Source organism: Rhododendron vialii, chromosome 3a (genome assembly GCF_030253575.1).
Source record: "Rhododendron vialii isolate Sample 1 chromosome 3a, ASM3025357v1".
In the NCBI taxonomy this organism is placed as follows: Eukaryota; Viridiplantae; Streptophyta; class Magnoliopsida; order Ericales; family Ericaceae; genus Rhododendron; species Rhododendron vialii.
The window spans coordinates 4,976,418-5,118,649 of record NC_080559.1 but is presented as its reverse complement, the minus strand read 5'-3'; the positions used below and the strand labels follow the sequence as shown (position 1 = coordinate 5,118,649).

At 37.2% G+C, this 142,232-nt stretch overlaps 12 protein-coding genes and 1 pseudogene across 13 annotated transcripts in view; 6 read left to right on the top strand and 7 right to left on the bottom strand.

Annotated features, from left to right (window-relative positions):
• Window positions 1-1,199, bottom strand: part of LOC131318965 (G2/mitotic-specific cyclin S13-7-like) — a 3,727-nt gene extending 2,528 nt beyond the window's left edge. The window contains exons 1-4 of the mRNA XM_058349040.1: window positions 1,046-1,199; window positions 347-476; window positions 147-207; window positions 1-25 (exon numbers count right to left, since the gene is read on the bottom strand). The exon at window positions 1-25 is cut by the window's left edge and continues 242 nt beyond it. Coding sequence (XP_058205023.1) covers window positions 1-25; window positions 147-207; window positions 347-476; window positions 1,046-1,085 — 256 coding nt within the window. The 5' untranslated portion in view covers window positions 1,086-1,199. The remainder of the gene's footprint in view (window positions 26-146; window positions 208-346; window positions 477-1,045) is intronic.
• Window positions 1,200-4,212: 3,013 nt separating this feature from the next.
• LOC131319412 (stomatal closure-related actin-binding protein 1) lies at window positions 4,213-15,054 on the bottom strand. Its single transcript, XM_058349642.1, has 13 exons — window positions 14,791-15,054; window positions 12,984-13,277; window positions 12,626-12,754; window positions 12,086-12,178; window positions 11,593-11,733; window positions 10,498-10,566; window positions 9,813-9,896; window positions 8,734-8,914; window positions 7,172-7,288; window positions 6,920-6,978; window positions 6,195-6,329; window positions 5,296-5,445; window positions 4,213-4,568 (listed from the first exon to the last, which is right to left on the bottom strand). Exons 2-13 carry the CDS (start codon window positions 13,257-13,259, stop codon window positions 4,530-4,532), a joined length of 1,473 nt encoding a protein of 490 aa, XP_058205625.1. The 5' UTR covers window positions 13,260-13,277; window positions 14,791-15,054; the 3' UTR covers window positions 4,213-4,529.
• Window positions 15,055-29,154: 14,100 nt separating this feature from the next.
• On the top strand, window positions 29,155-37,569 carry LOC131319255 (conserved oligomeric Golgi complex subunit 8). The gene is made up of 12 exons (XM_058349429.1): window positions 29,155-29,485; window positions 29,595-29,747; window positions 30,929-31,077; window positions 32,219-32,296; window positions 32,396-32,489; window positions 32,613-32,687; window positions 32,871-33,167; window positions 34,060-34,127; window positions 34,211-34,265; window positions 34,471-34,609; window positions 35,232-35,416; window positions 36,767-37,569. Exons 1-12 carry the CDS (start codon window positions 29,354-29,356, stop codon window positions 37,055-37,057), a joined length of 1,716 nt encoding a protein of 571 aa, XP_058205412.1. The 5' UTR covers window positions 29,155-29,353; the 3' UTR covers window positions 37,058-37,569.
• A 1,396-nt stretch (window positions 37,570-38,965) lies between these two features.
• On the top strand, window positions 38,966-44,656 carry LOC131321399 (serine carboxypeptidase-like 45). The gene is made up of 10 exons (XM_058352388.1): window positions 38,966-39,353; window positions 39,776-39,877; window positions 40,031-40,126; window positions 40,560-40,652; window positions 41,542-41,612; window positions 41,858-42,139; window positions 42,826-42,950; window positions 43,421-43,513; window positions 43,612-43,729; window positions 44,379-44,656. The coding sequence occupies exons 1-10, from the start codon at window positions 39,104-39,106 to the stop codon at window positions 44,526-44,528; spliced, it is 1,380 nt and encodes a 459-aa protein (XP_058208371.1). The 5' UTR covers window positions 38,966-39,103; the 3' UTR covers window positions 44,529-44,656.
• A 3,745-nt stretch (window positions 44,657-48,401) lies between these two features.
• LOC131321400 (2-alkenal reductase (NADP(+)-dependent)-like) lies at window positions 48,402-67,543 on the top strand. Its single transcript, XM_058352389.1, has 5 exons — window positions 48,402-48,700; window positions 61,057-61,240; window positions 61,836-62,002; window positions 66,040-66,122; window positions 66,850-67,543. Exons 1-5 carry the CDS (start codon window positions 48,476-48,478, stop codon window positions 67,226-67,228), a joined length of 1,038 nt encoding a protein of 345 aa, XP_058208372.1. The 5' UTR covers window positions 48,402-48,475; the 3' UTR covers window positions 67,229-67,543.
• Window positions 67,544-69,076: 1,533 nt separating this feature from the next.
• Window positions 69,077-71,547, top strand: LOC131321402 (uncharacterized). Its single transcript, XM_058352391.1, has 3 exons — window positions 69,077-69,223; window positions 69,901-70,708; window positions 71,241-71,547. Exons 2-3 carry the CDS (start codon window positions 70,084-70,086, stop codon window positions 71,450-71,452), a joined length of 837 nt encoding a protein of 278 aa, XP_058208374.1. The 5' UTR covers window positions 69,077-69,223; window positions 69,901-70,083; the 3' UTR covers window positions 71,453-71,547.
• A 1,868-nt stretch (window positions 71,548-73,415) lies between these two features.
• Window positions 73,416-74,359, top strand: LOC131321067 (P-(S)-hydroxymandelonitrile lyase-like). Its single transcript, XM_058352083.1, has 3 exons — window positions 73,416-73,581; window positions 73,972-74,072; window positions 74,261-74,359. The coding sequence occupies exons 1-3, from the start codon at window positions 73,416-73,418 to the stop codon at window positions 74,351-74,353; spliced, it is 360 nt and encodes a 119-aa protein (XP_058208066.1). The 3' UTR covers window positions 74,354-74,359.
• A 545-nt stretch (window positions 74,360-74,904) lies between these two features.
• Window positions 74,905-89,859, top strand: LOC131321398 (serine carboxypeptidase-like 45). Its single transcript, XM_058352387.1, has 10 exons — window positions 74,905-75,352; window positions 75,713-75,814; window positions 76,002-76,097; window positions 76,853-76,945; window positions 77,646-77,716; window positions 87,098-87,379; window positions 87,992-88,116; window positions 88,610-88,702; window positions 88,796-88,913; window positions 89,583-89,859. The coding sequence occupies exons 1-10, from the start codon at window positions 75,097-75,099 to the stop codon at window positions 89,754-89,756; spliced, it is 1,410 nt and encodes a 469-aa protein (XP_058208370.1). The 5' UTR covers window positions 74,905-75,096; the 3' UTR covers window positions 89,757-89,859.
• A 396-nt stretch (window positions 89,860-90,255) lies between these two features.
• Window positions 90,256-94,603, bottom strand: LOC131321401 (uncharacterized). Its single transcript, XM_058352390.1, has 3 exons — window positions 94,172-94,603; window positions 92,659-92,888; window positions 90,256-90,866 (listed from the first exon to the last, which is right to left on the bottom strand). Exons 1-3 carry the CDS (start codon window positions 94,503-94,505, stop codon window positions 90,588-90,590), a joined length of 843 nt encoding a protein of 280 aa, XP_058208373.1. The 5' UTR covers window positions 94,506-94,603; the 3' UTR covers window positions 90,256-90,587.
• A 13,170-nt stretch (window positions 94,604-107,773) lies between these two features.
• On the bottom strand, window positions 107,774-116,392 carry LOC131319213 (uncharacterized). 2 transcript variants are annotated; one of them, XM_058349372.1, is made up of 3 exons: window positions 115,948-116,392; window positions 108,999-109,228; window positions 107,774-108,223 (listed from the first exon to the last, which is right to left on the bottom strand). In XM_058349372.1, the coding sequence occupies exons 1-3, from the start codon at window positions 116,285-116,287 to the stop codon at window positions 107,945-107,947; spliced, it is 849 nt and encodes a 282-aa protein (XP_058205355.1). In that variant the 5' UTR covers window positions 116,288-116,392; the 3' UTR covers window positions 107,774-107,944. The 2 variants fall into 2 exon arrangements, with proteins under 2 accessions (XP_058205355.1, XP_058205354.1); XM_058349371.1 differs by lacking the exon at window positions 115,948-116,392 and adding an exon at window positions 112,111-112,584.
• Window positions 116,393-120,271: 3,879 nt separating this feature from the next.
• LOC131319212 (uncharacterized) lies at window positions 120,272-121,618 on the bottom strand (annotated as a pseudogene).
• A 2,627-nt stretch (window positions 121,619-124,245) lies between these two features.
• LOC131319155 (uncharacterized) lies at window positions 124,246-126,295 on the bottom strand. The gene is made up of 3 exons (XM_058349298.1): window positions 125,892-126,295; window positions 125,464-125,693; window positions 124,246-124,692 (listed from the first exon to the last, which is right to left on the bottom strand). Exons 1-3 carry the CDS (start codon window positions 126,256-126,258, stop codon window positions 124,414-124,416), a joined length of 876 nt encoding a protein of 291 aa, XP_058205281.1. The 5' UTR covers window positions 126,259-126,295; the 3' UTR covers window positions 124,246-124,413.
• Window positions 126,296-131,864: 5,569 nt separating this feature from the next.
• LOC131319142 (uncharacterized) lies at window positions 131,865-137,867 on the bottom strand. Its single transcript, XM_058349281.1, has 3 exons — window positions 137,444-137,867; window positions 135,608-135,837; window positions 131,865-132,158 (listed from the first exon to the last, which is right to left on the bottom strand). Exons 1-3 carry the CDS (start codon window positions 137,814-137,816, stop codon window positions 131,880-131,882), a joined length of 882 nt encoding a protein of 293 aa, XP_058205264.1. The 5' UTR covers window positions 137,817-137,867; the 3' UTR covers window positions 131,865-131,879.
• Window positions 137,868-142,232: the final 4,365 nt, after the last annotated feature.

Here is a 142,232-nt window from a genome sequence, read left to right as displayed (position 1 = left end):
CATCCACATTAACCGGAACCAACTTCTGCCAAATCAAAAGGAACCCAGAAGAACACACAAACAATGAGAAGAATTGCAAAAACTATCTAAATCAAATTCGCCCGAAAATAGAAGGCAAGAAAAGGGCTAACGAGAGATAAATGAACCTTGTTGTTTTCAGCTGCTGCTACTGCCTGTGCATTGGCAAGTAATTGTGCACAAAAGCTCCTGAAACATCATTAGAGACACAAAAGTGATTTCCCTAAACAAAATCAACAAATCAAGCAGGGTATGCAATAACTGTGTGTGTGTGTGTGTTTGTGTTTGTGAGAGAGAGAGAGAGAGAGAGAGAGAGAGGGAGAGGTACCTAGTAACGGGGCGGGTGATCTGCTTGGCGTCGATTCCGCGAGCAGTAACAAGGTTACCAATATCACCCAAGGCACGGCGGTTTCTCCCTTCAGCGGCCGCCATATTCTTCTGTTTACCAACGGCCTCTCCTAAGAACAACAAGAAACTCGTGGTTTCAAATATCAAAGTATAGAATCAGAACTTATATATGCAAGGGAGGAAGGGACACAGGAAAAATCAAGAAACAAAGAAAACCCAAACTAGCCTTCGAGAAAAAGATGAAAGATTGAAACGAACATTCAAACCAGAATAATGAAACAACATCTCAATGAAACGAAGAGAAGGATCAAAATCGTAACTTTGGGAAAAACAATCACAAACCTAAGTACTACATTATAGAGAAAAACGAGAGAGAGAGAGAGAGAGAGAGAGAGAGAGAGAGAGAGAGAGAGAGAGAGAGAGAGAGAGAGAGAGAACAACATTCAAATTTTGGAAAACAAATAAGGCATCATCTTCATATCACACACTGCAAATATATCTCCATAAAACAAAAAAGGGAAAACTTGAAGGACTGTTGGAAACCCATATAACCCATGGTGAAATCTAACGAATTCAACAACCCATACTACTGAAACTAAGATTCCAAATAATACAGACCTCAAGATTACTACTCAGAACTCAGAGAGAGAGAGAGAGAGATGGGGAGAGAGAGTAATACCTCCTCCGTTATGCTGCTGGACGATGGGTCTTGAAGCCATGATCAGAACCTTGAATCTTCACAAGAACTCGAAATCAAAGACGACAAAAAGGTGTATACGCGATCCCCTTCTTCTCTCTCTCTCTCTCTCTCTAGGAGTTGGTACGTCTCGTATAGAAAGGAGGAATCGGAGGCAGCAGACCCCTTTTTGAAGCTGAGGAAGGAACCGACGCTTAACACTCCAACGGTCAAAACTTTTTCAAATTACAGCCGTTGGATTTGCTTTGCCAATCCAACGGCTTCCATTGGGTTTCCACTTTCCAATTACGCAAACAAGGCGCCTGACCTGTTACCCGCTGCGCTCGAGTAATTTTTTGGTGACCCTAGCACCACATGCCGGCACCGCGGGTACTCCTGCATTTTTTTTCTCATTAATTTAAACTTAACTTAAATCTGAAATTTTTTGTCTTTATTTGAATTTTTTTTTCATTTATTAATTTTGCATCAAACTTTTGTGAGTTATTGATTCGTCTCGACGAGAGGAATCGGAAAAATAATATTTTTTTTACCCAAGTATTTTGAGAAATAACCATTTTTAGCGCAAAAATATCATTTATTTCTCAAAATACTTGGGTAAAAGTAAAAAAAAAATTTATTTTTTCGATTTCTCTTGTCGAGACAAATCAATACCCTATAAAAATTTAAAGCAAAACTGACAAATGCAAAAAAAAATTCAAATAAGAAGAATTTTCAGATTTAAGTTAAGTTTGAATTAAGTCCAAAAGAACGTTAAGGTATTGAATACCGTATTAGTTAGAGTATCAATTTTTCTACTAGTTTGGTACGTATCGTTATTGGTATCGGTGAGATACTGGGTACCGTTTGGATTTATATGTATTAGTGTTATTTTCTCACATAAAAGAAACTTATAAGTATAATGTACACATCTATTAAAAATAAAAATAAAAAATAGTCCAGTAATTGTCCGGTACTAAAAGAAAAAATAAATTTAAAAATAATTTAGTGTTGGGGTCCACATTTATATGAGCTCCACAAATTTTGTGGTAGAAATCACACAAATATGTAATGGAGCTTACACAAATGCCTTGTTTGTTTTAGGGTTTCACAACTCTTCGGCACGGTGTGATAGAGGAATAGTTTGGAGCACCACTTGATGGTACCCGAGGGGCATTGAATAATTTTCCGTTACCCGTTGCGCTCCCTTAGAAAGTTACCGTTGCGCCCATCTGTAAAGTGGAAACTGTGGTGTTGGGCTGTGTTGCACAGTCCTCTGTATGGAAATTTAGTGCTCCCTCTTTGAAGAAGCGACACGTGGAATGGGTTTTGGTATTACTTACTCGAAGGATAATTAAGGACAGGTAGAATTGTTTTAGGGCGCTGCCCTTTATTTTCTCCCATAGCCCATTACATTTCGGTAAATGGTTGTTGAAAATCATAAATAATATTTCGGTAAATAGTTGTTGAAAACAAGATTATATTTCGGTAACTACATGTCGAAAATATGTTCAACTTTAGGTAAACAACTGCCGAACATACATTTTCGGTAAATAGTTGTTGAAAAAAATATTATATTTCTGTAATTGGATGTTGAAAATATATCTCAATTTTGGTAACTAACTGTCGAATATAATTGAAAATTTTTAACGGGCTATGGGAGAAAATAAAGGGCTGCAAATAGCGGCGCCCTTGTTTTAGCCCTTTGCGTAGGGACTTGAGATGGTTAGAAAATATATTTAAAAATAAAAATAAATTACACCAAATGGAAAATTATGGGTAATTTTGCACTCCCCTTTCCTTAGTTCTTATAAAATAATAATAATTACGTATGAAAAAATGGAGTGCAAAAGTCATATTTTGAAAATTTTTGGTCTTAAGGTCCGTTGGCAAATCATTTTCTTATTTTATTAAGGACTTGAATGACATGGACATGTGGCAATTTGATGGGTACGTGGAGTCTACCACAGGTCTCATTTTAATAATCCAAGTCGATCATTTTGTAGAGTCATACAAGTAGATCATTCAAGCGAAACATCATTTTGATTGGATAATGATAATATATCACGTTATGCCATATCTGTGTTGTATAAAATAGACAATTGGAATTTTTTACATAACATTTTTCTAAGGACATTTGATTCAATATAGAATAGATAACGATATCCCATCAAACTGATACATGAATATTCTACACATCAAGATCAACAGAATAAATGGTCCCAATTATTGATTTGAAAACTCAGTGGCGGGCTCTACAAGTTCCTCAAGTTCTTAATATAGACTTTAGAGAAACCAAAAGTCCTTAATTTAATCTAATTGATGAAGCGTTGTGCTTACTCTTCTTTTCTTCATTAGTCTAATCAAAGAGAAAAGCGAATAAGTAGTCAACCAAACAATCTCCGAAAAGTCTAACTAAACGGCCGCAAATACTACAATTATAGTAAGAAATGGAAAAGGATCGAAATATTAGACATAAGGGTTCGTTTGGCGTCCTTATTTTGTTTGCTTAAAATTAGTCGTGAGCATTAACTTTCCTGGTAAACCCTTTTTGGGTATAGCCTATCATGTTTATTGTTCAGCAATCCAATCGATATAATCAAAGCTTGGCTCAACTCGGCTCGTTTGCAACCCTAAACAGAGCATGTGAAAGAGAAGGTATTCACTAATTCGGTTCAAGTCTACAGATGCTTAGAGACAAGTCCAGCAAGAATGACAAGCTTGTACAAGTTATAGAACTACTGTTATACCTCTACAATTTTTGCTCATGTACCCATTGAAGCCGGGCACCCCACGAAATTCAGTAGCGAATCTCGAATCCTATCTTATTCACGGAAACCTGCCATTCTTCCCTCAAGAACATTGCAATCTCTTCAGTTGTATAACTTGTATTCTCAGGAAATGTTGGGATGCATTTCCCTCCCAATCAACACACCATAATTTCCACGCATTTTCAGGTTTCTGTGTCCTCCGGAAATGTCCATATGCGATCTCCAATTTGGGCAGGGATATCATCGACAGACCTAACAACTATGACTTACTCGTATACACTTCAATACACGACAGGCTTCGTGACTTGAAATCAATAATAGAGTTAGCAGCATTACTCTGCGTTATAGACACAACTCACAAATGCTTAATGTTGCTTCCAATTTATGTTCCACAATCGAAAATTTTGAAACCATAATTCCACTTCAAATCATTTCCCAATTTGGAGAGTATTAATCTGAGTGTAATACACAAATGTGTGCAAGTAAACCATACAGCTATGACAGGGAAAAACTTGTTACAACCCATGATTAGGCAAATAAAAACACCGCCTACAAAGGCATAACCAGATTAGAAAGGAACCCCCAAAAAACAAAAAAGAAATTACAAAAGTGAAGGCACTGTTAATCATCAAAACACACAAGAAATGGAACACTCACACTCGGGAAAAAAACAAAACAATTATGCACACATTAGTTGAGGACTCACAAATCAGTCAGGTTTAGATGAAGGCTTGATCATCTGGCCCGGCAAGTACAACCTGCCATTTAGAAGAATGCGCGTTAGAACCTAACATAGAGGTCCCTTCTCAAAACGGGCTTTTGTGTTTGAGCATAGTACTTCTATCATTTGTTTACCCTTTATCTAAGAGGAAAACGAAATATACAAAGCACTACCACTAATGTTAGCTAATGGTATCAAACAAGGATGCCAGAAGTTTGTGAAAAGGATGACAACCTCATCAAGGTTGTGCTTGGAACAAAAGCAAACGAGTACATACAATTTGAAGATAGTTGCAGTTATCCAAATTTAGTCCGAGCCCTACAACAATGGATTCTCCACCAGTACTCTGAGTTTATTCCCTGTTTGTCTACTAGTATATGTCCTGCAGGTAATCTTTGCTTTGGTTTTCCAGGCTATCACTACAGCTCGTCATGTCCCTCTTATTGGAAAATTCATGCTGGGGAATTCAATCCTTTCCTTGCATACAATCCCTTCCTTTGGATGTGGCTGAAGCCTGCCTTGTCCTTAAAGCCGCTCTTTATTTTGTTTGGTTTTTGTTTGTGCTTTGCGTTTTCCTCTTTTGGTTCTTAGTTTCTTGTACTTCGATATTATTCATGAAGTTCTAAATAAAAAGAAAGTTGCTAAATATATTCTGGGCTTCATACGAAATATGAAACGCTTTGAACCACATTTATCACATTTTTTCCAGGAGGGGAGCCAGAAACGGTATAAGATACAGAAGAAAGCAAGCAAAAGCTACATACATTGCAGTCAAGAGCATATCTCCTCGCAAGCATAATGGCCGCATTTCTTTCTCTCTCTGTTTCAAATACAAGTACAAAGGATTGTCCTTTCCTTGCTTGCCAAAACAATGACTTAGCTGCCGAATTACCACCACCTCGAAAACCACATAGCTGGAGGTAACAATGAGTTAAGTAAGAATGCTTGTCCACAGACATACATATCCAAAGCTAAAGGAGAGAGATTATCTCTTAGGCTCAAAAAGAAAACAAAGGCTACTAAATGAAGGAACCTAGATTCAATTAAAAGATATACATTCTATGTTGCATATGATGAGTATGATATGTTGAACTGATGGCAATGTCAGTAACTCTAACCTGAGAATAAACTGCTTTCTCTATCAACTTATTTTACCACCATCCTTCATTTTTATACTACATAGATTGGATGACCAAAAAAAAGAGAGCCTTTTTTAAGCAGGTAAACTCGGTAAAACTTCGATTCGGGGAAAAGGAGAGTCTTGTCCAAAAGTCTCAAAAAGCGTTGCTCTGATACCATGCTAAAACATCCAACTGGACCAACTCAAAACCAATTGGTTATAGGCAATGGGTTGAGAGACTGCCTAAGCTATGCGCAAGTTTTGGAGTTCATAATTAACCCATGTGAGACAAGCTTTAACAATACATATTGCACATGGCTTCACTTTGTCTTCCACTTCTTATTTTTTTCCCAGTTTCTGAATGTTTAAAGGAATCACGTACAAAGTAAGGAATACCAAGTGCCATCGATCTTAAAACTTTCCTCTTATAGGAGAGTAAAATAGAGATATAGTTTCGAGTTGTGTATAGTAAAACCAAATTCAAGTAATGTCTGATGATTCTCCAGGCATCTTTTCAGAAAAAAAAGATGCTCAGACAGATACCTGCATCGTTACCGAATATGAGTCCCTAGCCTTTGTAATCCATCCTCTACAAAGTTTCATCCTCATTTTCCCAACATGAAACAAGTGCACAGCACGTGATGAATAATTTTGTCCGTTCATCTGAGAAATAGTAACCTGCAGAACACCAAATGTAAGAACAAAACATCTGAACAGTACAAGGAACCAATCAGATGTGCCATTGCAAAATGACCAATCCTGGGAGTAAAGTTTCAGTAGTCGCACTGTCTATATCTCCTTTCTTTTTTTTCCTATTTAAACAAAGAATCAGAGTTTCTCAGCTGTCGCATGTCTTTAACTTCTAAATTATTAATCAACGTACATAGATATTACCAAATGGCTCAAGTTTGTGATATGGATAAAAGCCAAGAGACATGAGCCTTGCACTTCGTGTCAAAAAGTATTAGACACCCTATTAATTGAATGCAACAATAAGATTTGAAAGCCTCCCAGGTTCAAGTTTTGTTCAACAGGCAAACTGCAAGATGTTGAATGGAAACATAACAATCTGATCCAAGCGTGCTAACTTTGTGACGTGAGAACAAATACCTAAACTAGCCAGACAGAAAATAACTGAAAAGATGCATTCCGTCTGAAGACGTTATCTTTTCAATACAAAGTGTGACATTGTAGGTCAGGAGCCATGATAGATATGGTTTGGCAACAACAGAAACAACAGAAAACTAGCAAAGAAAAAGGCAGCATACATTAAATTCACTGTTGGGTTTCCTCAAAAGCGTCTCCACATAACTGGCCAATCCAGCAGCTGTAACAAACAACTTAATAGATTAGTATTCAACATTTTTTCCTGCTTTGAAACGGGGATGAAACTATAATTAGATAGAATATGATGCTAGTTTTAGCTCAAAAGATGAGAAAGGGGGGAACAAAAGGGATATCGAAGATTACATCTCAACAGGTGAAGTTTATAGTTACATATCATATATAATGGTACGGACCTGGACCAATGGGATTGGCAGTTATCACAACAACCTTTTGGCCAGTTGAGAAGACATCAACTTCCAAGAAGCGTCCAACATCAAAAGGCTCTGGTGCATAAATTGGTCTGTTGGCACCTGAAAATGTGCATAGTACAGTTATAGTATGTATTGTACCCCATAGAGTGGAAAAGAGCAACATGCGAGCACATATTATCCATAATATGCACTGGAGTTCAAAAAGTTATTATGAGTGAAGCTATAAAGACACATCGTACAAAAACAGTTTAACAGATAAAGGGTTCTCCAACGCCTACAGAATATCCACATTATGTCAAAATACTGGTCTCAAGTTACCATTCTTTTCTAGACATAACAATTATTTGCCTGAATTGATGAGCAATATACACAACACCGATACGACAGACCAAGCTCGTACAAGGAATCAAATACTAGTACGATGTTTAGTTAACAATATTGCACAGAGATGAGCACTACATATTTTAAGAAGAGGCATAGGTATGCGGTCACTTGACTTGCATTGCCTGATTCTCTTAATTGACATAGCATTTACCTTTTATAAAAATCTAAAACAGCCACATAACTGAAACATCACAGACATCCAACTTGATTAAGCGGAAGGAAACTAAAACTATGAAGGACGTAGATCCACTCAATGTGAGAAGTCACACAGAGACATCATACTCCACAGCAACGTACCCAATGAATTTGGAGGATAGGATAAAATTTATCAATTGATAGGCTTTAAGGGGCAGAAAAGGATGACAGGTAAAACTCATGTGAAAATGCCGGGTATCAGCCTACTGGTTATTAATTGCAAAATTCTCGAACACCAAAAAGGGGACACTCCTTACAACCAAGGATATATCCTCAGGACAAAAGGGTCAGGCAGGTCAGCCAAGCATAGCTTGCCATTTGAGCATTACGCTCTGCCTAAGCATATCCTCCACTTGAGTGTATTCTCCATGTCTCCATGTCCATTCACTCGGGCACTTCTAATCAAGTTTCACCAAGATACAGTTACATAGGGACTGCTGGTGCAAAATTTGAGCTCAGTGCTGTTACTACGGAGTTTTATTTCATCAATTATCATTTCAAGGACACCAATGTAATTCCCTTTTATCCCAATGATGCAGCCCACAGTGTCCCCATCCCATGATAACCCAATGGCTAATGCACTATGCCAGCCTAAGTTGGAATCAAGGCCTAACTACATGCTTGGGTTTCATTGGCACTATAGCACTACCCTGTGAAGTGCAAAGCCTCTGGGATCAAGTAGCCCAGATTTTACAACCAAGCTCGTCAACATATGGACCAGATTTTGTACACGAATTTTTTTATTCACATGCATCACACATGGGTAGGGGTTGTATATTTACGCATGTATGAAGTTCTTGTTTTGAACAAGAGATGATTATACAATTTAATATTACTGCACTTCACACCAAAAAAGATAACACCAAGCTGGAAAATATGATATTTCCACAAAAGCTGCATAATTTACTAGTTGTCAAATTAAGCTTAGTAAGCTCATCACATACTCAGGATGATCAAATGGATACCTGAAATAATTTCCCTTCTGCTACCTTCAGTCGGTATACGATACCACTGAACCGAACATTTTGAAAGTTCTTGAGCTTCATCTGAGCAAGGTTGGACTTGCAAAGATGAACCTAAAGATTCACAACCACCTAACTCATATAAACAGGATTGGTTCTCCTGGGCCCTTTTGCTCATTGCCAGCTGCAAAGGTTAAGATAAATGCAAAATGTGATAGATTTAGAAAAACAAATCTCCTATGCTTTCATATTGCACAGAAATACTTAATAAACAAATAAAAAATGGAAAAATCTATAGAATAAAATCCCAGGGAATCATAAAAAAAAATAGCAAACTATGGCCACGTCAACAGAAAATTGCAAGTTATCCTAACTTATTCAAAAAATTATTTCCTTCTCTTAAACTAGTTTCTTCCTATGTGTTTTTTAACTTCAAATCCCTAGAGCCAATAAACAATGAAATTGATAACTAGGAACCGAAATCCGTTTCCATGCATCAATGTTCTCTTGCTTGAGCAGAGAAGGTATTTACTCAGTATGAACTCTATACCTTATATTGTAAATTTATAGCACTATGGCAAACCAACAATAATAGCAAAGACTAGTTTTCAAAACAATTTCAATTGTTGGAGGACGCTAATTCTTCACCACAATTCAGTTATGCTTTACACAAATTTAAAGGAAGATTTTTGAGAAATCAATCCACCCAAGACATTTATAGAATGAAATCTGAAAAGTGCGAAACATTTATAGAATAAAATTTGACAAATGCTTTCACAAGGTGACGTATGATGAGCAACAGACCAAAGAGATCAAAATCCAGGTATAGAAATTATTTTACAGTTTCTTTTAACAATATAGGAACTATATGTGACATGAAACACAACGACAGCTAGTATTTCTTCCCATGATACGCAACGTGCTCAATGTATGGACACTTTGGTTTCCGTATCCTACTTCATTAAAACAACTTCCAAAAACCATATGGAGTGTTTCATTGTGCGAACTTCCTTTTAAAAGCCAGTAAAATTCAGTTTACGCTTTACAGGAATATTAGGGAGATAGATCAAACAGTCACAAACCTCTCTTTGAAGCTTAACCGATATTATTGACTTCTCTCGAATTTGAATCCGTAGAGCTTGGAGCTCGTGTTCCATGTCAATCACCTACAAAACATACCACATTTCCGCAAATTCAACACAAAAAGTGGATTTCCTGTGTATACAGAAAAAACAAAAAGTGATTCATAAGCATGATGCAGGAAAATAAGTCATGATTGTGCAAAGATAATTGCTTAGCACTTCGCAAACTATAGATCATACAACTGCAGAAAGCGCAAAAAAGTTGCTAGATGATATTGGAGTTTGTCCCACATTAGTTAATTATCTCCTCCAAAACTAGTATATGAGCCTGGGCGGCCTCTCCACTCTTTGCCAATTGGTTTTGAGGTGGATGCTTTAAAGATGATATTCAGCAAGCTTAAGAAGGAAAAACAAAGAAGCACAAGCCACATCAATAAACTCTAGAGTTTATCATGAAACCCAACAGTTCAGATATTTGAAGTGCTCAGCACTGACAAACATTTCATGGAGCCACAAATGCACCATATCAAACCATGTATCTACTTTGACAGAATTGGAGGAGCCATATGAGGTGAATATTTTGATGGAGAATTCACTTGGTTGTGGATCCAGCAATAACAAAGGGTGAGTGATAAAATCATGTCAACCTAGACAGAAAAATGGCAAAGGACTCAGTTCAACACACCTTGCTGGGCTGATGCAACAATTTTATTCTTCTAGATTCTTGAACCTCCTCCAGGAGTTTCTCTAGTTCCTATCAATATTGGACAAACAACAGTAAGGAACAGGTATATTGCGCAACCAAGTAAACATCAGGAATTACCTTATTAAACATAACATCTAACATGAACCACTGCCACATTCAACACCACTTACAAGGCCAAACATGTGATCAATGCAAGTATCAGTGCGAATCATTTAGTGAAGCCTCCCAGGGCTCAAGAGACTTTAAGCATCTCTTTTATATAGTAAATTATTAGGTACAAATTGATGCTCATTTATAGAAGAAACATTTGTACTTGTACGGTCATTTACGTCGATAATATCTGTGACCATGACTCATATGGAGTACTAAGTAACTCCTTATCAGCAATTCATTTAGTACAAACCTACTAAACAGCAGCAATTGTACAACTATACATATAAATTCAACAAGAAACAGTTGATAGGACTATTTATCAAGTCAGAATCAAATTCCATTACAACACAGCAGAATCAATCAAAAACTTTCCAAAGATGCACCAAAAACATGACTGCGCTGATCATTTTTTACTTGTTAGTATTTCCAGATCTAAATAAGTGCTAAAGAGTAAAGATTAACTGCAGAATCTACGTATGAAAAGGGATATTGGAATTTGTGCAGATAAGCTGTCAGCGTAAACCATAATGTAGTCATCTATTCATCTCTGAATCTTATAATCATCACTCGAAGTAGCCATGCTTAAGGATCAGATCACTGCCTAACAAAATAACAAAACATTGCAACTCTAGAAAAATGAGAGAAGAATCACTAGCTGATGAGATATGCCTTGTTGTTTAAAAGGAGAACCGTAGCAGGAATGACAGGTTTAAATTAACCACAAATTCAGTCCAAACCAGGTGGTCCGGTTCTGTTTACTAGTACTGTGGTTTGTTCTCTGTTTAGGAAATAGAGAACCACATCGAGAGAGATCATACTTGGGAACTTACTTATCACATTTGCTAAAGTATGCATACCTTTTACACACACACACACACACACACACTCACAGAGACAGAGATCAAACAACTCAATTTTTACCTGCTTTCCTGAGGTTTGGGAAATTCTTTCTTCTTCCTCAAGAGCCTCTCCAAATCTTTGCACTACCGCTCTTGCACTCTCAATTTCAGCACAAGCGAAGGACCTTTCTTGGCTAACTAATTTCTTAGCATCTTCTGAAGCCTGTAAAGAAAGAAGAGATTGGGTTTTTCCATTAGCACAAAAACAGGACAAATGGAAAAAGAAAATATAGATGGACTTCAATTATCAAACTGGATAATAAAGCTGGAAGCTTAGTTATTTAATTCTTGCATCAGTTAAAGCCCTATTAATTGAAACTTGAAGAATGCACTACACTGGCTTAACTGGAAAGTTGATAAAAGGAAGAAGCTAAAGAAGAAGAAGATGTGTGTGTCTCATTTTAAAGGAAGAAGAAGAAGAAGTTGATAAAAGGAAGAAGCTAAAGAAGAAGATGTGTCTCGCTTTAAAGGAAGAAGAAGAAATGAATGTAAATTTTTATGCACCACTATATGACCTGTTTGAGAAAGTTCGCTAGCTTTTTCACTTCAAACTTCTCTTGAATCAACTCCCCCTCTTTTTGAGTCAACTTTACTGCCAAAGCCTCCACCTGAAAATGTAAGGAGCACTTAGATTTTCATCCTCATTTGAACTATGGCGGCAAGTACAGTCGGAAACAAAACGTTAAAGGCCTTCTATGTACATTTAGCACTTGAGGAATCGGCTAAAGGAATGACAGATAGCATGCTACAAATACAGTGTCGAGAGGCGTTGGAGACATGAAATTCAACAATCAAACAGCAACCAGCCCAAAGAAATAAGAAAGTAAAATCAATCTCACTGATGACTCATCTTCCGTTTATTTGTAAAGTATGTATAGCATTTCAAAACCAATTTTAGAAAAGGGGGATAATTGCTATACGCAAATTAAGTCGAAATGAATTTCAACAAAGATATCAATAATACGAGAAAATAAGGATTCCTTGGATTTTAAATGGCATACAAAGAATTCAAATTGCGTAGTTGGTGACATCAGAGGTAAATGCGCAAGACTAACCATTGAAATAGCTTTTTCCACATCTTCCTTATTTCGACCTGCTAATAGACCTCTCAAAGCTTCCAGTGCATCTCTGAGCTTCTTCAGAAGAACATGTCCCTCCAAAGAAGCAACGTCCCTTAGCTTAGCCTAAACACATAAGACAGAAAATAACATAAAAAATTGCTTACAGTTCAGTTGTTCATCTATCTCACCAGAAGTCATGCATAAACGGGAGAAGAATGAATTAAACAGAAATAACCAAGTACAAAGTTTCATGGAATTGCTCTGTATAACAGGTAAATAACTCTCACTAATCTTGGGGGATAATGGAAAAGTCTATTTAAGGACAAGTTAGATTAATGAATCAAACTAACACCTCATCTGACAACTTTGCAGCAGCAGCTAAGTTCTTATCAAATTTACTGGCAAGGTCACGAACAGAGAGACGCTTTTGCTGCTCTACTAGATGGGCAGTTTCCTGTGCAACAACCTCCTTCAAGGGTGGACCCTTAGGGTCGTCCTTGGCATCATCAAAAATCTGATTATCAGCTCCTATTCTGTATTTCGGAAACTGATTAGATGCAAAGCTCACATCAGCTGAAACTGCCTCCATCTGCATCTGATCCCCGAATTCTGGGCTTATCTTCGTCATTTGTCCAGCTTTATTGTTCTGATCAACATAAGCAAAATAGAAAGGTTATTTACTTCATTGTGCATCTACTAAATGGATATACATATTTTCAAGGGCCTAGAGAGAAAGAGAAATCGTTTTTAAGATGTGGATTGATGTTTCTTAGTTTAGCCACATACTATGAGTAGAGAAATGCAGGATAAATAAGGTTGTAACTTTTTTCTACAACAGGATGATCATGACAAGCCAATAAATCTCTGCGGATATAACCAGTTCTAAAGGATACTCGCTAAAACATATGCGTGCCGTCTACGATAGAGCATCAACATCAAGTTATTTGTTTACTTTTTTGTAAGTAATCATCGATAACTTTCATTAAAAAACAAAAGCATTCCATCCAAGAGAAAAGCTTAGGACTTCTGTACAAAAAATACTATATACAAGTACATTACATACATGACGTGCAGAGATAAGCGACAACTAATCAAAAACTCACGTTTGATTGTTCTTGACAAGTATGTCGTCTTACATCTAAATGCCCAAAATCTCAGATTTAGATTTACTTGCATAACAAACCAGTACAGAAAATTTCTGGTACAAACAGGATACTCATCATTCACAAGCCAATAAATAAATGGGATTGTGAAGTACGCCAAAATATGAGGATGGTGAAACAAAAACAAATAGGGGGAAAACTTCCTGATTCTCGCCTAGCGGGAAGGGAGAAAGTTGAATAAATTTTGTTATTCTAAGCATAAAACAACAGCAGGATAAAACTAACCAAATATCAACCCAAAAAAAAAAGAAGTACATTTGAAAAATGAGTAGGAAAAAACCTGTGCCAAGAGGCTTTCGGCCTAATCGCATCAGAGGTTCACTTAGGTGCTAGGAGAAAGGAGGTCAGGAGTTCAACCCCTCTTCCAAGGTGCTAATCTATCTATTCTACCAATATTGACTTCCACCAATCAAATTACAAAAAAGAAAAAAACATGTTATCGGTGCTCAAAGCAAGTGATCAATCACAAATCTTTCAGCAGCATTCCAACTCGAATTCCCCCATGTCGTTACAGGTTAAGAATCATCATCAAACACCATTTATAATTGCATGCCTAGAAGAGGGGAAATTTAAACCCCAAAAAAAAAAAAAAATAGTCATGGGCATAAGTTCAACAAATAATATTACCTTGTTGTACAATTAACAAAATACCAAAAAACCAAACTTTATCACCCAAAAAAGACTTATCAGTGCTTAATGCAGTCATAGATCACCATTCCTTCAGGTACAAATGAAAAAATTTCAACCCACATTCCCAAACATCCTCAAAAATTGAATCAACTTGCATATAAACAAGCAATATATATACATTCATACATCATTAGAAAGTTCATAACTTTAAACCCACAAATATTCAGACAAATAAGATTCAATCTCCAAAATTAAATCTAAAAAAAAAAACCATCGAATTATGGGAGCAAAAACAAAGGGAAAATGTAAGACCCAGATAAAAAGTAAAGCAAGAACGAAGGCAAGGGGGTGGAAAATGGCACTTACAGATCATGGAACAATGTGGGGAAGAATACTGAGGAATATGGTGAGGATTCTTCAACCAGTTCTTTGTTTTTTTTGAAGAGAGAGAAAGAAAGATGAATAAACAAGTGAGGAGAAGACGGGAATATGAGAGAGGTGGCTGCTTTTATAAAGCAAGAGAGTGAGAAAAGGAAAAGCGTCCCCCCCCCTCCCTCCCTCTGCCCAGACGGCTAGGTGTCAACTGTCAAGTCCCCCCTCTCTCTCTCTTCTCCTCTCCTCTCTCTCTCTGTTTATTCCCAAACTGCTAGGGAAAATAATATACATAACCTTTTTTTGTTAACTCTTCAAAAAAAAAAAAACTTTTTTTTTATTAACAATTGAACTCTATTTTAGTCACGATGAGTTCACGTTATATTTTATGTTGTTAGAGTCTCAGACTAATGACAAAATGTCACTTATTTTCACTAAAAATATTATTTAATTCTTTTAAATAGAAAAAATAAATTATCTTGAATAGTGGATATTTTTGAACTAAATATCAAAAATACCATAAATACCATTTAGTCAATAGCATGAACTCATTCTTATTCACACAAAAATATTCTCTCCGTCTCATATTAGTATATTTTATTTTAAATAATAGTTTTTACATTATCGTTTGTTATTTTCTGTTAAAATTATTTTTGAAAAATTGGTTGAAAATTAGTAAAAAAGAATTGGTCTCAGACAAGCTGTACTGGAGTAGGAGTATTTTTCTGCAAAAAGGGTTACAGTTGAATACCACTGTCGTAACAAAAGAAAAGGCTGCAACCATCACGCGCTGTCCCCACTCGCCAATGGTGGGTCACCCATCCAGCCTGAAACTGCGCAATTATCAATGCGGTGAGAGCGCGTGTCGTATTGCGCGTGGAACGAGTTTTCCACTTTCATATGAGGTAACCCGGAGATGCTGCCAAACGGCCGTTTGGGAGCGGTGCCGAGCGGCCCATCAAGCCTTTTATCTCGGTAGTCCATGCTTTGGATTTTAATCCAACCAACGAACAATCCAGATTTCTATTTACTCGAATTAGATTCAAGCAGTCTATGGATGGGCTGCTAGGCACCGATGTGCTTGACAGCATCTCCCATTCCGCCTTTTAGTCCTGTAATCCTTCAGAAAAAAACCTACGAACATGTTCTCCATCCTCGCATTTTCAATCATCGCTTTCGCGAATTTTAGCAATTTAGAATATTTTTTCACACTCACGATAGTGACCGTGCATTATGTGACTCCAAACTCAACTCTATGGATTAATCCACTCAAAACTTTTATAACATCGATCCACATTGTAGACGCAACTGAAAGATTATTCTTCACAAATAACTTGATCACATAGCAATAGGTATGTGCATTTTCTTATATGAATTCCAATATAAATGTTCTTTAAACTTTACCCGTCTATTTCATACAAAGAATAAGTACAATTAGTTCACACGTTTATGAATATCCGATAAAGATGTTTTTTTACAATAATATTTTTCTCTTCTGCGTCTACGTAATGAATATTTCAAATCAATATTGTAAACCCTAAATGGTAGCCATTAGAGAGTTGAGTTTGGAGGAATCTTTAGATAAGCTTGTCCTAATTAATTTTTATAATCCTTGTGTCCCATATTGTTGCACCTATATTCTATATTTTAAAATATGTATGACCTAATGTCCCAATATTTTTTCCCTGTGAGTGGTACGTCTTGCTTGCGTAGTGACTTTTGGAGTGAAGAAATAACTTTCGCGAGTTGAATTATTGAACCCATAAGTGGATAATACTAAACCATTTTTTTTTTTACTTAATGAAGATATCATAAATAACTTTACAAGAAATTCGTATTTTAATTTTTCTACTTTGTAATTTTTTTTGTACTTTTTTCTAGGGTAATAGCATTGCCCTTTCTGTTACGAGCAATGCTACAGACACAAATAAATGTGCACACATTTAAACACAGATGTATACGGAATCGTACGATGCACATGACTCCCACACACATTGTATGGAGCCCACACAAGTACATCAAATGAAACTAGGCATATCTGTGGCCGAATCTGTGCACATCTATATATGTCAATAGTATTTTGGTTTTGCTATTAGTACATGTCTCGAAAAGAGAAAGGGATAGGAAAAGAACGATCGAAAGAAATGAGAGAATAAGAAGAATACCCAAAAAGGACGAAATGAATAGTAAAAAGGTATGTAGAATCAAGAGCAATTAACAAGAAGATCTGCAACCTAAATTGAGAGAAGAATCACAGAAGAGAGAACTCAAGAAATATTACTGGCGCGTAATACTTACTATAGTCATATAGAAATACTCCGTATGTATCAACATCTGCAATAGGAAAGTGCAACCGACCACCCTTAGAGCAGTGGTTAATGTGTAAAACTCGTCTCAATATTTGCAAAAAACGCACATGAAAATTTTGCAAATAGTTATTGGTATCTCTACGCACAACGATACACTCTATTTCTTAAAAGGGAAGATTTACTTTTTCTAATTGAGGTAGACTTGCCAAGACGCATTTAGCTCTTAACATAATTTGCCATATCGGCATACCCAAAACTTATAAATGAGAATCTTCTACCTTTGAAGGTGCGAAACTCTCTCCGTAACAAAACTCAAAAGTTCTTCTTAATTAATATTTATACTTTTCCAACGTATGTTTTAGAGGGGTGTCGACCGACACCGCACTGACATCCTTACTTCTTGTTACGGGTGCTATATCTCGATGTGAACCATCCAGAAAATAACATCAGTTGTTTCAGGGAATAAAAAGTTTACCAACTTTTATCTATTTGGTAAACTTCATTCAGAAAACAACGTTGAAATTGCAACTCCAAGGGTCTAAAATTCCCAACCAGACTCTCCAAATATTCCAATAGCCTAACTTTCAAGTGCTAGGTTGGCAAACTCCACATATTACAGGGGAATGAATGGAAAGCGTGTGTTGAAATGCTGATTAGTTTGAGGAATTCTACCAAACATGGCTTTAATTATGAGAAATTTGGTGGTTGTTGGCTAGGACACCAACTTTAAGACCTTTTTCTTTTCTTAATTTTCCATCTTCTAATGATAATACTCCCGTAAGATCCATTAAAATAAAAACAAAGCCTAATAGTACCTTCTTTTCTTTTCTTTTATTAATTTTCCATCTTCTAATGACAATACTCCCTTAAGATCCATTAACATAAAAACAAAGCCTAATACTTCTCACGCGCGTGCTATTCACTTGCAAAACCTGGGATCCATGGGTGTTGGCCCCGTCCGGGCCGCCCATGGTCGACAATGGATTGCTCAGATTCACCTCTGCTGGATGGCTGAGATCTGTTCGATCGAGATAAAATTTGAGCCATTTATTGCTAACCATGGACAGCCCGAATGGGGCCAGCACCCATGCTATAGGGACAGCATGCAAGTGAAGCTCTCATTTCTTATCCCATCCTCCCTACTCTTACTTTGTGGGTCTCGTTTGAGGCTCACACCATTACAAATCGTTGATCTCGTACATTATGTGAGAAAAAAATGTCTTCAAGATAAATCAACTTGATGAATAACTCGTGTAAAACAGATGACAAATATAGTTTTAAACTTAAGACGTTCCTTCTGTAAACTCCTATGAGTTATTCACATACCTGTCCATATCTGATCAAGTTGATGATTGTTCTCCCCAAGATGCATGAGATCAACGGTTTAAATAATCGATATCAACATGAGATAAGACCAATAAAAGAGGAGTATGTAGGAATATGAAGGATTGAAATATCCATGGGAGCAAAGCCCCCAAAGGACGTGATGTGGACTTAGGGCTGTTGATATATTCCACCACAAAGCGATGACCAAAAATATTCCACCACCAAGAGGAACGTGGGGCCTAACACATAATCCCAAATAAAACGGCTAATTGGCAACCTTTATGTGGACTTTTGTGTTTTTATAGTCAGAGATATTTAGTTCAGTTTGCGTGCATCTCGACTATTTCTGATGTTACAAAACTATTGATCGGGCAAACGCTTAAGTGACTCAAGGTCTGAAATGTTTGGTCTCCGTAAAATTCGAACATACAACCTCATAGAAACTAAGCACTTTATTGTTTTTTTCTCATTTTCGCTTAGCCAAATCCTTTGGGGTTAACCTTTGCTTTGGACTTTAGATAGTTTTATATTGCATATGGATGGGGGACAGTTGGTAGGTAACATTGTAGAATTATTTGTCCTTAATGATTGTTTAACAGTTGGATTAAAGTGAACAAAAAGACCTTGGAATCTTGAGAGGTACCCTTAACCCGTTTTAATTAAGGTTGAGCTGAACTTGGGGATGCATCAATTGAAAGAGACCATATACTAACGCAAATACGCAATTAAACTTGGATCTTGTAATTCTTGACTTTCTTAGCTAGTTTTGTATGCTTTGTTTCTGTTTCTCCCCACTCCTGCAACACTTAGAGGGTTTACTTCTTTTAAGGTCTTAGGTTTACAATCTCATTGATGCAATCAACGTTTTGGGTAAGCCCTTACGAAATTTTGTCCCGATTTTAAATGGGTTTTCGATCAGCTAGTGAATTGTGGGATCGGTCTCCAAGAGCTAAATGATGCATGCATAAGCTAGCTTGGACACATAGCCTCTCTAAGTTACATTAATAAATTCCTTACATATTTGAAGTTCTTGCCTTTTGGAGAACAAAAATACTCAATATGAAACCATAGCGTATACTATTGTGCTACTACAATAATACTATGAGCGTGTTTGCGATATTTATGATTTTAGTAGAGACGGATAAATATATTTATCATAACTATGAAATTATGATTAAGTTGTAGTAAAAGCCGGTAGTGTTTTATTCTTAAAAATTGAAAAAATCAACTTCCTCAAAACGCAAAAAATAAAAATCTGATCCAAAAGCACCATTAAACTGCCCAAACCCAACTGAATGCTTCTCATAAACAAGCTCTTATGTCACTATCAATCAGTTAGGCCATTCAAGTTAACCAGAGAGTGACTTTATAATCTGGTGTCACTTGACTGTGACTTTTAAAGGTACATTGTTGTTTAAATATCCAATTCCCTTCATGCTACTCGAGGCTTCAATTGGCAAAGAACATCCATTTATGTATGTCTGCTACTAATGCTCTGAATGTACGAAGTTTCTAACACAGCCCTAAGGTTTAATTAGCTAGTCCGCTCGGTTGGTGCGCAATTGACCAGAATTCGATTATGAAGGGTAGGCCCTTAGTCACGTAGTTCTGCAAAAATGATCTTTGTTCTTGCACTCAATCCTTACTCTACGTTCGCATTCTTAATACTAGCACTTGCGAATTCTAGTTGTTTGGTGGAGTTTTGAAAGCCGCTTTCATGCTCTCGCACGCGTATCATGTGACTTAGGTCAGGCCACAAGAAAGTACTTTCTTGTAAATCTTCTAGTCCCGGCATGAATGACTTGCTTTTAACCAGACTAGAGATGATATTAGTCGAGATGCTCGTAAGTTAGCCCGAACACTCTGATAGTGGAAAAAAAATAAAGAAAGAAAGAAAGAAGACGCTCCTAGCGCACAAGGAAATTTCTCCTATTTCTTCCTAGTGCCATTTACTCCAATTTCAGCATCTGGGCATTTGGTCTTGCTAAGGCTAATATGTTATTTACTACATGTTGGGCATTGTTCATTTGGAGTCTCAAAACTCTTGGACACAATCTCCGATAAAATTTCTTCGTCTATCTCTCTCCACTCATTATTCTAAAGAACCTCTTTCAAAACCCTCAAACGAGGGCGTGACTTGCACATGGTTCCATGTGGAAACTTAATTAACATTGGAAAACTACACAAAGTGAGTGAAAAGGAAGAAAAGTATCACAGCTTTGAATAGTCGCATCTGGCCATATCTAACTTGGAGAAGCCTATGCTACACATCTGAAAAACAAAATTGTAAGAAAAAAAAAATTCAGTTTCTTAGAAGATGCACAACTAACATCAGAAAGATGCATAATTAATCCAAAAATAGTAGTAAATAACGAAAAAATGTCTTACTATTTTAAGATTCAACGTATGCCCTTGTCCGTAAACCGAGAAAAACGCGTAGCAAACACCTTGTTAACATGTATTTATTTTTTATTTATTTTTGGTCTAATGGAAATTTACCATGTTAATATGTAATTAATGAGCCAAAAAACGTGCATATCAATCATGCACCAGAAATATGCATAACAAAACCTGCGTAATAAATATGTTTTAATGTATCGATGGTAAGCTTTCTCCATCAAATTTTAATGTAGTTGTACTTTACGGATAGATCTAGATCTCATTTCATTTAGTTAAAAGTTGAACACCTTGGTCAACAAAATTTAAAAGTATATAACACTACACAACATTTAAGGCTATACGGAGAGCTATTATGTACTCCTTTCGTTCCATAATGTTTGTCCGGTCCCAAAAATGAGAACGTAAAAATAATTTACAATTTTTGCAAGAATTTTTTTAACAATTCACTAAATATCGATGAGTTCTTTAAATTTATGAAAAAAAATTAAATTTTTTCTTAAAAAAATGCATTATTTTTGAGTCTTCATTTTACGGACCAGACAAACATTTTGGGACGGAGGAAATATTACAAATGTATTTTGTACATCTACTAGTAGTATAATAAGGGCTGTAAACGAGCCGAATATTAGAATGTTCAGATTCGTTCATTAATTTTTTTAGCGAACTCGAGCTCGAGCTGAACTCAATGAAAATTATGACGAGCCAAACTCAAACTGAGCTTGCCCAGGTTTGGGTCGAACTCGAGCTTGTTCACGAGCCTTAACGATCCAATAATATCATATTTTTATGCTCTCATACAGGTATAAAACTGCAAATAAATTTTTCATTATGTACATAAATATGTTCATATACATATAAAATGATAAAAACACATACATAAGTAAATTTTTAGTAATCGTAAACGTTTAGACTTGTACAAGTTTTAAAATTTTCCCTATATAAATATATAAAACTCCCATGATACACATATACTCCAAGTTCGCGAGTCTAATCGAGCCGAATACTACTACGTTCATGTTCGGCTCATTTATAAAACGAGCCTAAAATCGAGGTTCAGGTTCGGTTCATTTAGTAGATAAATCGAACTCGATTGAGCCTTTACCGAGTTGAGCCTCGAACAGTTCACGAATGACTCAGTTCATTTACAGTCCGAAGTGTACACGTAGTGAGAGGGTTCGGGCATACCAGGATGTAGCTCAAAGGCCCAATGTCTGGCCCACAGTAGCCCAATTCTTTATATCACAGTGGGAGCAACCAACAATTACCGTTGGTAGCAGGAGTATTGTCGGTCAAATCAATTGCAGGCTTTTATCACTTAGATTATAAAATTCCACCAAATGTCACCATATTACTATATTTTTATCAAATATTAGTACGGCGTGATTTTGTATGATGACTTTTCTATAATAAAAAATATTATGCAAATTGATAATTTTCATCTACTTTTGAATAAAACTACACAAAGTAGTAAATTGGAACCCTTCATTTATTGGGTCCAAAGCTTTTTGATAATGATGTGATAGGAGTTGATGTAGGCCATAAGTTAACTGGAATATCCATCCATGTGATATTGGAAAGTGCATGGAATCCTAAGGGGCAGATGCATGAATAGGATTCATTCCTTTCTCGACCTTTTGACTAAGATCAAGCGTAGAATAGTTGTACTTACACTCACGTACGAGTATCAGCTGATATCTAGGGGATATTTAAGAATGCTCTGGAGCTCGTCACTAGGTGCTCTAGAAATCATACATATTGGTGTAGGCTCTATCACGTAGAGTGGGGTTTCCCCATCAACATGTGACGGTAAAAGAGTTTTGGAGCATCACGTAATTGTACTCCAAGAACACTAAATAATCATTCATATTTTGTTTTTTTCATTTAATTTAAGTTTCAAGAATTTGGCGATATATCAAAATATTCAAGTTTCTTACTCGTATATATTTTTTTCTTCTTGTATAAATAGTGTATGCAAAGTACCATGAGATTTTTTGTGTGCATAATATAGGAGTTCAATGCATAATTCCTAAGAAGTTCGAATTACTAAATCGACTTTCGAAGTATATGTCTAAAGAAATGTGTCGAACACAGTTCTCACACTCTTATCCTAGTGTCCAATGTTCGACACACATATATTAAGTATACATTAAGAAGATCTATGTAAACCAATGTGCGGATTATAAGCTAGTGAAGGAAGCTCTTGTTCGAGAGCGTAAATTTATTTATTTTTACAGTTTTACGGTTCCTCATGTTTTTTCGTTGTTTCAATTACAAGAAGACAGTGCAGGGGTATTTAACCCTAGTAATTTGAAGTTTTAATTTATATCTAACCCCAGAGCTTCGAAGTTTTAATTTATGTTATTTTGATTTTCAAAAAAAAAAGAAAAAAGTTAGTATATACACTAAGCAAAGGTTAATTTGGACTGTCCCACGGAAAGAGGAATGCTTAATCCGAATCTCAAGAGTTATTTGGGACATAGAACGGTCAAGGGCATCACATGGGTAGGTCCAAGTTCAACCTCCATCTGTTGGGCCAAATCAGGATAAAAATAAAAGAAGCAGCAGCAGACGAAGCCCCCACGGTTAGGCCGGTTGGTTGATAGACTTGCTCTCCATACAATTGAATCAAGATTAAATTATTGGGATCAAGATGCAAGAAAGTATTTTTTTTTTGTAAATTTCCTAGTTCCTCGCATGGATGACTTGTCTTTAACCAGACCGAACCCAGGGTACAACATGCGTGTTGACCCAATTTGGGTCGTCTATGTTCAGCAATGAACGACTCAGATTTCATCTTGGCTAGACAGGTGAGATCTGTTTGGTAGGATGAAATCTGAGCCGTTCATTGCCGAGCATGGACGTCCGGGATGGAGTCAACACCCATGTTGTCCCCTCGGGACATCAGGATTCCCAATTTGAGGTGCGCTTAAGTTGGTCTGAACACCCTTGACCATAGGAGGAAAAAAAAACCCAGCAGCAGCCCGGCCCCCTTTGGCTTGGTGGATCCCCCTATGTTGGGATACCTCAACTCTGATATTTTGGTAGCTACCTGAAGTGCATGCTCGTAAATTCGTACATGTAAAGTGATGTGTCTATATATGGTTACAAGAAATAGGGCTCCATAGCTCAGTGGTATAGCATGTGACTGCAGATCAAGAGGAACCTATTTGGACTCGGATCCTGTCCATTTTTTCCGGACTAGTTCAGTCTATTTGGGTGCATCCGAGCCGTTTAAAAGTATTGAACGGCTCGGATTTAAAGTCAGTGTTTTTGATTTTTTTTTTTTAAAAACACTCCTTTAAATTTGAGCCATCCAAAACACTTTTGGTGAGTCCTTATATATATATATATATATATATATATATATATATATGTACATATGGAGTACTATTTTTATTTTATTTTTTTTACATATGGAGTACTATATTTTGTTACTGTATGTGGTTACAAGGGATATAAGCAAGGTCGGAGCCAGAAATTTGGAATTTGGGGTCAAAAACTCGTGACCAAAACATAGTTTCTCTTTTCGAATCAATAATGAGAAAACGTTAAATTAAAATGGCAATAAGAGAAATAGAAATCATCTTCTAAATTAGATCTTTTCCAAAAGAAACATATTTTTTGAGAGTTCATCAATATGCTAGTTTGATCTTTGTCAATTGACCCCATTTGTATTAACATACCTCCGTCTATGGATATAAAAGACCAGGGTCCAAACTGTTAAGTGGTCGGTCGCTCGTCCGTAATTTTATACTTCATCAGCACACTAGTTGCAAACGAGATTATCCTCTCCGTTGGAAAAAATATATATTTTACCTATTTTTACAGTTTTACGGTTCCTCCTGTTTTTCCGTTGTTTCAATTATAAGAAGACAGTGCAGGGGTATTTAACCCTAGTAATTTGAAGTTTTAATTTATATCTAACCCCAGAACTTCGAAGTTTTAGGCTCCGTTTGTTTCAATGTAAAATGTTTTCTTGAAAAATATTTTACCTATTTTTTGGTATTTAGTTGACAAAATAGGGGCACAAATGTTTTACTGGTAAAACGTTTTACGGCAAATGGAGGAAAATGACTTCCGCATAAAACGTCCGTAAGTCAATTTCCACTGATTCACCCTGTTTCTCCTTCACGATCCAACAACCTTTCCTTCTCTTCCACTCGAGTTTAGACAAAATCCTGCATCGTATACTTCTCTCTCATCTGAAGCCAGCTCGTGAACATAATTATATCCCTTTTGTTCCTCTCTCTCTCTCTCTCTCTCTCTCCTTTCTGCTTAGCCAAAATTTAGAATTAAGGAAAATATGAGTTCTTTTTGTGGTTAAACTATTCAAGGAAATGGATATTGTTCAAATGTGAACCAAACGCAGGAAAATAAAAAGGAAAAGTTTGTTTTTGGAAAAATTATTTTACAAGAATAACATTTTACATTGAAAAAGATTTTACGATGAACCAAACGAAGCCTTAATTTATGTTATTTTGATTTCCAAAAAAAAAGAGAAAAAAGTTGGTATATACTAAGCAAGGGTTAATTTGGACTGTCCCACCGAAAGAGGAATGCTTAATCCGAATCTCAAGAGATATTTGGGACGTAGAACGGTCAAGGGCATCACATGGGTAGGTCCAAGTTCAACCTCCATCTGTTGGGGCCAAATCAGGCTAAAAATAAAAGAAGCAGCAGCAGCAGCCGAAGCCCCCGCGGTTAGACCGACTGGTTGGTAGGCTTGCTTTCCATTCAATTGATCAATATTAAATCATGGGGTTAGGCCGCAAGAAAGGATATTTTTTTTGTGAATTTCTTAGTTCCTTGCATGGATGACGTATTTTTGACTAGACCGAACCCGGGGTACAACATGCATGTTGGCCCAATTTGGGCCGTCTATGCTTGGCAATGGACGACTTGGATTTCATCTCGGCTAGACAGCTGAGACCTGTTCGGTCGGATGAAATCTAAGCCGTCCATTGCCAAGCATGGACGTCCGGGATGGGGCCAACACCCATGCTGTCCCCTCGGGACATTAGGGTCCTCAAATTGAGGTGCACGTAAGTTGGCTTGAACACCATTGACCATCGGGAAAAAAAAAACAGAACCCAGCAGAAGCTCGGCCCCCTTTGGCATGGTGGATCCCCCTATGTTGGGATACCTCAATTCTGATATTTTGGTAGCTACCTGAAGTGCATGCTCGTAAATTCGTACATGTAATTATGTAAAGTGATGTGTCTAAATATGGTTACAAGAAATAGGGGTCCATAACTCAGTGGTATAGCATGTGACAGCAGATCAAGAGGAACCCATTTGGATTCTGATCCTGTCCATTTTCTCCAAACTAGTTCGGTTCATTTTGGTGCATCCGAGCCATCCAAAAGTATTTGACGGCTCGGATTTAAAGTGAGTGTTTTTTTTTTTTAAAACACCCCTCTAAATCTGAGCCGGTCAAAACACTTTTGGTGGGCCCTTCAAATTTTTTTTTTGTGGTACTTATGGAGTAATATTTTGTTACTGTGTGAGGTTGCAAGGGATATAAACAGGGTTGGAGCCAGAAATTTGGAATTTGGGGTCAAAACCTCATGACCAAAACATAGTTTCTCTTTTCGAATCAATAATGAGAAAACATTAAATTAAAATGGCAATAAGAGAAATAGAAATCATTTTCTAAATTAGATCTTTTCAAAAGAGTTCATCAGTACGCTAGTTTGATATTTGTCAATTGACCCCATTTGTATTAACATACCTCCATCTATGGATATAAGAGATCAGGGTCCAAACTGTTAAGTGGTCGGTCGCCCGTCCGTAATTTTATATTTCATTAGTACACTAGTTTCAAACGAGATTATCCTCTCTGTTGAAAAAACAAAAAACCCTCTTTCACATCAAAAGCCCTAAATACAGTGATTTAAGCTTGAAAAAAGTCAGCTTTGACAATATTTCAAGTATCAATGTGATCAACTGGCCCAGTTGGTGTCAATCTCCATCCCTCCGCTCTTGTTATGAAAGAATTCAACAGAATTAATTCCAATTAAATGTCGGGCTTTCAAAAAGCCTCACTTTAATAATGTTAGAGACACATCAGGTGTGATACACCTCAACCACAACCCTCTCACATACACACATACTGATGGTGCCCACTGAAACGGACCTCACTTGTATGTGAGAGGAATATGATTGAGGTGCGCCACACTTGATGTGTCTCTAACACCTCTCTTAGCCTAAGGTTTCTCAAAGAAGGGGGAAAAAAAATCGCTTTAGGCAATTAGGCCTTGCCGCCTTAGGATCCGAAGGGGCCTAGCCAGGAAGAATAAATAACCGTTCTTCAATTTTCAGAGAATTCGTTTCCATTGCATGATCTGGCGTTGGCATTAGTACTAGAGGTGTCAATTGGGCATGGCGAGCATGAGCGCAATTGTTTCAAAGGTCGACATAAGACGGCACTACATGGTATGAGCAGGTACAGCACGACACTTGCCACACTGGTGCTAAGTTCGGATTCAGAGGAGGGGGAAGGGTAGGTAAGCAGGCCCGGTCCTGAGTTTGCCGGGGCCCTAGGCGACCAATCAATTTGGGACCCTTCACATTAAGAAATGCTATATATTTTCAAAAGATACAAATCATCACAAATATAAAACTTGCAAATACTTATATGTAGAGGTCACAAAAATTATTTTACATTACAATAACTAATGCCCATAGCCATACCTGGAATGAAAAGAGGATTCCGAGAGGCAAGAAAGCAATCCGACAGCGATACTAAATCAAAATATCAAATTTAAATGGTAGATTTATTCTTTGTCGTGAAAATCGGTTCTTACATGTTGTATCACGTTTTTACCTCTTCAAGTGCTAAAAGTATTTTGGGGGTTTACTTTGATTTGGAATTTGAGGGTTAAAGCCACAACCCACAAGAAGGAGATGAAATTTTGGGGTGAGAGAAGCAGACTGGGTTTGTTTCTAATAAAATTACACTGTATTTTTTTTCCTTTTAAAAGTAAGAGTTCAGGAATTGGCCAAATTGGGCTTACAAAAACATTTGGGCCCTAATTTTTGAATGGCCTCACTCAGTTAAATTAGTTTTGGGTACAAATGTTGGGCCTAAAGACTCCTAGTATACTATGTTAACCTATAATGGTGAGGGGTCCTAATTTCTGGACTTTTTGGCGAGGCCACCGCCTGGTGGGCCTAGGCCCAAGACCGGCCCAGTATAAGTAGGAGTATTACCGTACTTAGAAGGGGATGAAAAGAGAAGGTCATGGAGGAATCTTTTCACTTGTTTGGTTCATCAAGAGAAAAGGAACTATACAAAGGCTAGATATCGGTGACGAACTACTTGAGCATGAGTACATGAAAACTTAAGCTTAATTTCTAGCCCCGTTCGGACAAATAAGCCACAGTGGCTTATTTTTTGTTTTTATTCAAATTTTTTTCGTATCACTTGGCTTATTATCATTTTTTTGGAGATTATTACATCCTCACGACAAGAGGAATCTAAAAAGTAAAAAAATTTGACTGAAATCCAATTTTTTTTTGAATAAAGACGAAAAAATTGGCTTATTGATTTACTTTCATCTTTATTCAAAAAAAATTGAATTTCGGTCAAAAATTTTTACTTTTTAGATTCCTTTTGTCGTGAGGATGCAATAATCCCCAAAAAATGATAATAAGCCAAGTGATACGAAAAAAATTTGAATAAGGACAAAAAATAAGCCAAAATGGCTTATTTGTCCGAACACCGGTTTGAGTTAGTTTGGGAAGGCTCTTGTAAAGGCTAAACTACATTTTTTTTTCTGTTTAATTAAAATCTTATGTTGTTAAAAAATGTTCAGATCGAACAACCCTTCTACTGGTACCGATGAGAATGTACCGACCATGTAGATATTGGCGTGCGGGTCTCACACAAATAATTTGATCCGTTCATTAATTTAGAAATATTCTGAATGAAAAATCGAAACGTTAGATCAAACACTTGTAGCTACCCGATTGAGATAATTTTTTTAAAGGTCACTCAAAAAAAATTTCAAAATTAATGAACAGTTTAAATTATTTGTGTGAGATCCGTAAGTGAGCCTCGCACGCCGATATGTACATGATCGCTACATTCTCATCGGTATGTTTCAGACTTGCGAGAGCATAGAAAATCAGCTTGTTATAAACCTTAGAATATCAGAAGTGAAGCATATCTTGGGCCTCCTTGAGATTGAGAACTTAGACTTGAGAGGTTTAGATAGTGAAGTGTCGAATTTTATTACTTCAGAGGCTAATTTGAAAAGTTACAATAGTTAAAGGGGTAAGACTTAATTAAGCTCTGGAGATTGGGATGCTCAGATCTATTCAGAGAGAGAGAGAGAGAGAGGAGAGAGAGAGAGAGATCACGAACTCACTGAAGGTTCAAAGGAATCAAAGCTGTTGCGCGAGAGAGATCCAGAGAGAAGATCGACGTTTGTTTTTCGTTCAATTTCCTTTCCAGCACTGATTTCGAACAACACAGTGTCAGTGCATAGCTCGAACCAGTATTGACTACAGCATTCAAAATGGCGATGACGGAGTCCCAATCTCCACCGGATGGGAACGGCGCCGTTTCCGGCCTCCTCCCCCTCGCCTCCGTCTCTCAACAACCTTACGTCTCTGAACTCCTCTCCTTCACCCTCGATCGCCTCCACAAGGTCCCTCTCTCTCTCTCTCTCTCTCTCTCTCTCTCTCTCTCTCCAAGTTTCATATTTTTGCACTTCACTGCATGTGCTTGTTTTCGATATTTATGATTGAATTATGTAGGAGCCAGAGCTTCTACGGGTGGACGGAGAGAGAATCCAGCGGCAGATGCAAGAGGTGGCGGTTGCAAACTACCGTGCCTTCATCTCTGCCGCGGATGCATTGGTTGCTATTAGAGAGGAGGTTTCCTCCATCGACAAACACCTCGAATCAATGGTAATTTTATGCTTTTATTTGGTAAAATTGGGCATTACCCCCCCCCCCCCCCCCCCCCCCCCCCCCCTTCTTCTTTCGAATTGCGATGCAGGGTCTTTGTTTTTTGGTAGGATGCGTTTCCGCTATATTATTGGACTACAGGCTAATGGCATTAGTCAAAGTTGTTTCCGCTAAATAGTGTTTTAGTTGATGTATGTGAGGAGAATGACTTGCCTAAAAATCCGTGAAAACATGAGCTTTTTAATCCATTTAGTTTAGCGGAGACACCCCTGTAGTCGATTCAAGAACTTAACGGGCTGTTTGTCGTTATAAAGGGGATATGACAGAGGGGAAGATAGGGTAGAAGGGGATGAGGGATGAATGGTTCGTTTAGAGGGATATGATAGCGGGGGGATATAGTAAGTTTATGCCTTCTTTGGTAAAATTGGTCAATTTCTTTTTTCTTTTGAATTGCAATGCATTGTCTTTGTTTTCCGTAGCCAAGTTCAAGACCTTACTGGGCCGTTTGTCAGCATAAGGGGATATGATAGAGGGGTAGATAGTGTAGAAGGGGACGAGGGATAGATGGTTTGTTTAGGGTATTATATTGTAGGAGGATGAGTATATGCTTGGTTTGTTTTGTATTGGTATGGTTGGACAAGTGTGGGTGGGAAATTAATAGGTGTCTCAATTTTGTTTTCTGCCTTTCTGATTAGCGCCAAATTCAGCTTTGTATTTGCTTCCAATACCAATTTTCTGTCGCTTATTCTCGTGATCCTCTTTGTTATACGTTATTTAAGTAAAATGAGTATATACCTTTATTCGTTGATCTCAGTTTAACAATGCAATTGCTTGGCTTCCCATCTTCATGCTTCTGAATTGTCAACTTTTTGCATAACAATCTTGAGCCCATATCTCAAAACAATTTGAGCCGATATTTGCCTAAATTTTCCCATCTTCATTTTTTTCAACTTTTTGCATCAATTTCAGCTCGATGCAAGCGACCTGATTATTGATAATGCCTTGGGTTGTTTGCTTATAAGCTTTGCATCTTAGATTCATCATTGACAATAGAGAACTATTGGTACTATTGCCCTCTAGACAATCTGTGAAAATTATGGATTTGATTAACAATCTATACTACATTTTCTTTATTAGTACTGAATTATGTGCGCAAATACTTACCTTTCTTGCCGTTGCAGATAGCTGAAATCCCAAAGCTTACATCTGGTTGCAATGAGTTCCTTGACTCTGCAGAACATATTTTGGAGAAGAGAAAGTTGAACCAGACATTACTAGCCAATCATAGTACTTTGCTTGACTTGCTTGAAATTCCTCAGCTTATGGACACGTAAGTGGTTGACACAATGCATGTTTTTTCTCTTCAGTAACATGGTGAAAAAAAAGGAACATTTTGTAGCCTTGTTCTAAAATGGTAAGTCAGTTGATAGGAAGATCGCATTTCGTGATAATTCTTCTGCATTTAACCAGATCAATTTCTTGTTGTTAGAGGGATAATCTCTGAAAGTAGATGCTACCATTGCGTTCGGGAATGTCTCAAAACCTTAGGTTGAACACCCTGAACAGATGTCTACTACCTTAGCCCAAACACAATTTCGGTGAACATAACATGGACCAGTTGGAAGCTGCCGCACTTGGTGAATAGCATCGATAACTTGTCCTAAACCCCTGGAACTGCTTCATGCATGCACCACCAGGTGGTGCAGGGATGCTCGTATGGCAAGCTGCCACACTTGGGTTTAGGCAGGTCTTAATGTCAAAGTAGGTATCACACAGTTTTAGGTTGGTTTTTTTCCTTTTGCTTTCTTGCTTAGTAAATGTTCTGGGGTTTACCTAATTTTATACTACAAATTAATTCTATTATGAGGAAGATGAAACTTGAACAAATGTTTTGTGGATGATGGTAATATACATGCCACTAGTGCTGTTGCTTCTTGCTGCGACCACTGATTTCTTTCTTTTCCATTTTCCATTTGTAAAAATATTTTGAAACCATTTTTTCCCTTTTGAAAATACTGTTTGGATTATCTTTGGTTTGCCATGGAGAGGCTTTGGCCCTGGTCTTGCATGAATCCAGAGTTGTTGAACAAGCCTTGTAAGTTTGTGACCGACAGAGCATCCAATATGGATGCTGCTCTTAATGAGGCTCGCAATGTGGTTTTGATGAGATTTTTCATTCTCTATTCCATAAGAAAGCTAGAACTTATTATTGAGGTTGGTACTTGAGAGCGCTAAGGATGGTATTAACGTTTTTATTGGAAAATAAAGTGGAATCTTTAAAGTTTGGTACACCAATGAGGCGCAATGAGAAAGACATACGTGATACATCTTAAATTACAACGAATAGAAACAGAAAATATCGAACTTGCAAGGTTTTATTCTCTCGTAATGCCACAGTTGCAAGGAAAATGCATGCAATAGTGGATGCTGTCTTACTATGCTGGAACGATTATTTATCATCTCTCCTGCAGATGTGTGAGGAATGGAAATTACGATGAAGCTCTGGACTTAGAAGCCTTTGTTTGCAAACTGTACGCAATGCACCCTAAGTGAGTCCTCCTTGTCTTATTTCTGCTGTTGGCCTTGTAAAGGATGCCTACTGAGCTTTTTGTTTTTACCCCCCCTTCCTCTATCTGTTTCCTTCAAAGGTTACCTGTTATTCAGGCCCTTGCTGCAGAGGTCAAGCAGACCACTCAATCTCTTCTTTCTCAGCTTCTCCAAAAACTTAGATCCAACATCCAGGTACACTTGATGCTGGGCTTACCAAAGAATATGTTTACGATGTGGATCTGGTTCAGCATGATTCATCTATACGTATAATTTCTGAAGTTGCTGACCCTTTTAATTAACCCTTGTGTATTGCAGTTGCCAGAATGTCTCCGCATCATCGGATATTTACGTCGCATAGGAGTTTTTAATGAATATGAAATGCGCCTACAGGTGGGTCTGCCAAAGCTTAATGTCTACAACAAAATTTTTTGAATGTGCATTTTAGTCCGCCGTGTGTTTTTGTCTATTGTCACATGTTTGTCTTTTTCTTCTTGTTCTTCTTTTGAAATCAGACAATTCATGTTTGTCTGCTTCTAAGGTACCTTTTTCTGACCTTGATTAGTTGTCTTACAGTTCTTAAGATGCCGAGAAGCATGGCTTACTGCAATTCTTGATGACTTAGACCAGAGAAATGCTTATGAGTACTTAAAAGGGATGGTAAACTGTCAAAGGATGCATCTTTTTGATGTTGTTAACCAATACCGAGCTATATTTGCGGATGATACATCGGGAAGTGAAGAAAACTATGAAGGGGGCCTTTTGTTTAGCTGGGCAATGCATCAAATTACCACTCACCTTAAAACACTCAAGGTCATGCTCCCAAGAATAACTGAAGGCGGGTCTTTGTCAAACATCCTGGACCAATGCATGGTAAGAACTAGTTTTGGTTTGTATTATTGCATATCATTGTCAACTTGATTATTTTTTCATGGAAGACTGTGAGTACGTAAATATTGCTGGCTGGGTTACCTGTGATGAGAAATTTGGACGTTATTGGCTTGGTTTTCCTCTGTTTTCTATCTAGAAATTCATTGGTGAATTCACTTTACATAGCTTCATGCTGTTATGTTTTCACTTTTCATGCTTGCAATTCCTGACTGCACCTGTTTAAGAAAATGAGGAGCAATAAACAAGTAGACGAAGTACTGGTGGTGATTTACTGGATTTGTTTTTTGTGGTACATGGGATTATTAGAATGTATGCAATTCAGAATACATGATTTGGTAGCTATGTCGCTATCAAACAATAGATATGCTTCACATGGGTGTTCGGTGAAAAGGTGGGCCATAAAAACCAATTGTTATAATGGTAGGTGATGTACATAGAATTCGTTGCTGCTTAACTGTACTGATACTCATAGTAAGAAGTAGCCGCCCACCACACACATACGATTCCTCATAAAAGTAATTTGGAACACATGTTCTAGGAACTTGCTATTGTAGTAATGCAACAAAGAAGAGTTATTCACAATGTTTGGACATAGGGTAGGTTTGTTTTCAATGAACCCATTTATAATAGAATATAGGGTACACAATGTTGCTTGTTGATCACGTATATACTACATCGGTGTCCTAGGTATGTGTTGGACAGTTCGGACCCAACTAAGGCACCCAAAAATATAGTATCCATTCTTCATGCGTCACGGTTATCCTACTCAAATGTTGGACCTATTTTGTCTGTAGTCTTTTATTTTGCTTCTTTTTCTTGCAGTTGACTATGCATCCTGATTCTAATTTAAACCTTCTGATTTGTTACTTGACAGTATTGTGCCATGGGTCTTGGTTGGGTCGGATTGGATTTCCGGGGCTTGCTTCCCTCACTTTTTGAAGAGTAAAGCATTTGATTCTTTGTTGCTGTGTTTGATCTTTTGTTGAAGTCCTGTTGGATATATCTTGATTTTGTTAATCATACAGGGCTGTTCTTAACTTGTTCTCAAGAAATATGAATACAGCTGTTCAAAATTTTCAGGTATGATGTCAAGTGGCTAAAATCACAATATAAGTTTCACAAATGTTCCGTTCTTGTCTTCTTCTGAATCAAGCAAAATATATATTGGTGATTTTGTGAAGTCTAATTTCAATTGGCATTTAGATTAGCTTCTTAGGTTAGAATTTTTTCCTGAGCAAGCAGCCTATCTGTGGTGCTTGGCAATTAATATCTTGTTTCATTCCAGCTAGTCTTGGATTCACATCGCTGGGTCCCCTTACCAGCAATTGGCTTTCCAGCGAATAGCTTTGGTGAAGATAGCCTGGAAGATGTGACTCCTCCTTCAAGTCTGATGGAACATCCACCTCTTGCTGTGTTTGTAAATGGTACGTTGTACAGATATTGGAACTATGTTTATTAGGCCTGAGATCTCTCCCTCTCGCAAATAATTTCTATGTGCTGTTCTTGATACTCAATGAGTCAATGGACTCGGCAGTTTTGAGTAACTCCTTGGACTGTTTGTCATATATTTTTAATATCTTAACTGAAACCCCTGACTAAGTTTTTATAGTTATTAATAAAGCCTTGTCATGGACCCACCCATGTCTAACTTGTGACACGCGTCTCCAACGTGTCTTTGGTGTGACCCCTGCATGAATTTACTAACATGAATAGGACATGCACGCCCCCGGTGTGTCCCCTGCATGAATTTAATAACATGAATAGGACATGCCACGTGGCATGTTCCATATGCGCCCGGGCATGTCCCAGCATGTCCTCACGGATATGGAGACCATTCCTGGTGGTTCAAAACTTAGACTTGTATCCAACACTAATATCTATTTAGTGGAATACGGTATACCAGGCATGCTGGTTTTCATAGTTGCTAACTTTTAAGTTTTATCATTGTTTTTTTGGCAGTTCTAGTCATATAGTTGAACTAGATTTTCGCAAATCTTACTGCCAATGCTAATAATTTGGCGTCGCTTCTCTGTGTAATGCTTGCAGGTGTGTCTGCGGCAATGAACGAATTGCGTCCCTGTGCCCCAATAAGCTTGAAGCATATGCTTTCTCAAGAATTAGCCAAGGGGTTGCAATCTGTTTCTGATTCTTTACTTCGGTACAATACAACTAGGATGCTCAGGGAGAATGAATCCATACTTTTCCTTTCCCTTTGCCGAGCATTCCTTGAGGTAATGCTCTACCTCCATTTTGATTGGTGGATTTCACATGAGGGATTTGAAGTTGAACATTGGAAAATTGTATGAACTATGAAGGTTCACGATTGGGAGATAAAATTTCCCAAGTGGAGGGTCAAATACAAACAGTAATAAGTACTAAGCAAATATGTGGTCAATGTTGCCTAGAGGCAACCCAAGAGAAGGGGGGTTGGATGGGGTGTATTGATTTCTAAAATCAAAACTAGTAGTTGAAATACTAATAAGAGATTAAGGTGCTGAGCAAAATAAAAATAAAAATAAAGAGATTAAGGTAGGACAGAACATAAATATAAAGTACTGAAAGTAAAGGAGTTAAGGAGAGAGAGAGAGAGTGTAAGCAGAGATTTATAGTGGTTCGGCCGAGCCTACATCCACTGCCTTGGGTTTAAAATTTGTCACTATCAGATGATCGGCGTCAGGGCACCAATCAAACCCTTACACATCACTACCTTTCCTGAGGAGCCAGCCGAACGGCTAGAGTTTTCTTAAACAAACTCTATGAAGCAGTTCACAGTAGGACGAACAATACATAGTTTTGGAGCAGAAGCCCTATTCTGGAGTTCTCAGAGGATGTGCAAATTCTCTATACAATAAAACTCATATGGAGTTTCAGACAATTCTCTAAAAAGATTGGATTTGAACAATTAAGCCCTCTGAATTCTTACAACGGAATATTATGGATAATGATTCAAGGAGTATGAAGAAGAAGATGAATACTTGACGGGGTATTTCTTCATTGCAAATTCTCTATAGCGCTTCTTCAGATGATGGCCTGTATATGCAGATGAGAACATTGAGAAGATGAACGTTGATGACGGTTGAACAAAGTCTTCGGATGAATCAAGAATGACGGATGAATATCCCTTGCAACAACTTTAAATCATGAATTAAATTCGGTTATATACGTGGAATCAACCTGTTGTCTCCTTCAGGGACCAGTCTATCAGTGGCAAATGGCCAGTCGACTGCTGGTCTTAATCGAAAAGCCACAAAGTGCTGCACTGCAAAGTTAATCCAAAACGTGGATGTGTATCTAACACATACACATTTCCGATTAAGAGTCTTATACAAAATCAATTTTTGTGTCAAGTATGAAATCATCAAAAATCAAAATACTTAATATTTCTAACAGTCACTTTAGTCAATCTCAAATCCCTTTGTGAAACCTAGACCTGAGATATAAAATAGAAAGATGAGTTCAACTTTTTGGGCAACTGATGCTAAATCTCGTTGCAAATCAATGAATCCAAACGGTTCCTTGTGCTGATTTTTATTGGTAAAATCTCATTATCAGTCAAGTTTACATCCATGGATCCTTCTCAGGTCGCTTATCCACATTGTGCTACGTGCTTTGGTCGCTGTTACCCTGGCGGAGCTGCTCTTATTTCAGATGCCAAGAATTTATTTGATGGGATTGGGCGCCTATTGGCAGCAAAGGCTCTACCGAAGCCAATCCAGAATGAGGAGGGAAAAAGTGTATCTGAAAATGGCAGTCCAGATGTGGTGGAAAATGGAGTTATGCCTAATGCCGAACAGACTGCGGAGAGTTCCAACGTGGATGATAAGGAAGAAAACATCACTCTCCAAACTGAGGAAAAGCCTGCGAATGCATGAAGTGTGCTTTTAGAAGCCCATGTTATAGTTTTGGAAAGTTGTTAGTTCTGCCCTTGTCATTGAACTGAAGGGTTGCCTGATGGTTAGAGGCTTCACGTTATGCTCATCTGCTAGGGTTTGAACCTCGGCTGCGTATCCTACTTGTACTCAAAAAAAGTTGTTCGTAATTCTAAAACTCCTACTCGTCAGATATTTGAAAGTAGGGAAGCCCACTTCGACTCACCAACGAGAAGGTAAATACTGTTAGTATATCTTTTCTTCTGAAGCGAGAAATTATAGGACCCGTTGATTTCCTAGATGGGATGAAAAAGCAGTGTTTCTGAGTCCTTTAGGTTCTTTTTGGTGGCTATTGTGGGGCACACAAATTTTTCATTGACGTGACAATTGGAGTGTAATTGTACACATAAGTAGAGAAATTCAATGATATGTCACTGCAAAATGGTTTTAATACACAGAAATTTGTTTATAATAACATTGCAAGCCAATAATAATAGGAGAATGTTTGTGGGTTTTGTCTATGGTTGGGTAATATGGTATTTTTTGTTACGCTTCAGGTATTTTCGTTTATACTTGTACTTTTAACTGTTTCTCACTCACACTCTCTCGACTATTATCTCACACATCCGCTGAACTCACCACTAAAGTGAGAATGTTACTATTATCGTTAGAAGACGGCAAAATGTCTCCGAGAGGACTAGATGCAATGATGTTTTATGTTTAGACGCAATGATGTTTCTCAAGGCCTCTTCTCACTACGCACAAATTGGTTCACCGAGAATGTGCACAATTAGCCTTTTAGACTGAGGTGATCTCCATTTTGTAGTTGCTACATGGTCTAGGTTGAAATGTTTGGTAGATATGCAAGACATATTCTGTGGTCCAAGTGCTCGAGGCTGGGCGTCCAAATGTTATCTCCCTACTCCGTATTCCTAGTGTCGTAGTCTACCCACCACTCCTACATGGTAGAACTAGCTGGAACCTCGGCTCCCTTCGCTGTTTCTGCCTGGGGTCCTAGGGGAGGTGTTGCTGCGTGTGAACTGTGGCTACACTCAAAATGGGCATAAGCCACTCGGCACTTGGAAAGCAACGTTACTCAGGGAATGTCCAACATCAAAATTGAGCCCGACTCAATGACAGCAGTGAATCTGATAAACGAAGGAGCCCCTCTGGATCACCTGAACAGAATCACCGTGGAGGATGCTAAAATGCTGTTAATTCGCACCAGTTCTGAGCTCGGGCATACTTACCCACAAGCTAATCAGACTGCGAACAAGAGGAAGAGTTGACTGTTACGGCTCGTGTACTCCTCGGTTAGGGAATATGTGATTGCAGACAGCCTAGGTGTTGGACACCTTAGGACTTAAGCTCTAGTTTCTCCTTTATGGGTTTTGAACGTTTCTACCTATGCTGGGAGCTCGGTTGTAATGACTTTCTTCTTTTGCTCTCAAATATGCCATTCCGTCTGACACACACACACACACACACACAAAAAAAAACAGAATCACTTCCTGTTTCTTTCCTTTCGAGTATTTCCTTCGTCCCATTTTATTTGCTTGGTATTCTATTGGAATGTTAAAATAACGATTACGATTCACTCAAAATATACTAAGGGCAACAAATAAAAATCACTACAAACCATCATTATCGGGAAACAAATAGTAGCAACTATCACATCAATTTGGGGTGGGAAAAAAAATTCTAAACCTTCACATGACGGTACTCGGAAGCGCTTAATAATGTTGCGGGTTCACAAGGGGACCGGTGCTTATCAATTCAAAAGGGTAAAAAGACACATCAATAAGTGAACCAAAATTGTCTTCATTTTCGGCAGACAAATGATGTTCACATGTTCACACCCTCTCATGGGCCAATTGAGTATTCCTGAAAAGACAACTACACATGCAAATTTACAACCAAACAAAATCCTTCACCTAGCTTCACTCCTTTTCAACACCAAGGAAGTCTTTTTTATTTTTTGGTCAATCACCAAAGAAGTCTTTCCTATTCCTCTCTCTCTCTCTCTCTCTCTCTCTCTCTCTCTCTACCATGTTAACTCAAGCATGGCTAATCATGGCAGCAGAAGTCTACGGAATTCAGATAGTATGTTTAATAACAGTTGAGTCCCTATCTGAATCTGATAAAATTCAGATATTGCCAGGTCAACCACAGGTCAGTTTCCAGCAATTTGGAGGGTATATTACTGTTGATGAAAAGCAAGACAGAGCTCTTTTCTACTACTTTGTTGAAGCAGAGACTGACCCTGCTTCCAAGCCTCTCGTTCTTTGGTTAAATGGAGGTAATCAATCACCACCAACCCCCAAGAATATTTAAATTAGGACTCGACTTCTCGGCAGTTGACGATACCGTTTGGGTGCATTCCCACCCAATCTTATTTGGATAATCTAAATCATTCATGTTATATGACACAATTTGCACTTCATCCAGACAAAGAATTATCTTTACCCGAGGTCATTAAGTACTTGATTCGAATATTGCCTTAAAGACATAGAGAGTCCGAATTCTGATACAAATGTACCTGGATTAAGTACTTAAATGATATCTGGTCAAGATATTTTTTAGGTGATGAGACACATTGTGTTATATAAAATGAACTGTTCGGATCATTCATATAAGATTTGGGGTGGAACTCGCCAACAAAAGCTGGGTAATTGGACCCTTTTCGAATATTGAAATTTGTCAAAGTTTTGATTTTTCTAGGACCTGGTTGTTCATCCATTGGAGCTGGAGCTTTCTGTGAGCATGGGCCTTTTAAACCAAGTGGCCAGATTTTGGTCAAAAATAATTATAGCTGGAATAAAGGTAATAATGGTCCTCTCTCTCTCTCTTTCTCTCTCTCTCTGCCATTCTTGTGTGTATGTTGTGAATTGTTGGCTCATGGATATGAAAGAAAACTAGAGATCTCTATAAATAAGTAATGACTCAATGAATTCATTTCTCTGTATTTTTGTACAGAAGCAAACATGTTATACTTGGAGTCACCGGCTGGAGTTGGTTTTTCTTATTCAACTGATGCATCCTACTATACAAGTGTGGATGACAACATGACAGGTATTTCTTGAATGATTTAATCTAGTCTTCCAAGAATGCTGTCTGTTTCGATAGTACGTGTCGTAGAGTCTGTTAGCTTGTAGAGCTTTGTGCAGAAGCTCTTGTCTTAGATTTTGATAGTTTTGGCTCACTTATGTTTATTGTGATGTAATCCTCGCCTTCGAGCTTTTGAATGATATATGAATTGCCTACTCATAATTTTGGTTCACCAATGCGATTTTTTTAACGTTTTTTTTCTCACCAATTTAAAATTTTCATTAGTTCTTTAAATTTATGCAAAAATCTTAACAAACTATGCTCAAAAACACGATTTTTTCTTCAAAAGTAGCACCGACTTTTTTTTATTTTTTATTAATGACTTAACATTGCTGTTGTTTTTGGCTTCAAAAAAGATTTTAATCAATTGGTGTTGTTTTTGGCCTTTTTTCTTTAGCACGAGACAATCTTGCCTTCCTTGAGAATTGGTTCAACAAATTCCCAGAATACAAGAACACAGACTTCTTCATTGCAGGGGAGAGCTATGGAGGTATGTATTCATGATTTGGATTTGGAAAAAGGGAAATACTGCGATTCCGATTTTGAATTAAGATAGTACACATATATTTTATACTGCCCGTCGGTAAAACAATCAACTGGGGCTAACTTAATTGGTCATTTTTCTACATTGCCAACTGAGACGTCAGCCGGTCAAATATGGTCGAATACAAGAATTGATTCCTTTCTTTTATGATTTGGGTATTCGGTCCAGTGGGCCAAATTCGGATGATCAATCTCAACGTTTTCTAGCAGCCTACCAGGAACCCGATTAGTGTCATGAATGGCCCAACACAGGTATTAATAGCACGCACTGAGAGTCGAGCCCCAGCTAAAGGCTTCCTAAAGTTATTGGTTGCTAGGTGACCACCACTGTGACAACCCTAAGATTCAAAATTGATTACTATTCCTCCTTTGAAAGATTTAATGGTAATAGCGAGGCTGTAAAACGAGCATGTCACTCGAATTTGTCTTGCCAAGTTTTCAAGCTGAACTTCAACAGCCTGTTTCTGAGCTCGACTTGACTTGTTTATAATCCTACTTCCAAAACACGCAACAACGGAAAGAGTCAAATTCCCAGGCCTAGGGGTTAGTGCAGTTGTAGTCACCTGACAATCGGGGTCTCAACCAGCCTTTGGTTTGGGTTTCGATCCTACCCGCGTTCTATTAATTCTTGTGTTGAGTTATTCCATACGCAACTTTTGACTTGACTTTAATTGGACCCTCCATGGTGGAATTCGACCCTTGAATTAGTCGATTAATTGGGTCTGAAACTGAGTTATAAAAAGAACCAATTAGTTATAAAAAGAACCAATTAAAAGAGTTAAATCACTCAATTGTCAATTTCAAATCAAAATGACTTTAACTCTGTTTCTTGGCAGGACACTATGTTCCACAACTTGCACAACTCATTATCCAATCCAAAGTCCAGTTCAATATCAAGGGAATAGCTGTAAGGGAAATCTAGAAAATGAGATTGTTAAAAAATAATGAGCAATGCTATATAGGAACACAACTTTCGAATAAAATTTCAGACGCAACTGCGTCCGAAGCTATTTGATGCATGATGTCCCGCATACATCGGACGGCTTCGAACACAGTTGTGTCCCGAAGTTGTGTGTTCCTAGACTTTTCGTAAAAAAAAAAATTTGTTCCCAAATGGAATAAATTTTGACTCTAGGGTGGGTGATTTTGCAGATTGGGAATCCACTTCTGGAATTCAACACTGATTTCAATTCCAAGGGAGAATACTTATGGTCTCATGGACTTGTATCTGATGATACATATCAACTCTTCAATAATGCATGCAACTATTCTCAGATTAGAAGGCAGGCCGAAAATGACGCTCTTACCCCTGTGTGTTCCCAAGTATCTAAGCAGGCTTCAGGAGAGATCAGTAAATTCGTCGACATATACGATGTCACTCTAGACATCTGCTTATCATCCCTTGGTTCACAAGCCCAGGTTCTTAGTCGACTAGTAAGGTTCTCCATCTCTAGTCCTTACGGTTTATTTGAATTTTCAGTCTACAAAGCACCGACATGCCTAAGTGATCACCGACCGTATAAGTGTCGAACATGATAGGGACACCGGTATGCCAGGGACATAAGGGGGATACGAATGAGACATGCTACTTGCTATTCGATTATTGACAATCAAAATATTTATAGCAAATTCATCACTTGTGCCTCGTAAGTTGTACGTTTGATGAATCGTCTCTCTTAATTATGTAGAAGCCATGTTAGTTCTTATTGTAGATATCTTCGTTGGTTTAATGGTATCCTGCAGTATAGATATTAGCGGACACAATGTTTGTATCAATTACAATTGAAAATATAAAAGAAAATTTTCCTTAGGCGCATGTCTCAGCAACACAAAACGAGGGTTTCGCTCATTATAGGAATTAACAAACATCTCATGGCACGAGCTGACGAAACCAACGAACAGGTGCTGTTGTTCATATGATATGTTTCTCTATTTGTCTTGTTCCTACCGTGTCTGTGTCCTTTTTAGTTTAGAACCTTTGTATTTATCATATCTGTTTCATTTATTTTTTTCATGTCCTGCGGTGTTTGTGTTCCTATTGATTTAGTCTTGTCGTGTCACTTGTCCGTGTTTGTGCTTCTTATGTTTCAGCTTCAATGATTTCGATGTTTCATTTGCAGCAAGATACAGAGAAGATCGACGTGTGTGTAGAAGATGAAACGGTTAATTACTTGAATCGGGAAGATGTGCAGAAGGCCTTTCATGCGCGGCTTGTTGGAGTAACCGGATGGAGTGTTTGCAGCGAGTAAGATTAATCCTGTTTTAAAGTCGCAGAAAACGTAAAGAAAGATAAGCCACTTCAACATATTAATCAAACTTATGGCTAACCAAACCAAACCGAGCCTATGTCCCAATCACTTGGAATTAATCAAACTTATGGCTCAACAAAAAAAAAAAAAAAATCACACATGCACCAAGGTTCTGTGTTAATAGGAAATCCATGCATACAGTTTACCACATGATTGAAATTCTGGGGACTCCGAAACCTAGATGAGAAACCAAGTGACAAAATTCATGTGCGCATGGGGCTCACCTCAGCCTCATATCTGTGTCGGAAGTCGTTCAATATGTATGTGTTTGATGTGCATAATGTCAAATTCACGTACATCGGACGATTCCAGAAATACTTTGTGATCGGATATGCGCCTGTACGTATATGTCTGAATCACTGCTCGAATTACTATTGTTTTACTATTTTCACACTCTTGACGACAGTGTTCTCCATTATGAGATGCAAAACCTAGAGATACCAACGATTCCCGTTCTGGCTTCACTCGTCAAGTCTGGTATTCGGGTCCTAGTTTATAGGTAAGTTTCCTAGCTCCATAAATCATCTAATAATACTATCTCATTAATCATAAAATCTATTTTCATGAAACTTTCGCCGAAAATTTAAAAAACTTCAGTGGAGATCAAGATTCGGTTATTCCGCTCACCGGAACACGGACACTGGTGAATGGATTGGCAAGGGAGTTGGGATTGAACACCACTGTTCCATACAGAGTTTGGTTTGAAGAGAGCCAGGTAGTCTTTTTATGTTTAATTATTTAACAAAAATTAGTGTGTGCGTGTCCTGTTATTATAGCTCTTTGAATGAGACTTCATATAGAAAAAACCCATGTGCCTCTGTGTCGAGGGGTTTTCAGGCTATTGGATTGTGTTTTTTTTTTTTTTTTTTGATGTTTTAAATCAAACGACTGGGAAGCATAGAGGCACAGGAGTTTTCGGCACAGAGGATCCTGCCTCTCAATATCCACCCTTTCAAAAGTAGGAATCCACGGGACGGCCAGCGGTAGTATAATAATAGACTGATGAGATTTTAGATTATAACTTTCAAGTTTTAATAGCGGTAAATGTCGATAGTATTTAGCATATTTGCTGCAAAAAACATAAAAATAGACTTTCAAATAAATTAGAATTCTAAGTCAGGTCTCAAAAGTACCCAAATTCAGCTTTTATCAAAGTGGGGTGCCAGTGCAGTTGGTACAAGCTCCTTGCTTTTCGAACACTAAAATTTCAAAATCTACGCTTACAATTTCCCGTGAACATGACAATAAGGGCTTCTTCCCTAGTCGCGCCATTTGTTATTGCCTTAAAAAAAAAATGGTAGTGTTATCAAGGTGCTACTAATCTGCCAATAATTTTCCATTTGGTTTTTCCCTTTGATCACCAGGTTGCTGGATGGACACAGGTATATGGAGATATCCTGTCTTTTGCCACCATTAGAGGAGCATCTCATGAAGCTCCATTTTCACAGCCTGAGAGATCCCTTGTTCTGTTTAATACATTTCTGGGTGGAAAACCTCTACCTTTATCTGCTTGAGAGCATTCACAAATAAACTGAGTGATTAAAACCCACATGTCTGTGATTGTAATGTTCACTTTATTATAGGGCAAAGACATCTCGAGAGGGTTTCGGAGACACAAATACCTGGGATTTACTGAGACTAATTAACTCTCTGTGACCAAAATGTTACAAAACTCGCACAATGTATGGCGCATCGCTCTGGCTTGAGACTTCGTCGCTTCAGCAGAAAGTATGAGGTCATCTGCGAAAAACAACAGAAACTTCTGTTACTGTAATGTAAAGAAGACACTGTTTTACTTACCAAAAAAGAAGACACTATTTTCTTACCAATCATGCAAAGAATTTACCACAAAAACAAGTAAAAATGGAGAAACAAGAAGTAAAAACAGAGGTTAAAAATATGAAGAAACAAGAAGTGAAACGGAGGTTAAAAAATGAAGAAACAAGTAAAAACGGAGGTCAGGAGGTGTAGGAAAAAATGAACCAAATATGCGCACGTAAGGGCGAGAGAGAAAAAGTTAACTAACTGCAACCACAAACATGGGAATAAGTGCATATGATCTAAGAAGTACGGATACGGACACGCCAATGTTTTGATCGTAAGGCATTTTCAGGCCCTTAAAATGTTCCTTTAGAACACTTTATACTCGTATGTTTTTTGGTGTTATTAGTATTAAGTACACCATAATCCTATAACACAAGAGAAAGTCTCGAAAAAGAAAAAGAGAAAGGACAACATAGTTTCTAATTATATTGGAAAAGCAAAATATGACATGATTTCACGGAGAGTTTCCAAGACTCAAGGTCAGGCCCGATCTTGAGATTTTCGAGACTCTAGGTGGGATTTGAAAATGAGACCTTTCATATGTAAATATACAATGAAAATAACCTTGTGGGTCAGTGGTGGAATGTGTTGGAAAATTAGTAAGGAATGGAGTAATACTTTTGTGCACTAGAAAATAACAAACAGATTAGAAACTAATGTAATACACTTGTGTGTAATCGGAACAAAGTCAGAAGCTAATGGAAACTGTGTGAACAAATTAATTAATCCCATGGGAAAACAGATCGTACAATAGCAGTAAAAGGAAGATACAACTCACAGATTGCAGACACCGACGAAGAAGAAAAAGATCGAGTCCAGCGATGGATCACTGTGTCCTTAAAGCAGATTTCGCCTTCGCCAATGTGCTCACGATTATGGACGTCCGCTTCCTAGGATGCAACGATCTTTACACACACAAACGCAGCACTCCGAATGCATGCCCCATGAACAAAACTATGTAGAACTCTCTCGGACTCTATGTGCGAAGTGTATGTGTGCTATATGGATTTTCGGATACGGGAAATGGCTGGAATGAATATGTATTTATAGGTAACCAAGAACCTGTCCGAAAGGGTACAAAATTGGTTCATAAAGGGTCACAAACGAGAGGATGCAATGATTGGAAATCCAACTGTTGCAACGTTGCATATGCGTGCACTGGTTGGGTTCAAACCGAACAGCCACATCTGTTCGTTGGAAATTAAATTGGGCTAGAGTAAAATAACTTTGGCCCCGGCAAGCCAAGCCCAATTTATTTTAATCAAAGTCTGAGCCCGAGCCCGAGCCCGAGCCCGAGCCCGAGCGAGACGAGCGGTTCCTTCCATACCGAACGATCAATTTCGAGACCCAATTTCCCAATTTCTTTCACATCTTAAAATGGTTTTATGCCCCAAAGATTGCAAAAAATCTTTCTAAGAAACCATATTTCTAACAGAATGTTGTACCATATCTTAAGTTCCTTAGATTGTGTGTTTGAGTCTCGGCGCCGCGTTCCAAAACCTTTCTTTGGGTAAGTTCAAACATTGTTAACGATCGGTACTTTTGGAAGTACGAGCTGAAACGGAAGAGAGTTAAGTCCTGATTTTCAGTGCAAAACTCTCACGCAAATGTTTAGGCGGTTCGGCTTGGTCGGTTTGGGTGGATTTGAAACAGCATAAGTACTTCGAAAAAATCTAAAAAGCTTCCAAAACTTTGCAATTGTAAAAATGTTACATTAATCGAGTAACACTTTTCAAAATAAAGCACGTTCAATTCTGCTCTAAAAAGCTTTTTGAAACCCAAAAATCAGAGATCAAAACACACACATTCATACTTACCTCATCCACCACCTGTTCGTGAGCGTTGTTCGGTCGGATCGGTTTGGATGTGGTTTGGGCGGATTTAAGCTTGTAATATATTTTTTATAAATACCCAAAATTTAAAAAGTATAGTAGCACAATAAAACATCATACCACTCTGTATTGCCCCCCAATAATTTTTCGTATTGACATAACGTTGAAATTTCTATGCCAATAACAAGCAGCATGGTATATGGAGTACTGTCGAATTTACCAGTACTATTTTGGTGGGGCGGTCTGAGCGGATTGGGTGTATCCAATCCGCTCGCGTGCGGCAGATTGTTGTTTTTTCTATTCTGATCCATTCGTCACATACCTCGGTTTGGTTCACGGACGGATCGGTTTGGGCGAATTGGTCAGTTTTGGCAGTTCAGTTAATCCGTTGGGCAGGCCTATGTTGCCAAATTACAATTTCCATTCTTTACTGATTGGCCGTGAAGCTGAAACATATTGCCATTCTAGTGGGATTTGATCCAATGTTTCTTGGTGAACAATTTCAGGCCCTTAAAATGTTTTCCGTTAGAACACTTCATATGTTTTTTGGTGTTATTAGTATTAACTACAACACCATGCATGGTCCTATAACCCGAGAAAAATCTCGAAAAAGAAAAAGAAAAAGAACAAGAAAAGGAAAAAGAAAAAGGACAACATAGTTTCCAATTATACAATGAAAAGCAAAATATGACATGATTTCACGGAGAGTTTCCAAGACGTAAGGTCATCCTGAGATTTTTGAGATCCTAAGCGAGATTGGAAAATGAGACCTCTTATGTGTAAGTATATATATAATATAACTTTTCGATATGAGAACTAAATAACCTTGTGGTTCAGTGGTGGAATGTTGGACCACATCTTAAGTTCCTTAGGTTGTGTGGTTGAGTCTCGGTGCTGCGCTCCAAAACCTTTTCTTGGTAAGTTCAAGCATTGTTAACGATCGGTACTTCTGGAAGTACGAGCTGAAACGGAAGAGTTAAGTCCTGATTTTCGATGTAGATATCGATCTCATGAGCTCAAACAGAAGTTTTATCTAGGGGTACGTAGTAATGGAATTTTCAAAAATTGGGGAGTACTTATGGGGTCAGTGTGTAATTGGGATGGGTGAAATTGAAAGTTATTACTGAATCAAGGCCAAATTAAGCTCCAATTAATTTTTGAACATCCTAATATGTGAATTTCCTTCTTAAAATTGATGTAACGCCTGTGGCTGTGGACGTTGGACATAGCTATCATTTGGTTGGATAATATGCATCATGCAAGAATGAGTAGGACCAATAATTCAAAGCAAGAATACAAAGACTTTAAGGCAGCATTGTTAGGGTCTCTCTCTCTCTATCTCTCTCTCTGCAGCATTGTTTGGGTCTCTCTCTCTCTCTCTCTCTCTCTCTGCAGCATTGTTTGGGTCTCTCACTCTCTCTCTCTCTCTCTGCAGCATTGTTTGGGTCTCTCTCTCTCTCTCTCTCTCTCTCTCTCTCTCTCTCTCTCTCTCTCTCATGTGTACGTCATACACGTCGGCAAAGTGGGTAGAGGATCCTGGACCACAAACCTTGTTTTTGATAATTCAAGTATCCGAGCTAGTTTTAGCGCACTTCGACTAATTCGCAGACCCAATCTTATTGCCCACTTGCAAGGGGACTGATCAAAACCGAAGCAAAACTTCTATACGGACTGGCCTCAAAAGAGTTAATAGGACCAGATCGAAAACCTATTTGTCAAATACATGCATGTTCTTCCTATATATTGACGAGCTCCAACCCAAAGCAAGCACAATATATAAACATTCTAGAGAGAGAGAGAGAGAGATGGTGAGGAACAAACAAGTGACATTGAGAGACTATGTAAATGGTGTTCCAAAAGAGTCGGACATGATTGTGTTGAGCTCAGACAAGAGTGTTGTAGCTTTGCCACAAGGTTCCAACGCAGTGGTGGTGAAGAACCTCTACTTATCATGTGATCCTTACATGCGACATCTAATGACCAAATCTACTGAAGCTCATGTGATCCTTAATAGCTATTCTCCCGGTTCCGTAAGTACCACCCCAATCTCTCCTCCTTGATTTCTCCACGTACACACACATAGAATTCAAGGTTTGTAAATTAATGAATTCAGAGGACATATCGGAGTGTCGGAGGGCTGAAAAACCGATACGTAGCGATTGATACGCTACGTAGCGGTGTTATATATTCATATATAAATACAATCATTTTATAACCACAAACATTTAAACAAATAAATAAAAAATACGTTCGTTCTACAACCACAGACACTTACACAAACCCTCTCACATTTACATTGAGGTCCACCCACACTACACCAGTGTGTGTGGGATTCATCGAAAAATGTGAATGTGTGTGTTTGTGGTTATATAATTGTAAAAAATAAGCATGTGCCAGTTGAGATAGTTTAAAGAAAAAAATAAAATGATTGATATATTTTAACTGTATTAGGTTAGAATTAATTCAATATACAAATGTAATGTATTGAAAAATAAAAATTTTATGATATAAAAATGTATACGTTTCGATAACAAAATATGTCTACTAGGCGCACTATACTCATGGAGTTGCATTTCTTTCCCCCTTTCACAAGAAATGTTATAATACACCATTTAAAAGTGTGTACCATATGCTGCTAATATATGGTTTATTCATAATATATTGGTGTGTTTCATAACTTCTGTTTTAAAACTTGTAACTTTTCAGCAAAATGGTTCATAGCATTTTTACTACTCCCTCCGTCCCTTTTTTAGAGTCCATTATTTCATTTTAGGCTGTCTCTCAATAAGTGTTCATTTTGTAAAGTTAGTGAGTGAATTTTTCATTTTGCCCCTAAAAGTAAATTCCTTTTTGAAAAGTTAATGAGTAAAAATGTGTTACCCAAATTATGCAACCTAGAGGGGGGGTGAATAGGATTGCTAGTAATAATTACCAATAAAAAATTATCTCTAACAATATATGCAAACAATAAGTATGCAATCAAAATAGAGAGATAGAGAGATAGAACCCGTTTATAGTGGTTCGGTCCGGATTTGTCCACGGTCCGGCCCTACTCCACTTCTCCTCAAGCAATTACTTGAAGGTTAGACTAATCTTTAAAAGATTACAACTTGTAAGTCTTGCGGGTGCTTACAAGAACCGAATGCCTCTAGCTTTCCCGAGGAGCTAGCACAACCGCAAGAATTTTCTCCGAAAACTTCTCAAAAACAATAACACCCAAATTCCAACCCGAATTTGGTCTTCTAAGCTTTCAAGTGTTTGACTCAAACACTCACTTAGGAAATACAAGTATGTGAAGAAGGTATGAAAATTATCGCTCACGACTTGTACAAATTTTCTCTCAAGAATAATATGAAAGTGGAAGAACAATGAGAATTTTTGGCTTTGATCTTTTGAGAATTTGCTCTTGCAATAATATGGAATGTTGTAGCTTGTGTATGTTCTCATTAATGAGTTCTTGATGCCTTATATAGCCATCCATATGCTTCCTAGCCGTTGGAACTAGCCGTTGGAACTAGCCGTTGGAAACTAGCCGTTGGAAACTAGCCGTTTGAAACTAGCCGTTGGAAACTAGCCGTTTGAAACTAGCCGTTGGAAACTAGCCGTTGGAAACTAGCCGTTTGAAACTAGCCGTTGGAAACTAGCCGTTTGATAGAGTGGTCATCCGGGTGGTCGTCCGGTTGTCACAGCTTTCTGTTCAGACAGCCGGCTTGTCAGCCGGTTCGTCAACCTGTGGCTCACAATTTCATCTAAATAAACCGTTAAAGCATGTATTGAGCTCAATAAAGTCTTTGTAAATATAAATCATGAATCCAAGAGACTTTATGCTATATTTCAAGGTCACGAAAATATTTAATTCGGGAATCGACTTTTCGATAATTTTGTATTTGCCGAATAAAAATATCATTGAATTAATCATCAAAATAATTAATAGAGATGCATATAAATTTTCACAAATTATAATGCATACATTTTTCAACAATCTCCCCCTTTTTGATGATGACACAAAATGATAGTTTTTATTCAAGTAGGAGTTATGCCAATCTCCCCCTTAATACATGCACCAAAGCAGTTATCTATGATCAACGAGTAATAGCAATAATCATCAGATCATAGCAAGCAATTTTTTAAATTTGCCCAAAATGGCAAGATAGATCAATTAAAACTTGGCTTTTTCTCCCCCTGTGACATCATAAAAAAAACTAAAAAGAGAAAAACAATAGGGCCATGGTTCCAGCACCATGCCGCTCTTGCCCTGTAGCACTCTATCTTCGTTCATTGAGAGCTTGGCGTCCTTGATTTTCGTATTCTCGAATAATGGCTGCTACAACGGCAGCTATAATGCCAATCCAATACCACAGAGTATCCACATTTACATTCCATCCGAACCATGGTGGTATTCTCATGGTAAGTAACGCACACAGCAGAATGAAGATAAAGAGTTGCATCCAAATGGTTTGGATAAACAACCTGAACTCTGCTCGTTCGGCATCTCTTTCGTAAAACTCAAACGGTAACCCTTGCGGTATGTTTGCCATTGCTTGATGAGAGATTTAGGCCGAGAGAGAAGGAAAGATAGATAGATGAAGAGATAGAGAGAGTGTTGTTGAATTTATAGAGTATGAGAGAAGTGTTTGAGGATAAGGGATAGAGATGCGGCGCCGAATAGAGATAGGATAGGGGCGGTGCCGAATAGAGATAGGATAGGGGTGGCGCCGAATAGAGATAGGATAGGGGTGGCGCCGAAAAGAACAAGAATAGGGGAAGAAAATTGTGTTCGGGTGTTTATTGTTGTGTCCCCTTAATACATGCTCCCCCTAAAAGAGAGCTTTTTAAAGAATGCGAGGGGTATTACCGAGAATGATTATCCCTGCAAGCTTAGAGACAAGAAATTCATATCGGCGAAGTATATAAGAGACAATTTAAGCACTAAGCCATGAAGTTCATACAAACTAAGTGTAACAGACTTAATAAATCAGAGTTAGCAACGCAAAAGCTTGAATAAGTCTCAACCTCACGGTTGTCCGGTTGGACATCCGCTTGGACATCCGACTGACTGTCACGACCCTGACCCGCCCCTTGAGGTCTTAATCATGACAAATGCCAGTGATTTCTAGCAGAGGGCTCCCAAAAGACAGATTTCCAAAACCCACGAAATTATCAGCATATAACAGATTTGTTCAAGACTCAAAATAAATGATCAAACTTGATTCTTGTACATCTAACCAACACTTAAACATGTAAAGAAGGTAGGAGATCCCTACCTCGAGGGTTAGAAGCAAGCCCGAACATGGAGGAAACCTCAAAGTGCTCCGATCATGATTCTTCTTCGATCAATAGGAAGATCTCGTCGCGTAGAACAACTTTAGTACTTGGGATTTTTCCGAAATCTCATTCTAAGGCGATGAAATCGAAGAGAGAAGTTTGGAGGAGAGGTGAGAAAGAGAGAGAGTCGGTCGAGGGAGTAGAGAGAGAGAAACGTGTGTGTGTCTGCCCGGAAAAGAAAAGAAATATATGTGGGGGAGAATTATCCCCTACACACACCTTCACTTATACACCCATGCATATTACACTTGCATCCCGAACTTCTAAATTCTAGCACATTCGACATCCGAACTCATTCTCCATTTTATATCACAACTCATGCCTTAATAAAACATAAAGAATTATGGAAATAAAATACGGGTCTCTACACTGACAAATGCAGGTTAAGTCCAGAAAACGTTTAAGAGGAGTAGCATTAAAGACCATAAAACTGTTTTTCTGCATACCAAACACAGGAAAATGAATCATATGATAAAATGTTTGGAGGGTGATTTCTTTATCAAGATCATTTGTACTCTCCATCAAGTATGATATTTACGAATTCAATCAACTCAACATTGAATCCAAAAAAAACTTTTGACATCAAGAACACAACTTTTTCATAAATGATTAGACATGCCGAGTTCTCGTCGAATGAAACAAAATTGTTCTTCACCAAGGGGTTTTGTGAAAATGTCCGCCAATTGCTTGTCGGTACTAATAAAGTTAAGTTCAATATCCCCTTTTTGAACATGATCTCTTATAAAATGATGTCTAATCTCAATATGTTTTGTTCGAGAATGTTGAATTGGATTCTTGGTTAAGCTAATTGCACTAGTATTATCACATTTAATAGGAATATGATCATATTGCAAATTGAAATCCTCCATTTGTTGTTTGATCCACAATATTTGGGCACAACAACTTCCGGCCGCTACATATTCCGCCTCGGCGGTAGATAGAGCTACGGAATTTTGTTTCTTGCTATGCCAAGACACTAGAGAGTGCCCTAGAAATTGGCAAGTCCCACTTGTACTTTTACGATCAACTTTGAAACCTCCAAAATCCGCATCCGAATAACCAATTAAATCAAATGCAACTCCACGTGGATAAAACAATCCTAAGTCATGAGAACCGCCAACATATTTAAAGATACGTTTAATAGCTTTTAAATGCGATTCTTTAGGACATGATTGAAATCTAGCACACATGCAAACACTAAACATTATATCCGGTCTACTTGCAGTGAGATAAAGTAATGAGCCGATCATACCTCGATACATCTTTTCATTGACGGCCTTACCATTCTCATCTTTGTCTAGCTTAGTTGATGTGCTCATTGGTGTGCTCGTTGGCTTTGATCCTTCCATGCCAAACTTCTTAATAAGTTCTTTCGCATACTTGGCTTGGTTGATTAGGATCCCCTCATTAGTTTGCTTGATTTGAAGTCCGAGGAAGAAGTTAAGCTCCCCCATCATACTCATTTCAAATTCACCTTGCATACACTTAGCAAACTCTTTGCACATATTATCATTAGTGGCACCAAAGACAATATCATCAACATATATTTGAATAATGAGCATATCTTTACCTTTGGCTTTAATGAAAAGAGTAGTATCAATTTTTCCACGAGTAAAGCCATTGTCAAGCAAGAATGAACTAAGTCTATCATACCATGCACGTGGTGCTTGCTTCAAACCATATAAAGCTTTTGAGAGTTTAAAAACATGATCGGGGTATACATGATCTTCAAAGCCGGGAGGTTGTTTGACATAAACTTCTTCATTTATGAACCCATTCAAAAATGCACTTTTCACATCCATTTGATAAAGCTTGAAATTTTTGAAAGATGCAAAGGCAAGCAATATGCGAATAGCCTCTAATCTAGCTACCGGTGCAAAAGTTTCTTCAAAATCAATACCTTCTTCTTGATTATAACCTTGAGCAACAAGTCTAGCTTTATTCCTAACAATATTTCCGGATTCATCTAGCTTGTTACGAAAAACCCATTTAGTACCTATAATAGTGTGATCAAGAGGCTTAGGTACTAATGCCCAAACTTTATTCCTTTCAAATTGATTTAACTCATCTTGCATGGCTAAAATCCAATTTTCATCATCTTGAGCTTCCGGAAAGTTTTTAGGCTCAATTTGAGAAACAAAAGCTTGATTTTCACAAAAATTTCTATGAGACGAGCGAGTGGTTACCCCTTTCGAAACTTCTCCAAGAATCAAGTCCTTTGGATGGTTTTGCACGAATCTCCAATCCTTGGAAAGATCTTGGTTGTCTCCCATGGCATCTTGAGGTTGATTAATAACTTCATCTTCTTTGATTTGAGAGCTTTCTACTTGAGTATCACCATCAACTTTTTCTTGAATTGTCAAGTCATGAATCTTATGTGTAATCTCTAAGTCATCATTATCAACAACATCCTTAGTAGCACAAGGATTAGATTCATCAAAGGAAACGTGAATAGATTCTTCAACAAGATTAGTGCGCTTATTATAAATTCTATATGCTTTGCTAGTAAGAGAGTAACCAATAAAGATGCCTTCATCCGATTTTGAATCAAATTTACCCAAGTTATCTTTTCCATTGTTTAATACATAACATTTACAACCGAAGGCATGAAAGTAATTAATGTTGGGTATTCTACCATTCCAAAGCTCATAAGGAGTTTTCTTGAGGATATGCCTAATTAAAACTCGATTCAAAATATAGCATGAGGTATTAACGGCTTCCGCCCAAAAATATTTTGGCAAAGAGTTTTCACAAAGCATAGTGCGGGCCATTTCTTCCAGAGTACGATTTTTTCTCTCTACTACTCCATTTTGTTGAGGAGTACGAGGTACGGAAAAGTTATGACCAATACCATGTTCATCACAAAACTTTTCATATAAAGAATTGTCAAGTTCTTTTCCATGATCCGTACGAATGTTAGAAATAACAAAGCCTTTTTCATTTTGAACTCTTCTACAAAGTTTAGTGAAATTAGGATAAGCCTCATTCTTATGAGCTAGGAACATCACCCATGTATATCTAGAGAAATCATCAACAACAACAAGACAATAATAGTTTCCACAAAGACTTGGAGAGCGAGTTGGTCCAAACAAATCCATATGAAGTAATTGCAAAGGTCTAGTAGTTGAAACAACATTTTTGGACTTAAAAGAAACCTTGGTTTGTTTTCCTTGTTGGCAAGGACCACAAAGTCTATCTTTTTCAAATTTGATTTTAGGAAGACCTTTTACCAAATTTTTTCTAGAGAGTTTTGAAATAGCATCCATACTTGCATGTCCTAGGCGCCTATGCCAAAGCCAACTATTTTCACTCAAAGCGGAAAAACATTTTATATCACAATTACTTAAATCATTGAGATTAAAAACATATACATTTTCAAATCTTTGTCCAACGAAGAGTGTCTTGTTGCTTTTGTCATTTTCAATGATACATTTGGATTTTTCAAAGATAACACGATTTCCTCTATCACATAATTGACTTATGCTAAGAAGATTGTGTTTTAAACCATTAACAAGTAAAACATCTTCAATAATAGGAGAATTACCTATATTGCCGATTCCTATGATTTTACCTTTGTTGTTGTCTCCAAATGTGACATGTCCACCATCTTTAGACGAAAGAGAATTGAAAGCCCTCTTGTCACCGGTCATGTGTCTTGAACATCCACTATCAAGGTACCAACTTCCTTCCTTGAGAGAACTTTTGAAGCATACCTACAATAGCACATCAATTCTTGACTTTTGGTACCCAAATCATCTTGGGTCCTTGAAGGTTAGCATTGATACGGTTCTTAGGAACCCAAACCTTTTTTGCATTAGAAGATGAGTATCCTTTCATAGGACATGTAGGAGAAATATGACCAATTTTACCACAATAATGACATGTCAATTTAGAATGGCTAGAAGGAGGAACATCTTTTTCAAAAAGATTTTTGTGTTGAGTGGGATTATAACCAATTCCGGCCTTGTGAAAAGAAACCATTTGTTTTCCAAGAAGAATGTCTAAACTTTCTTTTCCATTAGTGAGTTTTGAAAGAGAATTAGTTAAATCATCAATTTGTTTTTCTAAAGATTCGTTTTTGGAAGTATCCTTCAAATACTCTTTTTCTTTTTCCAAAGAGGTTCTTAAACTTTCATTTTCTTCCTCCAAAATATCTTTCTCTTCAATTAAATCATCTATTTCTAGTGAAAGATCTTTAGCAACCTTTTTAAGAAATTTGTTTTTAGAAACAACCTTTTCAAATTCTACTTTCAACTCTTTATAGGCAATAAATAATTCATCAAAGGAATAGGATGAGTCGAGATCTACCTCGTTTTCTTCGATGGCCATGAAACACAAGTTAGCGACCTCTTGTTGCTCATCGTCCTCATCGGAGCTACTATCGTCACTATTGTCCCATGTGGCCATCATAGCTCTCCTTTTGTCATTCTTTGAATATTTTTTGGCATATGGACATTCACTTTTGATGTGGCCGGGCTTCTTGCACTCGTAGCAAATGATTGGATCCTTTTTGCTACTTTCTTCTTTGCCTCCATCTTTTCTTGAAAATCCTCTGCCTTTGTGAGATGCTCTATTTTTGAGGAGTTTCTTGAACGTTTTTGTGATGAGCGCCATTTCATCATCCTCACTTTCGTTGCTTGAATCCTCCTTGCTTTTTGATTTGCTTGTTGTACTTTTGAAGGCAAGATCCTTAACTTTCTTCTCTTTTTCACCCTTGAGGTTGTGATGCATTTCCTCCGTCATGAGAGATCCCATGAGCTTGTCCATCGTGTATGTTGAGAAATCTTTGGATTGTAGGATGATGGAGGTGGTAGTGTCCCAATTGGTTGGCATGGAACGGAGCACCTTCCTTGTCATTTCGGATTGACTGTAAATCTTTCCAAGAGCTTTTAAACCGTTAGTAATACTAGCAAATCTAGCAAACATTTGAGATATAGATTCATCCGGTTTCATTTTGAAGAGCTCATAGCTATGCACAAGAATATCAATTTTGGACTCCTTAACTTGACTATCTCCTTCATGTGACATTTCTAACTTATCCCATATTTCTTTAGCCGATTCACATGCGGAAACACAATCATATTCATTGGGAGTAATAGCACAAAAAAGAAGGTTCATAGCTCTATAGTTCTTTTCTATTGAAGCCTTTTCCAAATGACTCCACTCATAATCTGGTTTAGGCATAGTCTCTTCTCCAACTTTCTTAGTAGGAATAATGGGACCATTTTTGATAATTTTCCATAGATCATAATCCGTGGATTGAATAAAGATCATCATTCTATTTTTCCAATGAGAGTAATTTTCTCCGGTGAACAAGGGAGGTCTATTGGACGATTGACCTTCGATACAAGAAACATTACTAGTGGTTGCCATGGATCTTAACTCTTAGATGGTTAAATCTACAAACAAGAGCCGAGGCTCTGATACCAATTGTTACCCAAATTATGCAACCTAGAGGGGGGGTGAATAGGATTGCTAGTAATAATTACCAATAAAAAATTATCTCTAACAATATATGCAAACAATAAGTATGCAATCAAAATAGAGAGATAGAGAGATAGAACCCGTTTATAGTGGTTCGGTCCGGATTTGTCCACGGTCCGGCCCTACTCCACTTCTCCTCAAGCAATTACTTGAAGGTTAGACTAATCTTTAAAAGATTACAACTTGTAAGTCTTGCGGGTGCTTACAAGAACCGAATGCCTCTAGCTTTCCCGAGGAGCTAGCACAACCGCAAGAATTTTCTCCGAAAACTTCTCAAAAACAATAACACCCAAATTCCAACCCGAATTTGGTCTTCTAAGCTTTCAAGTGTTTGACTCAAACACTCACTTAGGAAATACAAGTATGTGAAGAAGGTATGAAAATTATCGCTCACGACTTGTACAAATTTTCTCTCAAGAATAATATGAAAGTGGAAGAACAATGAGAATTTTTGGCTTTGATCTTTTGAGAATTTGCTCTTGCAATAATATGGAATGTTGTAGCTTGTGTATGTTCTCATTAATGAGTTCTTGATGCCTTATATAGCCATCCATATGCTTCCTAGCCGTTGGAACTAGCCGTTGGAACTAGCCGTTGGAAACTAGCCGTTTGAAACTAGCCGTTGGAAACTAGCCGTTTGAAACTAGCCGTTGGAAACTAGCCGTTTGAAACTAGCCGTTGGAAACTAGCCGTTTGAAACTAGCCGTTGGAAACTAGCCGTTTGATAGAGTGGTCATCCGGGTGGTCGTCCGGTTGTCACAGCTTTCTGTTCAGACAGCCGGCTTGTCAGCCGGTTCGTCAACCTGTGGCTCACAATTTCATCTAAATAAACCGTTAAAGCATGTATTGAGCTCAATAAAGTCTTTGTAAATATAAATCATGAATCCAAGAGACTTTATGCTATATTTCAAGGTCACGAAAATATTTAATTCGGGAATCGACTTTTCGATAATTTTGTATTTGCCGAATAAAAATATCATTGAATTAATCATCAAAATAATTAATAGAGATGCATATAAATTTTCACAAATTATAATGCATACATTTTTCAACAAAATGTAATGATGATATCTCCATAGAGGGTAAAGAGGGAAAGTGGAGGTAAAAGTTGATGCGAAAGGTATAATGATGATGTTTTTTTAATAAGTTGGAGTTACGAAGCGGGACACTTAAAAAGGGACGAGAGAAGTATGATTCATAACATTTTGGTGCATCTGGTAACTTTTATACTAAAACAAGTAACTTTTATTAGGATAATAACATTCTGGTGCGTCTCGTAACTTTTATACTAAAATTATAACTTTTCAGTAATATGATTCATAACATTTTTCTTATGAATCATAACAGTTTGGTAGTGCATATGATACACACCCAAATAAGGGTGTGTATTGTAGCCTTTTAATGCGCTCATTCGGTAGTCGTTGAAATTTACCAAACAGCCGTTAAATTCAATTATTTATTAACCGGACTACAACTAAAGATTTGCATAGTATAGCGAGAAAGTTCGAGTTGATCCATAGGGAGCTCGAATATAGCTTGTTCGAATTGTAGATGTAAGAGTTTGTGGCGTTTAGGCGGCCAACTTTTGATTTTTCTTTGAAAGGTGGAGAAACACTCTTATGAAAAATACTAGAAATGAGTTTTAACTAAGAATTAAAGGCGGCAAGGCAATGGAGTTACTAACGCCCATAACTTAAGTCATCTAACAATTCTCAACAAAAACACGGTTGAATCGCACGGCATAGGCTATCAATCGGAAAATTTAGCTATGAAAATGGTTAGACTTGATATAGAATTTGAATAACAAGCTAAACACAAGGCGTGACATCGCTCCCGGAACCATGTGAGCAAGCACATGATCACCGGAGGTTAACAACACCAAGACTTGCATTCAAACTAAATATCAAGGTCATAAACTCATAGTTTGGAAAGCGAGCAAGTTCTTTGGTTCTTTTGGCAAACACGAGGCGAGACATAGCTCACGGAACCATATGAGCAAGCATATGATCACCAGAGGTTAACATCAACAAGTTTTGTTACATAAAAGGCGAACCACGCACATTTACAAACCAAACCTCCAGCTCTAAGATTGAGAAAAGCAAGATTAACGTAAGTCATGAGGCATTAATCACCCAATGGCCAAGCCTAATCGACTACTCACACATAAGGAAAAGAGTAGAAAGCATGCTAGAATTAGAAAACATGTTTAACCGATAGAAACGAAAATAAACTTGGTATTAAAGAGAATTTAGTCCGTAGTTACAACATTAATAAACGAGAAAACATCAAACTAGGAATTAAATTTACAAGTATTGAAGCTTAAAACTAAGAACAACAATGGCAAAAAGACTAGAAAGAAAACTAACCTAGAGCATAAAGTAGGGGGAGAGAAGAGAATTTATACAACTCAACTTCTCTCCTAATAAATATCTTACATACATACTAAAAGTAGTAAGTCTTTCATTAATGGAAGGTCTAAAAAGCAACAAATATCTGACCGAAGGCTCATGGTATCGATACGGATTATGGAAAATATCGATACCACACAGCTAAACTGAAATGACCATTTTTCCCGTAACGCTCCCGTATCGATACGGCCTTAATCCGTATCGATACAACAATCACTGGAACTCCACGAAGCTAATGTGTATCGATACAGAATAAAGCTGTATCGATACAGTGAGGTTATCTCCAGTTCTTTAGGCCAGCTTTCAAAACTTGGCACCCGATGACTTCCAGCTGCTTCCACAGCACCTTATTTTCATTTCCTAAACTTAAGTAAAGACTACATTTTAAACCTTTCTTTTACTTTTTCTTTACTTTAATTTATTTAATGAAAATAAGAAAGTACCCCCCATTTGAAAACAATGGCATTACCAGAATTTCAAGATTCTAATTAAATCAAAATGTCAACCCCCCACTTTTAGTGTAAAATAAAAACCTGCACATTTTTCGCAAGAGAAAATGGCTCAAAACATGACCTTGCTCTTCAAATAAAAGCTTACAGCTTTGTAGTTACTCTTACAAAAATTCAAGGATCAATTACCGCCATTTTTAATCTCGAAAATTGATACTTTTTCAGAAAGTCATTTTTTCCATACTTAGACAGATTTTAAGGGATCGATAGGGTCTTCAGGTACTTGGAAGCATTTGGGCCATCCATGGCATTGAAATGCGCCTATTTGTACGTTTTACCTAAAAACACTAAAACCACACCTTACGTGCAATATCGCTATAAAAACTACATAAACGTAAGATAAAATAACATAAAACGGGACTAGTCGCACCAGATATCTACAATATTGGGTGCTCATCACCTTTCCCGTCCCTTGTGTATATTTGTGTACACAACGCAGACGTATATACTATATAGACACTGAGAGAGAAAGAGGGGTAATTGTAATAGATGTGCGATCGTTATGCTAAACCTTGGTGCTATTGGGCATTATGGTTGATGGTTATCTTTAGGGTCCCATAATTATATAGTTGAGGTGCGTATAAGTTGATTCAGACATCCGGTTATCGGGAAAAAAAATTGTAATAGATGTGTATATTGAATTGTGACGCGATATTGCAGGTCATAAGGGGTCACGGAGTAGGTAAAGTTATGGATTCAGGGCACCCAAAATTCAAGACAGGTGACTTCGTCTGGGGAATAACTGGATGGGAAGAGTATAGTCTCATTACGACGCCTGAAGCACTTTTCAAAATTGAACATACAGATGATGTAGTCCCCCTCCACTACTATACAGGAATCCTCGGTAAGTATTCAGCTGGAGCTACATTTTACTTTTGTCTTTTCTGTTTCTATTACAAAAATGTTAGGCTTACAATAAAATCCTACAACATTCTTAAATGTTAGCATTGAGACCCTTAGAAGCCTTTTCTTTTTTCTTTTTTTTTGGTTGGGTGAAATGGTGGACCTCAGTACTAACGTGTAAGGATGCTGTACTTATATTGTAAGATTTTGTAGTAAGCCTATCAATTCTGTTTCTGTTAATGGTTTTAGTGGATGTAGCTACTGGAAGTTCGGTTATGTAGTGTTAACTAGTGGAAAGGTTGGCGATAAGTTGTGAAGAGTTTCAAATTATAATATGTAAGTGGAGTTCAAGGGCATAGTGCATGTTATAACTAGGACTGATGCGGGTTTTTTTTTTTTCCGACAAAAGACGAGATTTTATTTATCTTCGAGAATGATTACAAAGACTAAAAGAAACGTGGGAACAAAGCCTAAGAGCCTTGAACTGTCGAATATAAACCGAAATCCGGCAAAAACATCCGGACCCAAAGAAATAAGCAGTAGCAGATTTGTTCTGGTAATTCTTATACATATATTTTCTTGATGTATATATACAGGTATGCCTGGTATGGCAGCTTATATTGGTTTCTATAAGATTGGTGCCCCCAAGAAAGGAGAATATGTTTTCGTATCTGCAGCATCAGGTGCAGTTGGCCAACTGGTTGGGCAGTTTGCAAAATTAATGGGCTGCTATGTTGTTGGAAGCGCGAGTACTAAACAAAAGGTGATTAATTAATTTGCAATTATATATTTTATTTCGTTTTTAGAAAATTCTAAAATCAGTCTAATAGTAAGTGAGTTTTTTTTTTGGTGAGTGAATGTTTATTAAAGGGTGTAAAGGGTTCGCAAAAATACGTGTTTTTCTTGTCTTCTAATGTACTTATCGTCAACCCAGTGGGCTGACAATAGCAAGACCATTCATTTTTTTGGCTCAGCAAAAGAAATTTTTTATTAACCGAAACAAATTACAATATGAACCATTAGGCTACTAGCTTGTTTGCTATTGATCTATAATCTCTATCTTTATTACCAAGGCAAACCAGTCAATCTGGATTTTTTATTAATTACGAGAGCCTAAAAGGTCATCCGCATTCGATAATACGCCTTCCTTCATCCCGTAATTTCAAAATACGCTCTTATTAATTTTATCCTAATAATGTCACCCTCATAAACTAAATTTCTTCCCATTCGATCATAATATCATAATTAAGCTATTCCAAGAAATTTCAAAAGGAATGGGATACAATGGTGTTACTAAAAATTCTTGTTTTCTTTCCAATCGACGGAAAATTGTATTCGAGGTTTGCTGGAATGTGGGTGTGAAAAGTGGAGTTTAGTTCCTTGCCGTATTTCAGGACTTTTTTGGAAACAAACAATGAAGTGGATGAAGTATGGAAAAAGATTAACAAAATGGACTTTATTAACCCTCAAAGTAGAAGAACAATCAATCGAGATGATTGAGTGAAAGTTAACTCTACTCCTAGAAAAGAAAAGATAAAGGCCTGATTGGCGTTATTTGTGTGTTTTTACAATGAGGCCTAAAAAGGCTATTTATAGAAAAACAAACATGTGCAGGAAATAACTTCCAAGCTTCTTCAATACTCTTCATTCTCCTTTGCTTTCACTTGTCCAAATAACTTCCAACTAATATCAAAGTGTGTAGGAGTATGCCAAGTGTTCTTTTCAACCGCCAAGTGTGTAGGACAATGCTATGTGTCTTTTCAACTTTCAAGTAAATAGAGATACGCCAAGTGTCCTGCACATGTTATTAAAATACAAATACCAAAAATAATAATAAAATAGGCTGCATTCCCATAATTGCCACCTTTCGGCCGATTATCTACGGGCGGTAAATATATGGTCCAAACAATGCCCCCCTTATTCATTTGGGTGAAGTGCTAACGTAACCCAAGTGAATAATTTAACTAGTTTTAAATCACTCCTCTGTCTATATCGACGGGTGATAACTTATTACGGTGTAAATAATTTGCCCCCCATATCCATTTGGCAAAACCAAATAAAACTGGGCAATTAACGATTTTCACACATTTTTTTTTTTAAGGGTTCTTTTGGCCCAGAAACATGATTAAAGTTTCTAATCAAGGGCCAATATTTGCTGGCAAAACCTTGTCCATTATCGACGCAGGGATTTTCCAATCGACAGGGATCATAACCTGGCATCCATGGCCAAACAAATTGATTTATTTTCTGTCGATATCCAAACAAATTGGATAACGTTCGTCGGCCTTAGATAACTGGAAAATCCAGAGCAAAAGGCATCAACATATTGGCCACTTTGCTGTCATTGGTGGTTGTAAGGCCAATTTCCTTCCAAAACCAACACGTATCAGTACGTTGGTCCTCTTGGTGGCCATAATCTTCAACAAATGGCTTAATTTGGCCAAACGAAGGGAATGGGTACTGGATCCATTTATTTTGTTTGGCCTTCTCATTAATCGACGGAGATTTTTTAAGAATTGTTGCAAAGATTGGCCAACAAATAGTCGTCCTTCTTTGAAAAATTAATTGTTCAAACCTCCCATTTAAGGCTTAATGCTTCAACATTCCAAGGCCATTTTCTTTACATAATTTGGCTTTTAAAGATGAGTTTGCCCCCCATGCAAACTCGATATCAAAAAAAAGAAGGCTATTTATCGTTTCATAATTCGGCCACAACCTTAGTAGAAGGCCAAAGATGGTATCGACAAGCCTTGATTGCAGTCGACAGGCCCTAATTACAATCGATAGTAGTGGCCTCACTTTTCTGTCAAATTATTTTCATGATAGCCGAATTTGCCCCCCTTGCAAATTTGTCACCAAAAAGATGGTTGTTTTCATTGCAAGGTTTGGCCAAACATGTTCTCATTTATGACTAACCCCAATAATGGCATCACCGATTTCCAAGAATTGGCCAACGGTTGGCTAATTTCCTTTGAGCAATAAACTGCTTAGAACCATACGTGTAATGGAAGCCAAAAAGGTCAAATGCCTTGACATACCATGAGCACATCAGTAGATTGAAGGCAGACACATGTAATGGTAAATACATCTTGTTTTAGTATCAAGCCTTACGTGTAAGGCTATGATTTTTTGCATGAATAAATTCTTCAAGCTTTGCATGGCTTTTATTTCCAAGTTGATTTTTGACCAAATCAAAGGCCACTGATTTACCCCAAAGATCGACTGTTCCAACAATTGGCCATAGAATGGCCTATTTTCGAACAGACACATTATTCAAGCCTCCGTGCAAGGCTCGAATTCATTCGTTTGGCCATTAATCCATTTGCGCAAAATGTTTAAGCCTGACATGAAAGGCTTTCATTTGTACATTTAATTTTTGTCATTACTTCTGATTTAGCGATGGTGCGGACAAAACTGCACTTATATTTGTCCAAAATTGTAGAAAAGTAATGAACATTATCTACACCTCTTAACCACAATTGGGCATATTTCAACCAATACCAATACAGATGGCTTCTGAAAAATCCGTACCTTTTACGATTGCCGTTGATCAACAATTGAATAAATAATTCTGGGGTCTTTGTGGTTGACATGTAGTATGCCATAGAAGGCACATATTGACTTTGATTAGTACCAAATCCAGGCGGTACTTTGAAACCAATGGCAATGGTTTCATTTTGGTCATTACCATATTGACTTCCATTACTTCCACTAGTATTTGGAACTGGTCGATAAAAATCCGTTGGCCTTGTTGGGCTAGGCCTAGGTTCAAAAGTAGAATTATTATACACCTGTGAAAAAGGTGCTTCAATAGCACGATTTGCATATCCACTGTTTTGCCCAGAGTTAACATTTACGTTAACTGGTACTTCCACAATTGGCTGATTTCGAGCCATTGCAGCTTTACACATAGCCATCAATGTTTTGGCAGTTTCACTCTTTGGATCATTTAAAACCCTCGCAAATCGTTGGATCAAGTCAGACGATTCAATATCTGAGCCATTTGGTGCCATTGCTCACTTCCAAATTAGTAACGAGCCGTCCTTCTAGCGCCAAAATTGTTACCAAAAATTCTTGTTTTCTTTCCAATCGACGGAAAATTGTATTCGAGGTTTGCTGGAATGTGGGTGTGAAAAGTGGAGTTTGGTTCCTTGCCGTATTTCAGGACTTCTTTGGAAACAAACAATGAAGTGGATGAAGTATGGAAGAAGATTAACAAAATGGACTTTATTAACCCTCAAAGTAGAAGAACAATCAATCGAGATGATTGAGTGAACAATTACAAGTTAACTCTACTCCTAGAAAAGAAAAGATAAAGGCCTGATTGGCGTTGTTTGTGTGTTTTTACAATGAGGCCTAAAAGGCTATTTATAGAAAAACAAACATGTGCAGGAAATAACTTCCAAACTTCTTCAATACTCTTCATTCTCCTTTGCTTTCACTTGTCCAAATAACTTCCAACTAACATCAAAGTGTGTAGGAGTATGCCAAGTGTTCTTTTCAACCGCCAAGTGTGTAGGACAATGCCATGTGTCTTTTCAACTTCCAAGTAAATAGAGATACGCCAAGTGTCCTGCACATGTTATTAAAATACAAATACCAAAAATAATAATAAAATAGGCTGCATTCCCATAATTGCCACCTTTCGGCCGATTATCGATGGGCGGTAAATATATGGTCCAAACAAATGGGAATGAGGTTTAAAAGTTTTTACTATTTTTCTTGCATGCATGTATCAGCTGGTGCTAGGGACTGGAACTAACTTTTTCTTTGGTTTTTATTCGCACCGTATATACCAAGTTTGATCTGCTAAAGAATAAGTTTGGATTTGATGCGGCTTTCAATTATAAGGAGGAAGACGACTTGGATGCAGCTTTGAAAAGGTGAGTTCCTAATGGCATTCCAAGTTGACCTCATTACCATCTTGCCTAGGTGAGTTGGTATATGTAATTACCCTCTTACCCCCTCTTCAAATTTGACCTTGTTATTTTTTTTGTCTTTATTCAATTTTTTTTCCACATTTGTTGGTTTTTATTTTTATTTTTTTTTGTAGATTATTGCTTTGTTATGATGAGAGAAATCTAAAAAGTAAAAAATTATAATTGAAACCCAACTTTTTCGAATAAATGTGAAGAAAAGCAAAATGATGTATTATTGATTGTGTCTATTGTCTAACACGCCTTTATATAGGCTTCAAAACTTATTAACCAAGAAATTCAAACCAATAAAGAAAATACGCGTAACATGGAAACATAGATATTAACATAGCCTAAACCGGAAGAAACCTATAAAACATGGTAACATAATATCTTCTGTTAACAATAAAGACAAAAAAAATTGACTTATTGACTTATTTTTGTTTTTATTTAAAAAGATTTGGATTTGGATAATAATTTTTTACTTTCTAGATTCCTCTCATTATGACGAAGCAATAATTCTCAAAAAAAAATTAACAAATGCGATATTTTTTAAATAAAAACAAAAAAATAAGCCATTTGGCTAGGCCAAACAACCCAATTGTCTAATGGTTTTCGAGATTGGAAACACGTCGACTGAATCTATCGATCGAAAGGTGCTTCTGGTTTCAAGCTTTGTTTGATTTTTGGCTAGGTATCTTCCCCAAGGCATTGACATCTACTTTGACAACGTTGGAGGGAAGATGTTGGACAACGTACTTCTCAATATGCGAAACCACGGCCGCATTGTTGTCAGCGGAATGATCTCCGAGTACAATCTCGAGCAACCCGATGGATTGAAGAACACGATGTGCCTCGTCTACAAGCGCGTTCGGATGGAAGGATTTTTTGTTCACGATTACTATCCGCTTTACCCCGAGTTCTTTGACACAATGTTGTCGTATATCCGAGAAGGGAAAATTTTGTACGTTGAAGACATTTCCCAAGGCCTGGAGAGCGGACCATCATCCTTTATAGGGCTTTTCACCGGCCGCAATGTCGGGAAACAGATTGTTGCGGTTGCTCGAGAATGATTTTTTCACCCCTTCTCTTACCGTCAACGTGTTTGGTTCTTGATGCAAAAACATAATAATTTTACTCTAGAAATGAAGGGTTATCTTAATTAGTTCAACGTTATCTTTTGGTTTTTAGTCAATGTCCTTTAGTTTTTGATTTATCTAGTAAGTTGTGTCTTTGGTTTAATAGTGGTCTAGGCATTTGAAAGGTTTGTGTTGGAAATTGTTGAATATTTAGTATTAATCTTGAAGAAGAGTACTCTCATCTTTGTAATCCCTATATATATAGTTGATCCAAGGAAATGAGAAGGGAGAGTTGGTGTTTATGAAAAATATTTGCAAGCGTGTCTTGTTTTGGAGTGAGTGATTTCTCCTACAATCAAGTGTGTGGCTTGGTCGCGTGATAGTGTGAGTGTCTTCCGCGATTAGTAGCGTCGAATGGCGTCTGCTACCCCCGGTCGAGTGGCATCCCGAGACTATTCTAAATGTCGTGGGTTTCGGCTTGTGTCAATTCTGGTACCGAAAATCATCATTCGATCGCATAGGTCATTATTTTACTCGTAATGGAGTAATTATTTTTTTCTCAAAGTTTCAAGAATAATGTGTTATGAACCTTTCAATTCAATTTATTTTGGTACATCCTCTCTGCTTTTGGAGGGTGTTTGCCGGCTAAAATGACATTTCCCATTAGCTTATGCTCGTAATGAAGATAGATACTATGAGATACGGTTTAGCCATGTTCACAAGGGCGCGCGGCTCCACTAGGGTTGAACATGACAACGTGTCACATGGTGTTACCATAACCGATGATTTACTAAGTTGATCGGGATGGTTTAATTGCTTTTTAACCGCATTTTTTTTGTTTTGGTTTTTAATTTGAAAAAATCGGCTCCGGCATTTTTGGTTTTGATTTTTTACGATAATCGCACCGTAACATAAACTGATATTGAATTGCAATATAACTACGAAAATACACGAATATATGTCATGCACCTTTTAGTTATGGTTTAAAAAAGGTAAAATAGACACATAAATAAGGATGCATTCTTTTAGCCTTAACTTAAACTTAAAATGAGAATTTTGTCTTTATTTGAATTTTTTTAATTTGTTAGTTTTGCGCCAAATTTTTGTCAACTATTGATTCTTTTCGACGAGAAGAATCGGAAAAATAAAATTTCTTTACTTTTACGCAAGTATTTTGAGAAATAACCATTTTTAGCGCTAAAAAGTGGTTATTTCTCAAAATACTTAGGTTTTTACTTTTCTCACCATGTGCAATGAGAAAAAACTCTAAAACACCATATGGTGACGCTAAAAGTGCACTTAATAATTTCTCCTCGCTTCCTGCCATAAAATGCAAGCTAAGTCAAGAAAAAACTCTAAAACACCATATGGTGACGCTAAAAGTGCACTTAATAATTTCTCCTCGCTTCCTGCCATAAAATGCAAGCTAAATCAAGGAACTCAAAATGTAAACGATTACTCTAAATTTTTTTGGGTAAATCGATTACTCTAAATTAAGGCTGATAGATGAAACAAACCACTTGAGTTTGAGCTTGTATGAGCTTGTTTGATATCGAAACATATTTTTGAAACTCGATTATATTTTGAATCAAGTTCGAACAAACTACTACTTGGCTCATTTAATTTTCGATGGTTAAAAAATTCAAGCTACTCAACATTAGTGTGTGTTCGGCTCGATTAATGATCTTTTGAGTCGATTGTCTCGTAAACCAAACAAGTTGAAACATATTTTTAAACCTCGTGAAGTTTCCAAACTCAGATCGAAAAATCTAGCGTTTGGCTTGCTCAGTTCATTTATCCGCTCAACTCGAATCCCTCAATTTAAAATTTCAAATAAAGCGTTACGGTTCGAACTGGAAAAATGTACAAGTGCGGGGGCTTGTTTGTGACACATTCTAGGGTTTTCCATGTAATTGTCCCAAGATCTACTTCTGTACCCCTTTCATCTCATCTGAAAACGAACAAAGCTCGCCGGCAACGAAAGCACAGGTACCTCTCTCTCTGTGTCTCTCTCTGTTGTTGTTTTTTTTTTTTTTTTTTTCTGGGTAATTTAGATGATGCTTAACACAATAATATATCTGGAGTTCATTACATAAACACATCTTCAGTAGCAGCTTGTTGGGGCTTGAAGTACAGTGGTGGTGGCTTTCTAGGCTTTTCGATCTCTTCTGGATTAAATGCATTTTTCATTGGCAGTTGATTTTCACAGACTGGGAGTGTGGATATAAAAGAGGGATACGAAAATCACTACCCTTTTTGGGAGTTGATTTTCACAATGGGAGTGTAGATATAAAAGAGGGATACAGAAATCACTGGCCTTTTCGTTACGTGCAACTATGGAGTCTAGTAATTTTTCGTATGGACAGTAAGAGAATAAGGGGGTAAGTTTTTGGTGATTCGTTGCTGGGACTCGCAAAAATTTAGGGTCTGGAAAACCCCAACATGATTTCATAAGTGAAAGCCAAAAGGGTAGGTAAAAACTTCATAATGAAATTGTTGTCATAGCCTCATAGGTGAGCTTTGGAACTGGACTATGATAATTACATCATAGTCGTATGCAGACATATTGTTTTGGTTGTGAATCTCCTAGCTTTTGTACTAGTAAATTTTGTTAGTTGTTCTACTCTAGCTATTCAAGATTCCAATTCATGTGTTATTGATGACAGGGGCATCAAATTAAACGCTGCGACATATTGAGTGCGAAAAGATTTGAGAGGAAGGATTTGTGGTGAATTGATATGCTAGTGGACCATTAATTGATGCTAAAGTTGCAATAAACAGTCGCAATTGCAATCGCTGACCTTAAACCCAAATATTCATTTTTGGTTATGTAAGATAAAATTTTCCCAATGAATTCTGTTTTCTTACCATCATCTCTCCTCCTCCATCCCCCAGCTCTCCATCGGTCTGCATTTTGTATTCATTCACAGCCTCATTATAATTTCTGTCGCAATAATCATCAGCGTCTTTGTTCTCTTTCATTAAAGTCCCCAGTCTTTTCTTGTCATTCCTTGCGCCATCGTCACTTGTCCACTGGTGCTACAGCTCCTTCAAATGAAGGAGAAGGAGCAGTCGCTGTATTTAATTTCGAAGATTTTCCGGAGAAAGATTGGTCGTTTCTTGAAACTGGTGATATAAATTCTGATGAGGAGCTCAAACGGAAGATCAATCTGATACTTTCAGCTGGAGAGATTGAAGAGACTTCGAGGGTTTTGGTTTCAATTGGTTCCGAAGGATTTGTGGACCAAATAATGAATTCATTGACTTGCGAACTATTGCTGGTTGTCCATGACTCCTTGTTAGTATTGTGTTGCATAAAAGAAAAGTACGATTTTGTTAGATGCTGGCAGGGTGAACTGATTTATGTGCCAGAGGAATGGGCACCCTTTGATGTGGTGTTTCTTTACTTCTTGCCCGGTTTGCCCTTTGAACTCGATCAGATTTTTGGAGCACTCGGTAAATGTTGTTTGCCAGGTAATTTTGCAGTTGATTTTTTTTATGGTTAACATCTGATTTTTGACTTTTGACTTTTGAATTTGATCTGATTACTCGTGAAACCAACTCACATGGTAGTATGCTATTTCGAACTCTCCTAGTTTAGTCGAGAGAGTTGAATATAAATGGTACTTAGGTTCTTATACCAAATGATGCCATCCTAATTATAACCCTCAAACTGGGTTGGGATCTTTGATTTATTTGAACTCTGGACGAAAAGAATAGGGATACGTGAAGCTATTTCTGCTTCCTTATTGACCTCTACAAATCCCTCCAGGAATCCATGATCCAAATACAGAATTAACATATTTGAGATTGATTTCAGATCACTTACTTTCAAAATCAGCATCATATATGTTGACTTGATTATGTGTAAGATGGTGCATGCCGGAATGTTTTGTTTGGCATTCTGATAATTTCTCAACATAACTTCAGTGGAGAAGCACGACTTCAAATTGTTCATTACTTTCGCATTGGTATGACAAGAAGCGTCTGACAATTGCTTGTGTAGGTGCAAGAATTGTGATCAGTCATCCGCAAGGGAGGGAGGTGTTGGAACAACAAAGACGACAATTCCCTGATGTGGTAACCTCCAACTTGCCAGATAAGATGACATTGCAGAACACGGCCGCTGATCATTCATTTCAGATGATTGAATTTGTAGATAAACGCGGCTTTTACCTTGCTGTTTTGAAATTTAGTGGAAATGACTCAGGCAAGTAGACCAACAAATCTGAAGTCGGAACAGTTGAAAAATACTTGAAATTTTGTGTACTAGTATTGTGATTGGAGTGAATGGAAATTAGATTTCTCAGTGACCAGTTGTTTCATCGATTGTTTGGCATTCTATCTAAATCCATTTTTTTAGCATTGCTGCACACTTTTTTAGATGTCATAGCATGAAAGGAAATTGGCTGTAATTTGAAATAGGGGCTTCTCTCAGTTGTTAGCCTTCATTTAGATATGCATGAAACAATGTAAGTGCAGTTGTTCCAAGTTACTGTAGGCGAATGATATTTGCATTAGCTAAATACCCGCTCCACACTGTTTCTATTTTGGAGTTTGATCCAACGTAATTAATGCCATTTGCCATCGAAACACCGGGCTTGGTATTTTCCCATTGAAACAAGGGAAGGGGCTACCAAGAGCACAAGATCTTGCTATAGGGTCTTGATTAATGTTATTACCCTACTACTTCTGCCACCAAAGCAAAGGGTGGGATTGATTTGGTCATCAACAATGTTAAGCGTCTGACCCAAATTTCAGACTAGCCCCTGTTATAACTTCTGAATGGTCTGTTAAGGATGTTGATTCAGATTCTGTTGATGCTGTCCAAGGTGCATATATTGCCCAACAAAGTTCTTGGAATATCTATGCTCTCAGTTTTAGTTCTTATACTAATTAATAGTAGTAATGGTTTACGAAACCAATATTAGAATCGCTGATAGTAAGCCAGAAAAGTATAATGGGACGCTCAGAATCCGACGAGGACAAGGATTCTGGACATACACGGAACTTATCTGGAATGTGTACTGAATTTTCACAGAACTTATCTGGAATGTGTACTGAATTTTCTCCTCCTTCTGAGTGTTGAGTGGAATCTTCAGAATCTGATGAGGACAAGGATTCTGGATTTTGGGAGTTTGAAGAGGATGTAACGCTTGTCTCTCCTTCACTAAGGTATGATGAACAGTTGTCAGAATTGGAATCGGTGCTCATAGACGGGTCTCCAGTTCCACTTAAGGCACTCCCACTATTACTGGTATCATCTGATTTTTTAGCGACTTTATTGAAACAATCACAACTGCACATCGTCATTCATCCGACCATTTTGATTTCGAATCTGACTGAAATTCTTTATGGAACTTCAGCTTTTGATTAGATACTTTTGAGTGATCAATTGCAAATGAACTCCCATCTTGCACATTGAAAAAGTCACACCATCAGAACAGTTACCAGAGTGGTTTTCCATTTTTGAAAAGATAGATTAGTTTCACTCAATAGCTCCTCATCAGTTTTTGATGGACTATCACCTGTTTCGCATATCAATCCCTCATTGATGTTCATCTGGCTGTTCTGGTGACAGCACATTCAGTACATCAGAAACAATAGAACTCTGGTGTGATCCAGAGGATTTACTCTCCTTATCCTTCTCTTTGATCCTCAATCCCTCCTTCCTTCGGAGCTGTTTCTCTCTGTCTTTTGTTCTTCGTCACTCCTTGCAAGAACATCTGTCACCTTGCACACACTTGTGACGGTAATTCTTTCCCCTCTAGTCATGGTAACAAAACCATCACCAACTACAAGCCTGCACTGCAGTGTACACATTGTTGACCTTTTAATGCATGAGCTTTCACAGAGAGCTCACTGCAGCGGCCATCCATTTTCCAAGCCCTTAGGGTGATGTAACATGCGTTCAAACCACCAAGGTCTAGACCACTCTCTTGAACCCTTCCCCTCGATCATGCCAACATTTTTGAACTCCAGAATGTCAGATTTTCCTCTCCAGTTCCAACAGCCCATTCAACATGATGGTAGGTTCCAACATTGTCAGTTTCGTGCCAATCAGCTTAAACCGTGTCGTGAGACACATGGGAAATTAAAGAACTCGATCAGTTGCATCAAACCTACAATATAAGCACTAAAGTTTCAAGAAAGTAGAAACACACTATGAGATCCCTTTCGAATGGAAAATCAGGTTTTGAATCAAGACAGATATTGCCAGGTCAACTTCCAGCAATTTGGAGGTTATATTACCGTTGATGAAAAGCAAGACAGAGCTCTGTTCTACTACTTTGTTGAAGCAGAGACTGACCCTGCTTCCAAGCCTCTTGTTCTTTGGTTAAATGGAGGCCGGTAATCAATCATCATCAACCCCCCAGAAATATTTAAATTAGGATACAACTTCTCGACTGTTGCACAATGCAGTTCGAGTGCATTCCCACTCAATCTTACTTGCATAATCTAAATCGTTTATTTGATAGGCACTGCGTATTTGGTTTAGACGAGAAATTACCTTGACCTGATGTCGTTAAGTACTTGATTCGAATACAGTTGTCTTTTTCAAGATAAATGTATTTCTCAAATACGTAATGATATCTGACCAAGATAAATTTTCGGGTGATGAGGTACACATTGTGTTATATAGAATGAATTGCTCGAATCATTAAACTAAGAAGGGAGCTGGGTAATTATACCTGTTTCGAATATTGAAATAATTTGTCAAAGTTTTGATTTCTTAGGACCTGGTTGTTCATCTCTTGGAGCTGGAGCTTTCTGTGAGCATGGCCTTTTAAACCAAGTGGCCAGATTTTGGTCAAAAATGATTATAGCTGGAATAAAGGTGGTAATTTCTCTGCTGTTTTCTCCTCATAAAAATTTATCTCCAAATTTTTTTACTGCTTCGTGGCTTGTGTTTTTTCACCTTCAGTGATTTTGATAGAAAATAATTATTCATTTTTTACTTTTTGAATGTATATAACCTAACTCAACAATTCAACGAACCTTTTTTCCCCCCGTATTTTTGTACAGAAGCAAACATGTTATATTTGGAGTCACCCGCATGAGTTGGGTTTTCTTATTCAGCCAATAAATCCTATTATACAAGAGTGGATGACGACATGACAGGTATTTTGGCTTTGTTCGTTTTGAGATCTCAAAACTCTTGGGCACGGTGCTCAATAAACAATATATTTTCTCTAATTATTTCTTTAATGATTTAACTCATGTGATGAAACCTTTTTTGACAGTGCAATTGTCGTTTATCCTGGAATCTTGTTCAGGTCATTGGGAATTTCCATGGTGTCCAGCATTTCCTTGATTTTTTTTGTTTGGTCAAGGCATTTCCTTGATTTACTTTAACCATTTCTCTGCAGTTGTAGGGTTGGGTTAGAAATTATACTTTATTCTTTATATGGTTGATAAATGTATCAAACTATTCGAGTAGGAACACGTGTTTGTCCGTTAGGATTTCGTTTGATATTGGTTTGTCAGATACTTTTGTAAACAAATCAAGCTTGAACATTTTAAACGTTGGGGACGAAATTGACCACTTACTAATATTTTGGACAGTAAAAAAGCCAACTTTAGACTGTGCATGGTGGGTGGTTGTAGATAGGGAATCCCCTTCTGGAATCCAACACTGATTTCAATTCCACCGGAGAATACTACTGATCGATCTCATGGATTGACAAATTACTCCAACTAAAACCCACGTGTCTGTGGTTTTATTATCCACTCTTTTTGCAAACCAACAAAAAGTCTTTCATCTTTCACTCTTCAAACACCAATTACAAGTCTCTCTCTCTCTCTCTCTCTCTCTCTCTCTCTCTCTCTCTCTCTCTCTCTCTCTCTCTCTCTCTCTCTCCATGTTAACTCAAGCATGGCTAATCAGGGCAGCTGCAATATTCTGTGGAATCCAGCTAATACTATGTTTAATCAAGGTTGAGTCCCTCTCTGAATCTGACAGAATCCAGATATTGCCAGGTCAACCACAGGTCAGTTTCCAGCAATTTGGAGGGTATATTACTGTTGATGAAAAGCAAGACAGAGCTCTGTTCTACTACTTTGTTGAAGCAGAGACCGACCCTGCTTCCAAGCCTCTTGTTCTTTGGTTAAATGGAGGTAATCAATCATCATCAACCCCCCAGAAATATTTAAATTAGGATACGACTTCTCGACTGTTGCACGATGCAGTTCGAGTGCATTCCCACCTGATCTTACTTGCATAATCTAAATCGTTTATTTGATAGGAACTGCGTATTTCGTTGTCGTTAAATACTTGATTCGAATACAATTGTATTTTTCAAGATAAATGTATTTCTCAAATACGTAATGATATCTGACCAAGATAAATTTTCGGGCGATGAGATACACATTGGTTATATAGAATGAACTGCTCGGATCATTAAACTAAGAAATGGAGCTGGGTAATTATACCCAATTCGAATATTGAAATAATTTGTCGAAGTTTTGATTTCTTAGGACCTGGTTGTTCATCTCTTGGAGCTGGAGCTTTCTGTGAGCATGGGCCTTTTAAACCAAGTGGCCAGATTTTGGTCAAAAATGATTATAGCTGGAATAAAGGTAAGTAATTGCTTTGCTATTTTCTCCTCTTAAAAATTTATCTCCAAATTTTTTTTACTGTTTCATCATTTGTGTTTCTTTGCCAGTGATTTTTATTAAAAAATTATTTATTTTTTACTTTTTAAATGTATATAGCGTGCTTCAAGTTCAATGATCTTTTTTTTTACTTCCCTGTATTTTTGTACAGAAGCAAACATGTTATACTTGGAGTCACCTGCTGGAGTTGGGTTTTCTTATTCAGCTAATAATTCCTATTATACAGGAGTGGATGACGACATGACAGGTATTTTGGCTTTGTTCGTTTTAGGGTCTTAAAACTCCTCTTTAGGGTCTTAAAACTCCTGAACACGGTTCTCAATAAATTTTCTCTATTTAGTTATTTCTTTAATGATTTAACTCATGTGATGAAAACCCTTTTTGACAGTCCAATTGTCGTTTACCCTGGACTCTTGTTCGGTTCATTGCGAATTTCCATGGTGTCCAGCATTTCCTTGATTTATTTTAACCATTTCTCTGCAGCTGTAGGGTTGGGTAGAATTATACTTTATTACAAGTATGGTTGATAAATGTACCAAACTATTCGAGTAGGAACTCATTTTCGTCTCTTAGGGTTTTGTTTGATATCGGCTTGTTAGATACTTTCGTAAACAAATCAAGTTTAAACATTTTAAACTCATTAAGTTTTCAAACAAAGTTCGAAATTCGAATGACTTCTTACTCGACTCGTTTGGCTTAATTTTGATGTTTAAAAACTTAGAAGTGACTCAATATCAGCTTGATTAAAGTTGGATGGAGATCGACTAGCCTCGTAAATAACCCAAGCTTGGATGTTTTTTTTTGTGTGAACCTCATTAAGTCTTTTAAGCCAAGATTGAACAATTATATGCTCGGCTCGTTCGATTCGTTTATCAACCATACTTGGAAGAATACTTTAAGCTCGACTCTCTTTTTTCTGAAATCTATTTGTGTTGAACTCTTTGAAATCCTAGTAATTTCGTGTGTACAAATATTAGTGTTTTGTTTTTGCTTTTTCTTTAGCACGAGACAATCTTGTTTTCCTCGAGAATTGGTTCAACAAATTCCCAGAATACAAGAACAGAGACTTCTTCATCACAGGGGAGAGCTACGGAGGTATGTATTACTTCTTGCAGTATTTCTACATAAATGAGTCAAATTTTGCCGAAGGCAAACGGTATTTACTAGCTTTGATTTGATGACTCGGTATTCGACCCAATAAACTGACTAATTCAGGAGAGACTAATTCCACCGTCCTCCAACAGAAACAAGGGTTTGTATGGGTTGACCTAACACAAGAGTTGGAAGAACACGGGTAGGAGTAGAACCTCATACCGAAGTCTTTGAGAGATTCCCAGTTGTCATGTGACTACCATTACACCAAACCCGAGAGGCTGAGAATTGATTACTACTTCTCCTTCATAGGAGTCTTCTTTGCTACTTCATTTCTTCCTTGGATGACACTCAAACAAACTGTTTCTGAGTTCAATTTAACTTGTTTGTAACCCTACTTGCCAAACCCGCAAACAACAATTGAAAGAGTTAACCCGGAGAGTTGGTGCGGTGGTAGTGAGCTGGCAACCAGGGCTTTCATATCAATCGACTCCCGCCCACGAGCTATCAATTCCTGTGTTGGCTCAATCCATATGAAGCTTTGCCACGGTTTTTATTGGACCTCATTAGTGGATTGGTCCTTTTGGTTTAGTCGACCTACAAAACCGGATCCGGACACCGAGTTATCGAAGAAAACAATCGAAGACTTAACCACTCAATTGAGAGGTTCAAACCAAAAATGACTAATTCTGTTTCTTGGCAGGACACTATGTTCCACAACTTGCACAACAGATTATCCAATCCAAACTTCAGTTCAATCTCAAGGGAATAGCTGTAAGTAAAAACTAGAAAATGAGAACTCCTAAAACTATTACCATATTTCAACAATGGAATTGGATCCCCTCCTGTCCAAGTTTTTTGGACCGGAGGAGACCGTCTAAATATGGACTTTCCATTGCTGCAATTAATGGTTCGGGTTTGCTCAATGACTCTTACCGATAAGAGTCTTTCAGGAAATCCGAACCGTTGATTATTCTAATTGTTACCCAAATTATGCAACCTAGAGGGGGGGTGAATAGGATTGCTAGTAATAATTACCAATAAAAATTTATCTTTAACAATATATGCAAACAATAAGTATGCAATCAAAATAGAGAGATAGAGAGATAGAACCCGTTTATAGTGGTTCGGTCCGGATTTGTCCACGGTCCGGCCCTACTCCACTTCTCCTCAAGCAATTACTTGAAGGTTAGACTAATCTTTAAAAGATTACAACTTGTAAGTCTTGCGGGTGCTTACAAGAACCGAATGCCTCTAGCTTTCCCGAGGAGCTAGCACAACCGCAAGAATTTTCTCCGAAAACTTCTCAAAAACAATAACACCCAAATTCCAATCCGAATTTGGTCTTCTAAGCTTTCAAGTGTTTGACTCAAACACTCACTTAGGAAATACAAGTATGTGAAGAAGGTATGAAAATTATCGCTCACGACTTGTACAAATTTTCTCTCAAGAATAATATGAAAGTGGAAGAACAATGAGAATTTTTGGTTTTGATCTTTTGAGAATTTGCTCTTGCAATAATATGGAATGTTGTAGCTTGTGTATATCTTCTCATTAATGAGTTCTTGATGCCTTATATAGCCATCCATATGCTTCCTAGCCGTTGGAAACTAGCCGTTGGAACTAGCCGTTGGAAACTAGCCGTTTGAAACTAGCCGTTGGAAACTAGCCGTTTGAAACTAGCCGTTGGAAACTAGCCGTTTGAAACTAGCCGTTTGATAGAGTGGTCATCCGGGTGGTCGTCCGGTTGTCACAGCTTTCTGTTCAGACAGCCGGCTTGTCAGCCGGTTCGTCAACCTGTGGCTCACAATTTCATCTAAATAAACCGTTAAAGCATGTATTGAGCTCAATAAAGTCTTTGTAAATATAAATCATGAATCCAAGAGACTTTATGCTATATTTCAAGGTCACGAAAATATTTAATTCGGGAATCGACTTTTCGATAATTTTGTATTTGCCGAATAAAAATATCATTGAATTAATCATCAAAATAATTAATAGAGATGCATATAAATTTTCACAAATTATAATGCATACATTTTTCAACAATCTCCCCCTTTTTGATGATGACACAAAATGATAGTTTTTATTCAAGTAGGAGTTATGCCAATCTCCCCCTTAATACATGCACCAAGGCAGTTATCTATGATCAACGAGTAATAGCAATAATCATCAGATCATAGCAAGCAATTTTTTAAATTTGCCCAAAATGGCAAGATAGATCAAAAAAAACTTGGCTTTTTCTCCCCCTGTGACATCATAAAAAAAAACTAAAAAGAGAAAAACAATAGGGCCATGGTTCCAGCACCATGCCGCTCTTGCCCTGTAGCACTCTATCTTCGTTCATTGAGAGCTTGGCGTCCTTGATTTTCGTATTCTCGAATAATGGCTGCTACAACGGCAGCTATAATGCCAATCCAATACCACAGAGTATCCACATTTACATTCCATCCGAACCATGGTGGTATTCTCATGGTAAGTAACGCACACAGCAGAATGAAGATAAAGAGTTGCATCCAAATGGTTTGGATAAACAACCTGAACTCTGCTCGTTCGGCATCTCTTTCGTAAAACTCAAATGGTAACCCTTGCGGTAAGTTTGCCATTGCTTGATGAGAGATTTAGGCCGAGAGAGAAGGAAAGATAGATAGATGAAGAGATAGAGAGAGTGTTGTTGAATTTATAGAGTATGAGAGAAGTGTTTGAGGATAAGGGATAGAGATGCGGCGCCGAATTGTTTGAAATGGTGCGCCGAATTGTTTGAAATGCTGCGCCGAATTGTTTGAAATGCTGCGCCGAAGTGTTTGAAATGGTGCGCCGAATTGATTGAATTGCTGCGCCGAAAGAGAGATAATAGGGGATGCGGCACCGAATAGAGATAGGATAGGGGATGCGGCGCCGAATAGGACAAGAATAGGGGTGGCGCCGAAAAGAACAAGAATAGGGGAAGAAAATTGTGTTCGGGTGTTTATTGTTGTGTCCCCTTAATACATGCTCCCCCTAAAAGAGAGTTTTTTTAAAGAATGCGAGGGGTATTACCGAGAATGATTATCCCTGCAAGCTTAGAGACAAGAAATTCATATCGGCGAAGTATATAAGAGACAATTTAAGCACTAAGCCATGAAGTTCATACAAACTAAGTGTAACAGACTTAATAAATCAGAGTTAGCAACGCAAAAGCTTGAATAAGTCTCAACCTCACGGTTGTCCGGTTGGACATCCGCTTGGACATCCGACTGACTGTCACGACCCTGACCCGCCCCTTGAGGTCTTAATCATGTATAATGCCAGTGATTTCTAGCAGAGGGCTCCCAAAAGACAGATTTCCAAAACCCACGAAATTATCAGCATATAACAGATTTGTTCAAGACTCAAAATAAATGATCAAACTTGATTCTTGTACATCTAACCAACACTTAAACATGTAAAGAAGGTAGGAGATCCCTACCTCGAGGGTTAGAAGCAAGCCCGAACATGGAGGAAACCTCAAAGTGCTCCGATCATGATTCTTCTTCGATCAATAGGAAGATCTCGTCGCGTAGAACAACTTTAGTACTTGGGATTTTTCCGAAATCTCATTCTAAGGCGATGAAATCGAAGAGAGAAGTTTGGAGGAGAGGTGAGAAAGAGAGAGAGTCGGTCGAGGGAGTAGAGAGAGAGAAACGTGTGTGTGTCTGCCCGGAAAAGAAAAGAAATATATGTGGGGGAGAATTATCCCCTACACACACCTTCACTTATACACCCATGCATATTACACTTGCATCCCGAACTTCTAAATTCTAGCACATTCGACATCCGAACTCATTCTCCATTTTATATCACAACTCATGCCTTAATAAAACATAAAGAATTATGGAAATAAAATACGGGTCTCTACACTGACAAATGCAGGTTAAGTCCAGAAAACGTTTAAGAGGAGTAGCATTAAAGACCATAAAACTGTTTTTCTGCATACCAAACACAGGAAAATGAATCATATGATAAAATGTTTGGAGGGTGATTTCTTTATCAAGATCATTTGTACTCTCCATCAAGTATGATATTTACGAATTCAATCAACTCAACATTGAATCCAAAAAAAAACTTTTGACATCAAGAACACAAAACTTTTTCATAAATGATTAAACATGCCGAGTTCTCGTCGAATGAAACAAAATTGTTCTTCACCAAGGGGTTTTGTGAAAATGTCCGCCAATTGCTTGTCGGTACTAATAAAGTTAAGTTCAATATCCCCTTTTTGAACATGATCTCTTATAAAATGATGTCTAATCTCAATATGTTTTGTTCGAGAATGTTGAATTGGATTCTTGGTTAAGCTAATTGCACTAGTATTATCACATTTAATAGGAATATGATCATATTGCAAATTGAAATCCTCCATTTGTTGTTTGATCCACAATATTTGGGCACAACAACTTCCGGCCGCTACATATTCCGCCTCGGCGGTAGATAGAGCTACGGAATTTTGTTTCTTGCTATGCCAAGACACTAGAGAGTGCCCTAGAAATTGGCAAGTCCCACTTGTACTTTTACGATCAACTTTGAAACCTCCAAAATCCGCATCCGAATAACCAATTAAATCAAATGCAACTCCACGTGGATAAAACAATCCTAAGTCATGAGAACCGCCAACATATTTAAAGATACGTTTAATAGCTTTTAAATGCGATTCTTTAGGACATGATTGAAATCTAGCACACATGCAAACACTAAACATTATATCCGGTCTACTTGCAGTGAGATAAAGTAATGAGCCGATCATACCTCGATACATCTTTTCATTGACGGCCTTACCATTCTCATCTTTGTCTAGCTTAGTTGATGTGCTCATTGGTGTGCTCGTTGGCTTTGATCCTTCCATGCCAAACTTCTTAATAAGTTCTTTCGCATACTTGGCTTGGTTGATTAGGATCCCCTCATTAGTTTGCTTGATTTGAAGTCCGAGGAAGAAGTTAAGCTCCCCCATCATACTCATTTCAAATTCACCTTGCATACACTTAGCAAACTCTTTGCACATATTATCATTAGTGGCACCAAAGACAATATCATCAACATATATTTGAATAATGAGCATATCTTTACCTTTGGCTTTAATGAAAAGAGTAGTATCAATTTTTCCACGAGTAAAGCCATTGTCAAGCAAGAATGAACTAAGTCTATCATACCATGCACGTGGTGCTTGCTTCAAACCATATAAAGCTTTTGAGAGTTTAAAAACATGATCGGGGTATACATGATCTTCAAAGCCGGGAGGTTGTTTGACATAAACTTCTTCATTTATGAACCCATTCAAAAATGCACTTTTCACATCCATTTGATAAAGCTTGAAATTTTTGAAAGATGCAAAGGCAAGTAATATGCGAATAGCCTCTAATCTAGCTACCGGTGCAAAAGTTTCTTCAAAATCAATACCTTCTTCTTGATTATAACCTTGAGCAACAAGTCTAGCTTTATTCCTAACAATATTTCCGGATTCATCTAGCTTGTTACGAAAAACCCATTTAGTACCTATAATAGTGTGATCAAGAGGCTTAGGTACTAATGCCCAAACTTTATTCCTTTCAAATTGATTTAACTCATCTTGCATGGCCAAAATCCAATTTTCATCATCTTGAGCTTCCGGAAAGTTTTTAGGCTCAATTTGAGAAACAAAAGCTTGATTTTCACAAAAATTTCTATGAGACGAGCGAGTGGTTACCCCTTTCGAAACTTCTCCAAGAATCAAGTCCTTTGGATGGTTTTGCACGAATCTCCAATCCTTGGAAAGATCTTGGTTGTCTCCCATGGCATCTTGAGGTTGATTAATAACTTCATCTTCTTTGATTTGAGAGCTTTCTACTTGAGTATCACCATCAACTTTTTCTTGAATTGTCAAGTCATGAATCTTATGTGTAATCTCTAAGTCATCATTATCAACAACATCCTTAGTAGCACAAGGATTAGATTCATCAAAGGAAACGTGAATAGATTCTTCAACAAGATTAGTGCGCTTATTATAAATTCTATATGCTTTGCTAGTAAGAGAGTAACCAATAAAGATGCCTTCATCCGATTTTGAATCAAATTTACCCAAGTTATCTTTTCCATTGTTTAATACATAACATTTACAACCGAAGGCATGAAAGTAATTAATGTTGGGTATTCTACCATTCCAAAGCTCATAAGGAGTTTTCTTGAGGATAGGCCTAATTAAAACTCGATTCAAAATATAGCATGAGGTATTAACGGCTTCCGCCCAAAAATATTTTGGCAAAGAGTTTTCACAAAGCATAGTGCGGGCCATTTCTTCCAGAGTACGATTTTTTCTCTCTACTACTCCATTTTGTTGAGGAGTACGAGGTACGGAAAAGTTATGACCAATACCATGTTCATCACAAAACTTTTCATATAAAGAATTGTCAAGTTCTTTTCCATGATCCGTACGAATGTTAGAAATAACAAATCCTTTTTCATTTTGAACTCTTCTACAAAGTTTAGTGAAATTAGGATAAGCCTCATTCTTATGAGCTAGGAACATCACCCATGTATATCTAGAGAAATCATCAACAACAACAAGACAATAATAGTTTCCACAAAGACTTGGAGAGCGAGTTGGTCCAAACAAATCCATATGAAGTAATTGCAAAGGTCTAGTAGTTGAAACAACATTTTTGGACTTAAAAGAAACCTTGGTTTGTTTTCCTTGTTGGCAAGGACCACAAAGTCTATCTTTTTCAAATTTGATTTTAGGAAGACCTTTTACCAAATTTTTTCTAGAGAGTTTTGAAATAGCATCCATACTTGCATGTCCTAGGCGCCTATGCCAAAGCCAACTATTTTCACTCAAAGCGGAAAAACATTTTATATCACAATTACTTAAATCATTGAGATTAAAAACATATACATTTTCAAGTCTTTGTCCAACGAAGAGTGTCTTGTTGCTTTTGACATTTTCAATGATACATTTGGATTTTTCAAAGATAACACGATTTCCTCTATCACATAATTGACTTATGCTAAGAAGATTGTGTTTTAAACCACTAACAAGTAAAACATCTTCAATAATAGGAGAATTACCTATATTGCCGATTCCTATGATTTTACCTTTGTTGTTGTCTCCAAATGTGACATGTCCACCATCTTTAGACGAAAGAGAATTGAAAGCCCTCTTGTCACCGGTCATGTGTCTTGAACATCCACTATCAAGGTACCAACTTCCTTCCTTGAGAGAACTTTTGAAGCATACCTACAATAGCACATCAATTCTTGACTTTTGGTACCCAAATCATCTTGGGTCCTTGAGGGTTAGCATTGATACGGTTCTTAGGAACCCAAACCTTTTTTGCATTAGAAGATGAGTATCCTTTCATAGGACATGTAGGAGAAATATGACCAATTTTACCACAATAATGACATGTCAATTTAGAATGGCTAGAAGGAGGAACATCTTTTTCAAAAAGATTTTTGTGTTGAGTGGGATTATAACCAATTCCGGCCTTGTGAAAAGAAACCATTTGTTTTCCAAGAAGAATGTCTAAACTTTCTTTTCCATTAGTGAGTTTTGAAAGAGAATTAGTTAAATCATCAATTTGTTTTTCTAAAGATTCGTTTTTGGAAGTATCCTTCAAATACTCTTTTTCTTTTTCCAAAGAGGTTCTTAAACTTTCATTTTCTTCCTCCAAAATATCTTTCTCTTCAATTAAATCATCTATTTCTAGTGAAAGATCTTTAGCAACCTTTTTAAGAAATTTGTTTTTAGAAACAACCTTTTCAAATTCTACTTTCAACTCTTTATAGGCAATAAATAATTCATCAAAGGAATAGGATGAGTCGAGATCTACCTCGTTTTCTTCGATGGCCATGAAACACAAGTTAGCGACCTCTTGTTGCTCATCGTCCTCATCGGAGCTACTATCGTCACTATTGTCCCATGCGGCCATCATAGCTCTCTTTTTGTCCTTCTTTGAATATTTTTTTGCATATGGACATTCACTTTTGATGTGGCCGGGCTTCTTGCACTCGTAGCAAATGATTGGATCCTTTTTACTATTTTCTTCTTTGCCTCCATCTTTTCTTGAAAATCCTCTGCCTTTGTGAGATGCTCTATTTTTGAGGAGTTTCTTGAACGTTTTTGTGATGAGCGCCATTTCATCATCCTCACTTTCGTTGCTTGAATCCTCCTTGCTTTTTGATTTGCTTATTGTACTTTTGAAGGCAAGATCCTTAACTTTCTTCTCTTTTTCACCCTTGAGGTTGTGATGCATTTCCTCCGTCATGAGAGATCCCATGAGCTTGTCCATCGTGTATGTTGAGAAATCTTTGGATTGTAGGATGATGGAGGTGGTAGTGTCCCAATTGGTTGGCATGGAACGGAGCACCTTCCTTGTCATTTCGGATTGACTGTAAATCTTTCCAAGAGCTTTTAAACCGTTAGTAATACTAGCAAATCTAGCAAACATTTGAGATATAGATTCATCCGGTTTCATTTTGAAGAGCTCATAGCTATGCACAAGAATATCAATTTTGGACTCCTTAACTTGACTATCTCCTTCATGTGACATTTCTAACTTATCCCATATTTCTTTAGCCGATTCACATGCGGAAACACAATCATATTCATTGGGAGTAATAGCACAAAAAAGAAGGTTCATAGCTCTATAGTTCTTTTCTATTGAAGCCTTTTCCAAATGACTCCACTCATAATCTGGTTTAGGCATAGTCTCTTCTCCAACTTTCTTAGTAGGAATAATGGGACCATTTTTGATAATTTTCCATAGATCATAATCCGTGGATTGAATAAAGATCATCATTCTATTTTTCCAATGAGAGTAATTTTCTCCGGTGAACAAGGGAGGTCTATTGGACGATTGACCTTCGATACAAGAAACATTACTAGTGGTTGCCATGGATCTTAACTCTTAGATTGTTAAATCTACAAACAAGAGCCGAGGCTCTGATACCAATTGTTACCCAAATTATGCAACCTAGAGGGGGGGTGAATAGGATTGCTAGTAATAATTACCAATAAAAATTTATCTTTAACAATATATGCAAACAATAAGTATGCAATCAAAATAGAGAGATAGAGAGATAGAACCCGTTTATAGTGGTTCGGTCCGGATTTGTCCACGGTCCGGCCCTACTCCACTTCTCCTCAAGCAATTACTTGAAGGTTAGACTAATCTTTAAAAGATTACAACTTGTAAGTCTTGCGGGTGCTTACAAGAACCGAATGCCTCTAGCTTTCCCGAGGAGCTAGCACAACCGCAAGAATTTTCTCCGAAAACTTCTCAAAAACAATAACACCCAAATTCCAATCCGAATTTGGTCTTCTAAGCTTTCAAGTGTTTGACTCAAACACTCACTTAGGAAATACAAGTATGTGAAGAAGGTATGAAAATTATCGCTCACGACTTGTACAAATTTTCTCTCAAGAATAATATGAAAGTGGAAGAACAATGAGAATTTTTGGTTTTGATCTTTTGAGAATTTGCTCTTGCAATAATATGGAATGTTGTAGCTTGTGTATATCTTCTCATTAATGAGTTCTTGATGCCTTATATAGCCATCCATATGCTTCCTAGCCGTTGGAAACTAGCCGTTGGAACTAGCCGTTGGAAACTAGCCGTTTGAAACTAGCCGTTGGAAACTAGCCGTTTGAAACTAGCCGTTGGAAACTAGCCGTTTGAAACTAGCCGTTTGATAGAGTGGTCATCCGGGTGGTCGTCCGGTTGTCACAGCTTTCTGTTCAGACAGCCGGCTTGTCAGCCGGTTCGTCAACCTGTGGCTCACAATTTCATCTAAATAAACCGTTAAAGCATGTATTGAGCTCAATAAAGTCTTTGTAAATATAAATCATGAATCCAAGAGACTTTATGCTATATTTCAAGGTCACGAAAATATTTAATTCGGGAATCGACTTTTCGATAATTTTGTATTTTCCGAATAAAAATATCATTGAATTAATCATCAAAATAATTAATAGAGATGCATATAAATTTTCACAAATTATAATGCATACATTTTTCAACACTAATGTATGGTATAGATTTGGATAGTCTCCACCCGGTCCAAAAACTTGGACCGGAGAGGATCCAAACCCTTCAACAATTTTGTTCCATTAGTTTCAGATCAAATGATTTAACTTCTGACTATGTGCATGGTGGGTGCTTGTAGATAGGGAATCCACTTCTGGAATTCAACACTGATTTCAATTCAACTGGGGAATACTACTGGTCTCATGGATTGATATCTGATGATACATATCAACTCTTCAATGATGTATGCAACTATTCCCAGATTAGAAGACAAGCCCAGAATGACGCTCTTACCCCTGTTTGTTCTGGAGTATTTAATCAGGCTTCGGGAGAGATCAGTAAATTCATCGACGGATACGATGTCACTCTAGATGTCTGCTTATCAACCGTTGATTCACAAGCCCGGGTTCTTAGTCAACTAGTAAGGCTCTCCATCTCTAGTCCCTGTAGTTTTCCTCTTCTATCCTATTATGCTTTATTTGAATGTTTAGCCTAGGAAGAACCGACACGCCTAAGTGGTTATCATATCCATGTCGAATCTGCTAGGGACACCAATACGCTAGGGACACAGGAATACGACCGACAGTACACTACTTGGCATTCAATTATTTGCAATAAAATTTAACTGGGAGACATCGCGTGGCTCAAGTGACACACGTATGAGAATATGGAGTGCCGTCATTTTAATTATGGTGTTAAAAACTTACTTCACGGACTAGAATTTGTTAAAAAAAATTCGTCACTTGTACCTCGCAGTTGGTATTTTTGATGAATCACCTCTCTTAGTCATGTAGAAGCAATGTCAGTTCTTATTTTTATGATAAATTTCCAATAGTATAGGTGATTGCAGATTCAATGTTCAACATAATTACAATTAAAATTATACATTTTTTTTTCTGCTGTGTCCCCCGTTGCATATGTGTCTCTCGTCATTTCTATAACCCTACGAATTTGAGATTATCGGTTTATGTGTCTGTATTCGTGTCGTGTCCACTTCTATGATTTCAGCTTGTTTTCGATATTTCATTCGCAGCAAGGGACAGAGAAGGTAGACGTGTGTGTAGGAGACGAAACGTTTAGTTACTTGAACCGCCAAGATGTGCAGAAGGCCTTTCACGCCCGGCTTGTTGGAATCACCGAATGGAGTGTTTGCAGCGAGTAAGATTAATCCTAATTTTTTGTGTTGCAGCGAACATAAATAAGGAAAGCAACAAATCATATGTAGAAATTCGAATCTATTACTTTTCCGATTCCTCTCGTCTACTCGAGACGAATCAAGCATTCACAAAAATTAGGCGCAAAATTAACAAACACGAAAAATATTTGAACAATGACAAAACAAGAAAAAGCCCCAAAGAATTTAGTGGAACAAAGGGCCTTTTTGGGCTCTTAATTTGGGCATTGTCTTTATTCACAAAAATACGCGTTTTGCTAGTTTCACGCCAAACTTTTGTAGAATATTGATTCATCTCGACAAGAGGAACCGAAAAACCCTAGTATTTTTACTTTTACCCAAATTTTTTTAGAAATATTTAGGATAAAGTCCCAAAAGCCGGATTTTTAGGCTCTTTTACTTGTACAATATTCTTACTTGTATTGTTGAACCTTTTGAGTTGTATGCATTCAACCATTTTCACTCCCTTGACGACAGTGTTCTCCATTACGATATGCAAAACCTAGAGACACCGACGGTTCCGGTTCTCGGTTCACTCGTCAAGTCGGGCATTCGGGTCTTAGTTTATAGGTGAGTTCCTAGCTACCTCCATAACAGATGAGTATCTCAATTCTCGAAATAATTATTGTGAAAACTTTATGAAAAATCGAAAAAATGTTACAGCGGAGATCAAGATTCAGTTATTCCGCTAACGGGAACACGGAGACTGGTGAATGGATTGGCAAGGGAGTTGGGTTTGAACACAACCGTTCCATACAGAGTTTGGTTCGAGGGGAGCCAGGTTAGCCATTTCATATTTTGTTTTAATTTTTTTCATATCTATAAAAATAAGTCTATATCTGGCCTAATAGATGGATTATAGCTATTTAATTACTTAGATTACTCTACTCTATTTCTGTCTTCGAGGAGCTAAGCTCTTTCTGCGAACTAGCTAATTAGTATCTGAGCCTCTGGGGTTCATCTCAATTGCTAATATCCCCTTGTCAAAAGCTAGGAATCCACGAGGGGAATTAAGATTCTCTCATGTGATTATCTCTGATGTGACACAAAATGAGATTCACGATAGATCCATTTGACGATCCAAGCCTTTCATTCTGCAAAAATCTCAATGTGTTTTTCATTCATGCAAAATATCAAATTGATTTTGCATTGATATCCTTTTGAGAAAAAAAAAAACACGTTTTTCACTTCAGGAATAGAGGTTAGAAGATCCGACAAATATACTTTGACCAACTCAATTTTTCAAAATGAGTATAACACTTCCTGGACTACAAGATTAACGACTCAGATCATCGAATGTCATCTTGTTTTTCGTCACATGAAGAATCATACGAGGGGTAATCTCGTGAAAGGATCTTGATCCAGAATTAAGGGCTCCCTCGATTGCAAAGAAAATATCATGGCTCTACTAATGTGCCCCTAATTCTCTGTTTGGTTTGCATTTCAACAGGTTGCTGGATGGACACAGGTATATGGAGATATCCTGTCTTTTGCCACCATTAGAGGAGCATCTCATGAAGCTCCATTTTCACAGCCTGAGAGATCCCTTGTTCTGTTTAACACATTTCTGGGTGGAAAACCTCTACCAGAGGGAGTTTCATCTGCTGAGAGCATTCACAAATAACTCTAATTTAAACCCACATGTCTGTGATTTTATTATCTACTCTTTTATAGGGTAAAGCCAAAACTTCTGTTACTGTAATGCAAAAGCAGGCACTGTTTTCTTACCAATCATGTAAACATGTACCATAACACAAGAAAAAAGAAGAACCAATGAGTAAAAGTGGAGGTGTAGGAAAAAACGGAAATATACGCACGTGGCCAAGGGAGAAAGAGTTACATCAATGTACCGCACCACAAGCACTGGAGTAAGTACATATGGATCTAAGAAGCAGGGATTCGGACACACCGATGGTTGATCGTAAGGCCTTTTCAGGCCCTCAAAATGTTTCGATATAAACACTTTATATGTTTTTTGCTGTTATTATTATTGATTACAAAACCATGGTCCTAAATAACAGGACAAAATCTCAACCAAAAAATGAAAACCTTGGTTCCTAATAGTACAACAAAACAAAATCTAAATATAACATAACTTCACGGATAGATTCCAAGACGCAAGGTACGGATAAAACAAGATGCAACTATGCAATTTGTGGCAATGTGGCGACATCTATTGGAATATTTGTAATCTTAGTTTTACATGCACGTTGCCCAGGCACAGAGTGATTTGAGGCATAGTCAAATCAGTTTATTAAGACAAGATTTCTCCCAGTCCATTCAGGGGAGCACTGGAATCACCAGACACCCGAAAACTCTTGCATTATACACAACCCTATTGCATAAAGCATACGAGACCTTAACAACTGACAAAGGCTGAAATCAAGTTCGCGAAACCAATTCAAGTGACCATTTTAATTCCTCTGCAGTTTATAATACCATCGATCTTCAACATTCAAAGTGAAGAAAAAATCGGGATACCCGGTAAGGTAGTACCAGCATCAACGATGAAAATGTTGCCAGAAACGTACCCCGAAGAGTCATGTATTAAGTAGCGTACCAGTGACGTTAGAGCCGGATCTGATGTGCCAAAGGTTCTAAGAGGAACACTTCTCAGAGCCACATTTTTTAACCAATCTTGTTGAATGAGACCCTCAGTGATCTCAGATTTGAAAAGTCCAGGAGCAATTGAGTTCACTCTGATGTTGTGTGCCCCAAGTTCCAGCGCCATCTTCTGTAATTATAAGACAATCTTCATTTTAACAAAATGACAAATTGAATGTCCATGATCACTTTGATAGTGGTGAATAATCGTATTATCAAATTGCCTAAAACAGAAACTACATTGGACAACCTTTATATGGACACACTACTTCAACTTAAGCATTTGCTTAAATTTTTTTTTTTGGTAGCTCAGGTGTCTGGGCCAGCTTTCGCGCACTCGACCAATCATGGGGGACCAATCCCACCGCCTACTTGCATTGGTCCCAATTAAAGTCAAATCAAAGCTCTGTATGGACTGGCTCCAAAAGAGTTGATAGCACCTAAGAAGTTTCGAACCTGAACGATTAGGAGGGAGAAAACCATTTGCTTAATTTTATTTGTCGAATTCCTCCTCTACAGTCAAGATCGCAAATAGAATGAACATATAGGTTTTATCTAAAACAACAAAGGAATCATATTCCACTACGCAAGTATAGGAGTTGTTTCATTTACTGGGAATGGGAGCCACAAAACTGCAACAATTCAACATCTTGAAATTTTGCAGAAACTCACTTAACGGAGAAAATTTAACTACTTGTCCATGAAGAAGGCATCATGTTGTTATAAGGGTCTTCATGATTGACAATACTCATTGTATTTGTCCATCATCAATGGCAGACTTGTTCTTTTAAAACAGAAAAAAACAGGTTTATCCTACAAAACACACTAGACAGCAACTGCAAGTCGAACTCCAAGCTATTACTCCCATTTACATCAGTACAAATGTCCAATGAGTTGAACAATCCTCAAGCTCATGGATCTTCCAAGAGCTCAGTTTAGTCTGGAATATCACTTATATCCAGTGGAGCAGACTAAACAACTCTCTTTGTCTTCTGTTTATTATTTGGTGAAAACTCTCATAGTCAAAAGGCTCAAAAAATTCCTCCTTTTGGCCAACAAAAAAATCTTTCCTTTCCAAATTTATTGCGAGCAAAATAGAAACTTTTTTTTGATGATAAACATCATTAAAACATGCCTTCTCCACAGGAGAATATGAAAGAAGAAAGAAAGTAACACTAGACACTTCTTATCTGAAGGTCCTAAAAGATAATAATCTTGTTCATAGAGCCGCAAATGCAATAACAAAGGCAGAATATATCCAAAGGACCCAAAGTAAAAGGGAAAAGAAACTATTTTTTTTGAAGTTAAATAAAACGAATAGCTGTCTTGTCCAAATACCCTGCCCTGGGCGGAACCACCGAGAATGTAAAGGCCATATAGCTCATCTTTATTACGGGAATACATATGTACGGAAACAAGTTACATTGATTTTTTTTTTTTTTAATTCAAAACAAAAAAAATTTAAGTAACACCTTAACAGGTAAAAATCCCTTGTGAGATTGTGCCCAAGGCCCCAAAACCACCAGGCAGCCCTTGGTCCAACAATGAGAAGAAGACTTCTGGTACATAATGCCCCAAAACAATCTAAGCAAGATACTTACCGCTGTACGGGAAAAAAACAAGGACAATGAAGTGACCACCTAATCATTTGACATTCAAACACAGCTTATGATTTCTCTAAGAGGTTAACAAAGTTTTCCCACAACTATATTTGGTTGCTTAATAAAACAAAATGTGCTCAAAAGTCGGACTAACATGCACTAGAATTGTAAACTAGTACTTCTATCCCTAACATAAGCATTAAATGCAATACTGAACTGTATGACAATCAAATTTGCAACTTGTAAGTCATAAAATTTTCCAGTAAACCAGCCAGTCCAAAGGTCAATGGCAAATTCAGGAGAGATTTTACGGCACCTCACCTTTGTCAGCGTGTTTACTGCTGCCTTCGAAGAACAATATGCATAACTCACTGGTAACAGCCCACGGTTAAGACCACCAATAGAAGAAATATTGATGACTGACCCTCCCTTCTTAGCATCACACATCTGCGAGCAAACATACTTTGACACCAACCATGTTCCTGTCAAGTTTATTTTAAATATACTATTCCACTCCTCCTCCGATGAATCCGACAGAGGTTTCACGCTTCCTGACACCCACATTAGAGAACTTTTGTGTAAACATAGAGCCAAGGATGTGCTCGAATCGAAAGTGCAGATGTGAAATGAAATTTTAATAAAAGAAAGAAAGAACTCAACTTATGTACGCCTCCAAGAAGTTGACATAAACTCCACAATATTGCAATTCAAAGAGGGAGAACAAGGGGGAAAAAAACATTTCAACAATTCTAGGTTAACATTTACTTCACTTATATCAATAGGTTCCCAAATACTTTGCATCAGCTATCGTCAACAAGCAAGGGAATATAGGTACTCTTCCTAATGGCTATGCAATGGGAATTTAATCTTAAACCACTTGTTTGGGAAGTCGGATATTTCCATCCAATGCTAAGAATCTGGCCAAAAAAAGGAGGCAAGCATGCGTAAAAACACACATGCTTTAAATAAATAAAATCAGAGTCCAACAAAAAGGAAGTATCAGGAAAAGAAAGTAACAGTCACGCCTTAGCTATGTCCCATGAGTATCATGGAAAAAGTTACCATCACTCAAGGTGAGGGTGGAAAACGAATTGCTCTCAGGATAAATTAGTCTTAGCTCATCTATTCTTTTTTCTTACATGATGAACATATAACTAAGAAGTGTGTTCACCATATTTTTCCCATCTCTGTATCTGTATACCACATACTCTCCCCTAGTTCTCTCAAGAGCACCACCATAACCACTAGAGATTTGGGACGTGTGAAGCTTTGTAGAGGACTCTACTATCATAGTGAGCACGTGGAACAATGCACAACGAAGGAGCTCGTAAAGCAGACGTTGGATTCAATGGGTGGTTGTATTATTCCACATCATGAATTCATAAATACCCCCTATGGTTTGCTCACATCCTGCATCAATACTACTTGATTTCCTTCCCAAAGGACAGTTCGCATCACCACAGTTGTCGAAAAGTGTTTTGAAAGTTCCATATTTGCTTAAATTATCCTACGGGTAAGCTATTATTCTACAACCACAAACACTTTACACACACTAAAGGTTCAGTGTGAGTGGATCCCAATATGAATGTGAGTGTGTTTGTGTTTGTAGAATAATTGACGGGCAAGATACTTATCCTATCTTTACCAAAAAGATACTGATCCCAAAGGTAAAATTTATCCTACTTATCTTACATACTTTGTTCATTGTAGATCCTTAATTGTTGGGGCAAACGACCGAGATTGAACTGCACCGGCTTCTCAGCAGGTGGATCCATATGACAAATAAAATTCCATTTTCCAAGCAACTAAATTTTTTCACAAAATCTTAGATCACCTGAAACACCAGCATTGTTGATAAGAACATCAATGGTCCCAAACGCATCCCAAGCCCTCTGCACGGCCGCCTCGACGACGGGCCCGTCGGCGCCAACGTCGAGCTCCACCGCCGCCGCCCGTCGACCGTGGGGCGACCCGGTGCCGGAGTGGGGGAGCCGGTTTATTTCGCCGCAGAGGGACTCGAGCCGGTCGAGTCGGCGAGCCGCGGCGACGATCCTGCAGCCGGATCTGGCAAGGTCGAGGCAGAACTCCCGGCCTATGCCCGACGACGCACCGGTGACCATCACCACTTTGTCGCCCAATTGGGCCCATGGCTCCAGCTGGTTCGTCATTGGGTTTTGTTGGTGGAGAGAGAGAGAGAGTGAGTGAGTGAGTGAGTTAAGTCACCGTCGATAGAGATGGAGGACTGCCGGCGAGGACTGTCGCCGTCGAGTATATTACCACGGGCCCAGAACGATAAATAAGTATTTATTTTTTAAGAAAGCAATTTTATGTGCTTACGTAAATAATTTTCTTATCACTATGAATCTAATTTGATAGATTTCATTGAAATCTTTACTACAGTGCAAAAAAATTGAAAAATTATTTTTTATTTATATTATTTTTGAATTTGAAAATATAAAAGAAGTAGTTATTTCTTAAGAAGACGTTCCGGAACTGAGCCTACCCTCCGTCCAATTTTCATTGCCAATATCTTTTAGTGCGGATCTTATGCAATATGTAACTTATTTACTCCATAAATATAGATCTTGTTTAATAGAAGGTGTTTCACTTTCTCAAAAAACAAACTTTTTAAAAAGTAAGATACTTTCAAGTTTAAAAATTATGTATTTATATAAATAATTTTTTTACCAATCTGAATTTTATTTGATAGATCTCAGTGAGATCTTTTAAACGGCGCAAAAAATTTTAAAAAATTATTTCTCATTTTCATTATATTTGAGCTTGAAATTACTCTCTTTTTGAAAAATAATGTTTAGAAAGAAAGCAGAAAAGATAGTTCTATAATACAAAATTTTCAAAATTATAAAAATATTATACATCGAAAGATATAAACAATTCAAAAATGATACACAATTCAAAAATAAATAATAAAAATGGGACGAATGAAGTATTTGAGGGGCCGAATCCCCTCAATTTACTTCGGACCATTTTGGTTTATTTAGAGCATCCGGCTCAAATTTAAAGAGGGTATTTTTTGTTTTCAAAAAACATCCCTTCTAAATCTAAGGGGGTGTTTGGAAGCTGCATTTTCAGCTTCTCATTTTTTGGTTTTTACATTTTTGGTGTTTGGTTGCTGCTTTTTAAAATGTGTTTTGGAGAATACATTTGCTGGCTACTTTTTTCATTTTCCAGTTTTTACATTCCAAGTGTTTGGCAGCTTTTTTTAAAACAGAAATGCTATCAGTAATGACTGGAAACCGATACTCATCCTGACCTTACGTGTAAAGTAGAGTAATAATTACATTACAGACCAACATTTCCAATATTTTTAAAACTAATAACAGTACCTTAGAAACAATTCCCCAGAATTCTTAGATATTCTCAGTTAGGACCCTCTAGGTTATTCTGTATCTTCAATTTTTATCGCAATTTATTCCGCATTTATTTTACACAATACCACCCGCAAAATTGGTATCAGAGCCTACAGTACTATTTGTTAATTCAAGTAGCCAGATTATTGTTTAGTTCAATATTTATTCTCGATTAGTTTAGTTTTATGATTGAAGAACTCTTAAAAGCTTTTAGTCCTAGTTTAAGTGAAATCAGATCTCAACAGTCTAGACAGTACGTTCAGATTAAAACAGGTTTTCAGTTAATAGAACAGCTCAGTTGTGGTTTAGATAAGAAAATTAGTTTAGAATTTAAAAAGAATATAATTACCAGAAATCAGTTTGAAGAGTTTTCGAAAAAATCTCTTGACCAAACTACCCAGATTTTAGAAAAAATTAGCAGATCAAAGATTCACAAGCAATTAGAGAATTTAGATTACTTTAAAGATTTACATTCAGAAATACTTAAAAGAATAAGTAAATTAGAAGAGAAACAGTTAGTTATATCAGATAAATTGCCTTGCAAACAGGATATAATAAATTTAACCAGTATATTAGACACTATCCAACCAAAAGAAATTGAAACAGAGGTTAGAAACTTAGTTAAAGACCTCAGAATTGAAGTAGAAAGAATAAAACAGAGCTCAGTTGAAATTAAGAGAGAAATTGACAAGAAACTCCAGAAGATGGAGATTCTTTTGGAAGAAGTAAAGAAATTATCAAATGGAGAATAGTCGTGATAGTTTATTTTATAGAATAGCATTAGAAAATTCAGGAAAGATTCAACCAGATCCTATCGGATTGTCTAGTTTCAAACCAACAGGAAAAACAGACGAGATTGTCGTTAAGCAAAATAATACTATCATAGAACTTTTAATTAGTCTTAGCCATAGACTAGCAGAGACATCAGAAAAGATAGATCAGTTATCCATTAGAGTAGATAAACTCCAAGAAAGAAACGCGTTAGAAGCTTTAACTTCTAAAATAAACCAGATCAGTATTTCGTCCTCAACAGGGTACTTAGAACCCAAAAAATCCAGTAGAACTTTACAAAACAATACCTTTTATTATAATATATTTGGTACTCCAGACCCAAACAAAGGAAAGAGACTAGAAATTCCTCAATCCTCAGAAACTCAATAATGACATCTAGCAGTAAGACCAAAGTCAGTGGAATTCCTTTACTCAATAGAGTATTTGGAAAACAGCCAATAGAAGAAAACAGAATTGAAGGAATCATAGATCCAGAAATACAATTAGAAAGATTTAGAAATCACAGTTTAGAGATATTAGATCCAGAGATTTTATACAAATCACAAAATTTCTTCAATAGAGGAGTTAGAACTTACACCAGTTACCAAGAAAAGCCAATTAGCGTAGTAACAGAAAATCAGACAGAAGTCTTAGAAATAATTACCCAGGAGAGCTTCAACAAGCTCAAAAGGTTAAGATTAGGTCTTATACACCTAGGATTAATTACCATAGGAATCAAGGGATTAGCTAGACAAGATCTAGGAACCAAAGTATTGGTCATGATCTTTGACAATAGATTTACAAATCAAGAGCAAGCCTTGATAGGAAGCATGGAATTAGACATGAACAACAACTGTCAGATTGTTTACTGCACACCAGGTTTCCAGGTAACCTTAGATGAATTCTACCAGCATATAAGAATAGGAATTAAAACAAAAGGATATCATATGATCCCCAATGCTCAGAACCTTTTAGCATGCGTAAGTTTTATAGGAAAATTGAGTAACCACAGTAGCACCAAATACAAGCTCAGAATAGATCAATATTTGAAAGCTTTAGGTACTAGAGGAATTCAGGTAATAGAAGCCAAAAAACGAAACTCAGAAATGTTAGCCGGACTTGAATGGAAAGTCACTAACTTAGTTCCAAAAACACAGCTTAAACCAAATAATAATAGTTTTTATACTACGAGTTCAAGAGAAGTTAATCTCAGATTCAGCGATTATACTTATGTAGGTAGACATTCAGATGTTAGCAGTTCTATTCAGTCAGAAATAGAAACAGAACACATCTATATGGCATACGAACAGCCTCAGTTTTCTTTTGATCAGTTATTTAAATTTAGTGAATCTGACATAATCAGGTTAAGAGAACTCCTAGAACCAGTTTACAGACCAGATTTAGATTATTATGATTACCAGATTTTGGAAGGATATTATACTCAAAAACTTGAGTATGAGCATCCAGAAATAGAAGATAGTTTTCAAAGACAATATTTAATAGAGAATAATATATTTGTCTTAGAAGAAGAATTTTTAGAATATGATACCAGCAGGGAAAACAATCTCTCAGTCGAAGATATGTTTTGCCACTCAGACCCTAGATCTAAATATTACCAACCACCAGTAGAAAACACAGAAAGTCATATGGTAGAAGTCAAAATGGAGACATATGACAATACTCCACCAGTACTCCCAAATCAAGTATACGAAATGGGAAACATTCCAATTAGCAGGTCTAGAATAGAGCCATCAGCTCAAGAACTAGAATTCAGAACCTATGGAAAAAGGTTACCAGTAGATAGAGATATAACCCTTATGGCACAAGCAGGCACGGGATTAATGTTAGACATTGCAGCATTTGATCCTCAGTTTCATAAAGCAGTAATAGACAGATGGGAACAAGCCTTAGTAAGAAAACTTTTAGAAATGACCAATTGGCACTCTTCAGCAGAGATGTGGTCATATTGCGAATCATATTTAGGAGATACAGCAAAAGGAATTGTAGAAGCATATAAAAGAGATTTTGAAATTCAATATGCGGCTTTGATAGCCCAAGGACCAAATGTCTACAATTTCACTAGTCTAGTTAAAACCCTAATCATAGGAGCAGATCCTAATAGAGGAAATACCACTTACCAGAATGTAGCTATAAGACAGTTAGAACAGCTTAAGTTGCATAAATGGAAATATATAGTCAATTTTTGCAATGACTTTATAGCCCTTGCATCCCAGACAGGCAGAGCACTAGATCCAGAGATTAGTGATAAATTCTTCAGAAAACTTCCAGGCCCATTAGGAGAAGAAATATGGGAAAAATGGAAAGTCACCAATGGAGATGAAAACCAACATTTAGGAATAGGTCCTAGAATTCAGTTTGTTTTTACAGTTTTAAGAGACAAGTGTACAACACTTGAAATACAGAAAGGCATAAAGAAAAACAGGTTAAACTTCTGTAGCCAAGTCATATATACTCCACAACAGTATGGATATGACCAAGAAAAAAGAAAGAAAAAGAAAAATAAATTTTATAAATATCAGAAGAAAGCCAGTAAATACCATAGGAAAATAGCACAGACAAGAAAATACAACTATAGATATCAAAAACATGGTTATTATCCTAGAAAGAGATATAGGAAAAGTCAATCCTATGAACAAGCATCCAGTAAAAGACAGTTTAAACCAAGGCCTAAGAAACATTTTAGGAAGAAGGTTCAATCAACCCAGAATAGAAAATGTAAATGCTTTATATGCGATTCAGAAGATCATTTAGCCAATAAATGCCCTAATAAAGGGAAAAATCAGAGAAGTGCGGAAAAAGCCAATCTTATGGCAGAATTAGGAGATTTTGATAATATAGAGTTTATAGAAATAAAACTAGAAGATAGTGACACTGAATCAATATATAGTTTGATCAGTACAATCAGTACAGAACCAGAAGAGATAAATTTCTTAGAAGAAAGCGATAGTTACAGTAGTAGTTCAGAAGATGAACTTTCCAGTTATCTACCAGAATATACTTTTATGATTAAAAGCAGTACAGAATGCATACACCAATGGAAACATAATATAGGACAAGACAGTGAACCTTGCTCAGAATGCAATGGTTATCCTTTTAGATTATTTAGAAGCATCTGTGAATATTGTAAGAAAAATATTTGCAAATTTTGTCTCAAGAAAAATTATCAGATAGATAGAGATTTGATAGATTTAAGTGGTAGCATACAGCAACCAGTGTTAAACCAAAATTCTAAATTAGCACTCCAGGAAGCCAAGTTAGAAGCAGCTACAATTAGGTTAGATTTGGATAGAACCAAATTTCAGTTAGAAAAGCAAGTAGGAGAGCTAGAAAAGAAAATAGAAATTTTATCTATAGAATTAGAAACATATAGAATAGAAAATGGTAGATTAAGAAACCAGTTACATGAGAAAAACCAGCCCTTAAAATCAGTCGAAGTATTAGAAGACCACTGCAACATTGTCGAGTCGGTCAACAGAATAGGCGAAAACAGTCTTATAGAGATAAATTGTGAGATCTTATTACCAGCTAAAGGAAAGAATCCAGGTAAAATCATAGAAACCAAAGCTATGGTAGATACAGGAGCCAGCAAGAGTCACATTAGCAGTGATCTTATACCAATAGAATATTTTACCAAACCAGGATATATAGCTAGAGCAGATCTCATGAATAACACCAGCATCATTTATGATACATGTCTCATGAATAGCAGCATTAGGTTTACTAACAGACTTCAACAGCAGCATACCTACCCATTACCCATGGTATGGATAGGCGATATTAATCACAGCTATAAGTTTATCTTAGGATTAAACTTTATAGACAGTATGAATGGAAGCATCACATTTAGCAAACACTTTGTGACGTTTCATAAACGTAGTTTACAGGTAGAAACACTTCATGCCCAGAATACAGAATCAGAGTTGTCAGCTAAGCGTGGTGGAACCATAACTGAAACTGAAAAAATAGCAGAAGAAAATAGGATAGTAAAGGAGAAAATAGCAGAAGCGTTAAGAGACGTACCATCTCCAGATACACAGTTAGATTCATACGAGGAAACCATAGATGACATCGTCGAAACAGAATTAGAATGGTTAATGGAAGAACAGCTAGAAGAACAGTTAATCCAGATAGACCATGATATAATAGATTTTTGCCAAATAGAACATTCTTTGTCTGTTCTTGATCGCAAAAAGAGAAAAAGAACAGATAAAGATCTGTTAGATGAATTAATCAGATTAGCAGAAAAAACCCAAATATTAGGAGAAAATCCAATCAGACATTGGAATAAAACCAGAACCTTAGCACATTTAGAAATCATAAACCCAGATTTTAAAATCAGTACTCAGAAAATAGTATATAGCCCTTTAGATATAAAGGAATTTGAAAAACAGATTAAAGAACTATTAGATCTTAAGGTAATAACAGAAAGTATAAGTCCCCACAGAAGTGCAGCCTTTATGGTAAGAAACCATGCAGAAATTAAACGAGATAAGGCAAGAATGGTTATAAACTATAAACGCCTCAATGACAATATCCAGTTAGACAGCTATGATATACCCAGTAAAGAACAGCTTATCAATAGTATTCAAGATGCAATTATTTTTAGTAAATTTGATTGTAAATCAGGATTTTGGCAGATTATGTTAGATCAGTCCAGCAGACCATGGACAGCATTCACATGTCCTCAGGGATGTTATGAATGGATAGTCATGCCCTTTGGCTTAAAAACAGCCCCTAGCATTTTTCAAAGAAAAATGGATAGTATATTTAAAAATTACAATTCTTTCATTCTTGTTTATATTGATGATATTCTTGTTTTCAGTAAGACACAGGATGAACATTATAGGCATCTTAGAATTGTTTTTCAATTATTCTTAGATAATGGTTTAATCATTAGTAAAAAGAAAATGGAATTAAATAAAGAATATATAGAATATTTAGGAGTAAGAATAGGAAAAGGAAAGATCCAGTTACAACCACACATTGCACAGAAGATATTAGAATTTCCTGATAAAATAGAAGATAAGAAAAAACTCCAGTCATTCTTAGGAACCTTGAATTATGCTAGACCTTACATAAAGGATCTTAGCAAAATCATAGGACCCCTATACAGTAAAACGACCCCAACTGGTCAAAAATACTTCAACCAGCAAGATATTAATCTTGTCAGAAAAATCAAAGAGATCTGTAGAAATCTACCAGAACTAGATTTACCATTAGAATCTGATTACATAGTAATAGAGGTAGATGCCAGTGAAAAGGGATGGGGAGCAATACTCCTCAGTAAATCTACTAAATACTCAGCAAAATCTACAGAAAAAATTTGTAGGTATTCCAGTGGAAAATATAAAGAAAAAGGAAATTTAGCCAGCATAGATTGTGAAATATTAGGAGTTATTAACGCCATTAATAGCTTCAAGTTATGGCTATTCAAACCTTTTACAGTCAGAACAGATTGTGAAGCAATTGTTAAATTTCATAAGCTTCTCAATGAGAAAAAGATTAGTACTCGTAGATGGCTTAACTTTGTAGATACAATAACAGGTAACGGATACACAGTAGAATTTGAACATATTAAAGGGAGAGAAAACGCTTTAGCAGATTACTTATCCAGAGAAATAAAGACTAATATTTCTGATCTTTCAGATGGCGTCTTCCAGCAACATAATCAGAACAGATCAGAAGTTTTTAACATTCGGAAGTGTAACTCTCAGAGTTTTTCCTGAACAATCCAGATCTAAATTCAGGTACCTCATCCACAATATTAGTGAGGAACAGAAGTGTCTTTTAGATAATCTCTGGGACTCTCACAAAGATGTTCCTAGATTTTTAGGTTGTCTAAACGCTTTAAACATTTTCTTTAATCAACAAAATGGGTCTAACCCAACAAAAAGATTTTCATTTTATTGTGTAGCTATAGGCCGTGTTCCAGGAATTTATTCTTATTGGCCAGAAGTTTTAAAACAGATTGATGGAATCCCTTCCTCAACATGGAAAGGTTTTCATACTTTCTCTGAAGCAAATCAATGGGCAAATCGCACCATTGGAAATAATTTTAATATTTCAGAATCTTCCAGAAGGTTAAACACTCAAGCAGCCCTTGAGATTGCAGGATTTGAAAATAACCAGGTCTTCAACCAACCACCTTCTAACCAGCCATTTGCTCAGCAAATAAGATTTTGTGGTCATTGCGAAACAATGACTAGAAATTTTAGACTTTTAAATAAGAAAAACCAAGATTTTGAGCAAACCAATCAACAGTTGATCAATAACCAGAGAAGGCTTGAAGAAGAAATAACAACTCTCAAAAAGAAGTTGTTGGAATCAGAAAAGGAGCTCAAAAAGATTAGAAGCCCTTTTACCCCACTGGTAAAAGTGAGAAAGCAGTCTTCCCCACTGGAAGACGAAGAAAAGAGTGAGTGGAGTAAGGAATATGATCCAATTGAGCTTTTACAGCCAAAAGCTTTTACCTTTCTTTCAAAATTCCCTCCAGATGTTATCAACCATATTCAGCATTTAGCCAGACAAGATAGAGCTCATTTCCAGGAATTCTTATTCTCAGAGCTAATCAAAATCAACCAGAATGAAGGATGCATTCCGGGTCTCACTATTTCCTGGAAAACCCTTTATTTACAAGAAAAAGATGTTGTCCCATGTCCAGAAATCAAACCAACCTGCATTCAAATACCTTTGGAAAGGATGACCTATACTTGTCAACTCATTTACAGCATTCCCATGGCCAACATAGACATGAAGAATTTCAAACCCTTTTATCTTAATTTCAAGGATAAAATGGTAGAAATTACAGAAGCAACTCTTTTGGATTTCGGATATATTCAACAAATCATATTCCATGACCCAGAAGATACTAACAGATTTGGAAGAAAGATTGCAGCTTGTGTTCTTAATTCCATGGCAGAACAGGGTACAGCAGTAGAAGCGGTTGTGGAATCAAAACTTCCAGAATGGACGTTTACAGGACAACTCATTCCTGCTTACCATAATATTCACATCAACACCAATCCAGCCAATACAATCCTCAGACGCATTTATCACTGCGACAATGACGCCCCATGGATTTGCGAAACAAATTCCATAAGAAAACAGATCAGACATGCTATTGCCTTCTCCATAGCAGAAGGATTCCATTATGACAGTCTATATGACTACGGAAAGGCACCATTAATATGTGAAGACCTATTTCAAAAAATTAGGTCCAATGATCACATTCCAGAACTAAAATTTCATTTTGAAACAGGACATGATAATTTAGTCAGATATTATCTGGAGCAGAAAGAACAGCAAAGAGCCATGTCAACAGGAGAAGTTTTATCCAGTCAGGGAAAGGATCATGATTATGATTTTGATGATGAAGCCGTCCAAAATCTCAATAATGCAATGGAAGGATAGAGATGAGGTGCCGACAGCATCACTATCATCAGTAAAAGAAATTCACCGAAAGTAGAAATCATCAACAACTTTTACTGTTTCAACCACTATCCGACAGACAGCTTCTTACTATTTCAACCACCTTTCACCAGCAGCAATAATGAAGAATCTTCTTTTTCAAAAGAGAAAGTTGAAAGATGTGACGATGCGGGCCAGAGATCACGCGGCATCTACTATTCTCTTTAGAAAACCGGATCTCTTTTGTTAATAGGTTACCGGTCATTTTAACTTTGAGTTGGTCTATAAATAGAGTCGAGTTTCTCATTAGTAGATACGACTCTCCTAACACTTGAACGATTGCTATCTAAAGCATTTGTTGCAATTGTAATTGGTCGAGTCAATCTTCAGCAATTGAGTCTTTGTAATCAGCGGTTTGCAATAATATTGTAAGTTTTTCTTCAGTTCTCTATTGTTCTTTAGGGACTCCCGAAAGGGAACACCCCTATGATTATAAACAAAATGTATACTGTATAAACCATATGCTTGTATTACCCAAAGAATTTTAATCCAGTTTTCATATCATGATACCTTAAAATTTTAAAATTTTAAAGGAGTAATGACTTCAGGCCTTTAAACCATAAAGCCTTCTTGAGTCTTGTACCCGTTTAGCCAAAGGTGGCGTTAAGGGAGTAGTATTCGGAGGTAGGTTAAGAAGGAAAATAAGAAATTTCTCTAAACAAAATTTTTGACACATAAGGGGAAAATGATAATGAAAAGAAAGATTAATCAATGGGTAATACGATATATGATTTTAACAGTATTCAAGTTGTTTTAAACAGTTCATCTGGATCATGTGGTGGTAAGTACCGAGTAGGATTTACAAATATTTGATCACAAACCCTTTGCATATATGAACAAGAAAGAACATATTTTAATTCATATTCATAGATTACGAGAAGAAATACATTTCCAGAATTTTTTTTTTAGGTACACTTTTAAAAACGCCCATATATATTCACAGACCTAGATATAGTACCACACTTACCAGATTTATAAGAAAAGAACAGGATAAGCTTAGAGAATTAGAAAACCAGTTAGCAGAAGCAAAACTCCAGTATCACAGAGCGAGACCATTCCAGAATTAGAACCAAACCATAATAGTTTAAAAATTGAAGGTATAAAGTGTAATTAATTAGATTTGTCTCTACCAGAATCCCTACCAGTGTCTCTACTCATAGCAGAATTGTTTTTAAAATGAGTTAAGCCAAAATGGCTTTGCCAATTTTTGGTTTAGAGAGCAAAAGTGAAAAAGAGGTCCGGAGGTGCTTTTCCCATTTTCCCATTTTCTCATTTTACATGCAATTACGAAAATACCCTAATCTGAGTTACCTTAATTTCATTCTATACCTTCACCTTACCCTTGTCTCTATCCAAACCCTCCGTGTGTCTTTTTTGTTCACTGGTTGGTACTTGTAAATGGAGAAAAAGTTCTTCCCGGAAAAACGGGGCAAGGGGCTGTCCGGACAGCCCCGTGTGGGCTCCCGTCGCGTATTTTTTTTTTAAATTCGAACCGTCCATCTTGTAGGACTCGCAAAATAATGCATCAACGCAAAAAATCAACTTGTCCGGACATCGATAGATATGTCAAAAGTTGAGTTTATACACGAAAAAATGTCCAAACAACCCCTTGTCTGGTTGATCCGGACAAAACTTATTCTAATAATAAAGTTTGTGTGGTTTTTTATTTTATTTATTATTTTAGTGATTCCTTAATTTAATCGTTCTCTTATTTCTATGAAACTTACGCGATAATATTTAATTTTTTTGTATTAGCAAATAAAAATTAAAGACTGCATAAATTTATTTTCCAAAAACTATATAAATATAACTATAAATTTGTAATTAACATTACTTATGATAATTTTATATAATAATAAAGAACCAAGGGCAACATGGTAAAAAACCAACTCATAATTCATATGCATCATATATCTCCCAAACACTACTCATATTATAAAATACATTCTGCACATATTAATCCAAACACTATATATTTAAATAACATTCTGACCATAATCCAAAAAGCCAAAAAGGTAAAAAGCTGAAAATGAAAAAACAAAAAGTAGGCTTCCAAACACTCTACTAAATTCAAACTACATTCTGACCAAAAAGCCAAAAAACCAAAAAGCCAAAAAATTAAAAATGAAAAGCCAAAAAATAAGCTCCCAAACACCCCCTAAGTTGTCCAAAAGTCGGATGCACTAAATAGACTGAATTGGTCTGCAGAAAAATTGACCAAATCCAATCCAATTATTTGAATAAAAATTAGCGTGCTACACGCAAGCGGCAAATGAAAGACAAAAAAAAAAAAATACATTATCTTTTCCTAAATCACCATTAATCATACTTCTAACAGGCCCACATAAAACAGCTCCGTTTTGCTAAAAAGTACAGTAGTAATTATTTTTCAAATAAGTAGGAGTATTTATTTTTTAAATGGTAATGTATTGTGAAAGAATGATCTGTCTTGTAAAATGTAAAATTCTCTTAATGATTGGGGATTTTTGTGGAAAAAAAATTGAGTGTTTATAATGTTAACCCTCAAATTTTATGTTTTGTTATATTTTAATCCTTAGTCTTTGGAAATTAATGTTGGTATCCTTATATTTCAAAGGTTACTACTCCATCCTATTTGAATTTTCTTTTCAAAATACTAGAAGGGGACGTGCCTATTTGCTCTCATTGGAATATTTTTTTGAATATAATAGTAGAGTGTTTTTGTCTCTTGCAGGAGCGTCCGCTCCTCCTGGCTCCATCCCTATAGCGTGATGGAACATCAATCATTACATGAACAAAATAGATTTGTGCTAGATATAAAAAAAGAATAAGAGTATTTGTAACTTTAAAATGCGAGTGCAAATCTGTTTTGTTTAAGTAACAATCAATGTTCGATCACACTAATGTTTTTTAATAATGAAAAAAAAAAAAAAAACAAGTAACCATCCAACACAAGTAAACATTACGCAATTATGAATGGTTGGTTGGTTGATTATTATATTTTGTTTGGTGGGCCTTTAGGTCATTTATTTATTGTCAAGGACAAAATTTGGTTTGGGTGGTTATGGATATGGGAAGTTGATGATAATTTTGATTCTCAATATAAACAATTGAGATGAATGTGTTTATTCTCTGGTATTAAGAGAATATATGTAACTGTTGTGAGAACATATTTAGGCGCAGACAATTCGCTAGTTTCAAATAACATTGGAGCGGACGTAGGAAAAGTAGAAAAAAGTAGAAACAAACATAACAAATAAGATGAATGATACTCCTCCCGTCCATTCTGCTTGTCCACCTATTTTATTTTAAAATGTTCCAAAATGTATGTACTCTTTGAATAGACAGAGAGAAAAAAAAAAATGTTTAAATTTGTTTAAAGTGGAGATTACAACTCTAAATGCAAAATATCATTAATTTTCAAGCAACCTTCTATATTCTTTAAGAAAATGTTATGGATTCTTATGCAGAGAGTATGATTTTATATACAAAATGTTAAGAATTAAAAGGTGCATACTGATACTGTACATTCAAATAGGACCAAATAGAATTTTATTGTATCATTTTCTCTTCTTTTTTTCTTTTTTTTAAAAAGAGGTATTGATCCATTTGGTTATGAAATTCGGTGGGGTTATAAAAACAATTACTAGAATAACAACAAAAGGAAATCTCAACTAAAGAAAACCAAAAATCATGGTCCTAATGATACACAGCGAAACTAAGGTTCCGTTTGTTTCCATGTAAAACATTTTACATGAAAAATTGGGCTGTTAGAAAATAAGTCCAACAAAGCATATCAAGTTATCCAATACCCGCCCTGTCCTACATGTGAAAGATGCGAATATCCATAGATGGAGGAAAACGTCATACAAAGGGAAGAACAAGAATACAAATGGGAAACAAATGTAAACTGGGAATACTTGGACCCAATATCTCAACCTGAACCCTAATTCAAGTGATCATTCTTATTCTTCTGTAGATAAAACTTACATAGATACTCAAAGCGAGGAAAAAATCGGGACACCCGGTAAGGTAACACCAGCATCAACAATGTAAATGTTGCCAGAAATGTACTCTGAAGAGTCGTGGATCAAGTATCGTACGAGCGACGTCAGTGCTGGGTTTGTTGTGCCATGGTCTCTTAGAGGGACAGTTCTCATTTCCACATTTTTCAACCATTCTCTCCGGAAAAGATTCTCCGTGATCTCAGACAGGAAGAGTCCAGGAGAAATCGAGTTCACTCTGATGTTGTGTGCCCCAAGTTCTATCGCCATCATCTGATCTTGACATTAACCAAATGTTAAAGTACAATATTCACGGTTACTACGTTAAGAGGTGAAAAATTAAATTATGAAATTGTCTAAAACGGGACGTACAAACAACTTCACATTACGTCAATTCTTTGATCAAAGTTATGTATCGAATCCCTCGTCTGACACTTAAAACGGTAAATAGAAAGGACATATATGTCTATCTCAGACAACAAAGGAATCACATCCGGACATTCCACTACAGTAAGCAAGTAAATAATCTGTTTCAGTAACCGGAAATGGGAGGATCCCGCGTGAAAGTGCAACAACATCCAGACATTTTGATGCGATTCATAATGCGGTTAATGGAGAGAATCCATCTACTTTGTCCCGTCAAGAAGGTTTCATGTTATTATAAGGGGGCTTCATGATTTACAATACTCATTGTACTAGGTAATGTCGGAACCTTTAGGCTTATTGAAGATCTCCAAGAGTTTATTATCTTTTTCAACTTATATGAGAAAAGCCCACCCAATCATTCAAAACGTAGCTTTTATACGATTTCTCTCCATGGTTAACGAAGTTTTCACAATGACGATGTTTGATTGCATCATCAAAATGTAGTATATGTTTGAAAAATGTTCTCAAAAAGCAGACCTACAAGCTCTAGAATGGTAAACTAGTGCATCAATGCCGAACATGAGAATTAGATGCATAATACACCTTATAATAATTGAATTCGACCAGTAAACCAAGTCCAAAGATCAATGTTGCATCAAGGACAGATACTACAAGAGCTCACCTTTGTCATCAGGTTTACGGCTACCTTTGAAGAACTATATGCTAGACTGCCCGGTAAATGCCCACGGTTAAGACCACCAATAGAGGAAATATTGATGACTGATCCTCCCTTTTTAGCATCACGCATCCGCGAGCAAACATACTTTGACACCAACCATGTTCCTGTCAAGTTTGTTTTAACTGTACTGTTCCACTCATCCTCCGATAAATCCAATGCAGATTTCACGCTACCTGACACACATGTTAGAGGACTTGTGTCAACAGAGTGCCATACGTATGCTAGAATCAAAAGTGCAGACGAAAGTTACGCAACATGAAATATTAGTACAAGAGAGAACTCCTCAATCTGTTTAAGGGACGAGGGGTTGATATGACTTCCACAATAGTGTAATAAAAACAAGGGGAAAAGGAATACAAAACAATTTTAACCATACTGTGTTAACATTTATTTCACAGATCTCTAAATAGATTATGCATTTTGCCTCGTTAACAAACAAGAAGAAACAAGTATTGCGAAGTGGCTATGCAATGCTCGGTTCATGTCAAACCACATATTTAGGAAGTCTGATTCTTCCATTCAATTCTGACAATCTGGCCAAAGAAAGAGGACCAGCATTGGTGAAAACCAAGAAGAAAAACTAAACAAGATCAGAGGAACATAAATAGGAAGTATCAGCACAAAAGAAAGTCACAGTCATGCCTCAGCTATGTTCCCATGAGAATCATCATTCTACTTGGCCTAGGGTATAAGCACAGCCGTTTCGACTCGACAGCCCATCTCCAAGAAAACGGGTCAAATTATTAAACGAGTTATGAAAAAACTGAAAGTTTGTAAAGAGAAAAAGTTAAAATATTAAAATGGTGTTTCCAAATTACCGTGCTTTTGTTTGCCAAGAATAAAAAAAAATGGATGCCCAAAATCAACAAGGAAAACTGAAGCAACAACGAATGTAAGCAGAGTGCACGGCTAATCCCTTTCAATTGTTTGAAAGGGAGTGCACAGCCCCTCCAACGCTGCCAAGCAATGAGCCCGTAGACTTGACAACATGACTGGGTTATGTAGGAAGGCAGAAGGCTACACAACTACAGTCACAAAACCCATGTAACAAACCGACATTAAAACTCACTATCTAGAATGGGGGACTCTTGATGAGTACACGAAATTTCAGGCCTGCCCTGGTCCCAATTCCAGTCTCGTTAGAGGCCAAAGACGCTAGAGAGTCTGACCTGACCTCGGATAAAGACAAGTCGAACCTGATTGAACCCCAGGACCGGTAGACACAACCAAGAAGACCTGAATCCGAACCCTATACGGAGAACCTTTCCCTAACCAAGATCACAGATCGGGCGAACAATTGCTGCATGCTAAACGTGCCCTTTAAAACGGTTTCTTGTATTCTTGTATGAAGAAAGAACACTTGTCAGACAAGGACTCAACTCCACATTATCTGCGGGTATGAAAGGACTTTGAAAAGATAAGGTAGATGGCAGCTCTAGGTAACATTCTTCTTCTCCACATCCTAATTCCTCTCTTTTGCATACTCAGAGACAAACTTAATCTTTGGAGGGTCCTTGAAGACTCCACTCCATATTGATAATGTTTCTTTCTGATCTAGCCAGACCAGAAAGGAACGTGAAAAAATATTATCAAAATAAGATCGAGTCAAAATATCATCAATGGACCCATTGAGTTCGAGATAGTCGAGCTCTCAAGGTTAACAAATCAGCCAAGGTCTGCACTTTTAATTCTTCAAATTCTATCACCCTCTTAAGCCTAAAATGTTGAAGAGAATTGTATTTGTTCTCGGTCGGAGTATTAATTTGAGTGACGACTGTATTTGTTTTGTTCCCACTAAATATAGAAGTTATTGTTCATTAAACTATATTATCTCATCTGCCACTTAGTTTCAGACATGCTATTCAATTTAATAAATGATGCACCTTCTACCTAATACCACTATTTAATTTCCATCCGAACGCAAAAGAATATAATAACATATGCAGGGCCAGCCCAAGAGGCCTGGTCCTCGCGCATCCAAAAAATTTCAAATTTTAGGGGCACTTCAATATTATTTCTAAATTAACATATATATATATATATATATATATATATATATATATATTATCTGTTCGTTTTATAACACAAATATCTTTGCTAGCTTAGTGGTAAGTTGATTTTAGTCCATGTGAAGTGTGATTTCAAGTCTTCTAGGCAGCTTTTTCTTTTGAAATGTTTTTCCCAAAAAAATAATGATATTGTAACTGCTAGGTTTCGAAACCAAGAATGCAAGCCAACCACTTTGGACGTTGAAGACAAAGCAATTAACATGCATTATAAAGTCTAAGGTAGTGATATAAAGAAACATTTCTATCATTGTTGTTTAATTTTAAAAATACGTAGAGCACCATCCCATAATTTAGCCTTTGACGTCCAAATCCTTTGGGCCGACCCTGATTACATATGAACTAAAATTTCCATTTTCCTCGGTCTTAACTTTCTCTAAGCAAACACCCCCTTGGGTTGGGCCAGTGGTCAAGACTCGGGACTTAAGAGTTTGATCTCTCTCAAGGTCTCAGATTCAAAACTTCAACCCTTTTGAAGCCTGTCCATATTGAGCATTTGCTTTGGCTTCAAGCAAGCCTCTTCAAGTGGGTCCCAACTAGTAAACAGTGGGTTTATGGTCCCCAAGATTAGTTGAGGTGTGCGTAGGGGTGCAAATGAATCGAGCTGCCCGCGTGGCTCGACTTGTTAAGGCTCGGCTCGTTAAGTAATCAAGTTGAGCTCGAGCACGAGTTTTAATTTAGTTAGTAAACGAGCCAAGCTTAACAATCAATTGCTAGGCTCGCTTAAAGAGGCTCGTTAAGTGTATTAACGGGGCTCGGCTCGTTAAGGGATAAGCTCGTTTACAACCAAGCCAAGCTCGAGCTTGAATTTTTGGCTCATTTAATAAATGAGCCGAGCTCGAACACTATAAAAGCTCGGCTCATTTGCACCCCTAGGTGTGCGTGAGCTGCCCGAACACCTAATCATAAAAATAAAAAAATAAAAAACATACTAACTTTTTCCAAACAAACAAACAGCTCCTAAAGCAAAGTCCAAAATCATAACCTACCCCTGACACCAGCGTTGTTGATAAGGGCATCAATGGCCCCAAACGCGGCCCAAGCCCTCCGCACCGCCGCCTCGATTGCCGGCCCGTCGGCACTCACGTCGAGCTCCACCGCCATGGCCCGCGGCACAAGCTGACTCGGGGTCGACCCGGCCGACCCGGGCAGCCGGTTTATTTCGTCGCAGAGCGACTCGAGCCGGTCGACCCGGCGAGCCGCGGTGACGATCCTGCAGCCGGAATTCGCAAGGTCGAGACACAATTCCCGGCCTATGCCCGACGACGCGCCGGTGACCATCACCACCTTGTCGCCCAATTGGGCCCATGGCTCAAGCTGGCTCGTCATTGGGTTTTGGTGGTTTTGTCTCAAACTCTAACTTCTACCAATTTTGCACCACTAGACAAGTAGGAGTATATATTGAAGAGAGAGAGAGAGTCTGAGAGAGTTCAGGAGAGAGAAGATGAGAAGTGGAACCTCCAGACAGAGGGCCAAATGAAGAAGACAGGTGGATTTAAAGGACCGAGTTTCAGTACAGTGTTCTTGGGGTCCAGTGCACTCCACTTTTCTGTTTTTAGGTTCCTTCCGGTCTAAAATAAAATGATCGGAATCACTTATTTTCTATATAATTTTGTCAAGAAAAATATGCATGCCAAAAGTTAATTTGATCGGGCTTCGTCAGGAAAAAATGGGAAGCCAAATATGATTAATTTGAAACTTGAACAATTTCTTTTCTTTATTGCGCAAACTGAATTCGTGAATATACAAAGCAGAGTCCAATTAAGCTGAATAAGAAGGATTTTGGACGAGTCCTACATAATGAACGTTTCTGATTATTTTTTGAGTTCGGAATGAACCCAACAAAACCGAGGACGGTTTGTTGCGAATTAATCTTGCTTAGAAAGAGAGGGACCAAGTTTGTAGCTGTATTCTGTTCAAAAAAGTTCGTAGCTGTATGATCGGTGCATTTATAGCTGGGAGAGGGGCCAAGTTTGTAGCTGTACGATCGGTGGATTTATAGCTGCTGTAATGATTTCCACGCAAATTTTTGTGCACATATTATAAATATACATTTTTGTAGGGTTTATATTGGGGTTCTACAAAATTATTCAAACCGTTCATAATTTTTAAATTTTTTTTAGAGGGTTTCCGTTCAAAATTAGCTCCAATGGATATTGGTAAAAGCTTTATCAGAAATCGTAAGGCAAATCATTTTGTTTTGCCCTGCGATTTCTGAGAAAACTCTTACCGATATCCGTTGGAGCTGATTTTTTTACAGGAACTCTCCAAAAAATATTTTAAAAAAGATGAGCGGTTCGAATCATTTTGTGGGATCCCGATATGGACCCCACAAAAATATATGTGCATAATATGTGCACAAAAATATGAGCAAGTAGTAGCTAGGTTGAAAGTTTCTTTTAGCATACAATAATTCTACAACCACACCCATTTTACACACCCAAATGCACACCCACACACACAAGTGTGTGGGCTCCACACTCACAAATGCACACCCACCCACACTTGTGTGGGTGGGTGTGCATTTGGGTGTGTAAAATGGGTGTGGTCCTAGAACTACTCTTTAGGATAAATATGTGTGTTCAAAAAGATGCTGCTGGGGACTCTCTAAAAAGCGGATGCCGATCTCGCCGTCCATTTTGGCGATCAACGTCTCGGTTTTTTAACCGAGCAATGGATGGTTCAGATTTGAATGCACTCAGATTTAATCCGAGCCGTCCGTGTTGAGATGAACGGCCGGCTTGGTCACTCGACGCTGCTCTATAGGAAGATGCTTGACAACATCCCGTCCGTGTGCAAGTAGCTAGTGTGGGAGTCCAATTGAAAACAGGAAGAGACGCAAGTGTGTGCAATGTTGTGAGAGTCTGAGGGAGATTGTTGTGAGCTGTGGAAAGTGAAAGTTGTGATTTTGTAATATTTGTTAATGTGATTTCGAAAAAAATTGAGAGTAGATCACATGTGTGTATCTTCTAGGTGTGTATAACGTTCAAGATCTTCCACCATCTAACACGCTTACCCTAAGAACACGGCTGGACGGAAATTCAGTTCGGATTTTACCAGGAAATTTGGTGGAAACAAGCCTAAATTTGAGAGTGAGGCGGTAGTTGTCGAAGGTTTTGGTGGTGGTAGTTAGGGGTTTAGAGTAGACAAGGATGGGATCAGGAGGTACAGTGGAGGCGACCGTCAAGACAAAAATTTTAGAAAATATAATTATTATATGTAAAAAAAAATTATGCCCAATTTATATAATCTTACCACCACTAGATTTTTTTAGTATACATTTCGCCACTGCTAAGGTAAAATCCTGATTTCGTCCTTGAGAGTAGACATGCATGGTGGATTATGGATTTTTTGATCTATTTTGAATATGGGTATATGCGCAATTCCCGAGAGGCCAGATAAGTAAGACAATGAAGTTAAAAGTTCACGTATTATAAGATTTTTTTATTTCATGGTGGAACAAAGGAGACGATAAGATGGCAAAATTGGCTTATATAAATTACTTGCAAACCGAAGTTAGCGATGGAAAATTGTGATAAATTTTTTTTTTTCATAGTTTGTGCTGAAATTGTTGATAAATTCCACATATTGATAATAATTTCGTCATAATGCTGATAACTTTCAAATAAGGTTGATTCCATAGTTTAATTTATGTATTCTGATAAATTTGTTCTATTATGGTAGATTCGGTTATCATGATAAATTTATCATACTCCCTCCGTCCGTTTTTAAGTGTCCTGCTTCGTAACTCCAACTTATTAAAAAGACATCATCATTATACCTTTCACATCAACTTTTTCCTCTACTTTCCTTACTTACCCATCATCATTACACTTTTACTCACTAACTTTTTAAAATAAAATCTACTTTTAGGGACAAAATAGACAATACATCAACTTTTACCCCCCTAACTTTACAAAATGGACACTTATTAAGGGACAGCTCAAAATGGAATACTGGACACAAAAAAAGGGACGGAGGGAGTAATAGATTTACCAATAACTTTATAGTAATAATTGAGAAGAAAACTATTCTCTCAATCTCTAAATAAATGTCTCTCCGTCCTAAATAATTCGGTTATCAAATGCATTTTTTGGTTTAAAAAATCAAAAATTTTCACAAATCAATAGGCATCATAGCTTTGTTCGTTTTGATATTTAACTTTGTTTTCTAATCATTACCCTATATCTTTCTCCAATTATTATCCTATTTTTTCAATTATTACTTTCATTTCTCTTTCTATCTCTCTCTACTCATTACCTCTCTCCAATCATTACTCTATTTCTCTCTCCACTTACTACCAAAAATAAAATACTCAAAACTCGCAAACGAACAAGGCCCTCTTTCAAATTGTCAAAAAGTATGAATTTTTTAACGAAGAATGTTCATCTTTTTTAAAGGCTTAAATTTGCGGCTAGAAAAACGACGGTGGCCGATCAATACCATGTTTGGAGAACCGCCGAATCTAAAAAATTCGGTCCTATCATATAGATGTGTATCCACTAAGTTTACTATATGTGTATCCACTAAGTTTACGAGATTCACTAGTTGTGGATCGGCTCTATTTTCGTTTAAAACTTTAATCCCTAAGATTCAATAGTACTTTATTAATCACTCTCCATCACATAAGGTCGCTCTTATTCTACAAAAATGCGGACGTCGCTCGGCTGTTTGTTTGCGTGAACAAACTATCTGCGGATTCCAACCATTCAAAACACAATCCAACGGCAGCCGAGCAACGTCCGCATTTTACCATTATGCGGGCGTCCTTAACTGAAGCCCCCTGCTTTATTAATTTACTTCAGATAGAAACCTTAAAAAATTACCTGCAATGCCAGCATTGTTGACGAGAGCATCAACGGTCCCAAACGCCTCCCAAGCCCTCCGCACCGCCGCCTCGATGGCGGGCCCGTCGGCGCTGACGTCGAGTACCACCGCCGCGGCCTGCGGAGCCAGTCGACTCCGGGTCGACCCGGCGGGGTCGGGCTGCCGGTTTATCTCGTCACAGAGAGACTCGAGCATGTCGAGCCTGCGTGCCGCAGCGACGATCCTGCAGCCCGACTTGGCAAGGTCGAGACAGAACTCCCGGCCTATGCCCGACGACGCGCCGGTGACCATCACCACCTTGTCGCCCAATTGGGCCCATGGCTCCAGTTGGCTCGTCATTGTTTCTGGTCTCAAGCTCTACCTTCTACCGAATTTGCACCACTAGACTTGAATATATTTAGAGAGAGAGAGAGATGGGAGGTGGAACTAAGTGGAGACGAGAGCCAAACGAAGGCAGGTGGGTTTTTACTGGGAAGGGTGGTGGAAACGAGACACAGAGAGACAAAGAGAGAGTTGGTAAGAAAAGATGGGAAGTGGAGAGAGAGAGAGAGAGAGAGAGAGAGAGAGAGAGAGGGGCAAAGGAAGGCAGGTGGGTTTGAACTGGGAAGCGTGGGGGAAAGGAGGGATTTCGGGGAGGCTGCTGCCCCTTAGGGAAAGCAGGTGTGCTGTGCCTTAAAACGGTACCGTTTCTTGCATGAAAAGTGCACACCAATTCACCCACCTGGCCACCTCAGTCTTTGTTTGGGAGCTGGAAAATACTCCAATACTAACGTATATAATGAATGAGAACATTCCACTTCACTTCTTTATCCTTTCCCAGATTCTCTAGCACCCTTGACCACATATCTCTCTCTCCCCTCTCTCAATATATATATATATATATATATATATATATATATATATATATATATATATCATGCTAACGGGTTTGTAACCCAATGACACTTCTTCACTTTTTTCATATGAAAGATGAGGGTTCGATTCTTATTAGGAGCGTGAATACTTGGTATTATGATTGATGTCATTTGGACTTACCCCACCCATATGTTGTTTAGCGGTACTCCATTTACATTTCCTTAGGAGTATGCCAGACATTTATCGAGGGGGAAAAAAAAAACTTCCCATCTTTTTAAACTTTATTTCTTCATAAAATCTCACATTTAATAAAATGTAAAAAGATGGGAAATATCAATACCATTAAACGTAATATAATTTGAACATTATATATAGATATGTAACTAGTGTTTAATACAATTTTTTTTTTTTTGTATTTTGGGTTTTGTCTTCGTGAACGCTTCGAATTTTATGAGTGATAGATAAATTCGAGAATCTGGGATAAAAGCAACCCAAATTCATTTTTAGGGGTATTATTAAAATAGTAAAGGTTAAACAAAAACAATGTAGGTTGATAAAATAAAAAAAAAGCATAAACAGTGTAGGTGAATAATAAGCAAAAAAAAGAGAAGGCAAAGTTGTATTCACGCTAGATAACTGGTGGGTTACATGTTTTCAAATTGAGGAAACGTAGAGGATTTTAACTCATTCTGGTGTTATTAGCGATTGCAAAACGAGGATCAAGCTTTGTAATCTCCCATTTCCCCATTTTCAGCCCAAAACGGTGTCACCTCGAGGCACAGCACACCCCGCTGTCCCTAAGGGGCAGCAGGGCCCCCGGGTCCGCATCTCAAACTCAAAGTGCAAAAGAGAGAGAGACAAAGAGAGAGTTGGTAGGAAGAGATGGGAAATGGGAAACCGAATAAAGACCAGTACAAAAGGAAGGAAAAATATAAAGACCAAGGTGGGTTTTAGTTTTACTAGGAAGGGTCGTGGAAAGGAGCACAAATTAATTTATTTTGTAGAAATCATAGTGAATTACTATTAAGTAAAAAAAAATTTAAAAAAAAATTTATTTTATGCGTTCAGTTGATGTGAGAAGTTTAAGAGCAAGTTGAAAAGTTGTGGTTTAATTAATTAGAAACTCCAGTAGGAACCAGTATTTTTTGCCAAAGCACTTTGTTTGGTTCTCCTCTCAGAAATAATTTCTTCAAAAATTTTGATTGTTTCGCCATCTGTGTTTTTTCGTCTTTAGTGATTTTTTGTCAATTTTTTTTTACTTATTTGGATGTACATAGCGAACCTCGATCTAAACAAAAAGTAAAAGAGTTTATTAAAATGTTAAAAAAATTTACTAAAGACAAAAAAAAAATGCAAACCTATAGAACTTTTTTATCTCAAAAATAAATATCAAAACTGCAAACCAAACACAGTTTGCCTGACAAGTTTGGAGTAATAGTATGGGGAATGGGGGAGTAAGGTCTCGTTCAAATAAATACTTATTTTTTAAATTAAAGATGATATATTATGAGAGAATGACATATCTCGTACAGCAAAAAAAAAAAATTTTAAAAATAAAAATCTTAGCGAAATGGAGCCTTAGAGAGGTGGGTCTCACATCTTTTCATGCTACTTAAATTAAAGATGATGTATTGCATCCAAGAAAATAAACATCCTCATACTTTTCTTTCTTCGTTGAATGGGTAACCTCATTATAAGGAACAGGAAAAAAAAAATCCTCTTCTTCTTCTTCTTCTTTTTGGTAAATTTTTTAAATAATAAAACCTCTTTATAAGGACTTTTGGCCCATTTTCGGACGATAACCTTATCATTCACAACGATCCAGTGTAAAACTCTCACACTTCTCTTATAACAAAAATGCCAAGTACCCAAAAAATAAACCCTGAAATTACCCCAAATAGACTTTTAGAACTATTTATGATCGTTGATAAACTTTTACTAATGATAAAAAATACCTGCTCGGGGTATATATTTCGGAATACCTAGCATTACTATGTAATAAACCAGAAGCAAACAGTCAACACATGCCCAAAAACATACGTCCAAAACGAAAAGTCTAAGCACACATATAAATAGAGTACAAATTCTACACAAATTTTTTGTGGGCCCCGCCTCGGATCTCACACAAACAATCTAAGTCGTTCATTAAATGTAAAACATTTTTTCAAGGACCCCCACAAAAAATCACCTCAATCTAATATCAATAAATGCTTGATCTAATCATCTGACTATTCATTATCCGGAAATCAAAATGAAAAATTTGATGATTGGATCGAGCATCTATAGGTATCAAATTGGGCTGATTTTTTGCGGAAGCCCTTGAAAAAATATTTAACATTTAATGAACGGTTCGGATTATTTGTGTGGGATCCGATGTAGACCCCACAAAAAATCTGTATAAAATATGTACCTATTTATATGTGTGAGTAGCATCGTTCCGTCCAAAATAACCTTGGAACGATAAAACGGTTATAAGTTCACAAGGCAGGATCAGCCTTTGGATTTGCCTTGAATACACATACCAGTAGAGGTGCACATATATCGGTCCGAGCCGGGATCGCGTTGGTTTTATGCTAGATAACAACGAGATTTGGGCATGTTTAAACCCGGACCATTAATAGGTGGTTTCATTTAATATTCTCAATCCCAGTCCTCTTAAAATTTTATTTTCCAAGCCCGTCCAATCAGCCCATTTAATATTATCAAGTTCGGCCCTCTTAAAATTTTATTTTTCAAGTCCGTTCAACTAGCCCAAAAAGGGATTTTTTTGGTTTTCCCCATTTTTTCTTATATTTTTTTGAAGTATAGTAGGCAAGTTTACGTTAGTCATCCCGCTATTATAAAATTAGAGCTTCCGACCATCACAATTATAGTTATACGAAGACCAAGAAATATATGTATGTGTATGAATTGAAAATTGGGTACTGTGTAAATTTAGATATGCTAGTAGTAGCTTTTTCTCCTTCTTAATATCCCTTGGTAGTATAATATACCGTGAACATCATTGTCTTTATTCTATACGGACCGGGCCACGGCCGGACTTCATTTTAAGTGATATTTTCAAGCCCATTTCATTTACTAAACAGACTTAAAAACTCAACCCAATCCAACCCGATGGTCCTAAGTACTTATCTCAAACCATTTAAAAAACAATACGGGATAGCCGGCGTGTGAGCACCCAACCTATTAGTTAGTGTGCAATATTTTGCAATATTTATCACCCGAATTATTGTTGAAATAATCATGAAGGGTAAATTGCCCATTCAACAATTCTTAATCAACCAAGCACAAATAGTACCATCTCACAAAGGTCTTTTCTGGGGGGTAGAATAGACAAGTCTCTCGATCAACTCTATCATGAAGCAAATGCTCACTACATTACGAAATTCATACCTTCTACAAATCCAGTGTTTTAAACAGCAGTATCAATCGAGATATGTATTGTCATTGACGACGCAACCATAGCCGTTACCGCATAAAATGGACCAATATCGCGGCTTATTCACTGATAAATATCTAAAACATGTCTAAAATCCCAATATGTAACTGCCGAAAAATCTTCATTTAGAGGGAAGAGAAAATCGGAATTCCAGGAAGTGTATATCCAGCATCAACGATGAAAACGTTCCCAGAAACATAGTCGGAGGAGTCATGGATCAAGTATCGGATGGTGGATGTTAATGTGGGATCTGATTCACCCCAGGTTTGTAAGGGTATTGTTCTTAGAGCCACATTGTTCAGCCAATCTTTTTGAAAAAGAGATTCAGTGAACTCAGATCGGAATAGTCCAGCTGCTATTGCGTTCACTCTAATGTTGTGCTTTCCCATCTCCAAGGCCATTGCCTGTCATTGTAAAAAATTGGCCATTACAAAATATAGACGGTTTCGTATAAACAAATATGGTAAAATAAGATGGCCATGTTATAGGAATTGATTTCCATTAGAAAGTCTCTGAAAATTGTTAATGTACGTACCTTTGTCAAGCTGTGCATTGCTCCCTTTGAGGAAGCATAGGCAAGAGCTCCAGGAATTTGGATGCGGTTGAGTCCCTGAATTGACGAAATATTGATGATTGATCCTCCCCTGCCTCCATCCCGCATGCACTTCCCGACGTATTTGGAGACCAACCATGCTCCTGTTATGTTTGTTGTCATCGTATTGTTCCATTCCTCCTCCGAAAGCTCCAACGAACTACTCACGCTCCCTGCGTGAATATACACGTACACACATACATACCCAGATAAAAATTGCGGTAGGAGTTGCACGCACCTTGACTAATTGAAGTTAACGACATGACAAACCCCCCGTGGTCACTAGGTTAACTTGATCGGACAGTGAAACTTATGTAGCAATACCATACCAGGCTTGCTTTAGTTGTTTCGGAAGTACAATTTTTTTATAGTAAAGGTAGTCACAGGATTTGTAGCTTTTACCTCTAACACCAGCATTGTTAATCAAAGCATCAATGTGTCCAAACGCTTGCCAAGCTTTCTGCACTGCAACCTCAATGGTTTGGCCATTAGAAGTGATATCAACCTCAATGGCCACAGCTCTAACTTCATCATTTTCACGAGCCATTGTTGCAGGGCCACCACGTGTTGATAAGAAGCTTGGTTGGTTGATTTGGTCACACAGAGTCTTGAGCCTGTCCGTCCGGCGGGCAGCGGGCAGCGGCCACTATCCTGCACCGGGCTCGGGCTAGGTCGAGGCAGAATTCCCGGCCGACGCCCCGGTCACCAGCACCACTTTCCCGTTCAAGTTGCACCATGGCTCTAGTTGATTTGATGCTTGACTAGCCATTGGTTTTTGATGTGCTACTACTTGGTCTGTGTGACATTGTTCTGTTTTTCCCTCAATTATATAGATATAGACCGAGGAAAAAATAATCAAATCCAAAGGTACGTATACCGAATTTGACTAGAAAAGGGGGCAACATATGGGTATTGGATTCTATGCAAACTAATATGATTTCCTAATACATTACGTATTTGCAAACACATCATGTGCTTCATATATAGATACATATGCCGAATTTGACTAGAAAAGGGGGCCAACGTATTGGTATTGGCTTCTATGCAACCTAATATGATTCCTAATTAGTTGGCTCGTCATTGTTTTTTGTCTCGAGTTCTATCTTCTACCGAATTTGCACCACTAGACCTAGATAGATATAGAGAGAGAGAGAGAGAGAGAGAGAGAGAGAGAGTAGAAAAGGGGGGCAACATATGGGTATTGGGTTGTATGCAACCTAATATGATTTCCTCATGCATACTTATTTGCCTTCCAAAACTCTTCGGATATCCACCGAAGAACAACTCTGAATATGTTGAGATAAAGTTATAAACACCTCTTGAAAGTTAAATTGAAGCTTCACCGATCCAACAAGGGCATAGAGACTCTGACAAGCAAGATCAACACCATTCTTGGTTTTTTGAACTATTAAGCAAAATGTATCTCTACTCCTCCCTTATTCTCTCGTGCCCTAGCAGCCAAAATGAGACCACTATTTATATTACTCAGTTCGACATGAGATTCCAATTGATCTCCGATTGATAACCCAATCAATCTGGTCCAATGTAGCTCGATTCAGTCACTCTCAATTACAAATGAAGAATCCTTCCACTCTAATTCTTTACAGACTCGCTACGCTTAGAAAATATTTATAAAAAAAAATTACAACTCGATAAAGTATGGAATACAAAAAGTAATGTGTTTTATCAATGGAATTGCCAATCCAACAAAATAGCGCTGTTGCTTGGAGCTAACACTCTCCTCCTTTGGCACTCTCACGACGAAACATGCTATCAAGAAAATATATCCCTAACCAATATCTGCACGCTGCAACCACAACTCAAACAAAGTACTAGAATTGGTTAGGACACAATAAATCATACTCCCCCTTTATGTTGTGGGATGAGAAAGAAGGAGCAGGGCAATAGCCAATGGAAAGCAATGAGTAATCAAGGAACTCAGCTGTATGGCACAGGCAATGAATGAAACAACCTTAGATAATGAGCCAAAAACATTAGTAAAACCCAATTCATATAGAAATAATAAGAGTAGCAAAAATCGACTGTGCCATGGCAGGACCAAATAACCAATTGGGCATAAAACAAGAACAATAAAAAAGTAGATAAATAAACAAGAAAGCATATGCCTAACCAACCAACGAAACCATATATTTAACCAAGAAAACCAAACTAATCCATAAGGTTCTAAAATTAGGGGGAAAATATGGAAGGACTAGGGTTTGGGAAGGTTCTGATTAAGACCGGAGAGAAATAGATAGAAAAACTTATTTAAAATTGTGTTTTTGGTAGAAACGATCTGGGGATTTAAATTTAGGTAGATATGATTTGGGGTACGAGACGGTGAAAAGGGAAAAGTAAAAGAAGGAAAAAGGCAAATAAAATCAAGTGTGGAACGCAAAGTAAAAAAAATGTGTACCTGTCCAAGAGAAAACCGATTGATTGGAAATAAAACAGTGTGGTCCGATTGATAAGGTACAGATCGATGGACTGGGTAATTCCGATCAATCTGAGTACAAAACAAATCAATCAAGTATCTGATTTACAGGGTCTCAAATAAAGAGCAGTTACTTAATTATGAGAGTCTTAGAGACAAAATTTAATTATGACATTTCAGGATAAAAATAATTAAAAAATGATCTTTGCACTGGTTTAAACGTTTGAAAATTGGAACACTAAATTTTTTCACGATATTTTTTAATATATAAATAGTCTTAAAAAATTAAACAGACCAAAAATGTACATTTTAATTTTTGTTAGGTAAAAAAGATAGTGCTGGTGTATAAGTTGTGAAAAAAAAAAAGTTGATAGCTAAACCAAAAATATGCACGGTTCATGAGGTAGTTTACCTATTTATTTGTGTACATGCTATTAATCAAGCAAACATTGTTGGAAATTGCAGCGACCATTCGCCATCCAAGGCTTTTGGCTTTCACGAGCTCATCAATTTCTTCTATTCATGGTTGAGGTTTTTTTTCTTATTCATTGTTGCAAATTCATGGCTCGTATTCAAGCCTATGGAGCAGCTGAAAGGTTTTCTCGTTGGTATGTAATGGGCAGTCCTATTTTAGACTCAACAAACCAACTGCGAGTTCCATACTTCTTTTCTGAGTTCATTCTTTGCATGAGACAGAAACAGACACTGAGTCAGTTAGCCAAGGCTACTCATGGTGGTGTTCCGTAAGCGTAAGTAGTGGTCCTAGCAGGATAACTCTGGGGAGACAGACGCCAATAAATCTCAACACCCACCGGTAGGCAGCGAATCTATTTTGAGGATACTGTGTGTAACACATGTTCCAGTTCGATTTTTTTATCCTTATCACAGTTTGCTCATATTTTGTTTCAGTTCTGCTAGGATTCTGTAATCTGTATTTCAGTTTAACTCTTTCATGAAACAAATTAAGGATCACTACAATATGAAATTCATAGCTTCATCTACAGAGCCAGTGTTTTAATTTAAACAGCAGCATCGATCAGCCGTTACTGCATAAAATGGACCAATATCGCGGCCTTATTCACTGGTAAGTATCTGAAACATGTCTAAAATCCCATTATGCATGTGCCGATAAATAAAACCTTCATTTAGAGGGAAGAGAAAATCGGAATTCCAGGGAGTGTGTATCCAGCATCAACAATGAAAATGTTCCCAGAAACGTAGTCGGAGGAGTCATGGATCGAGTATCGGATGATGGATGTTAATGCGGGATCGGATTCGCCCCAGGTTCGTAAAGGTATTGTTCTTAGAGCCACATTGTTCAGCCAATCTTTCTGAAAGAGAGATTCAGTGAACTCAGATCGGAATAGTCCAGCTGCTATTGCGTTCACTCTAATGTTGTGCTTTCCCATCTCCAAGGCCATTGTCTGTCATTGCAAAAACTAGCTAGGCTTCATAAATAGACTTTTGGGCCTTATTAATTAGGCATCCTGAAGCCAAAAAAATAATATCTAAAAGCAATAAAAATAAAAATAAATTCCATACTAGTTCTGGTAAGTATATAAATCATGTTTGTAGATAGATACTTTTATTTACTTAGGTGACAGGATTTGGATTATTAATTTCCCACTCAAACTTTTGCTGCTACATGGGAAGTGCTACAAAATTGTACCCCTCTTGAATCACTTTGAATTCATGATATTTGCACATAGATCCATAATACTTGTATGAAAGTTCATAACATGTCCATAAAAATATACGACAATCGAATTTAGAGTTCATAGCATCGAAATAAAAGATCAATTACAAAGGTTAGAAATTGATCAGGTTGGTGTTATAAGAAAGATTTCAAAACACTTTACATTACAAAGCCTCTGAAAGTTGTTTCCCTCATCATTTAGGCTCTTGTTCCCACCTTTATGAAAAATTACGTTTAAAACTGAACTCATGAATACCTAAAGGGCAATGTTAATCGCTTAATGCATATGAACCCCGCAGAGTAATGACGAGTTCACGTCACGTGGATCATACAGCTTCGGACACACCTATATCCAGATCTAATGCCTATTTAAACTTCTTGCTTTCAACATGGATAGAGTAAAGAGTTGAAAGTGCTCCACACAGAATATTTTCAACACGAAAAAGTTCAATGTTATACTAGCACGTAAAAATGTAGTACTGCAGAATAATATACGTACCTTTGTCAAGATGTGCATTGCTCCCTTTGAGGAAGCATAGGCAAGAGCTCCAGGAATTTGGATGCGGTTGAGTCCCTGAATTGATGAAATATTGATGATTGATCCTCCCCTGCCTCCATCCCGCATGCACTTCCCCACGTACTTGGATACCAGCCATGCTCCTGTTATGTTTGTTGTCGTCGTATTGTTCCATTCCTCCTCCGAAAGCTCCAACGAACTACTCACGCTCCCTACATGAATATACACATACACATCCAGATAAGTAGCAGTAGCACCTTGACTAATTTTTGGAATCTGAAAGTTCAATAACTGGGCAAATCCCTAGCAGTTACTAGGTATGGAATGTTCGGTCCATGTGGGATTTGAACATGTGTTTTCGTAGTTTTTTTTTTTCATAAAGGAAGTCATAAGAGATTTGCAGCTTTTACCTCTAACACCAGCATTGTTAATCAAAGCATCAATGTGTCCAAAAGCTTCCCAAGCTTTCTGCACTGCAACCTCAATGGTTTGGCCATTAGAAGTGACATCAAGCTCAATGGCCACAGCTCTAATTTCATCATGATCATGAGCCATTTTTGAAGGGCCACATGACGATAAGAAGCTCGGTTGGTTAATTTGGTCGCACAGAGTCTTGAGCCTGTCCGTCCAACGGGCCGCAGCCACAATCCTGCATTGGGCTCGGGCTAGGTCGAGGCAGAATTCCCAGCCGAGACCGGACGATGCCCCGGTCACCAGCACCACCTTCCCATTCAAGTTGCACCATGGCTCTAGTTGTTTTGACGCTTGACTAGCCATTGGGTTTTGACGTGCTATGTATGATGTTTTTCTGTTTTTCCCTCAATTATATAGATATAGACTGAGGGTAAAATAGTCGAAGTCAAAGATTTAGGAGTTTTCTTTTTTGTTTTTTTTTTAGTCTTAGGTTCAAAATCTCTAAGATATTTATCAATTCTTGTGCGTCAAGTCTACACAAGACTTTCTTCCGATTTTAAATTGGTGACTTAAAATTAGTAGAAGTACAGGTAAGCTAATCCGAACACATGAAATGTAAACAAACAAAAAATAGACAAAGGAAAAGACAAGCGTACATATTTTATAAGTACTAAATGTAAACCGCACAAAAATTCTGTCATTTAGGCCAACGTGTGAAAGGCATTGAAAGGCCAACATTTTTTTTTATTTTTTATACAGATTTCCGCACTCTCCTTTTATTCAAGTGCATTTCATTTTTTTCTTTATTTATACAAAATTACCCTTCACACATTTTTCCATTCACAAATGATGAGGGCAATCATGTAATTTCACATGAATTCAAACAAAAAACAAAGGAGTGCATTTGTATGAAAGGGGATCGAGCGTGGAAATCAATTCTCTTTTTTTTTTCTGGTAAAAAGAAAGGAATCCGGTAAAAAAGAACATGTGAAAGGAAAACTCCGATACGTGAAAAAGAAACATGAAAAAGAAGGACAGTACTATTTATTGTCTATAGTGGGACCGTAAAATTAGTTGTCCCCACTATTATGGCCTAGGGGTGAGCAAAGAATACTGGCCTAGGGGTGAGCAAAGAAATCGACGAATCGCAAATCCACTCTGATGGCTAGCCATTAGTTTTTGTTGTACAGTACTTGGTCTATGTTTGGGTTTTTTTTTCTCCCTCGGGTATATAGACACAGAGCTTGACAAAGGACAAGATAGTAGTAACTACTTGTAAGAATGAGTAGTTGCGAGGGTTTCTTTTTCCTTGGGTGAAGTTCGTTATTAAACTCTTGTAAGGAAAAGTCTATACGTGACTTTACTACGGGTTTAGATTGGACCTCCCCGTAATGAACGACGTAGAAGGTGGATTGATCACTCAAAATCAATCAAAATGCAAACTAACTAACTTAGACGCTGGAGATAATAAAATAAACGAAAACTAGACCGAGGAAAAGACAGGTGTTGGTAGCACAAAAATGTGTGATTCATTTTTAGGCAAACATGTGAAAGGGAAGGTTCATTGGCTGCAGTGGAGACCGACTAGTTGTCCTCCAGAAATGCTACTGGTACAGCATTTGCTGTACAGATAGCACGCATAGCGCACTTTTAGGCCCGTTTCGGGTCCAAAAAAAATAATCGGAGCGGCTCATCTTGTTCAAAATATTTTTTTTGAGGTCTCTGTAAAATATCAACCCCATCTGATATCATTAAGGGTGTTTACAAAATGTCCAATTTCGCTTCAAAATTTAGACTAGCAATTTAGCAAATATGAACATTTTATAAAAGCCTGTCACGATATCGGATGAAGCTTATTTTTTACAAGGGACCTTAAAAAGAATATTTTGAGCAACATGAACGGTTCCGATTATCTTTTTTGGACCCGAAACGGACCCAAAAAAGTGCTGTGCGCGCTGTCTGTACAGCACATGCTGTACCAGTAGCACAGCTCGTTGTCCTCCGATAACTACAAACCGTGGACCAAAAAAAGTGAGCCTGTGTAACAAAAATTTACTGAACTTTGACTTTAGCCTAAGTGTGGTCTATTCCTTTTTCATTTTGGATTTCGAAGAGTATTCCCCCAAAAATATCAAATATTTGTCGAACCCTGTGAATTGCATGAAAGTATGAAATCTGGGTCAAAGAGCTCTATAAGAGCATCATGAGCAGGCTCAACAAAATTTTGAGTTAAATAAACCTCCAACTTTGAGTTCCTTTTTCAAACCTTGGGTCATTAATCATTATAGCAAGCAGGGCAGATTTTGGGGCTTTTTCTGATTTTCCTCACTACTTTAGTTTGCAGGGTATAGCAAGTCCGATGAGGATGCTCTTACGTGACTCGTCAAAGGCCTTTCTCCGTTAAAGTAGTGAGCAAACTTTCGAAATTGCTCCTGCATCAGCCTTGTCTCCCCAGCCTTTCATATTAACTTTGAAACAGTCCCTCGTTTCTTCTAGCGGGTGACTATTTACTCGGTTGATGTTTTTTAAAAAATTTCTTAATACTGTTCACTCGGTTTTTCGCTTGCTTTATAAATTATAAGATAGGGCATGTTTAATATTGTTCACTTAGTATAAAAGAATGGATAATCGATAAGAGAGTGAGGGTAAAGAGTCTTATTCTGTGTAATTTTGAAAAAGTGACTAGTGAAAATAAAAAATTGATTTTTGAGAATTAATTTGGTCCAAAATCAACTGAGACTGATAAGAATGCTCTTATGCCTTGTAATTTAGCCCTTCCCTTCTGGCTTCAGTCTATCCCTCTCTTAACAGTAACTTTCTTTTTTTCTTAGTAGCTTTACTTCCTCTGGTAGCTTGGTTGTTAGGTAGCTGCTTCCTATCCTAGTAATCAGGGGTAGCTCCACTAAGATTTTAGAAGTTCAAGCGAATCGCTTGACTCAAAAAAATGGACTAAAGTTTCATATATTTTGCTGACAATTTGATATCTCCTTTCATATTCTCGACCCTGAATCAGTTATACAAAGGTAGAGTAAGTGAAAAGTCGCTCAAATTTGTGAGTAAGTAGAAAATATAAATCAACAAAATAAAATAAAGAACCATGCTACTGGTACAGACAATCTGTGCACGGATTGTGCACAGATTTTGTGGTGGGGCCCACCACGGGTCTCACACAAATGATCCGAGCCGTTCATTAAATGTAAAATATTTTTTCAAGAGTCCCCGTAAAAAATCAGCTCAATCTAATACCTATAAGTACTCGATCCAATTATCTAAATTTTCATTCAGATTTCCGGATAATGAAAAGTTAGATGATTAGATCAAGCACCTATAGGTATTGGATTGAGCTGATTTTTTACAGAAACCCTTGAAAAAATATTTTACATTTAATGAACGGCTCGGATCATTTGTGTGGGACCTATGGTGGACACCACCACAAAATTTGTGCACAATCTGTGCACAAATTTTATGTACCAGTAGCATTTCGGTAAAATAAACTAGATCCAAGAGTTTTCAACCAAAATAAATATCATAAATTTATAGTGTTCTATATGCAAATTTTTTTTATATACATTTTTGTTACCGGCGAATTATAATCATAAAGCCGCCCCTGCTAGTAACAGTCGTTTTCTTGTTTCTTTACTATTAGCTAGTTGGTAGTTCCTATCCTAGTTGCTAGCCTTTTCCTATCCAATCTATCTGAGTAGCAGACAATTGAGGTATAGTTTCGCTAAGCTAAAAGTTTAGCCCTTTTTGTCCTCGTTTAAAAAAAATAAACGTTTGTTAGTTTTACGCTAAACTTTTGTGGATTTTCGATTCGTTTCAACGAGACAAAAGAATGGAAAAAGTAAAAAAAAAAAAATTAATTTTACCTAAATATTTTGAGAAATATTTACTTTTTAGTCAAAAAAGTAAAAGTGGTTATTTCCCAAAAAAATTGGGTAAAAGTAAAAAAATTTTGTGTTTATTAGTTTTGCGCTAATCTTTTGTGGATTATTGATTTGTCTCGACGAGACGAATCGAAAAAGTAAAAAAAAAATTACTTTTACCTAAATATTCTGAGATAAATGGGAGATGATGTTGTGCAATGGTGTGCGCAGCACCGTGCTGCGCATCGTGCATCTGACGGCTCAAATCTTATCTTGGCAATGAACAGCTCTCGATCGTTGGTTGCCGAGATGAGATCCGAGTCGTCGGATGCACGATCCAACGGCTCGGAGGTACGCAGCACGGTGCTTTGCAACTGCACTGTATCAACCCAAACCAAAAAAATAAAAGTAGTTATTTCCCAAAATATCTATGTAAAAGTAAAAAGAATTTTGGTTTTCTCAGGCATGGGCCTGTTTCAATTGAACAAAAACAAGGCACGGGCGGGCTTCAATCTAATTAGCTTGTTGGGCTGGGCAAACTTGGCGCTTTGTTTTACGCAATACTTGGGCCCGAATTTGGACTTCAGTCGGAGCTGTTGTTTACATCTGACCCGACCCAAATTTTACAAGTTCCCTCATAGTTACCTAGTTTTCCAAATACTCCCTCCGTTTCAAAATGTTTATCCGGTCTGCGAAACGAGAACTTGGAAAAAAAACAATTGTTCAAGAAAATTTCAAAAATATTTAAACAATCTATTAGACATCAATGAGTTCTTTTAATTTATGAAAAAGAATTGAATTTTCCCTTGAAGCAAATGTGTTATTTTTAAGTTCTTATTTTGCGAACCAAACATATATTTTGGAAGGGGGAGAGTACGAAATACATAATAAGAAGATTTCATTTTATACTCTTTCACACTTTTCTTTAGTACTTCTTTTGCAATCCTAGTGAGAGAGCTAGATGAGAGAACAAGACATAAAAATTAGGCGATGAATTCTTTTAATGGAAGTGTTTAGCCCATTTTGTGGCGTCACTGCAGTATTTTAATGAAGTCATCTTTAATCAATTAGGTCCCGTTTAGGGCTGTTAAACGAACCAAACAACTCGAGTTCGACTCAAGCTTGGCTCGACTTGAATTAGCCCATTTTATCTTGGAACTTAATGAGTTTAAGCTCAAGTTTGAAAACTCGAAACTTCACAAGCTTAGCTCGTGCTTGGAAGCTCGAGATTGACTTGCATATTTCACAAGTCAAACCAAGCTTATCATGAACACAAAACTTTAAGCTCGAGCCAAGCTTGAACAATTAATTGTTGTTAGGTAAAAAAGTTAGTGCTTTTGTAGTTGTGAAAGAAAAAGTTGATAGCTAAGCCAAAAATATGCACGGTTCATGATGTAGTTTACCTATTTATTTGTGTACATATTTGGAAATTGCAGTGACGTACCATTGGCCTTCCAAGGCTTTTGGCTTTCACGAGCTCATCAATTTCTTCTATTCATGGTTGAGGTTTTTTTTCTTATTCATTGTTGCAAATTCATGGCTCGTATTCAAGCCTATGGAGCAGCTCAAAGGTTTTCTCGTAGGTATGTAATGGGCAGTCCTATTTTAGACTCAACAAACCAATTGCGAGTTCCATACTACTTTTCTGAGTTCATTCTTCACGTGAGACAGAGACAGACGCTGAGTCAATTCGCCAAGGCTACTCATGGTGGTGTTCCGTAAGTAGTGGTCCTAGCCGGATAACTCCGGGGAGACAGAGGCCGATAAATCTCAACACCCTCCGGTGGGCGGCAAATCTGTTTTAAGGATACTGTGTGTAACACATGTTCCAGTTCGATATTTGTATCCCTATTACAATTTGCTCACATTTTGTTTCAGTTCTGCTAGGATTCTGTAATCTGTATTTCAGTTTAACTCTTTCATGAAACAAATTAAGGATCACTACAATATGAAATTCATAGCTTCATCTACAAAGCCAGTGTTATTATAATTTAAAACAATAGCATCGATCAGCCGTTACTGCATAAAATGGACCACTATCGTGGCCTTATTCACCGGTAAGTATCTAAAACATGTCTAAAATCCCAATATGTATCTGCCGAAAAGTATAACCTTCATTCAGAGGGAAGAGAAGATTGGAATTCCAGGGAGTGTGTATCCAGCATCAACAATGAAAATGTTCCCAGAAACGTAGTCGGAGGAGTGATGGATCAAGTATCGGATGAGGGATGTTAATGCTGGATCTAATTCACCTAAGGTTTGTAAAGGTACTGTTCTTAAAGCCACATTCTTTAGCCCATCTTTTCGAAAGAGAGATTCAGTTAACTCAGATTGGAATAGTCCAGCTGCGATTGCGTTCACTCTAATGTTGTGCTTTCCCATCTCCAAGGCCATTGTCTGTCATTGCAAAAAGTAGCTAGGCTTCACAAATAGAATTTCGGGCCTTATTAATTAGGCATCCTGAAGCAAAAAAAATAATATCTAAAAGCAAATAAAATAAATAAATAAATTTCATAGTAGTTCTGTAACGACCCTGATTTTTGGTAAATAAAAATTTCGTTAAATATTTGAATTTTATTTTAATTACTTGGATTGCTTTTAAAATTTCTTTTTAATTTCTAATAATCCGTCATAATGATATTTGAGATTTATAAAATTATATCTTTTTGAACCGGACAATCTAGTCCTTTTCTAAAAGACAAATATGTTTATAGAAGCACTTGTATATTTTCCTAGTGTGTTTAATAAAATCTTTAAAATTATATTTCTTGGCTAGAAATCCTACATGGCAAATATAATTAGCTTATAACCAATTAGTTGGAGATACCTAACTACCAATTCACCTAGTTACTTTTTTCTAACCCTAGATGAGCCCTTTCAACCCTCTTGAAACCTTATTAACCCTTCTCAAACCCTAATTGAACCCTTTAGGCCTAGAGTAGTCATCATTATGCTTCCAATAATTATTAGGAAAAATTTTATCCCTTGAATAATAGAAGTTAATCTTGCCAAAATCCAAGAAATACACATAGATTTGACTAGACAAGTCAAAATCAAATCTCATCATTTTGCTTCCATAAATAGTATTCCTAGATTTTTGTAGGAGTTCATGCATGCAAGCTTAGGAAGAATAGCCTTGAATCTAATTCCTCTCCTAGACTTACTTTCCTAGATTTTCCTAGATGTACATATATATATACATACTTGGTACGAGAGAGAGAGAGAGAGAGAGAGAGAGGGAGAGAGAGAGGGAGGAGTGAAATGTGTGCTTGTATTTTGGGCACTTTTACAAGGTACTCTTTTAGCTCTTCTCACACTCAACCTAAGTACTATTTGACAACCCATTACTAGACTTTCTTTTGTTATTTCTTGCAAACAACCTCTCCTAGGACAAGATTAGACTAAAAACCCTTCATGATTACCTAAGTTATGGCCTAAAATGGAAAAAACAAGTCATGGAAGGCTTGGCATGCTTGAAATGACAAGACAATGGAGCAAAATCCATGGGATAAAGAGAGGGAGAGGGAGCCGGCCATGAGGGAGAGGGAGAGGCCAATGCTTAGCTATAAATAGCACCTCATCTTTGCCATTCAACTCACACCTTCACCCATTCAATTTCTCTCTCTAGAATCCTTACAATTGTTCTTTGTTCTTCTTATTTTTGAGTTCTTCTTGAGTTCTTCAAGAAACTCATCCTAGACCGCCACTCGACCACCCTTTTGATCCAAAAAGTTTAGTAGTTTAGTCAAGAGAAACCTTTTCTCTTTCAAAGCTACCGTGATAAGTCACTCCATCCGATCGTCCACTTACCTTTCGTAGTCGTCACTACCTCCAAGAAGAACGGTAGTTTATCCTTACCCTCTAATTCTAAGTATAAATAGAAACTTGTATGATACTTATATGATGAAATGCATGAAAACTTGAAAAGCGTTTTACTAAAAGTTTGAAAAGGAAGGGGAGTATGTTGAATACTCCGACTTTATTTTCCGAAAAAACATGTGTTGTTTTGAACTTTCCTAAAAGGAAGAAAGAACGGCTTTCGAAAGATAAGACTTTATCGTTTGATAGAAATATTCGTATTTTGATCTTATGATGGTTATGAGCATGTGTATATGAATTGCTTGTATTACTTGTCTTGTTGTAAAGCATAAGTGATTTTCACTCCAAAGGCGTCTGTACATGTGACGTTATGCTTTAAGTGGTGATTTGAGTATGATTAGTAATATAGAGTTGGATGATCTTGATAGTTTAGTTCCAAGATTACAATGAATGATTTATGATTACGTATGTGAAAAGTCCTACCGCGGAGTCGTTGCATAAAAACGAGACACAAAAATCGAGAAAGTAGAAACATGACACCTAGGGTGTGGTTAATGGTATGATGTGATTTGCAAAAGAGAAATATTTTGAAAACTGCAATGTGGCCGGATTTGGTAGTCCATTGTGAGGAGTGCGTGTATAAACTATTTTTGAAAACCCACATGGGAACCCGGAACGGCGGAACCATTGTGAGGATACTCGAAAACTCGGAGCAGCGGAACCGAGGGTTTTGAATTGTGAATTGGTTATCCATAGAGAGGAGCCAATGCTAAATTCAATGTTTTTGTGTGCCAATGGGAACCCGGAACGGCGGAACCATTGTGAGGATACTCGGGAACCTGGAGCGGCAGAACCGAGGTTGGGGGTGTTAAAAACGATTTTAGAAATGTTAATTTGGTAAATGAAAGGTGAAACCAATGACACAATCTACGAAATGTTGCGTAGGAGAAACTCAGAAAATCAAGGACACCAACGTTAGTTTGAGTAAGTCATTGTTAGCTGTTTTGTCAAATATGCATGTATTATGTGGGAATCGATAATTTTATGATCTATTGTTTGTAAGTTAAAGGTTAGTGGGTATGGATTATTCTATTGAGCTTTTGTAGCTCATGGTGTTACATTTTGGTGACCCTGACATATTATACTCAGGGTGATGCTGGTATAATGCGTCAAACTTTATAGATAAACAAGGTGAGTTGTACACCTTGGAGGCTTTCGGAGCCGAGGAACTGGCTAGAATGGAAGAGCAGGCGAAATAGTAGATAGGAACCCTAGTTCCCCCTCCTTTTGTTGAATAAAAGTACTCTTGCGAGAGTTATGATGTAATAATGAGTCAGACTCTATTTAGATTTTCAATAAAATTGTCTATTTAACATTTCCAAAATTAGGGATGTTACAAGTTCTGGTAAGTATATAAATCATGTTTGTAGATTGATACTTTTATTTACTTAGGTGATCACAGGATTTGGATTAGTACTTTCCCACTCAAACTTTTGCTACTAGGAAGTGCTACGAAATTGTACCGTGTGTATCCCTCTTGAATCACTTCGAATTCATGATATTTGCACATGGGTCCATAATACTTGTATGAAAGTTCATAACATGTCCATAAAAATACGCGACAATCGATTTAAAGTTCATAGCATCGAAATTTAAGATCAAGTACAAAGGTTATAAATTGAAGGTTGGTGTTATAAGAAAGATTTCAAAAACACTTTCCATTAGAAAGCCTCTGAAAGCTGTTCCCCTCATCATTTAGGCTCTCGTTCCCACCTTAACGAAAAATTACGTTTAAAACTGAACTCGTGAATACCTAAAAAAGCAATGTACGTGGGGTGTACATACTTATGTGCACATAGATCTAGAAATAAATGCCTACGAAATTAATCACTTGATGCATATGAACCCCACGAAGTAATGACGAGTTCACGTCACGTGAATCATACAGCTTCGGACACACATATATCTAGATCTAATGCCTATTTAAACTTCTTGCATCCAAAATTGTAGTAGTAGAGTAAACGTACCTTTGTCAAGATGTGCATTGCTCCCTTTGAGGAAGCATAGGCAAGAGCTCCAGGAATTTGGATGCGGTTGAGTCCCTGAATTGATGAAATATTGATGATTGATCCTCCCCTGCCTCCATCCCGCATGCACTTCCCGACGTATTTGGAGACCAACCATGCTCCTGTTATGTTTGTTGTCATCGTGTTGTTCCATTCCTCCTCCGAAAGCTCCAACGAACTACTCACGCTCCCTACGTCAATATACACGTACACACATACATACCCAGATATAAGTAGCGGTAGGATTTGCACGCACCCTGACTAATTGAAGTTAACAACTAGACAAATCCCCTATGGTCACTAGGTTAACTTGATCGGTCAGTGAAAGTTATGTAGCAATTCCCTTCCAGGGTAGCTTTAGTTGTTTCGGAAGTACAATTTTTTTTTTAAAGTAAAGGTAGTCAGGGCCGGCCAGGGGTAAGCCCCACAAACTGGCGGGCTCGGGCAACAAAAAAAAATTGTAAATATAAAAAAAATTAGAAATCCAATAGGAAAAAAAATGGGGGCATAATCCAAAAAAAAAATTACAAAATCAAAAATAATTGAAAATATGTAGTTTCCACCCGCTTTAAAAAATGATACTTAAGAAAATTAGGAGGGCAAAAACAGAAGGTGTTTTATGCCTGGGGTAAATTGAAGATAAAAAGAAAACTATGTTGAAAAAATTTAGAAGGGCAAACTAGGAGGGCATATAGCAAGAAAAAAATAAAAAATAAAAAGGGGACTGGATTGTAATTTTACTTGCCCCCAAATTTTCGATACCTGATGTGGACCGTGTAGTCTAAACCCTAACTTAATTTGAAGGAGAAATACCCATTAGCTTTCAGGCCATCACATTGGACTACGAATAGTTTTGTTTCTCCAATCTCCATCTCAGATGGCCAGCCCTGCTTGTGATTTTTTCGACGCCCAGTCGCCGAATAGCTGAAGTTAAAAAAATTGAACTCAACTTTTGTTTCTCCAATTCTCCTCTTTCTCACCTCTTTATTGACGGTAAGTAAGTGAACTTTCTTTTTTTTCTTTAATCTTTATTCCGTGCTAGTCTTAGACTGTTAGTAGAGCTTTTCTTTAATCTTTATTTCGGTTAGTGTGTGCCTTTAGTAGAGCAACAACAGAATAAATTAATATGGATTGGTTTATTTGACTATTTTTTGACTGCAATAGAATAATTTATTCAGTTACACGGCTGAACTAATGAATTAATAAGTATGAAATTTGAACTGAAATTTGACTGTCATTGTACACACTACATTATTAATTTTGTAAGTTTTTAGTAGGATTACTTGTCTAGAATTTTTGATTAGTGAGGTATACTAATATAGGTACAATGACGAAGATTGAGAATGACAAGAATAGAGTGAGAATTGGCAAACAAAAATCTAGGTCTCAAAATAGAAAAGTGAGGCAACGAAAAGATGCAATGAAAAAATCGCTAGTGGGTTCAATATCTAGCCTATTTGATGGAACAAAAAAAAATGAAAATCTCTTCTTTCAAGTCAAGTTAAAGAAGCAAGTAATGAAGAATTTGGAGAGGATGATGTGAATGATAATCCTCTCCAAATTTTGGTAATCAAAAAATACTATATCGGGTTTCATTTTGATTATAAATTTTTGATGTAATTCAAGCTAAAGGCACAATATAACCTTATTTTTGTTATTGTCTTTTTTTTTTTCTTGTATGTCTTTTTTTTTTTTAAAACTTAATACTAAGTGGGAACCAAACTTGAGGTCAGGCTTCGGCAACCCAAACGTCGGGGCCGGCAATGAAGGTAGTCATAAGAGATTTGTAGCTTTTACCTCTAACACCAGCATTGTTAATCAAAGCATCAATGTGTCCAAACGTTTCCCAAGCTTTCTGCACTGCAACCTCAATGGTTTGGCCATTAGAAGTGACATCAAGCTCAACGGCCACAGCTCTAACTTCATCATGATCATGAGCCATTGTTGAACTTGAAGGGCCACGTGATGATAAGAAGCTTGGTTGGTTGATTTGGTCACATAGAGTCTTAAGCCTGTCTGTCCGACGAGCCGCAGCCACAATCCTGCACTGGGCTCGGGCTAGGTCGAGGCAGAATTCCCGGCCGAGACCGGCCGACGCCCCAGTCACCAGCACCACCTTCCCATTCAAGTTGCACCATGGCTCTAATTGTTTTGACGCTTGACTAGCCATTGGTTTTTGATGTGCTATGTATGATGTTTTTCTGTTTTTCCCTCAATTATATAGATATAGACTGAGGGTAAAATAGTCGAAGTCAAAGATTTAGGAGGGTTTTTTTTTTTTTTTTTTTTTTTTGTCTCAGGTTCAAAATCTCTGAGATGTTTATCAATTCTTATGGGTCATGTCTACACAAGACTTTCTTCCGATTTTAAATTGGTGACTTAAAATTAGTAGAGGTGCAGGTAAACTAATCCGAACACATCACACATGAAATGTAAATAAACAAAAAATAGACAAAGGAAAAGAGAAGCGTACATATTTTATAAGCACTAAATGTAAACCGCACAAAAATTTTGTCATTTAGGCAAACGTGTGAAAGGCATTGAATGGCCTAACATTTTTTTTTTTTTAAACAGATTTCCACACTCCCCTTTTATTCAAGTGCATTTCATTTTTTGTCTTTATTTATATAAAATTACCCTTCACAAATTTTTCCATTCACAAATGATGAGGGCAATCATGTAATTTCACATGAATTCAAACAAAAAACAGAGTGCATTTGTATGAAAGGGGATCAATTCCCTTTTTTTGGGTAAAAAGAAAGGAATCTGATGAAAAAGAACATGTGAAAGGAAAACTCCGATACATGAAAAAGAAACATGAAAAAGAAATGCAGTACTATATACTTCTTCCATTCCAAATTGTTTGTCCGGTGCGCAAAACAATAACTTGAAAATAATGTAATTCTTTAAAGAAAAAATTCAATTTTTTTTTCGCAAATTAAAAGGACTCATTGATATCTAGTAAGTTGTTCCAAAACTTTCGAATTTTTTTTGAAAAAATTGTATTATTTTTAAGACTTCATTTTGCAGACTGGACAAACATTTTGAGACGGATGGAGAATTATCTAAAGTGGGACTGTAAAATTTAATTGTCCCCACTATTACGGCCTAGGGGTGAGCAAAGAAATCGACCAACTGCAAATTGATGGCTAGCCATTAGTTTTTGTTGTACGGTACTTGGTCTATGTTTGGGTTTTTTTTTTCTCTGATTTCCCCCCACACTATATAGACACAGAGCTTGACAAAGGACAAGATAGTTGTAAATACTTGTAAGAATGAGTAGTTGCGAGGGTTTCTTTTTCCTTGGGTGAAGTTCGTTATTAACTCTTGTAGGGGAAAGTCTATACGTGACTTTACTGCAGGGTTTATATTGGACCTCTCCGCAATGAACGATGTAGAAGGTGGATTGACCATTCAAAATCAATCAAAATGCACGTAACCTAATTCAGACGCCGGCGATAATAAAATAAACGAAAACTAGACCGACGAAAAGACAGGTGTTGTAGCACAAAAATGTGTGATTCATGAGCAGGCTCAACAAAATTTTGAGTTAAATAAATAAATCTCAAACTTGGAGTTAAATAAATCTCAAACTTTGAGTTCCTTTTTCAAACCTTGGGTCATTATAGCAAGCAGGGCAGATTTTGGGGCTTTTTTCAGATTTTCCTCACTACTTTAGTTTGCAGGGGTATAGCAAGTCTGGTAAGGATGCTCTTATGTGACTCATCAGAGGCCTTTTGATAAGCACCCAATAATGTATATTCTTGATGCTTAAGTCCTCTAGTATGTTGTGTTTGTACATATATATTGTCGTTTTTATGCGATATTGCACGTAAGGTATGTTTTTGTGTATTTCAGGTAAAACGTGCTAATAAGGCAATTTTGAATGCCAATCAACGTTCCGAGATGTAACCAAGTGTTCAAGTGCCCGGCGGTACATATTTCATCGTCACTAGATCCTAACGGCATCATAATAAGCCTCGTAGGTCATTCGGTGGTCAAGATGGCGAGGAATGTGCCAAAGCTCATAAAGCAAAGCAAATGCTTCGAAGATAGCCCTCGAGGGTATCCGAGACTCCAAGGCCATAAGGCATACCTCCGCCAAGTCCCGTTGATCAAGAAATCAAGTATTGGAAGGCCGTCGGGGCACGACAAGGCATGATGGCCCAAGCTGACCCTGTTCTGCAGTTTTCACACAGAGGTACCAATACCTCATTTTTTAGGTATTGGTACCGTCATGCCGAATTAGAAGACAGTTGGATTTGTACCAATACCTCATTTTTTAGGTATTGGTACCAATGCCCTTCGGCCAGCAGCTTTTTGTGCTGAACATTTCAACCTTCCATTAATGGAAAGTTTCTACTTCTAGTATGTTTTTGGGATATTTTGGGGGCCTTTTTGTCCATTGTAAGGCTGATTTTGTAAGGCCTATAAATAGTCTTGTATGCCATTTATGGAAGGATGGCCATTAGTTAGTTTTTAGGCCTAAGTCTTTTTCTTGCTTTCTAGGATTTTCATGTTGTGTTCTTAGCTTTTCAAGCTTTCAATCTTCAACAACTCAAGTAAGTTTAAGTGTTTTGATGTTTTCTCATGTGTTAATGTTGTAGCTATTGTATGGATCTTCTCATAAATCAAGTTTATTTCCATTTTTATCGGTTAATCATGTTTACCTTTCCAAGCATATTTTCTAGTCTTTTTATTATGAGTGAGTAGTTAATCGGTTAGGTCATGGGGTGAGATTCACCCTATGGATTAGTCCATTAAATGGTTTCTCTTAACTTTAGCTTAATCTCAAGGTTTTGAATGAATTAAACCCATGATTTCTAGCTTTGATCATGGGGTTGATGGCTTCTTTGATCAATGAAGTCTATCGCCTTATGCTACGTGCTTGATAATCCTACGCGTGCGAACGATCTTTTTTCGTCTCTCACTTGCGTTAAATGAGTTCAATTTGAATTAGAGCTTTGAATTAAGTTATAAGTAGTCTTCAGCTTTAATTCTTCTAGTAGAATCCGGACGGTTTCGGTCCACTCTTGAGTTAGATGAAGAAACCGTTTGATGGCTAAGTCGTGGGTAAATCAATCCCTTTGACTCGACCATCTTAATCTAGTTCAATTTCAAGTTTAAATTTAGTTATTCAAATCAAATACCAAAGTTGGCCGCTTGAATGCCGCAACTATGTGCGCAATATCTAATCCAAATTTGCTAAAGAAGATTTCTCTGTGGGAACGATTCCGATCTTACCGGTTATTATGCTTTCAACGACCTAGCCCTACGCTTGGGGTGTGAACCTTTCTAAGAGGTTAGGTTACGACGAAGCACCTTTCCCCGTCAAAGTAGCGAGCAAATTTTCGAGATTGCTCCTACATCAGCCTCGTCTCCTCGACCTTTCATATTAACCTTGAAACAGTCCCTCGTTTCTTCTAGCGGGTGATTGTTCACTCGGTTGATGTTTTTTAATAATTTCCTTAATACTGTTCACTAGGTTTTCTCTTGCTTTATAAGATATGGCCTCTTTAATATTGTTCACTCAGTACAAAAGTATGGATATTTAATTGAGAAGAAAGTAAGAGTAAATAGTTTTATTCTGTGTAATTTTGAAAAAGTGACAAGTTAAAATAAGAAATTAATTTTTGAAGATTAATTTGGTTCAAAATCAACTAAGACTGATAAGGATGCTCTTATGCCTTGTAATAATGCTCTTATGCCTTGTAATTTAGCCCTTCCCTTCGGTCTATCCCTCTCTTGATAGTACTCCCTCCGTCCCTTTTTAAGTATCCTGCTTTGTAACTTCAACTTATTAAAAAGACATTATCATTATACCTTTCACATCAATTTTTTCCTCCACTTTTCATACTTACCCATTATCATTACACTTTTACTCACTTACTTTTCAAAATGGAATTTACTTTTAGGGACAAAATAGACAATACACCAACTTTTACCTACTAACTTTACAAAATGGACATTTATTAAGGGACAGCCCAAAATGAAATACTGGACACAACATAAGGGACGGAGGGAGTAGCTTTTTTTTTTCCTAGTAGCTTTACTGGCCTCTGGTAGCTTGGTTGATAGGCAGCTGCTTCCTATCCTAGTAATCAGGGGCGGCTCCACTAAGATTTAAGGTGTTCGAGCGAATCCCCCTGACTCAAAAAACGGACTAAAGTTTTATGTATTTTGTGGACAATTTGATATCTCTTTCATATTCTCTGCACTGAATCAGTTATACAAAGTCAGAGTAAGTGAAAAGTGACTCAAATTTGTGAGTAAGTAGACCATATAAATCAACAAATTAAATAAAGTAAGCTAGACCCATAAGTTTTCAACCAAATAAATATCATAAATTTATAGTGTTCTATATGCAATTTTTTTATATACATTTTTGTAAATTTATAGTGTTCTATATGCAATTTTTTTATATACATTTTTGTTACCGGTGAATTATAATCATAAAGCCGCCCCTGCTAGTAACAGTCGTTTTTTTCTTTCTCACTATTAGCTAGATGGTAGCTCCTATCCCAGTTGCTAGCCTTTTCCTATCCTATCTATCTGAGTAGCAGACGAGGTATAGTTTCGCTAAGCT

Excerpts from the sequence above, each read along its gene's own strand:
- LOC131319412 (XM_058349642.1), bottom strand. The coding sequence starts at position 13,259 with ATGACGAAGATAAGCCCAGAATTCGGGGATCAGATGCAGATGGAGGCA. Across the intron at positions 12,755-12,983 it reads CTGCAAAGTTGTCAGATGAG|GCTAAGCTAAGGGACGTTGC; the intron begins GTGTTAGTTTGA and ends TTATGTGTTTAG. Across the intron at positions 9,897-10,497 it reads TGTTGCATCAGCCCAGCAAG|GTGATTGACATGGAACACGA; the intron begins GTGTGTTGAACT and ends TATGTTTTGTAG.
- LOC131319255 (XM_058349429.1), top strand. The coding sequence starts at position 29,354 with ATGGCGATGACGGAGTCCCAATCTCCACCGGATGGGAACGGCGCCGTT. Across the intron at positions 32,297-32,395 it reads CTGTACGCAATGCACCCTAA|GTTACCTGTTATTCAGGCCC; the intron begins GTGAGTCCTCCT and ends TTTCCTTCAAAG. Across the intron at positions 34,266-34,470 it reads CAGCTGTTCAAAATTTTCAG|CTAGTCTTGGATTCACATCG; the intron begins GTATGATGTCAA and ends GTTTCATTCCAG.
- LOC131321399 (XM_058352388.1), top strand. The coding sequence starts at position 39,104 with ATGTTAACTCAAGCATGGCTAATCATGGCAGCAGAAGTCTACGGAATT. Across the intron at positions 39,354-39,775 it reads CGTTCTTTGGTTAAATGGAG|GACCTGGTTGTTCATCCATT; the intron begins GTAATCAATCAC and ends TGATTTTTCTAG. Across the intron at positions 42,951-43,420 it reads GGATGGAGTGTTTGCAGCGA|TGTTCTCCATTATGAGATGC; the intron begins GTAAGATTAATC and ends TCTTGACGACAG.
- LOC131321400 (XM_058352389.1), top strand. The coding sequence starts at position 48,476 with ATGGTGAGGAACAAACAAGTGACATTGAGAGACTATGTAAATGGTGTT. Across the intron at positions 48,701-61,056 it reads ATAGCTATTCTCCCGGTTCC|GTCATAAGGGGTCACGGAGT; the intron begins GTAAGTACCACC and ends GCGATATTGCAG. Across the intron at positions 61,241-61,835 it reads CTACTATACAGGAATCCTCG|GTATGCCTGGTATGGCAGCT; the intron begins GTAAGTATTCAG and ends GTATATATACAG.
- LOC131321402 (XM_058352391.1), top strand. The coding sequence starts at position 70,084 with ATGAATTCTGTTTTCTTACCATCATCTCTCCTCCTCCATCCCCCAGCT. Across the intron at positions 70,709-71,240 it reads CGGTAAATGTTGTTTGCCAG|GTGCAAGAATTGTGATCAGT; the intron begins GTAATTTTGCAG and ends TTGCTTGTGTAG.
- LOC131321067 (XM_058352083.1), top strand. The coding sequence starts at position 73,416 with ATGGAAAATCAGGTTTTGAATCAAGACAGATATTGCCAGGTCAACTTC. Across the intron at positions 73,582-73,971 it reads TGTTCTTTGGTTAAATGGAG|GACCTGGTTGTTCATCTCTT; the intron begins GCCGGTAATCAA and ends TTGATTTCTTAG. Across the intron at positions 74,073-74,260 it reads TGATTATAGCTGGAATAAAG|AAGCAAACATGTTATATTTG; the intron begins GTGGTAATTTCT and ends ATTTTTGTACAG.
- LOC131321398 (XM_058352387.1), top strand. The coding sequence starts at position 75,097 with ATGTTAACTCAAGCATGGCTAATCAGGGCAGCTGCAATATTCTGTGGA. Across the intron at positions 87,380-87,991 it reads CCCGGGTTCTTAGTCAACTA|CAAGGGACAGAGAAGGTAGA; the intron begins GTAAGGCTCTCC and ends TTTCATTCGCAG. Across the intron at positions 88,703-88,795 it reads ATTCGGGTCTTAGTTTATAG|CGGAGATCAAGATTCAGTTA; the intron begins GTGAGTTCCTAG and ends AAAATGTTACAG.
- LOC131321401 (XM_058352390.1), bottom strand. The coding sequence starts at position 94,505 with ATGACGAACCAGCTGGAGCCATGGGCCCAATTGGGCGACAAAGTGGTG. Across the intron at positions 92,889-94,171 it reads CAACAATGCTGGTGTTTCAG|GAAGCGTGAAACCTCTGTCG; the intron begins GTGATCTAAGAT and ends TGTGGGTGTCAG. Across the intron at positions 90,867-92,658 it reads CAGTAAACACGCTGACAAAG|AAGATGGCGCTGGAACTTGG; the intron begins GTGAGGTGCCGT and ends TTATAATTACAG.
- LOC131319213 (XM_058349372.1), bottom strand. The coding sequence starts at position 116,287 with ATGACGAGCCAACTGGAGCCATGGGCCCAATTGGGCGACAAGGTGGTG. Across the intron at positions 109,229-115,947 it reads CAACAATGCTGGCATTGCAG|GTAGCGTGAAATCTGCATTG; the intron begins GTAATTTTTTAA and ends CATGTGTGTCAG. Across the intron at positions 108,224-108,998 it reads CCGTAAACCTGATGACAAAG|ATGATGGCGATAGAACTTGG; the intron begins GTGAGCTCTTGT and ends TGTCAAGATCAG.
- LOC131319155 (XM_058349298.1), bottom strand. The coding sequence starts at position 126,258 with ATGGCTAGTCAAGCGTCAAAACAACTAGAGCCATGGTGCAACTTGAAT. Across the intron at positions 125,694-125,891 it reads TAACAATGCTGGTGTTAGAG|GGAGCGTGAGTAGTTCGTTG; the intron begins GTAAAAGCTGCA and ends ATATTCATGTAG. Across the intron at positions 124,693-125,463 it reads CAATGCACATCTTGACAAAG|ACAATGGCCTTGGAGATGGG; the intron begins GTACGTATATTA and ends TTGCAATGACAG.
- LOC131319142 (XM_058349281.1), bottom strand. The coding sequence starts at position 137,816 with ATGGCTAGTCAAGCGTCAAAACAATTAGAGCCATGGTGCAACTTGAAT. Across the intron at positions 135,838-137,443 it reads TAACAATGCTGGTGTTAGAG|GGAGCGTGAGTAGTTCGTTG; the intron begins GTAAAAGCTACA and ends ATATTGACGTAG. Across the intron at positions 132,159-135,607 it reads CAATGCACATCTTGACAAAG|ACAATGGCCTTGGAGATGGG; the intron begins GTACGTTTACTC and ends TTGCAATGACAG.